The sequence below is a fragment of the Anguilla rostrata genome, chromosome 13 (genome assembly GCF_018555375.3).
Source record: "Anguilla rostrata isolate EN2019 chromosome 13, ASM1855537v3, whole genome shotgun sequence".
NCBI classification, from domain to species: Eukaryota; Metazoa; Chordata; class Actinopteri; order Anguilliformes; family Anguillidae; genus Anguilla; species Anguilla rostrata.
In genome coordinates, this window is record NC_057945.1 from 14,512,879 (window position 1) to 14,625,843 (window position 112,965).

The window sequence follows — 112,965 nt, forward strand, 5'->3', positions numbered from 1 at the left end:
TGACATTTTGTGGGCCATTCGTGATCATAGCTGAATTAATATTTTATGTAAAATACTAAGCTCTGTTTGTCTAGGTTTGATTGTGTCTCACGCAAAAAGGAAAAATTCAAGCAGTGCATTTCCGCTCGAGGAGGGCTTTCCTCTGAAAAGGGGATGTGTGTTCATGCTGTTCTGCACAACATTTACCACGCTGCTGTGTTAGCTGATAAATGTGGCAACAGTCAAAATGTTAGAGAGCCAAATGCCACTATTGTATTTGAAATACCTAATTAACCATGGGAGATCTACAGGAGGAAAAATATTTAGAAATCAGCGCATATGCTAAGTTTGGTTACCAAGGATACATGAATGCATTTCATTTCGAAATGCCACCTATGTTTACAGCTGCATAGCCAACCTGTAAATGAAAAAAGGAAAAGCTTTTCAGTAATTCTATATGTTGAATCTAAAAGGATGACATGCATTTTTAAGGCTGCAATATGTCTGTAATTAAGTGGTACTGCAGGAAAGCTCATCTTTACAGTGCTGACAGAACAGCAGTCTTGGCGTGTTTCACAGGCATTATGTGAGCAGTAAGGAACAAGAACCCATATTTTATCATAAATATTGGCATGGCTAGAAAAATTTGTGAGAAACAACGCGATTAGGCCTGGCAATAATCACAGTATGACACAATATCTCACTACAGATATCCCTGTAATTTCTGAGCTTATCAGTGCTCTCTTCTTAATAATGTTCCAAACAGTTGATTTTTGTTAGCCTAAAGGTTTGGCCTATGTCTAAGCCTCATAAAGGTAATCAAAAGGCTATAATCAAACTATGGACTGAAAGCTCTCTTATACCTGCACTGAGAAAGTAATTGAACACACCTAACTAATCAGAAACCTGTGACGCCATTTGTTCCCAATTATTATGACACCCTGAATTGAGGGGCTATGTATACAAAGTGCTGTAATTTCTACAAATAAAAACATGGAAACATGGACACGATGTGTCCTTGTTCACCTGAAGGTGGTTTTGTTGATCGGAAATAAATGTGTCTTTTGTACAGTTTCAGCTGCCCTTAAAGTTTGGATAGCGTCAGTGATGGCAACAGATTTGATCATGGGTGGATTTTAATATCAGGTGTAAATGGGGCCAAGGACTTACATATCCACTTCTTGGTGCCGAACCTGATTTTAACTAGCCATGTAAGCCGTTTGTGTGAATGAGTCAGTGATTTTGGCCTTGGTTAAGGTGCAGAATGTAAAGAGATGAGAAGCATTATCAGTCTTGTTATCGATCATTGAAGTTGAAATAATTAGTCATGTAGTAGAAGTAGATACATTTTCAGTGGTGGGCAATCAGCAGAATTCATATTAAGAAACAACAATTTAAAGCCCTATGTTTGGAGGAACAAATTGCAATTCCCCATCTTACCCAACAATACTCAAACAAAGTTGCAATGCAGAAATGACGTAGTTTTGTGGTCTCATCACAACTATTGTTTTTCCTCCAGCCCAACATGTATGCAGCGTTATGCATACGGGACAGCGAAATTCTCATAATGAAAGTACGGGTGAAAATATTGTTAGTACCAAATAAAGCAGTCGAGTTTTGTTTTTGCTTCTTCAGGCCACATGGGTAGTTTTTGTTATAGTGTTTCTTCCATGTAAACACACACTAAAAATAGTTTTCATTATTTCTAGTTTCTTATTCAATTCAGGGGCCCTCCTTGCACCTTGTTCCCAAATCCCAAAGATGCCATTTCGCAACATACTGTGTGTCTCCTTCTGGAAACAGAATCAAATTTCTCAATCAGCACAAACACGCTTTTGTATATTTAACATTCCTTTAACGTAGCACGCGCAAGGTTCGCGAGTAATCAAAGAAAATCAGCGGGAGGTACGGGAGGTCAGTTCTGGCCGTCGAAGTCGCCAGGGCGACGGCAAAACGAATCAAATACGGCTTCGGGGAGGGGGGGGGATTCGGAAAGGGCCGGGCCTCGCTAAAAGGAGCGCGAAGCAGAGCCGCCGTCAATACCTGGCGCCCGATGAGTGATGAGCCCTCCGTTTCTCATCAGCGCCGCCGAGGATTATCGGCTCCGCTTTATCAGATCCCAGAATCCTCCGAGGCGCCGCGGCACCTTAATTTGAAATGACAGCGCTGCCGTGTAACACGCAGTAACAAGAATCGCTACAAGCGCAGACTATAAAACACCCCGGTTCTCTGGCGGAGGATCGAACTGAAGCGCCCGCTCTCTCAGCGCCGTGATTCACCGTCCGGACCGCCAGGCGAAGAAGAACCGTCGGCAGGGAGCGCGCTTCAGAGGGAGCGCTCACTAGCCCCCTCCTGAACCGCAGCCGTGGAGCAGGCCTACGACTGGCTATCCCAAAAATGGGTGTGAAAAGAATAAAATGTAGGTCATACATTTTTTTTTTACTGCTTACTGAATACTGAAATAGCAACTTCCCCACAGCTAAATTTCATTAGAAGAGAGCATGTTTTTTGTTGTTGTTTTTTTTTAACATTAAATAAAGTTTTGCAAGTAAGGTAAAGAAATGTCAGGTGACAGCTGCCTTACATAAGGGAGGCAGGCTACACACACAAGCCACTTTCAATACTGCCTTTGGCTCTTTCTACAAAACCACCCTTTGCAGTCAATGGGTAAAAATAATCATGCCAGAGAGATTTAAAGACCTCCCCACCTCCCCTCCCGTAATCTATGGCAACTCCAGTCCCTGCAGCAGCTTGAGTCAGCTCCGTGAGATGTTGGGTTTAATCATGGTGAGAAAGATTGGCTCTGATCCAGAGCCAGATACGGAGGCAGGACCTGACACAACGTGTACCTTACACATGGTGACCTGCAGCTTTCCCTCCTAATAAGAAATTAAATGATGGGATTTAAACCGGGTCACATGATGTTATGTCCCAGGGTTGCGCTGAGATCTGATAAGGCTGCAGATGAGGGTGCAGAAAATCCAGGCGCCGCACTCAGGAGGAGAGAGATCCACACAGATAAGTCATGGTGTCTGCATTTGAACTCATCTTCCACTTCCAATTCTGAGAAGGACACCAGACCCTGGGAATTGAAACAGACCCAAAAAAACAAAACTGATCCAGCAACTTATTTCTCAGCGGGGGTGATACGCCCCACATTTTGAATTTAATTTTCTGTGGCCAAACAACCAGCTGATTACGACACCTGTGCATCCCAACGTGATGATGGCCTGAAGCCAAACTAATTACAGCGTGAAAACACTCGTCAGGGACTAAACGGAACTTCCTTTTTTGTCAAGTGCACTTGTTTCTTCTATATCCGCCATAGCAACCTAACACATTTTATATATTTTTTTTTCCTTTAGAGCAGACGTGTCAATACTTAGCAACTCGTTTCCTTCTCCGGTTCTTTTCATGTCATCCGGTTTGTGCGCTTAAATGTATTAGTTCAAATACATTCTGATAACAGAATCGTCATTGGCAATGATTTCCCGTTCGATCCAAAATGTACTTGTGTTTTATTGAATTTAAAAGCTAAACGTGTTGTTGTTGTTGTACTAGATAGTACAGAAGCAGAATCGAAAATGGCTGAACGCACTGCATCGCCAGGGAGCCATGGAGCTGTTCTGCATGGGGGCGCGCCCGCTGGTGCACGTTCTGTAAGATGCCCATAGTTGTGCCTGGGGTGAAGTCGTGTCCACGCTTGACTTATAATTTTGTTTCTTGGACCCATGTTGCCTACCCTAATATTGTAAATGTTGCCATTGCAGCAATGTGTCTTGGGGGGTGAGATTACTACCATTTGCACTGAGGGTTGGTACATTATGTGCTGAGCTGTTTCACTGTGTGAGGTTAGATGTTGAGTGTGATGGATGTTGTGAACTAAAACAGCATTGTTGTGTAAGACAACTGAGCTAATGCGCTTCCATTTAGTGCCAAATGTTTTGTTCATGAACAATATCTAAGAATATATTTTTTCCACTTATTTTTCACTCTGTAAATATCTAAACACCTTCCTTCACTTCAGGTTGACATTCTGTGTCATTTGTGTGTCCTGTTCAATTGGATCACACACAGGTTTAGTTCCGTCAGTCCACAAAACATGTAAAATGGGCTGCTACTATTCATGTTACAATTCACCCCTGCCACCACCGCTAGCACAAAAAACACATGCTGATAATTAAACAACAGAGACGATGAACAACTGGTGTGAAGTGCTAATTAAAGCTGCTCTTTTAGAGAGAACCTGTTCTAAGATCACCTTGGGACTGATGACCCAAATACTGCCCACAGCTTTTCTGCTGGACAGGTGGAGGGAGCAGAGCCAGGCTGAATGGGAATGCTGCACCACACATGCGACACTTAGGAGCTATATTTATTTAAAAGAGGTCACTTCCACCAACTCCTCATACCAGCTGATCAGAAGAAGGCCAGAGGAATCTCCAAGGAACCATGAATTAAACTGTGTCATTAACCTCTTTTTAGCCAAAGAAGTTTCACTGCTTCCTTTTATAAAGTGAACCACAAGCTGTGAATGCAAATCAGGCATTTTAGTCTTGCATCCGCACAAAACGGGTAAAGCAAATCACAAAGGACAGGCATTGCACTTATACAATGGCATCAAAGCAAATGCACCTGTCTAAAACAAACCCCATATCGCCCCCTAATGAAGATACTGGAGAACTTCTGCAAAGGAAGATTAAAATTGCTTGTAGGAACTTGCTCCTAAAAATCGACTGACACAATTGTTTTACATTTCAGACCTATTGCATGTAGGAAATTAACCTTTTTGTGGGAGGCTTATCCAAAGATAATACAAACTGACAGCATGTGCCTAAATTAATTAATCATTTAATTACCTTTCATTTTTAAGCTGTGTTACTTGAACCACGTCAATTTTCATAAGCATTATGGTCAATTACTGTAGGTCAATCCCCAATTTGCTGAATTAATCATTGTTCTCCCAAATCAGATGAAACAACTGTTTACAAAAGAGGTACTAATTAATCCTCTTCAGATACAGATGGGCTTCAAAATCCATTATCAATTATCAAAAGCATTATACAAATAGCTAAAAATGGAGTAAATTGGTAATGAAAATGAAAAGACCTCACATTAAGTGTTTTGAAAAAAATGAAACCAGGAAATCTGTAGCAGTCATTATTTAATTTGCCTGATAATCCATTCATTGTCTCTCTCAGTACAGAATAAATGTTAATTTTGAGCTTGATTATGATTATGGCTCTAGATTCATAATAATACTAGTCCATTAGTCAGCATTCCCATAACGAAGATAAAGGTATAGGAAGGATATTGGACGCACTTGTCAAGTGGTAAATACCAAATTGTGTGCAGAAACATCGTATGACAACCACTTTTATTCATAAAGCTCAACTGCAGGTGACATTCACCGCCATGACACCATAGCGGATCCCTGTCCTTGCTGCTATGTCACCTGAATTTCAGGTGATAGAATCGCAAAGCCACATGATTCTTCTCTCCTGTCAGTCACTTCTTCAGGAATTTTATATGTACCTGCATTTATCTGTTTATATTGTATTGTAGGTGTCCTTATGTATTCATATTTGTAAAATTATCTATGAAAGCCAATATCTAAATGATAAGCATAGTTAAAGGACTCATTCCCCTGTGGACTTTTAGTAAAAAGATGCGATTTATGTGTTACAATAGCACAAAAGTTTCAGCATCAGGAAAAGTTCAATAAAACCAGAGTGTTTTAATTTTGTGCAGTTGTTTCCATTGCTTGTGTTAAATTAATCTGTATATACATAAGGCACACATCGCTTGCAAATGTAATCAATGGAAATCCACAAATATTGTGCACTCCTAATACATAGAGACTTAAAAAAAAAACACTGGCATAAACCTCCAACATTCAGAAAATAAAGGCTGAAACAGGATTCTTTAAGACACAGATGTGGCTGTAACATGTTGTGTCAAGGGAAAATTTACCCTTCAAAGATGATCTCATGGGGACACGCATACATGCATTGTGCATTAACTTTGTTTCCACACACATTCAGCAAAGGTTACAGAAAAGGTGAAAGGTATGAAACTATAAAGTTATCCATCAGAACTATATGAAGTTTAGTGGCTTCACTGAGTGAAACCATGTTAAGACTACCATGAATTTGAACTTGTTCGCTCATATTACAATCACGCGATTTTCAATATTAATTATGATTAATACAAGGAATGCTAGGAAACTGTTTTCTTAAACGATCGGGTCTTAACTGTGTATCTGCTTATGGTATCGGTTGTTTAGCGCGAGTATGACCCTTTCATAAATGTAGTGCGCACCATTAATGTTGGCCAGTTTGTCAACTCAAACACTACTACGCTACTGTATCTGTTCACCACAATAATGTACCGCAAATAACTTCAACATAGGCATCTGGTTTCAAACATTAAATAGATTCATTTTAGTGTACGGCGTTCAATAAACGCAATGTTAGGAGTTGCTACTAACCGTTGACTGCTCCGTTTGTTCCATGTTCAATGTTCAAACTGGAATGACGTAACCTGAATGTCACGATTCTGTGCAATTTTATTGGAAGCGCTGGACAAGAAGAATGGGCTATTTCACATATCTCTTACTCAATTAGATATGTGATTATTGGATATAAAGTAGCAACTGATAATTTATGTGTAATGATTTATATGTGTAAAAATATATTGTCATTTCTTCTGAGAGATATTTGAATATTGTATGAAAATGGTGTAGTCTGGATAATGTAGAGTATATAAGCAGGTCATAAATCATGTGACTGCCACAACTTTAAACGTGAGGAAAGCAAGTTAGAATTAACTAATGCATTTTTCCCTACCCTTCCATTCCCTCAGAACTAAATAAATAAATAAATCCTTCCCCTACCCCCAACCTTCTCAACACAAACCAAATTTTTTATCTGTCCAATGACACTGCAAGTCAAGCCTGGATTATTACAATTAACTGTTTAAAGAAGATGTGGACACATTTGAGTTACCTTGATAACACAGATTTAAAATACAAAATACTTTAAAATAAAATACAATGCTGTTTGTGATATAAATGGGGCCTGCATCTTCAGGAAGTCAGTATTTTTCCAACTACATTCCACATTAAAATCCAAAATCCCGACCCCCTGCATCTCTTGGCTCCTATCCTGACTCTATAGTCACAGTATATGACGAAAATGGTAGACCTGGAGAGCCGCAGTGTACATTGGTTTTTTATTTCACCTTGTAATTAGCAACCAATTTACTCAAGAAATTAGGTTATGTGAGATAACTGTGCACTTTGGTATTTGATCAATTAAGTACCGAATGACAATAAACAGTGGCATATTGCCTCTCAGCAGGACCAAAAATGGCCACCCATGTGCTACTAGGTTGGATGTACATTGAATCTGCAGATCCACTGACCCCTGGTGTTAATGCTTACTGATCTATGCCTCGAGATACAGAGGACCTGCAGAATGTAGTTTTTTCCCCTTCAATCAGCAGCCAATTAAGGCCTTAGGAACAATGTTTATGGATTATTTAAGTAATCAACAACTTAAATGCATCAGAAATACACTGAAAACCAGCAGACAGCATGCCTTTCAGAACTGGATTCTGACACCTGTGGCATAGGCCCACATCAAGTAGCTAAGTCACATGATTGGGCCACAAAATCCCAAAATGGATGTTTAGCTGGGATTGTATTATAGAATTATGAACAAACCATGTATGTATTTGATCATATTTTGTGGGTTTTGGGAATGTGGCATATTTGGTGAATATTTGAATAATTATATTGAGCAATCTTATACTGGATTATGCCTATAATGTTGTACAAAAGGTTCTGGTGATGTCACCCATCACACTGATGATCCCTCCATTAAGAACGGCTCGCAAATGTTTGTAAACTTTATGTGGCTGTCAGAATAGTACTTATACATAGCCTAGGCTACTTCACTGTAATTAGAGAAGTAGCCTATATGTGGCGCCACAGCCAGCCTCTGTTTATAATTAAACAATTAAAGTAAGGGCCTCTGTTTATAATTAGTACAAATAATTTACAATTTCACATCCGAAATTGCAAACAAACAATTTTTAAAAAAATCAGACCAAACTTGAAAAAAATTATAACGAGTAGCCTATGGAATGTGATTATGTGAATATATACTAGAATGTAACCTAAAATGGGTTGCATAAAGTTAATTAAATGTAGTTCACAGCTTAAACAATACGTGCGTGAGGCAATAGATACGATGTAGTCTATTGTTATAGCCCTAGGCTACCTCCTTGTGAAAATTTCGTCAGTGTTCAGTGCATTTAAAAAAATATATATGTATAATTAAGTCGCGTTGTAGCTGTGGTTCAGAACCGAAGAAGATGCGTGTAGTATACTCAGAAACAGGCTACACCGTGGTAATTGTTGTGTCAATCTGAATTTACTTGGACTAAACCGCTTATTTTACAACTGGGAAGCCCTGGAAGGACACCGACAAATTCGAGACGCGATGGCACCAGGACGACTTCCTCAACTTGACCTGACGACCGGTCTTGTCATTCAAGCGCAATTCTTTTGAAACACAATCTGGAAGCGTTACGTCGTAGACAGCTCTCTGCTGATAAAGGGAATAGTTGAGCAAGGCAACCACCTGTTCGTCGAATCAGTATCCTTCAGTCCGTGTCGGAGTTCCGTCCTGTTCGTAACGCGGACGAAGAAATTGACAGTTAGAGTGGTTTGACGACTGGCTCACTGTCCTTGACGGATACTATTGGACAAATACGATATTTGAAAGAAGACACTGTTCAAAAGGTACGTTTAATGTAAAGTGTATGTTAAAAATAATTTCAAAATGTTATCTTAGTACATGCCACATTGTAAACTGCAACTGAAATAGGCAACAAGCTAAGCTTGATCTTGAACTGATTTGGATTTTCAATATACTGTAGTCTATTAACAAAGCACATTTATTGAGTTCTCTGTGTTTTCATAGGATATAGGGTAGGCAGTTTTGTTGTCTGATTTATAATCTACATTTAAGTGCACAGGCCACTTTATAAACACAACCAGTCTGCTGTCTTACGTTTATATAGCCTATAGACACCAGATTAGAGGAATAGAAATAAATCTCCTAAAATATATTTGTATTAATATGGTGATCCTGCTTGAGGACAAGTCAGACTGTGACTGTAAAGCAGCCTAAAACTGAAAGCAAAAGCTACAGTACTTCAACTGATGATCTTGAGGGATTTTAATTCTTACGAAATAACCACTGAACTACCCACCTGAACCTAAACCTTGCTTGGATGGTGATAATTGTTTAGGGTAGTCTCCGGGTAATTTAACAGTGTGAAGTATGGGGCTAATGGATTTCAAAGAATCTAGAAATTCACTGTAAAAAGCTGTTTGGACGACGACCTTTAAACTCACACCTTTCTGCAGTCATGCCGTCTCACGGTCAGACAGTGCTCACTTTGCGTAAATCTAAACGGACAATCTGGAGGTTCTGCGATACCTTCCAGCGAAGCGAGTCTTAAATTAACCACAGGGTATGTATGGTTAAGTATCCAACCAGTTTCTGTCAGCAAAGGGAATTTAGTTCGCAGCGCTTTGAAGACATGAGACAGGAAATCTTAGCGTGCTGCCAATAAGTGCCATGCCAAATCACTGTTCAGGGGATGCTTTAAGTAGCCTACAAAGCGAATGGATGTTGGCGGTTGGTTTTTCAGACAGGTGATTTGTGCTGTGTTACTCGTTTTCTGGGTTTGAACAGCCACCAGGTGCTGGTAAACGAATGCGCTGAAAGATGTACTCGTGCTTACACCCTTCTTTACTTCTGATGGGTAAGCACACAGGGAAGCTATATATATATATATATATATATATATATATATTACAATCCAGAAGCTACTGGCAATATTTGACAGCGCGGGTGTCGTTCTGTGTTGTGTTGCAATTTTCTCCACTTATATGGAACGCTTAAAGCTTCAGAACTAGACACCATAACGAAGCTGTGAAATTGCTCCTGCAAGCCTTGTGGAGTATACAGGAGTTTAGTCATGAAACCTCAACCGCTTATCTAAAAACATTTTTCCAGACAGAATGTGGTTATGAGCTAACTGCACTGTAATTGTATTGTGTGGTATTTTGTGGTTCACCAGTCTGTCTCAGTCGGTTTGACCAGTAAGTATTATTCAGGCACTACCTCATGGATTATTTTGTTGTTGCAAATGTCTTGATGCCTCAGATTTTCCTGAGTTTGCACAAAGAAACTGAATGATATTTGATGCATTTTTGAGATTTGGGTCACAAATACTTTTTAAGAAACTTGCAATTAAAGTGCACATTTTAACTTGTATGCACTTACTTTAAGACCCTGTAATTTTTCTAACTGTACATTGTACCAACAGCAACTTGGTATTGTTATAATCAATATAGGATGTTCTAAATTATAATGCAGTTATTGAAATCTGAAATGTATAGATGTGAATGTCTTAAAGGTACAATTTCTTATTGTGCTCATATTTTGAAATGTTGTCCTATAAACCATATTGTATAAACACACAATTTACTTTGGTACAGCAGAATGTTTTTCCTTAGGGATATCATTCAAATGGGCAACTGGGAATCACTTTTTAAGTTTTTCATTTGAGCAAGGCAGCTGATGCCATGAGTAAGTTTCTTTGTGAGAAATTTCAGGAAACAGACACCAAGGGGATTGTTCCAAGATTCACAAGGAATTTCTCATTATGATAAATAACTCCCTGAACAAATAACCAGGGGAAGAACAAACATCAGGACAGACTGGGCTGTAAGACAGCAGACATTTACTTTATAGTTTATCAGACTCAGCCACTACACATGTGGATGAAATGAAATTGCAAATACTTGACCCCACATCAGGTGCATGATGGTAATTGGTAGTACCAGTAAAAACGTAGTATTTTATAGTGTGAATACCATGAATATTATAATTACTTCAATAAAAACTAATAATATGCATGATGAAATTTAAACTTTGTGTATATATTTTAATATAATTAAACAAGAGTCAGGAGGTGCACTATTTATACAATACATAATTAAAACGGACTTTCACTAGAGGTTTTGTAACCTAAAACCTTGTAAATCAGACTTGTACCCTTTGACATGAGATGTAATATTATGGACTGAGAAACTAAAAGTTTTGGTCTCAGAAATTTGATAAACAAGTGGTACTCCAGCATTCTACAGCACAGCTCCTCAACATGACCAGGAATGTCACTCAGAGTTGATTAGTTCCTCTGATTAGTTGCTAATTCATTGAGACAGGGGGCCGTGTGTTAGTACTTACGTCACATTCTATAATGTAATTTATTGAATTATATTACTTTTGTTTAGTCATTATGCCTCGAATCCTTAGCGTTTACATGGACTAGATTGCATTAAGAAATAGAAAAAAGGCACTGATAAAAAAACTAATTAAAAGTGTGTGCTTTTTCTCCCAAAACATCACACAAGGTGGTCATTATTATTACAGTACATTATTCATATATTCATTTGCGTTCAGCAACCTTTCAAAATGAGGTAGGGAGGGATGTAACATGCCATGCAAATTTGGAACATAAAACACATTTGAAGTGATTTTTCTTACCTTAAAATCTATCACGGGCAAAATGAATGAGGACAAAAGGAAGGAAGCTTCATCTCAGTGACAGTGATAATAGCAGGGAAGCTTTGTGATGTCCCTCCGCTCTCTGCAGTCTCAGCTGCTGTAAGGCTGCCAGGTCAGATTCAGCTTGCAGCAAAATAAAGGCACACATATTTCAGGGCCATTTTTGTTGCTATTTTACAGCAATGGGAAAACTGTCTATTTATTTAATGTAAAAATTATACGTGTTAACGATCATGTAATACCTTACAGTAATGTGAAAGGAGAGGTTGGAGCACGAAATGCACAATCATAAAAGACATTTTTTTTCCAACATTATTTGCATCTTTTAACCAAAAAAAGCAAGGTGTTAGAAGGCTCAGCTGTTCATTTGATGACTCGACCTGAATCCTGTTTTGAGTCGGCAGCACCGTTTCGCAATGTGAAAGGATGCATGATGAGGCACTCCTGGCATTCGCCCACGGTTGCCACACCTCCTCCCGGGCATTGGCAATGCCGCGGTGTGGCTTTTCGTCTGAATCCCGGCGCGTGACCTCTGCACCGTGAATCACAGGCAGCGAGGACGCCGAACGGTGGCTCGGCTGGAAAGGAAGTGAGTCAGTGTTACCCAGACATAATTACTATCATTCAGAAAGGAGATAAGAGCCCCGGTTACGCCACTGGGTGCATTTTGAATGCCGTATGAGGCGTACGCTGCTGCTTGCTTGCAGAGCTGGGCAAAACCGAACCCAGGAGATCCTTGTCATTTGTGGGTTCTAGCAATTTTAAGTACGCGTGTTAGACAGCACTCCCCTGTTCCTCACATGTGATTACGTACATATACGTATCACTCCCCTAAACACTACTTTGCAGCAAAGCCGTTAGCATTATCAGCACATTACTTTATTCACAGATTGACATGCTTTTGAGGAAGCACTACAATATCCTGTGTCAATTGTGTGTGAAGTTCTCCGTAGGGGATACAAGAGGAAATGACAGATTGCACCATAACCGTGTGGTGATTTGGTATAAAGGCTGTCTGTGAACAGATCTGAGTCACACATCACCCAGGGTGAATTATATCATTCGATTAGAAATAGGTTATCAGAATTATTAGAATTAAGCAAATATCATCCTTTAGTCTTTCAAAACAGTTTCCTCTTTTGACAATGGCAACATTGGCCGATACAAACTTGGGTGTGACACAGAGTCCACAGTATCGTGTGCGTACTGCAGTACGGTAGAGTATAATAGAATATGACGCAGGCTCCTGACCGTAATCCTTCTTTACTGAGAGTGGATGGGTCCATACCTGCCTCTCCTTCATTATTCTGTTACAGTGCACTCCTCACCTCATTTTGCTGAGTATATCACATGACAGCATGTAAGCGTGCGGATCAACGGTGAGCACTCATTAGACAGTGAAGAACCAGTTAATTCGATGTGATTTGATGAAAGGACCCCTTGACAAATGACTTTACTGGATATTAAACTGCTTATGATAACCTGCTTTAGTATTGTTCCTGTTGGTGGTTTGCTTGGTGGTGAAGTGAGTAATGCTGTCGCATTCGAATCCAGCTGAGGGCCTACTGTGTGGAGTTCTCTCTGTGCCTGTGCGGGTTTCCTCTGGGTACTCTGGGTTAACTGCAGAGTCTAAATTGTTCTTGGTGTATGAATGCGTGAGTAAATCGTGTGTGGGCCCTGAAAAAAACCAGTGACTGCTGGGATAGACTCTACCCCGCCTGCAACCCTAACTAAGAGTGGGCAGTTTAGAAAATGGCTTGCACGCTATGCTGTTTTGTCAATGAAATTGAGTGCTGCAGGTTTTTCCTAACATCTGTTGGCAGTGTTTCTAATGCGATCTGTGGGGCTATGCACCTTGTTCCTGTCTGTGGAGCCTGTAATGTTCTGGACAATGAGGGGTCGCGACCTCTGAGATGCACCTGCTGGGGCCATGCCATACTCTCTGGCCTGGATACTATTCACCCTTAGTTTTGACCTACCAAAGACAATAAATATTGGATTTCTTCACAAACAGGATTTGGCAGATTCAGACATCTCCAAATGTAGTCACCATTTATTTGTGTGAAGAAAAAAACCCACTAACAGTCGCATTTATTTGTAAGTAAAAACCAAGGACAATATCTGTTTGATTTGGAAGACAAAAGAAAAAAAGGGAACGCGCTGTTACTCTAATACTTTACGAAGAATGCATCAGGTCAAAGAGCTTCCTCAATCAAAATGGGGTGTGTTAAACAAACCGCCTTGTTTCACGGCCAATTTCAACTGCGATAAATACAGAAAGGAGGAAATAAACCGTTTATTGCTATATGGCCTTAAGAATGAAAGAACAGCGCTGTAAGAATGGACAATGAATAAACAACCAGTGGCTATAGCTACTTGTACTAAAGTTGCTAGCTACTTGAGCGTCCTCCTGAGTTCCGACAGAAACACAGTTTGAATATTTACATTTTTGACATAATTCAAGTGTTTTGGATAACAAAAACATATTCTAATGAAAATGTTTTTTTTTAATATTCTTTATTTTATTTTTATTGAATGTTCCTTGTAGTGCAGGTTTCACCATAGTAGAATGTTAGAAAATGCTAGAATAGTAGAATATTAATAGAAAATGAATTGCCAGACCTCATGAGGTTACATTTCTACCATTCTGATTGCTACTAAAATAGATTCATATGTTTTGAGATAAAATTCTGCGCAGCAGCCAGTAAATCTGAAGTGATTTAATGAATAATTCAGTTGATCCCGGCTAAGGATGCTAAGTCAAATGTAGCATAGCAGCAGTAAGCCAGAAATACACAGGCATATGTAGGCATATTCAGTATTTTTTTTATCCTAAATGCAACTGCAGAATAACTTCTCTTGGAATAACTTCAGTTAGGTGTTTATCTGTGCTGTCACTATCTCTCAGAATTACATTTTCTCTGTAAATAAAACATATTCTCAGTAAAATGCTCAGTGTTAAATCAACTCTTATAGAGTACACATGAGCCCAATTGGACTCATCTGTGCTCTATTAGAGTTGAATTAACGCTCGACATTTTATTGTGTAGAGCTGGTCTCTAAGCTCTGATTTAGGCTTCCTGTGACTTCCCATAAGCAGGTATTGATAAGGAATTAATTAATATATGTAGTCATTGCATATCAAGTCTGGCCAGGGATCCCCTAGTACTTTTTAAGGGTCTCCAGGGGTCCACAAACCCCCTGTTGAAAACCCAAGGTATAATGTGTTCATGGGTGCACAGTTTGACTTGGAATATGCATCAAAGCAAGGCAAGAGTAATGAGCCCGTTTGTGGTTTCTTCCACGCGGTTGGTAGCATGCTTTTTATGGAGCGTGCAAAAATTCTGCCAAAACTCATGTTGTTTGCTTGCTATTTGCTTTCTCGTGTTGTGAATGTGATCGCATCAAATCAAAACTGGAACTTCCACCAGGGCCGGCCCTGACTTCCACGGCAGCAGTTTGGCTTCAAACGAATTCTAGGTGCTCAAAAAGAAATTCCTTATCGTAAGAACTTACATAATATGAGCCCAGACAGCTGGAATAATTAGCTGCCGCATACTTTGGCGATTTCTGGATAGTGCGTTGCTCCATTTAGCGAATTCCTTAAAGGTGGCTGGATTCTGCTGAAGTTCACAGTCATTCTAGAGGCTAAGCGATGAGTCGGAAGTTTTCAAGTTTTAAAGTGACGGGACGTACATGTGGCTGGGCATTGTTTCTAAAGCTAAATATCGGGTGAATTCATTTTGCTAATCGCCATGGGGAAAAATTCGGCCTGCAATCTGTCGTAAATAAATTAATTTTGCTGAAACATTTTAAAAATTAAATGACCTTATTAATTAGAAAAACTTTTGTGTCTTGAAGCTATCGGCTGAGATGAGAAATATGAAGAACTGCAGTAGAGCGGAATGAACAGATCGAGGCTTTGGGTACCCAGTATGGAGCGGCGTAGCATACTGTAAGGCTCGCAGCTAGCTAAGAGGAAGAAGAAAGCGAGCTGGAGCTGAGCCAGATTTCATTTAAATTACATAAGAAAACTAACCCAGCACCTCCCTTCTCTTAGTACCTCCAGTGCACTGCTGTCAGAATCATTAACTGGCTCCTTGTTCAATTCCTCACTCACCCTTAGGAAAGAGGGGAAGCTGTAATCTGCAGTAATGTCAAAGCACACTCTTGGGCTGATGTGTAGTCATGGGAGATCTTCAGCTGTTTCAGGTACCAGGAGTGATTTGTACAACTCTACTCACTGGTTTATTTGCATTATTGCTTTTAAGAAACAGCATAACTGTAATATTTACATTTCAAAAGGTCTAATGATCAGTTAGTATGTATATAGAATTGTCTGATATATACCTTTTGTTCAAGCTCAGAAAAATTCTCAAAAGATTTCTTTTTGGAAGAATACTGTCAGACATGTTTGCTCACGTTAAACACAAGTGTGAATTCTTTGAGAAGCTCACACTCCAAAATCTTTTGTCTTTTGCCTTCCAGTACCTTTTTGTCTGTGTCAGAACCACAGCCAAGGTCATTTAATATGCCTAACTTTTAGAAGGATTATGAAGTGCATGTTTCAACATGCCTCAGCCTGAATCACCAAAAGGTTTTCTTTAATGAAACCGCAAACTCTGCCTTTTACAGTACACTTTACAAAGCACACTGCGGAACAGTAACACGCTTGTTGTTTACTACGTGGCCAGCAGATGGTGCTAAATGTTACCATGCTGGCCTCCAGAGAACCCAATTAGACCGTAACCACGATCAATTTCACCTCCATGCAGTCACTCATTTCGCGAATCGTGAACTCGTGTATCGGAGCCGACGCTCTGATTGCGATCAGGTGGCTCGGATTCCGAGGCATAAGCGGATCCACGCGGACGCGAAATGAGGAGCACGTGATGCGCACTTCAAGGAAGAGCGCTCGGGAATTAATGCATCCACCGCTTCGCCATGTAGGGACCGCTCTGCCTCTGGCAGGCTATTAATACTGAGCTAGGCAGCACCAGCGAGCAGGGCATGGCCCCTCTGTTGTTTCAGCAGCCGGGGGTCATCGGCTGGGTCGGGGGCCACGCCCCACGCTGCTCGAAGCCTCGAAGCCGCCCTCTCCACAGGCCTCTCAGCGGGGTGTCTGCGGACCTCCTCACACCCGTCGCCCTTCTAGAGCCCACCCGCAGACAAATCCAAACAGGGCCCGGCTCTTTTGACCGACGGGAGTCTCCCTGTTGTGTCGTGTCCCACAGGCCACAAGTCTGGGCGGGCTCTCACCTCGTCTCCACGGCAGGGGGGGTGGGGGATGCCAGCGGCCAGAGGATGGCTCTGACTTGGCTTCCGTGTCCCCTCGTTCACCGGACGCGCCAGAAACGGAGAACGGCTGGAAACGAAGCCCCCGTCGGAACTAAAGACGGGGACGCCGGCGCACTCCGCCCCTCGAAGCTAAAAACGGCCAATGGGGTTGCTGATTTACGATAGCCCGCCCCCAATGACTGCCCTCTGGAAGTCTGGGTCAGGGGACTGGCTTCAGGAAGTAGATGACCAAAACAGGACTTTCAGAATAGGTCTGCTGCAACAATTACAGGCAACTTGAACCACTGTGTCAAGGAACGTGATACTCACATCCAACAGACAGCAGTGATCTTGAGCGTATGAGCTGAAACGTATGAGCATAAATAATAATAATAATAATAATAATAATAATAATAATAATAACTTTATTTGTCAATAACTTTTTATACAATGGTTTGTTGCCCAAAGTGCTTTCAGAAAAGCATTTGCAATTACAAAATGGAAAAAATAATAACATAAACAACACAATGATCAGAAGCAATGTACATAAAATAGGAGAATGGTAAGATAAAAAATATCTTGCACAAACTTGGGCGGTTAAAGCAGTGCATCTGATCTGAGGGTTGGCTCTATGCCTTGTGCTGTTCGATCATTCCCGTACTGATTTCTATCAGTGCCAGCTGTCTCACACCCATGCATTTAACTACACCTTCTTTTGTTACCCCAATGCATTAAATCACAAGGAGTACCCTGTCTCTCTTAGCTTACAGAGAGGCAGTGATTTGCTACAGTGATGAATGCCACCTCCAACTACCATGTACCATATGGATAAAATTTAATGCTTCAGCTGTCGGCTCATTGAGGAACTGTGGAAAAAAATCACTTCCACCTGTATTTGGAATTTCACAGATAGTGAATCACTAGTTTTTGCTATTGTCATCTGTTTGACTGCACTTTATCAGAAACCTGAAGTGGATGGCCAAGAGAATATAGAGAAGAAAAAAGATAAGCGATAGCTTGGCACAAATCACAGTCACGTGTTAGTGAAAGGAACAGCAAGTGCGATGTAGAAATTGTAGTTCACAAAAGTTCTTTGCTGAAAATGGAAGAAAATTGTTGAATCTGAGTCTGGAGAGCTGGGTGCCTGAGAAATAGTGCTGCAGACCGAACTCTATACCAGCTATTCTCAGATGGGCATGCCATGATCACACATCAACGGGGTCAGAGCTTCCCTGAGGACGTTGTGCCTGGATTTCAGAGCCAGTTTCTTCTGGGGGATGGGGGCGGGGGGCAGGGGGCAGGACTGGTGCAGTAGGGCTGAAGGCTTTAAGGGCCAAATTCCAGTCCTTTTAGCGTGTTCCACCGTCATACTCTTCTGCCGCTTCTTCCCTTAGTAGCCTGTACTGGTGACGGGAGTTCTACCGCAGATAAAGCTCACACTCATAATTATGTAGGTGTACACAGCTTTCATTGACATATGAAATATAAATATTATGAATACACATTTGAGATTACACAGACACACGTTAAACACACATACACACACACACATGCACACACACATAGGGATTTTGAACTGTGTGTGAGAGATAACTGCTGTACTGTGATTAGTACGACAACGGACAAATGACTTTTCCAAGGACGCCTTCCACTGTCTAGACATGATAAACAAACAACAAGGAAAGATGAGGACAACAGTGTAATGGTTTTTCAGTGAGGACCACGCAATCCCTGATCATTACAACCAAAAAGATAACAATAAACAGTAAAACAGTCCAATTTTTTCTAATCAACGTAACCTTAAACCTCTCACACACTTCCAGACATCTCACACACTTGTGCTGTTCCTATCAGTGGACAGTCTGTTGTGTTATACTGTACTGTTGGTTTGCAGGATAGGCCCAGTTTCTTAACTGCGGATCATGTTTTCATATTGCCAGAATAGACAAGAGGGTCAACAGGAAATGAAATATGTGGAGGTCCTAAGGCTCCACATATTACCACTTGCATTTCTCTTTGTGGTGATTTGTGGTCGCTTTGTGGTTAAGAGCCTGGAACGGTGAACGAGCTCATGTAAGGTTCAAGTTCAATTTTTATATTAACCACACAAAATGAAGTGACTAGACATAAAAGTAGAAACACTAGCCTCGGGCGGACAAGCAGAGCAGGGAAATCATAAAAGGGAATGAAACTGAAAGGCTTGTGAGTTTCAGATCTGCCATCATGGCTAGCTAAGACAAACTCTCATTATGGAAGATCAACTGCCAATCAAATGTGCTCATGCCTTGACAGAAACACTGAACCTCAGCACAGCTATTAAAGGTCAAGAGTGTTCATTTTCGATAATTCTGCAAATGCATTTTTCATGCGCTCATGCACTTTACTTTACGCAGTAAATCAGATTTTATCAGTCTGGATTTTATAAGTATGGATAAGAGGGTCTGTTAAACGGATGTTATATAATGTAGTGAATATAGAAGAGTGCTCACACAGGCAGTTTCAAAGGGTTGAACCAGAGAGCGCCTGAACAGTGTAACACTATACATGTACGTAACAAAGGATAATACCTCAGTGGTATATTACGCCCCCTTGTGGCTAGACCTTCAATTACTTTTCTTCTCAAGCAATGGCAAAAATTAAAGGGCCTACCAGTGACATAATAAATCACAGCCTGAGGCAGAAGTGTGGAGGAACACGTATAGATCTGAACTTGTAACCAAGTGGTGGTAGGTTTAAATCCTAGATGGGACACTGCCGTTGAACACTTGGACTGTAATGTTTACCCGTGAACATAAATGTAAATATTGAGCGTATAATCAAAGCAAAATCATTTTCTTAATTGTGACAAATAATATGAAAGTAAGAGCTGATTCAATCATAAGGTATGGCATTTAAGAGCAGCATTCTTTGTTAGCCGTGCCTAATCTTTCATGTGAACGCATTATGGAAAATTGTTTGCATAAAAAGCCTTGGGCGTGCCTCTCAGCTGTGTAAATTGAATAGAAAATTTCAAATTCTCTTCATAGAGTGGCTGTGGGTAGAAGGTCACTTTTTTCAGCATCCCCATGCGATCAAAATGGCCTGCACGCATACCACAGTATTACAGAGCAGCATGTTTATTTATTTACTTGATTTATCTGACAGGGACCATGTATAATCTGAACATAAATTTCTGTAGGCTGAATCTAATGCATTATACAGAGATGCAGCTAATCAGTAGTAGACAGTGGTAAAGTACATGCAATTTACAGGTATCAAAGGTAATTTTGCCAGTTAAAAAATCAGCTCAGGTATGTCACAAGATGTAAATTTAAATTAGTGAGCATGAATTTGATTGTCCTCGACCCGATTCTTAATCTCTGAGGAAAAGGGTAGGACATTCTTGCATGAATACATGTGTGTGTGTCTGTGTATATCTGTGTGCATGTGTGTGTTTGTGTGTGCGTATTTGAGGAAGAGAGAGAGAAATTGTGTGTGGATCCATTGTGTGCTCGGTAGTCTAGTGTTACCCACTACCTGTTTTGTTTGGGTTTGTTCCTGTGTTAGATTTTATCCCTCTTGAAATAAACAACAGTCTTTGTTTTGGCTGTCGCATGACCACCCTCGAGTGTTCTTTTCTTCGCCCTCCGACAGCGGACGGACCGCGGTGTCTCTGGCACCTCGACCAGCCGGGGTGTCTGTTTACCCCGAACCACGCACGGCGCTGCCTATCGGCCTTCACACCCCCGCGTCGCTTCTCCGCTGAGGATTAGCACCTCCGCGTGCCAGCCAAGGGCGATAAATCTGGCAGGGATTAGCCCCTTACCCGCCGAGCCCCGCGCCAACTGTCCTCTGGATCCCCCCGCTTTGCACAGCTGACCGCGCTTTCACCGGGGCTTTGCCAAAGAGACGCGGAGAGAGAGAGGATGACGGGTTGAATGGAGAAGGAAAGAAGGAAACGTGACAGGAAGGAAAAGGAGCGAGAGGGAAGGAGGGACCGAGAGAGAGGGAGGGAGGGAGGGACAGAGAGAGAGAGGGAGGGAAGGACAGATAGAGAGAGGGAGGGAAGGACAGAGAGAGAGACCCATTTCCATTGGGTTTGTCACAGTATAACAATCATTGGACATATGCACTAAAAAAACTGACAAAGACAGAGACAAGGAGAAAATGAAAATCATAGAGGCCTTAGTGTTTTTGTGGAACTAAACCTCAGCCTGTCAGCTATGGAAACGCGATTTCAGTTTGCTGGTAGTCGTTCATAGCGGTGGAATTCAGCAGAGGACACTGTGATAAAATCCATGGTGTGAATGAGCTGCGGAAGCTCTCTCCAGCGGCCATTTCAGCTGCTGAGATGAAGGGCCACTTGCATCCCTGCCAAACAGCTAGCGCGCCGCGTATCGCGGGGACTTCAAAAGGGCAGCCATCAAACGAAACAAAAAGAGCGCCGGCGGGGCCCGGGCCTCCCGCACCTGCTGCGGAGCCCAAGCAGCAGGGCCGCCGCGCGCAGCTTGCGTCGGGACCTGCTCTCCCGGGGCAGCGGAATTCCCCCCTCGCCCTGTTTTCACAAACGCCCGTCGTCTCCGGCTTTGCTTTTTCAGCCCCGCGAAACGAGGAGGGGGCTCTTTCAACCGCCTGGGTGTCTTATTCTCGGCCGCGAACGAGGTCGCGGCCCCCTGGACCCGCAGGTGCGAGCAGCCGCGGGCTTCGGGGCTCCGCCCCCCGACCGCCGTGCGGAAGAAAGGCCGTTTGGTAGCTTCTCACGGTGGCTCCTTTGGGAGCTTCCCCGGTCTGAAAGTGGGCAGCCGCGATTGTGGGGTGGGAGGCTGTCGGATCCGCGGCCAGTGGGAACGGCCCCTTCTGGTGTGGGCTCTGACACTCCGGAGTCTGTGGACTGTCAGTTCCACACCGTGGGGGGGAGAAAGATCCGTGGGGGAGGAAGGGCTTCCCACCAAGCTCCCTGGAGAAAACTCGCTGCCTCAAACTCAGCGAGGAGCGCGCCGTAAACCTAATTTGACGTAATTGGCACAATTTCGCGGAGTAATTGGCGGGAAGCCGCGTGAACGATATATGCGTGACTCGCATTCCCCGGATTTCTGTGCCAGTCCCATGAATAATGAGTCACACTTGACCGAGGCGTGGGGATGGATTGTGCAGATAAGTGTCGCGGTTCGGGTTTCACGGCTTTGCCCCCGGGGGAAAATTGGGATGTTTTCCTTGGGATTCCTCTGGCACATTCACCAGCTGTAAAAAGTGCAAATTTAACAAAACTGAACAGGGTGAATTAAAAATGGGAAGAGAGCCGGGTGTCCGTCAGACACCATTAAAGACACTGGCAATCTGGACTAAACCTTAATAGGTCATGTTATGCGATGTAGTGCTTAGAGATCTTGACTTTCTTAAACGCTTTAAATTATTAAAAGATTTAGTACATATTTGAATCCCTTTAAAAGCAAATCTGCTGTAAGTCACACATGTATTCCATCAGATACATAATATCCAGTGAATACAGATAATGAATAAAATGCACACTTACTTTGGTCCTTATTAGGTTTGTCTTCGGTAACGAAATCTGCTAAGCAAAATTGACCGTGTTTCTACATTTATATTGATATGATAGTCCATAGCTTTGTTTCTCATTTTACTGTTTTCTTCTAACAGTCTGAAACTAGTTAAGGAATACCATAGCACTACAGAGCTTTGGATATTTCTATAAACATTCATTTTACCAAGCTGCAGTCAGCACAAAGCCCCTGTTTCATATAGTATGCGAGGACCTGATATTCGAGGAGCTGGCCTAGTTTGCCACGGTGGCATAGACTCCAAGGTATTCTTGACTAATGTCAGTATGGAGGGAACAAAAAAAAAAACAGCCCAGTTATAGGTCACATAGAGGAAAGCCATTGCTGTGAGACTGAACTCGTATGAGCTGCATTAGGGCAACCCACCACCTGGTCAGATACGCACCCCCCCCAATCCCACCACCCAAATCCCAGAAATCCTTTGAGAATGAATGGGACGCATGTGGTCCCTCCTGAAATACCAGGCCTGTCTCTCGTAATTTACCATCACTGAGCCCATTGGAGGCAGAGTCCTCCGGAGAGACTGGATTTATGAGGCCGGCCACAAACCCACCGACGTATCTCTTCCACAGCCCCATTAAAGCATCTTTCAGGCAATTAGGCAAATTTTCACGCAGGCTTCAGAAGATCACTTCCACATGGGTGGGCCAGTAATGCATTAGTTTCAACAGGACGTCTATTGTACTGTAGTGTATTAACGTTTTGTCAGATCAAAGAGGCTTTTATATATTTGATATTAATGCTAAGATTTCAACCTGGCACTGAGCTTTATTTTTTTATTGACATTTTTTACTGCAGTACGCTGTCTTTGAAATCTCCTCCATAAATTTCACAACTTCCATGGTTGATCATTAAATGAATGACTTACTTTACATGGCTTCTGCTTGGGAGCACCTTCTTCATGCTGTTTCGAAGCTAGTAGTGATGGTTGAAGTTTAGCTTTGTAAGGTATCGCTGATTCAGAAAGCTTTGCATGGTGAGAAAAACACATCAACTGGCATCAAAGTCACAGACATTTCTTTTTTTTGCAAGAGCCAACAGGATGTATGGTATGTATAGTTCAGTTAAAAGCATACTATGCAGGAGTTCTTAGCCTGTGTTTTCAATAAAAGAAGTCTCCTCCCCTGTCTTCTACTCCACCCACTTTCGTAGAGTAGGTTACCCCACTTAACATAGCTAGCTGGATAGCTAGAGGTACATTAGTAACATTAGTACCATGAAATGAGCGACAGTAAGAAGGCTGATTCGATTCTAGCTTAATTAATTATGTGGAATATAATAGTTGTTTTATTGTTTGAACTTTAAATTAGAAATTTTAAGACCCTTGCAAAAGTCTTTATTGTCACCAGCTGCACACTATCGTAAATGTTACTTACAGGTCCAACAGAAAATGAGCCAACTCCACATCCATTTAATCCCTTTGGGTAACTTCCACTGATGCCACCGAGGAAAAGCAATTCTAAGGTTAACTCTAGTTCTTGAAGAAGCCCTGTTGGCTTGTCTTTTTGTCTTTGCTGTATCTGGACTTTGCTTGCTACTGTAACTCTGCAGCCACAGATTGCCAGTGGATGATAGATATGCCTTGGTTATAGCATGGTTATTTTATAATATTTTTATGGTACAAATCCTGGATAGTATGCCTTTAAGCTGAACTATCAAATGTCAGTGTGGAGTCTTCCTAGTGCATGATAAAAATGGTTTGGGTTACTTATTTTTTCACTCACCCATCAACTGTGATCAGCATAGCCACTTGGAGGGAGAGGGTGGTGGGTGGAGAAGAGGAAGGGTACTTCAGTCAAAACAGTGTCTGAGACTAGAGATGAGTCGTAAGTCAAAACTCCCCCCGGTTTTAAAAACATGTTCATGAAGTCAACCGCAATGGAACGCATGTGAAGGAAATGCATAGCTTGCTATGGCCTGTGACCAGGTTGCATGTTGCAGGTTGTATGTTACGTGTTGTGTGCTGTGGAGCAGAGCAGATGGAGGCAGTTGGAAACACACAGCCCTCCAGAGGATCCTTAGATAATGCGTTACATTATAGGCATTTAGCCGACGCTCTTATCCAGAACTATCCAGAACTTATTTACATAGCATTTTACATTTTCCTCTATTTATACAGCTGGATATATGCTGAAGCAATGCAGGCTAAGTACTGAGCTCAAGTGTCCTACCTGGGAATTGAACCTGTGACCTTTAGGTTACAAGGCCAGCTCCTCCCCACCCATTATACTATACTGCCGCCTTTGATGCTAGTGCATTGCTGGGAGCAATATACGAGGAATTCATTTTAGTTGTGGTGGGTGTCAAAGAGTGCTGAACTTTCAGTCAACACTATTCAATATTTGAGTAAAACTTTTTCTTCAGTTTTATACCAGAAAATCATTTCATGGTGACTGTTGGGAGAGTAGAAATGTATTTGCATTTCATCATTTGTATGAAAAATGTATAATTAATCATCCATTAAATTTATTTTTATTGCTGTATACTGTTTGTCTGGTTACTAATCTGAGTTTCAGAAGTTTGGATTGAGACACTCTATTTTTGGCTATGCCTAGTCAGACACAACGATACAAGAGAGCTCATTACTCCAGTCATTCTCTCCACTCCCCCACTCCACAGGGAGGGCTGTCGAGGGTGACTTCCTGTCTACTCACCGATTGCACATATGCCCAGAATTTATGGTCCAGATAAAACAAATAGAAGTCTAAACAATCCAATCAGTCCAATCCAATCAATTGTAAATATCATCCATGTAGGACAAGTACACTATAAAGACAGAGAAGTCACAGCCTGTTTTTTTTTTTTGTCAAGGAATTTTAAGTATGGAAACTGCACTTCATTGATTATTACCAATAAAAAGAATCCTGGCGAGCTTATTTGCTGTTCTTGCCCTGGTCATGCACAGCCAATATTAAAACCTCACAGAACCAAATTGGACAAAACTGACCTTTAGCCCTTTGGGCGAATGAGACTTATCTTCCATTCTCTTCTGATTGAAAAGGTGGAAAAGGTTCCAGCGCACTTAACCCTGCTCTGATAGCATATCTTTTTTTTTAGGCCTCAGCTTTGTTCTCTCGTCCAGAATGTGTTTGCCTCCATATCGGCAGGCTGGCCTCAGCTGTGATCTATGGGCCTTCTGCATACAGAGCGACTTGTTTGTTCAGTCCCTGCTGCCACGGCAAGTGGCTCCTGTTGGTTTTAGCCCAGCGGAACATGCAGAGGTCCTCATTGTTTATCCTCGTTTAAAAGAGAATCCTGCTGAACCATGGGTCAAGCTTTGTAAAAGGGTTTTTTTTTTCCTGGTCTTTCACCATTGCCTTGCTTCAACATACAAATATATTGTACTTAGATTGCTGGCTGTCCTTTAATGGAGTCTGTGCTAACCTGTTCTTCAACAGTCACGCCTGAGTCACGGCCGTTTGGGTTTATGAGTAGCTGTTTATTGGGTTATTATGTGTGGGTTGTGGTTATCACAGAATGATGCAACCGCACTTGCTCTTTTGCAAATTATCCAGGCAACTAGGGGGAAAAAAAAATCTATTCATTGAGACTTACCAGTCAGAGATATTTTATACAGCCACAGCAGCCCACACTACTTTATTACAAAAACTCTCTGGCTTATCTAAGTGTTCTGTTGCGTACTTCAGATCTTGGCTTTGTGATGAGATTGCAGGGAAGGTTTTCTTTTGACAGCTCTTCCTTGTAGATCATTTTCGTGTAAGACCAGTGCACCACTGCGCCCGTGTCACAAAACCTTTCTGCAGGGCCTTCGCAGCGATGTGTGGGGTATGCTTTGCGTACTTAACCAGCCTACAAGCAGAACTTATCATGATCTTAATGGTGTTTCTGACAGTGCAAATTCCAAGCTGGAAGTATTTCGATATGTTCTTAAAATCCTCCCCTGATTTTACAGTCAATTATTTTTTATTTTCATGACCTCAGCTGCACAGAGGAGGTTGTTGAAAGTAAGCACAGCACCCTGAGAGGTTAGAAGAGCCAGCATATTTATTAAGCCCTGACATTGTCCTAATCTGAATTAATAATTTGTTGCCTAACCAGTCAATCAAGTTTTAAATATGAAGTATTAATGGGTCAACTGGAACGGTGCCAACACTTTTGCACATGCCAAAAAATTATTGTTTTATTTTTTTTCATTAAACTTTTAAATTCAGCAATTAAATAGCAACTGTGCATGACAATTTGCATGACTATGTCATATTTAAGCCTGTACCTTGCTTCTGTGTCATTTAGAGAATCAATAAAACATGCAATTTGACCAGAGGTGCCCAAACATTTACATACCAATGTGTACTTTTATACTTTTATACGTTTATCGATAACAAAGGACCATTGATGTTGCTGTGCGTCAGTGTTTACTGTGAAATGTTTTCTACCAAAACCAGCAGAAAAAAAAAAACAGGAAATAAATCATGGCAGTGTACAGTTACATCACTTTTCTAGGTCATGTGCTCACAGAAAGTTGAAACTGAGTAAGGGCACATGGTGGCTGGGCCCAGAAGCATTGCAGACACAGATACATGGCGTCACTGTAGGGTTGTTTATTTGCCTGTCAAAGAGGCTAGCCGCCACTGTTTTCATCCAAACACGGCGTGGGATTCTGGGTGGGATGCTGTGTGGGCCAGGTGGGGGTGGAGCTTAACAGATGGGGGGTTGTCTGTTTAAACATAGTAGGGGGGTAAAGTTGAAGAATGCCAGATATCTACACTCGAGTCACACAGCAAATCCCCCCCACCCTATGGGGGCCCGCCACTCGCTAGAAAGGATATTACCCAGGAGGAATAGGGTTTCGTCCCCTCTCTGTAATGACAGTCTTAGACAGAATGAGGACCAGGGTGAAGTCAGGGAATGGGGGGGAATAAGGTGGTTGACTGAGGGTTTGCTTGACTGAAAAGGAAAATCAAATGCTCTGTGTCATCAAAGGTATAACTCCCTCCCATGTGAGTCTTTTGATAGTGTTTCTCAAAAATAAAATTGCTTGCTATCTACTGTATGTATTACTTCTTGAGGCACAAGAAAGTTTTATATTCTGGAACCCTGACGGGTTTGACAAGAGGTTTCAGTGAACTAGTGAGTCCGTCTAACTTCATGCTTGGCTGACCTTTCAGCTTCGATGGCACTTGATCCTGAAGAGGCTGTTCAAACTGCTTTGAACTTCATCTTTTCCACTAATACACCTGTCTGCTCTTTTACTCCCTCTGAAACATTTACTCCCCCTGAAAACCTTTATGTGAATTTGCAAAGGTAAATAAAGGCTGCGCTTCAATTCTGTCCAGAAAGTTACTGCAAAGACTCGACAAAACATCGCACTAAGGAAATATTTTGTTTAGTGCAAACAGTTTGTGTTTTGCAGGGGGTCAGTTTTTGCCTGATTTATTTTCTGGGAATGATACAGTAGAAAGGACATGTAGGTTCAGCTTCCCAGTGTTATGTGTGGCAGTCTTTCGAAATGGCTGCTAATTTGTCACTCCCATTTTTTTAACATTGGGGGCAGCAGGAGGACAGTGGTAATGGGGAGTGAGTTTGTACTGAGTTTGGGGGTGGGGGGTGTGGGTTCTAGTTTGGAAATAAGAGGAAGGGTACTGTTGTACTTGCTCTCACAGGAAAGGAGCATGTAAATGAACAGATGGGAGTGGCAATAGGGGGGAGGGTCTGGGTGTATTCTTTCACCGCACTGACACTCACACAGAGGAGTGAGAGTGAGGGTTCGTATGAATGTGAGCGTGTGTGTGTGTGTGTGTGTGTGTGCACGAGAGAATGGTCTCAAGCTACTGCTGAGAGAATTCTGAAAAGCCTTGAGGGAGATTTCCTCTGAAAGAAAAGGCTTTCCTCTCCCGCTCCCCCCCCGTCTCTCTCCCTCCCTCTCTCTCCCTCTGTGTGTCACACTCACTCACTCGCTGGCATGCTCTGCCCCCTCGCTAACTCCGGTCAAATAACACAGAGCTGAGAGCGCAGAGCTGACGGGAGCCACAGCCGGCTCTTCTCTCGGTGCCTCTGAGTCCTGCGCGCTTCCTTTGGGACTTTTTTTCCGGAGAACGGGGGAGAATGGGAACTGTCCTGCTTTGCCTCCCCTGTTTACGGGCTAACAAGCGTCCGGAGACCCCTTCGTCCCAGAGAGCCTCTTCAGTTTTAACCGGCACGAACGGAGGAGGGAAGCAGCGCTAGTGTGGCTAACTAAGGGGACTTTACTAGACGGGAATACCGAGGGAAACATGACAACTCTTAATGGGAATACCAAGATACTTTAGGAAAGATGGTAACTAAACGCCTTTACATTGCTTTTTTTTTACTTCTCTTTTCACTGCTTGTCTGTGTAAATATGACCTAGTTACCTCATTACTTCACTGCATGTCTGTGCCCTGTCAACTTTTCATAGTGCCACATGAGTATGGTTTGATTTGTGTCTCTGTTCTTGTCAGTGTTGTTGCTCTTCGGCGAGTACCTCATAAAGCTAGATATGCATTTGAATAAGTGTATGTGTCTTACTGAGAGAAAATGGTCATATACATAAACTATTGTTTATTGTCAATCCAGTCCTCTCTGTGTCTGCATGGTACCTTGTACTCCCCCAGAGAATGCTGCTTAAACAAAAGATGATGGCATAATTAGTGATTGAGGTTTTATCATTGTACGAATTTTAGATTTGCTGTGAGTATTTCTGCAATTTTTCTGTGTATTACATTTAAGCAAAGCAAATTAACTTTGATCAGTGCTGCTTGGGAACTTTTAATATTATGACATTTACTGGACGCCTGTGTCTCTCTAGCAAACATGAAACCATACTGCTGTTTTCTTCAGCATATTTCCATTAGGACTTAATTGATTTTGATTCTGAAGTGTGCATGATGATGAGTTTTAAATACAATACACTTTAAATACAAAAGGAGTGACCCTTCCATTGTCTAAATAGTCAGAGAACATCTCTGCACACTTTTGCATGAAATAATATTGAACTGCTCAGCTTTAAAAAAAAACAAAAACTTAATATTTCCCCCAAATCACTTCTTCTCATTTGTGTCTTGTGTGCAAGTGGCATTTCTTATCTTAAACTGCTTATCTTAAACTGTAAACTGCTCCAGGGGAAAATGCGTGGGCCCTGGTCTTGTGGAGATTTTCCTGAAAAACTACCACTGTCTGAGCATCATTATCTTATCAACTGGATTTATTAGCTCACGAGAGTTGCTGAGGGTTGTTTTTTTGAACGAACCCAGAAACCACTGCAGGCCATTTATTGGCTGCATATTGTACATACTGCTTAATTATGGTAGAAGCATGAGCATGCGTACACTGTACTTGCATTCAGTCAATTGTTATATGTTCAGCTTTGTGATGAAAAAAAGAAAACCTCTTCATGGGAAAAATTGGACCATTTAAAGTTTATGTAAACTAGTGCCTGTAATTACAGGTACACTTGTAAAACTGGTTTGTGCTGTGCAGCTGTGACAAATCAAGCCCAGCTAAATTGGCTCCCATTTGACTGAGCTGGTGAGAGGCATTTTGCATCAATGCAGTCGAGAGACGTTGCAGGTTTGAGCCAGGGCACTGCCGTTGGCCGACCGTGACCTTGAAACTTCGATTGACTTTGTCCCTGTCGGTTCTCCGTAGTTTTTCGCAGCATTCGACCGCCCTTTAAATCCACACAGGCGGAAAGGACAAGACAAAATGTGTCATAATTACATATTCCATTGAAACATGGGCGAGACAGATATTTTGCTGTTTCAGCCATTTTCAGTCCTACTGCGTCATGCATTTCAGACGCTGGACTGCTTGAACGTCAAAACGCTCGTCTCGCTCCTGTGGAAGTGTATACGTTTAACACACAGTGACGGAATGGTTTCTCTTTGAAGTGCAAAAGCAGCAACAGAGTCTTAGTTCAGCATCTCTGCTTTGAGTGCAGCCGTGTAGTTTGCGCAGTAACGGCGAGCGCGTAGCTTGAGTGAATGAGGAGAGAAACAGACTTTGTGTCAGCGCTGGCTGGTTTTCGTTTTACACCAGAGATCCTCGCGAGCTCAGGTCTCACAACATGCCCGCCCCAGCTGGGCCGCATGCAGGAGCACCTTTCAGAGCGCTGGGGCTTCAGAGATGCTGGAGATAACGAGCGTGGAAAGAAGTAAACAGTAGCTGCTCGCACCACTCACACGCACAGACCCACACACATGCGTGCACATTTGGACGCACAAATGCATGTATAAGCCAAGCCATGTGCATAGTCACCTAAAGCCTGGATTCACTTTTTTCTCAGGGCTGTCTATGATTTGCTTTCAGTCAGTAGTATTTAATAATAGTAACCCCCCCCCCCCCCAAAATAAATAAATAAATGCACGAAAAATAAATTTAAAAATGTAATGAATTAATTAAAATTCAAATACTGTAACACCAGTGAAGCAATATTACCAGAAAAACACTAAACAAAAAGCCTCTTTTGAAAGCTGCGAGGGAATTAAAATGGACATAAATGGTTTTGTCATGCTAATTGGTTAGCAACAATACAGCATTTGGAAGTCTGCCTGCCAATATGCATTTCAATTGTGGGTACCCCAGTGGAGCGGAAATTAACCCGCATAATATTTGAAAAAGTTACGATGAAGTTTTTAAACGGATGTGCACATGAATGGAACCTCTATCCACTAGGGAGTTCAAAGATGGCTACGTGAGAAAAAGCAGCAAATTTGACCAGGACAGCTGTCAAAAAGTGTTGAAAAAAAGAGCGAAGCTGCACCACACAGCAAAGATGTTGTCAGACAGGCCGAAACTTCTCTGGCTGTGCTGCTGCAGTGCATGTGGCATGACGCTACATATCCGCCTTGATCCTGTGGACAGAAGTTAACTCGCAAGAAAACAATGGTGCTTTTTTCAGTAACAGTTTACTTCAGCAGTTCAGTTCAACCCTAGTTCAGCTGGCGCGAAGCGACACAGCGCAGGACGATGATGAAAGGAGCCGTCTTTTCAAAGGCCTGAACAGACAAACCAGTCCTGCGCCATGCGGGCTCTTTTCACCCAGACGGCTGACAGATTGAAGGTCGAGTTTTTGCATGTCAAAGCGGGCGGGTAGTTTGCCGCAAATCCCATCCTCCCTCCGGCGCTGAGTGTCTCCCGCGGCGCCCGAGACTGCCGGAGGTAACCGCGGGCGTGGCCCACCTGGGCGTCCAGTCACGTCGCGCTCCGCTGACTCACTGCGCCCCGGTGCGCTAAGCTAATCTCTGTAATTCCGCTAAAGTGCGGGTGACGCAGCCGTGTTTTCGACTTGCCTTCGACCGCTTCTGTCATCGTTCAGCTCACTGTTCAGCGTTAGTGGAGCAGGGAACTGGTGTTTTCTGAAGTCATGCATAGTGCGGTAAAAATGGATTTAGCACTGATATTACAGGTAGTTTTGCTCTCCTATGGTTTACAATCAACAGTCACTGACGGGGAGTCATTCAGGCTATATATATTATCACTGAAAAGGTGTCATGAGACTGTATGATTGCTCCCAAGGTTCATTTGGAGCATGTATATATTTGCTGCAATTGAAAATATAGAAAAATCAAGGGAATAGATTTCTTTTTAGGTAAAGGACACAAAACTGGATTTGATGCTCCTTGCAAAAAAGGACATATTCAAGTGTTGAATCTATCGCAAGATACTTAAGGCTTGATGCTTCAATATTTTGTATGCAGTCCTCTTTGAGAGAGCTCTTAATAATGAGTATGGTTCTTTTGAGCTCAAACTCAGTTATTGGTATGAACAGATCTTACAGCTTCCCCACTTGCTCAAAGGGAACACCTTTGAATACCTTTCTGATACCCTGTCTCCTGTCACTTTCAATGTCCCTTTGTCATATATATTGCCCAGAACACTGCCAAACATTTGATTCTGTCTAATAGCATCTCAGGCTTTTCCCAAACATAATTTGCTCATAATATGAGAATTCATTTCTGCTATTTGTGTTGTGCTGCAACCTTAGCCCTGTGACGATGTAAAATGCCCTGTGATTTACTTTAAGGCCAAATGCAGGAAAGTATGTTTACACAAAGCTGAAAGCCAAGAAAGTGTCCCATAGTAGCTCGTAGAAAGTGAAAACTGTAGCAAAGCCATTCCAAATGGCCTATGGCTTTGTGTGTAATGCTGTACCTTACCCCTGCAATCACTACATAAAAATAAGTATCCATCTTGTGGAGGAAAAAGTCCCTTATTTGATTTTACTTCAAGGCACACAACCATTTGTTTTTGAAGGCTGTAAAATGCCAGAAACATGATGCGCTGCTGAGTGTCCTTTTGAGCTCAGATAACAGTGGCAGATTTGGCCCGTTTGAGCGAAAGCGTTTGCGGGCTTGTGTGTACATGCGTGGAAACGACGGAGCGGTAGGGATAAAAGGGTTAAAAGGAAGGAACTGATGCAGCGCTCTCGCTTTCAAGAGCCCCTTTTTATTGAGCGACAGTGAAAAAGGGGATTTGGAATGGCCCGCTTGAATTGTGTGCATTTCGCCAAACCCCTAAGCTGAGCTTATTAGAGCTGAGGAGACAAAGGCGGTACTGTCCCAGTGACAAGAGAGCACCCCCCCCCCCCCCTCAAAGACAGAGGGGCAAAAGGACAGGAAGAAAGGTGAAGAAATGCATGATGGGAAGTGAGGGGGGAGCAAAGTTTTTTACTGCTGAACACAGACGTTTTACACATTTTCAACAGTTTGTTATCTTTTCCTTGGCAAGTGCATAGGGGGATATTGCCTGCAAGTAGACCTTGTGGAAGAAACAATCTGCTCTGCTTGCATATCTTGAAGGGTTGTGCGATTTGCTCAGGAAATTTGGTTTGCATCTTCATATTAGCCAAGAAAAACCAATATCACTCAAAACAATTTGAAAAGGGAAGGTTCCTCTTGCGTTATTGGTGTTAATACAGGGGTCCCTGAACACTGATCCTGGACATCTACAGGATCTTCTGATTTTTGTTATTACTCAGCACTTCCTTGATCAATTAAAGCAGCTGGTAACACATTCAACTCAACCTCAGTTCTGAACCAGTTTCTGATTTCAAAGTGAAAACAAACCTGTGGCTGTCCAGGACCCGGGTTGGGGACCCCCAAAATTAAATGTTCAGTCTTTGTTTTCCCCCTGGCGCTGTCTAGATCCAGCCACAGCCAGTCTAGGTCCTCGTTTAAATGGCAGACACTCCGTACGTGCCCCCAGGACGATGAAAATGAATGGAAGGAACCGCGGCGGTGCCGATTCATCCGTGCCACACACCCCCAACCCCCCCACCCCCCTGCCAAATGTGGAGAAAAGGCAGCTCAATCTCCAGTTTGTTTTGCATGCGGGCCTAGGGTCCTACCTGCTCCCAGACTCATCTGGGGACACTGGTGTCTGAGTCGCTGGTGTGTTGCTGGCAGACGTTTGTGAGCCGCTGTCACTTTTAGTTTCTGAGCCCAGTCCTCAGACATTCATTTTAACGAAGGTGAGCTTGGGCTCCCCGCTTAGCGCCCGAGGGCTTCTAACTGACCGCCTCAGCCTGGGGAAGGGGGGGGAGAGGTAAAAAGGGAGCTTTGTAGGATCTAAAGTCCTGATAGAAGTGTCATGATGACATGACACTATGAGAAGTGGGTGGGAACAGGGTCATGGGTCGCTATGGGAACGGTCGTCTCTCAGGATCTCTAGAAAAGCAAACTTTTTTCCCGGCAGTTTGTCCCTTCCATTGAAGCATCTCCAAATATCTCTGTCAGTAAGTTCTCCCAGTCAGAAATTAGGCCACTTTAGTCAATAATGTTTTACTTACTTGTTACCTGTAATTCATTTTGGCAGAAGGTCTATGTACAGCCCCTATGTGACAGTATATCCTCATTAGTATTGGCAACTAAAGAAAGACTCGCATGCGGACATACACACACACACACACACACAAAAGCAGACACATCATTAGGTTATGATGTAATTTCGAACAAAAATAGTCATCAGGTTTCTTAAGCCTGCGGCCTTTGACCTTTTTGGTAATTGCTTGTTTGACAGGCCAGAAAATGCATACATAAACAAGTCCTGTCCATCAGCGTGCTTGTACTGGTATGTGAAATAAAGGAGTGGGTGGGGTGATGGGGTGAGCTGGGGGGTGGGGGGGGGGGGGGGGTTCATTCAGTCTCCCCTAAGGCAACAGAAAGCCACATTAATTACAACCGACACATGCACCCCAACATGATTTTAGGCCTCAGTATGTTTTGACAGAAAAAAAGTCTGATCTCACCAACCGATGCCACTTTCTACTGAAAAACTAAACTGTTTAATCAACATGTTCCAGCAGTTGTGCAGCCACAAGCCCATTTATGTAAAAGTGTGGAATACATGCATCTCATAGTTTGGATTGAGACAAAGCCCTGGGTTCAGTCGTCCTTGTCTTTGACAGTGTTGGTTTTTATAGATCATTCTTCACAAAAACAGTTTGCTATGTTAATTTTGGTGATATTAGAAAGTGAACTGGGGGGAAAAAAACTTGATTTAATCCAGACCAAATTCTCACGGGAGGCTCCTAAGTATAAAACCTCAAAGCCTACAGTGGAATTTGGCTGGAAGAGCTTTATAAACACACTGCACGATGCACACTGTAAAGATAACTGACTCTGTTCCTTGGGGCCAGCAAATGATAAATCAGTTCTCTCTTTCCAACAAAGAGTGACAGAAATGTGCGTGAACATAAACACGCCTCTGGATGTTGGAGGATAACCACAATTTTCATCTTCAGATTTAAATGAAAGAACATTTCCTTTGATTTCATCTCCATATTTAGGTATATTTGAATCATCTTCTTTTTGTTGCATATACTGTATGCCTGTCAAAATAAGTCAGTATAATTATTATGCACAATACATGTGCAACCCAAAAATGTAGTCAATGCCTTATTAAGCGCATTCATTTTCAAAAAGAAAACCATTGACTTTTTTTCACTGAAAATGTTTGTGTAAATTGCATTAAACTGTTAATTACTTTTTCGTTACATTTATGTGGCAGACGCTTTTATCCAAAGTGATGTACAATAAGTGCATTCGTGTTAATGAAGGGTGATTTCTGGAATGTGACTGTGACGGCTTGTCAATGCTAATTCATGCTGTCGTACTAAGCACACATACAGTTTCTGTGACTATTGTCGATACCATTCATCATCGACCTGGACTAGTCATGCTATTTGTCAAATTTTAGCCTGGAGGGGCTTCTTGGTGGCTCATCCTGTTAAGCTACTGTTCTTGCATGGTTGGGTTGGCCACAATTTGAGACTGAATCCTGACTTATCCAATGCCAACTGTAACTCCTGAGGGCAGAAGCACAATGTGTTATGATGTGCAGTAAAATCAAAAGGGTTAAGTAGGGATTAGCTAGGGTTCAGTCGGAAGAGATCCACACCTTGTTGTTCTCTAATGTCTCCTGCTGGTTGACCAGGCATCCACAATCTGCTCGCTAAAGCCGTAAATGAGGTACCTTCCTCCCACTTGCGTCTGTGCAAGCTTGACTTGAGGGCTGCAGCGGGAAAAGATGCAACCCCTAGCATCATGTGCCTCAGAGGAGAGTGTGTCCTTGTGTATGCTGTCTTGCATCGGCCATTAATGATTAGGCAATTTTAATTGCGGAGGAAATGGTGGGGAAAAGCATTAAAAAAGTTTAGCCTGGATTTTATTTTAGGAAGAAAATTCATGGTGCTGGGCAATCAACTGCTCATCACCACATGCAGCTGTGAGAATTTCAATGGGTCTTTGTGAATATTTTTAAATATGCAAGCCCTCACATGTTCTAATTCAGGGTAAGGAGGGACATTTATAAATGTTCTTCAGATTATTCACATTCCGTCACATCTGCCATCAAAAGAAATCTTTTATTGTCGTCTGTGCAGAACCTACTCTTCAATTCTCTCCTTGGACTGTGAAGAAGTCGCTGGCAGGGCATCAAGTGTAATCAAATACTAAAAGCCTGGCACAAGGTTTCGCTCCTTTTTATGCAGTAGGTAATCAGAGCTGGACTGGGAACAGTTCCCTGGTGGCGGTTCAAGGTTCCCCGAAGGCTCCCGCCGTGTTGGACGGTACCTGCCATGGGTCTACGCATTTATTATCTATGCACATCCAAGATCCCATGATCCGCTGTGAGAACAGGCTTTTAACCTGTCATTTCTTCGTAATCGACAAGAAGCAGACTGGCCTCTCATCTGAAGGCGGCGAGTCAGTGAAAATGGGAAGAGATTCACCAGATCTCCTCTCTCCCTCCCTTCCACATCTGCAGCTGCGAGGCATTAAAATCCAAACGAGCGATCATGGTGGTCACATTTCTGCACTTCAAATAAACTCATTATGCGCTCGAGCAGACTCGCGCTGTTAGTTGTGAGAAGCATAGCTTTCTCCTGAGAACATTCAGCTAATAGATGCTGTAGTATGGAGCTGTATTTTAGCAGACTGCAGCTTTGTTTTGGTGTGACGACTCATTAATTGGCTTTTCTCAAGGTTGTAACTTTTGTGAAACAACTGTATAACACTTTTGTAATGGTTTCCTATTAAAAGAGAAAAGGTCCCAAAACTGGGTGGCTCATTCCAAGTGCACCCAAGAGTCTGGTATGTATTTGCCACCATGGAAGCCAGCCACATAGTTGGCTTCAATGTCACCCAGGGAGGGAGGATTTCAGTTAGCAGGGTTGCCCCGGAATCAACAGAGGAGTACAACTCTTCTGGCTGGTTGAGCGCCTGCAGTCCATCCATTCTAGCTGCCCACTGATGCACTCCTCCAGTGCAGATACTGCGCAGCTCAGCTGGCTTACTGCAGAGGATAAAAGCAGAGGCTGGCTGCACACGGCTCAAAGGACACTCACGCTGATCTACGCTTTCCCAGATTTACGGGGGACGTTGCAGCAGTGAGATGGGCCTCCAGTTAAAATTTGGCATTCCAGATAGAAAATAGAAAACTGGGTTGATGGTGAAATAAAAAAGTTGTTTATGATTGGACACCTAAATATTCCCAACTCATAGCTGGCACGATGGATTTGTGTCAGAGCGGAAAAGTGGGCCGACCTCTCCCAGCGTGTTTCTGTAGATCTCCTGAATCGCAGACACAGGAGCCGGTGAGCCCCAGATCCACTGTTGGCCTTTGCACGGAGGCCAGGCTAATTCAGGAAGGGTCTAAAACTGGAGTCATCCACAGGGTCAGAGAGCAAAAGTAAAGTGGGACAATGCTGCATCACAGGATGTCCCATGGACAGCTGCGCCAACAATCGCAGAGTATTGATATGCTCTCACTTCCTGTGCAAAACACAGTCTAATACGCATCAAAACTATGCAGTAGGTTAAAAATACACTCGTGAAGAAAAGAAGCAAATAAAATGCAGGCGCTCCTTTTATGATCCTGTGATACATTATTTCATTTGCATGCACATTTCGCTGCCAAAACGTTAATTTGCATACACAGACTGGATTGGACATTTGCATAGTGTGCAGCCTTTATTTTCTTTTGAAACACACCTATCTCCCAGTGACAGAGTGAATCCCTGATATATCTGAGTCTTTACACACAAAGGACAGAATCATTACATCTGGACTCCAAGCCTGTATATCTGCTGGTGGAAGAAAAAAAATTATAATAAAACAAGCCACATTAAATAGATTATTCCATTTATTTCCTTGCAAAATGAGGTGAAAGCTCCATTAAAAAAAAACTCAATTGCTTCCATGTGTGATTTTTAAAAAAGATTTTGGCCTCAGCTGGTCTAAAGCGAGGAGAAGGACTCTGAGTATCTTGACCCGTGAGTGTCTCTCTTATTAGCCTGACTATCTGAAGCAGACATGTACGGTAAATATTCCTGTCATGCTTCATTCCTGCTTACATCAGTGTCATTTAACACAGCTTCCTTACCAGATGCCAGTGTGCTACAGGGCATACATGTCTTTATCCTGTCTGTCATTCCCTTCTTTCTCAGTCCGATTACAGTCTGCTTTTCTCCTACCCGCAGTGGCACATGCTAAATGGCATGCGTCCTGACAGGAAGAATTCGCGAAAAACGTAGTGACCTGTAGGAGATGGGCCTGAGCATGTGAGAATGTGCATTCTTATAAGAAAAATGTTTTAAAAAAACTCCCCAAAAAACATTGATTTAAAAAAAAGTGGATGTCTTAAAAATCCATTAGTCATGGGTTATCAAGTTTCGCTGAGAAATCCCTGATAACAACCCAGATGGTAATTTTCTGTGAAAGCATTTGCTGTTGCCGTGGTATGCTGTAGGCCTGTTACAGTTGTTCACATTCCTTATGAGTTCTTGCTTCATTGCTGAAGGTGTAATTAAGCACATTGTAACAACTGAAAAACAGCACAACGTTATCCCTGTTGTTAAATTAACTATTCTGTTACTTACAGCCAGAGAAGGCAAGAGTACTTGTTCTATTGTGGAAGCCAAGATGTGAAATATCTGTTTAACGACCTTTAAAAATAAATGTATGTGCAAATGTATTGCTTTGCATGAATTAGCCTGTTTGGATGTGAAAGTCCGATGGTGTCTTTGGGCGAACGTGTCAGCTGAAGATTCTCTGTCAATCCACATACTGAAAATCCATGGCGAGAAGCTGAATAATGAAGGGTTAGAGCCTTGTCAGAAAGCCAGTACATCTGTACTGATGCCACACCCTGTTAGAGGCCTTTTGGCACGAAGAGAGACACGGAAACAGGGAATGGAGGAAACCAAAACAAAACACTCTGACTCTAAATGAGTGTATCACTAATAAACAACCGATCCATCATTTTTATCTGCTATTGTATTACACATCGACAGGAACAGGAAATGAAAAAAATGAAACCAAGCCTGCAATATTAGTTTCTGTGCAATATGCAGCTACCGTCAAACCACATATTTCAGAAGCTTTGATGGCAGGCTGGAAAGCACTTTCGACCTTGCAGCCAAGATGTGATAAGAGCCCCTGGAAGAGGACCAGCCAGCGTTTTGACCATATATATTTCACAGTGACTTATTACTCACTTTCTAGTTTTCGGCTTTTTTTCATATAGAATATAAAATGCTTTCAAAAGAAAACAGCTCATAATTTGTTTCTAAAAGAAGAATGATTAGAATGATTGGCATTTTGGCATGTGCCTTCCCCAGCAATTCACAGGACATGCAACTATTTAAGTTATTAAACATCGGGAGCTCAATTCTGGCATCGAAACACAAATTGCACTGAAATGGCATTGCACTGGGTGGAAGTGTAGTTATATTGGATAGGGAACTGGGGTTGTGGCTCTAAGGTTGCTGGTTTGATTCCTAGTTGGGGTGCTACTGTGGAACATACAGCTGCATACAAGAATTGTGTAAAAAGAATGTAAGCTGCGTCAATTTCTCTGGATCATAGAATCTGCTAAATGTCAAAATTCACAATTCAACATTCACTTTTTAATAATGTACAGGAAAAAGACTACTGGTTAATTTTACAATGGCTAAATGTAAAATTAAAAAGAATATGAGAAAAGGGAAACTTTTAGATGTTGTCATCACAGATGTCTTTTGGAAGGGAAAATCTCACATTGTTGCCAAATACTGCCCTGAGATTAAGATTTAGCCATTTTACAGAAAATAAACCTCCAACTTCCTCCATCTGGGCACAGGCCAGATGGAGCTAACAAATGTCCAGTGTTGACTTGCAAACGTAAGAAAACACTTTTTTTGAGTCAGAATATTTTTTAAAATTAATTAAGCAAATATTTGTTGTTGAATGGTTGTGGTAGCTGCTGTCATCCCACATGCTTCTTGGAAGATAAAATAGTTCATTGTCAGTTCCTTGAAGTAATGTTTTGGCCTGGATTCAATTCAACCTATGACCTTTACTTGAAATGTAACAGGTTTTTTCTTCGTAGTTTGAGGAGTCAACAATTTCCAAAATTAACTCACCAGCCATATTTGCAAAGAAAAAAATGTCTTGCTAGCATGTATTTGTTAGTCAATGTTAACAACTGTTGATTGAATCCAGGTCTGATAACTAGCCTTCTCCACCTGGTTCTGCGACATGTTCTCATGCTGCGGTTCTTCTTGCCCTTTACAGAACCCAGAGTCGCTGGACTCGTCCATCCAGAGTGCCCTGTCCGCTCTATACCCTCCCTTCGATGCCACTGCCCCTACTGTTCTCAGCCAGCTCTTCCGGGTCATAGAGGAGCGTTACCAGGGCGACGCACTCCAGTGCCTGCTGGACTTCCTCATCCCCGCCAAGCGCATCCTCGAGAGCGTGCAGCAAGCAGCATGCGTGAGTTTCCTCTCATGCTCTGCACGAAAAGAGCACTAAAACAGAACCCTGGGCTTCACAGAGCACGGAAATGTCCCATAGCTTTAACTGGCTTGCCAATCAATTAGACCAAGTTACTTCATAGCCAAAGTGAATTCTCCTGTCTACGCATTTGCTTTATTCGATTTTAACCATAATCATATTCTAAAGTACTTTGATATCGTGCAATGCAATAAATCCCGCTTGTGTTTTTAACAAGCAGTCACAACTGTTCAAAAAAACAGTTTTTAGCTCTATATTTTTGTTCTTTTAAAACATTTCTAACTATAGGGCTTAACAAAAAATGCTGAAATCACTTTCCAGATTCAGTGCAGATTCTGACAATGTTGTAAAAACAACTGGGAGATTTAAATACACACGAGAAGTACGTCTCCTGAAAGCTGACAGCACAGAGTATCTCAGAATAGATTTTTTGCGCTTGGAGGAAAATAAGCAGGGTTTTGTTCATGAGGTACTAAACCCAGACAGTGAAGATGTGTCCAGAGCCAGTCATGAAACCATGCTGATGGGCCGGAGGTGCGAGGGGATTCTTCTGTTTCATCTCTGAACAGACCGGTGAAAAAAAAAAAAGACTACAGCATTCCAGGCATTTTCCTCATTTGGGAGGTTGGGGAAATGTCTTGTCCTTGCCTGTATCTGAGGCTCTTTCATGAGCTTGCTCAGGCACGGAATGGTAATGTTTCCTTCAATGACCACCTCAGGAAATACCTTTGAAAGACCGTGAAGCCTCTCAGGGCATCTCATAGTATTGCGATTGGATGTCTTCATTGCCTACGTTTTTTGTTTCATCAAATCATGAAATACAAAGGTGCTGATGGTTTGGTTTCTCTTTCCGTTTTTTTTTTCCACAAGCATTAAACGGTCAGTTACTCTCCGGTCTCAACGGGGTTCTTCATATTTGAGCCAGCTGTGAAAACCATGGCCATTTCCCAAACAATGACTGTGAATGGGTAGAATAAGCAAAGTGATTGTTTCAGCTTGTGAACTTGTGAAGAGCGTGTTTCATCACATTCAAAACTGAGCAACAGTCTATTTGTATAATGGAAAACGCCAGCATTGCCCTAGAGCAGTCAATGCTTTTTAAATGTCTGAATTACATTGGATTGCCTTACATTCTGGACCATATGGATATATTTCCTGATTAGGCTTCCTTTTAATGTTCCCTAAGTACTTGGTATATGCGGTAAGAATAGCACATAATCAGGGTACATAAAATGGGTGAATGCTAAAAAATTAATACTGAAATACTTAGAAACAACTCCTCTATTACCTATCAATTTAAGGGACTTGTAGTCTTGTAGTTATAAAAGGTTTAGCTTGGTTATAGCCTGAGTGTAATTGTGTACTTCCTAGGAAATATATATACATATAATATATATAGTGATGTGATGCAGTGTGGTACATAGTGATGTGATGGTACACAGTGAGGAAAGCAATAGTGTAATAGCTTGTTTCCTCCTTATTCCTGGCAGGCAGCGTACTCTGATGTGCTGTTTAGGTGTGAGGGCTGGCCCCTCTGCCTACGTGAGCGGGTGGTGATCCAGCTGGCCTCCCTCAACCCCCTGCTCCTGCGTCCGGGTGACTTCTACCTGCAGGTGGCGCCCTTCGCCGACCAGGCCGCCCGCATCGTCCTCAAGAGCCTGCTGGAAGAGCACCAGGTGGAGGTGGAGGAAACGCCCGTCTCCGAGACCTCCTACCCCTGCATCTTCACCGAGGACTGGCTGAGTGACGTCAACCGCGATCGCCATGGTACCCCGCTACGCCGCTGCCTGCTCTCCACGGACCAGGGCGTGGTGAAGGTACCCTGGGCTCAGGTAGCCAACCCGGAGTTTGTGAACAAACCCAAAGCCATGGCAACTGCCTCCCCCTCCTCAGTCATCCCAGATACTCCCCCCAATCCTCCGCTGCCACTACCAGTTGGCCCCTCCCCTTTCTCCCTGGAGACCAGGATCCAGCCGGCCAAAGACGGGATCGCCGTGTCGCTGTGCCTCGTCGAGGGCGTCCGCTCCGGGTCGGTCAAGGTGGGCGGGGCCATTCCGGCCGGGAAGCCCGTGGGCTGGGTGTCGCCCAGCACCTGGGACGGTCGCCACGTTCGAGACCTGGAGGGCGACTACGTGGACCTGGTGGAGTTCACCAAGGAGAAAGAAGCCAGGACTGAGGCTCCACTACCCAAACTCCAGAGCGTAATACCCGTCCGGCCGGCTCCCCCCGCCCCACCTGCCCCCCGTGGGGACCAGTCACCCTGCGGTCGGACACTCGGGTTTTCGGAGGAGCCCTGTACCCCGTGCCTGAGGAGGAAACTGGGCGAGGATGTGGACCCGGAGGAGCTGAGGTGCCGGTATCGGGACTCCTACATGGCAGCGCTGCAGAACCCGGTCAGTTTTGAGGCCAGGAGCATGCTGGCTATCCCGGAGGAGCCCCCCCCTGTGAGCGGTGGCGGTGGGCTGGGCTCTGAGATTGACAGCAAGGCTCCGGGCCAGGTCCTTGGTGGATACTGCTGTCACTCTGGGCACCCCTGCCAGACGTCCCCTGCCAGGGAAGGGAACATTAATCCTTCGGGACGCTCGGACGTACAAAATTTTAAGAAGGCCCATAAAAACGTGGGAAAGCCCCTCTCTCCTTCCCCTTCCACTGTATCGGAAACTTCCCGAAAATGTCCCATGACGCAAAGACAGAGCAAAAGGAGCAACAGTGACATCTGCCCTGAAATGATTCCCAGGATACAAGTTGTGCAGTGCGTAAAGACCACGGCATTCGGACTAGTTTCTCCAAAATTGGAGAGACGAAAATCCTCTAAAAAAGGTAAGGGAAGTTGCCTGTCATATTCCTGTCATCTGTTACATACGCACTTTCAGGTTTCGACATATCGACCTTGATTTAGTTCATTCTTGGGTCATATGAGAAGTGTTAGAAGTGTTCAAAAATGTTTGTGCAGCGCTCTTATTCTGCTCCACATCTTCAGACAGCTGATAGTCTAACGAAAACTGTAGAGACCCCAAAACCACTTCTCCACACACGGAGTCAGCAGGCAGACCCGTCTGAACGCAGCTCCGAGGGCTGAAGTTAATAAGAACCCCACTGTGGCGCGGACCAAAGTTAGACCAAAGACGACCTCTGACATTCCCGAGGGATCCCCCCTCGACGCGTGACCTCCTTCTAGAATGACGGCATTCAAGGGGACCCGAATCCTCAGACAACACGCACTGAGAGCCCTCTGTTCTCCGCGCTCATTGGCCGGGTTGAAACGCCGCATTCCTTTAGCGGAGAGAGGCATCGGCCGCGGAGGAAGGAAAGTTCAGCCCTCGGAGGCGCATCCCGAATTCCTCAGACGCGCGCGGGCCGTATTAGATTAGGGGGGAGCTGCGTGTGAAAGTTCCCGTTGGACCAGGGTGCTTCATTTCGGATGTTAGAGATCAAAGCAAAGCCAAAGAGTTTGAGGCAGCGTGTATCTCGTAGAAAGTGTGAAAGAGAGCTGGCAGGGTCGGTACTGCTGTGGTGGTGCGCGAATACCCCTTAAGGAGAAAGCCCAAATGCCTTCACAGGGCTGGAGCCTTTCCAACACTCCCCCTTGAGGTCGAGGCCATTTAACAGGAAGGAGAAATCCCCTCAGACAGGGCCCAGGAGACAAAACAGTGTGGGAAAGCTGAGATGAGCGTCAAGTCAAACAGTGTCATGCTACACTGTGAATAGAGTGTAGGCTTATACCGTATCACCTCAGGGGAGCCTAATTCTACAGCTGAAATCAGTGCCCTAAGGCTCTGATCTTGAGTTGTCAACATTGTTCAAGGCATCTTTGTAATTCCTTTTTTATCTTTGATGTTTCATATTTTTTGTCTTTTGGTGGAAATATATCCATAATTTCTAAAGTTATTTGAAACGTGTTTTAGGAGTTTAATATCTCGCACATGGACAGTATACAATAAGATGCCAATGGTGGATCAACTTTATTGATTGGCTTGTAGTCAATAAATGCCAAAATTAACCCAGTAACTGAACAAATGACCTTCTCGTGTTGTTTTAGTGGCTCAGTAATTTTAATTTAGGAATTTAATCACCACAAGCTATGGTGATTCTACAGTGATCTTTACTGAGGAGAGCAGGGGGGGCCAAAATGGGGCCCAGAAGTACCCCAGGGGTGCTCAGCAAAATAAAAATATATATTTATCTCATAAATTAAATTTTTGTTCATTGTTATTAAAATTGTGTTGTATGGACTTTATATATTTTTTATTTTACTGTATAGGTTATAGCTCGTAAGTTGTTTATCTTAGTCTTTCATATAAATATAAATATTGGCTTATACGTGAAAATAAAAATATTTACTTATTAACTTATATATGGATCCACGCTTTAATGGCATCAGACTTTAGACCTGCTTCCATGTACAGGTGCTACTGCATTGCAGTCTGTAGATACTGTTGGATGAAGCGGTTCCATGTGAACAGGGTGCAAATTGTGGGGGGAGTTTGGGGGTATAACGGCCCTATTTGAGACTTGAACTCCACTGAAGGATGTTAAATAAACTGTTAGGGCTTTCTAAAATCTTTGCATAATTCTAATAGCCTAGTTATGAATAGTGTTTCCCCAGCCCTGTCTGATGTAAACAGCCCTACAATGGGTCATACCATTTTTTAACCATTGAGCTTGACTCAGTCATTGCATTAGCACATTAATTGTGCTAATGTGCTAATAAGAGAGAATGTACCACAGGGTTTGAATTAGGGGGGAGCCGGAGGGGGCTCAGACCATTGAAAGAGACCTGAGCTCCCCCGAAATAGACCTGAACCCCCCCAGTCTGCATTCGCAAATACCTCCGACCCCTATCCCCCCAGTCGCAGTCTCACAGATCCCCCCTCCTGAAAGCCCGAGCATAATTTGAACCCTGTTTGTGAACCATTTTATTGTTTGGGGGGGAGGGGGGGCGGTAGGGGGTTACTTTAGGAGGACGAGTGATGGAATAGTTGTAATTTGTATTGCTGCTAAACTTTCTCACAGTACAAGATCACAACTCCTCTGAGCCCCCCTCGCCCCTGCCCCCCTTGAATCAGTGTCATTCAGGCACCCCCAGAGATCCTGAGCACTGGCAATTCTCTGATGGGGCAGGGTTATATTTAGGCAAGGGCTCAGCTGGAGTGAATAGGCCCAGCAATCATCAAGCTGCCAGCTGTCATCATAAAAGTAGGGCATCTCTGGGGGGTCCAAGATCAAAGAGTGAAACTATTTGTATGAAAAAAAACCCAGAAGCTCCAACTGACAAAACTACTGTCTCTGATTCTTTAAACCCAACATCAAAATCTATTTTATAATTTTGTATTTTCAATTTTTCAGGTTTTAAATAACAAAATTTAAACTTATGACTTGCATAAAATGTTATGTAAATATGGCTGTGGTTCCTTAATTACCAATTACTGCTGCTGCATCTGGCTTACAAAGATATACAGTACACATGCATGGTTACGGCTTGTAAACAGTATTTTCTGTGTCCTCTGTCAATGTCCCTTTTTAAGGTGCGCTATTTTTTTCCTTGTTTGTCTCTCCATGTAATTCCTTAATTTTTGTTAGATATCGGAGGAAGTGGAACATCTGAGGCTACTTTCACAGAGCTCTGTGAACAACATAAATCATTAATAAGACGTTTGCTTTTTTTCCTCTGTCTCGCCAGATGTCACCCTGCCTTCTAAAGCTGAAGTGCTGTCCCCTCTGCCTCCTGTAAACGGACAGGAGAGAGAGCTCCAGCCCCCCCCAGCAGAGAAGCAGTCGGGCCCCCAAATCCACCCCCCTTCCCCCCGGACTTCCGGCCCACTGCCCATACCTTCTCCGGAATCCGGCAGCTGTCTCCTCCACCTGGGAGTTGTGTGCCTGCCAGGTGTAGTACTTACATGGTTAATATGAGCGGAAAGATACAACAGCAGTTACAGTTACGGAACATTTAGGAGTCACTCACCGTGCCGGCTAGCGATTTCCATAGCATGCCCGTTATCTGTGCAGGAAAAGGGCACTTATTAGTACGTTCTGTCATCATACCTTTTGATCTTATGCGAACAATCAGCCTCTGAAGGCACTCCATGAGCACATCAAAGGACAGGCAATGTTTTGGTAGAAACCTTTTCAATGGGGGTAGCGATGTGGCACAGTACATATTCTCTAATTTCACTCTCTCTGTGCTTGGCTCCATGTTCTGATGAAGATTGATGTTGTCAAAACGTTAACCATTCTAATGGCTACATACAGTTTTTTGTTTTTTGGAGCATCAAGCGAGTATAATCTTTTCCTATTTTATATGTTCCTGTGACCCAGCACCTTGCAGTAGTTTTTTGGTCTGTGTTTGTTTTTTTTTCTAACTGCAACTGCCTCTATGCCAAGACTACACTTACCATAAACCTGGCTACTCTATTCAAAAACTACCAGTGTATTTTTTTGGTGTGCTTTGCTTTTTCTGACTGCAATTGCCCCCATGCTAAGACTACATTTCTCATCATGCCCCCTCTCCCAGGAAGCAGAGACAGGACAGGCAGAGCCGTGATGGAGGTCTACGGTGACCACCGTGGCTGGAGGTCACCTCTGGTGTCCAAGCAGGAGCTATGCAATCTGCTGCTTTACTTGCACTCAATTCCCAGGTAACATGCTGCCCCTGTGGTGTAGCGATAACTTTAACAACCATATTAATTTCTCTACTGTTCTAATGATGTGCTTCCTTCTGTCAGATAGATAAAGGAGAGAGAACCTTTTCATTCTCTCACCAGGGTTAATAAATTCTGAGAATGACGTGCGAAAAGGTTTAAAGTCCCTCCAGCCAGCCGTGAAGATGTTTGTTTTTTTTTATCTCCCCAGACAGAAATCAATACGTCAACAGCAGAGTGTGAACATGAGAACATGAAATTTTATAGCAAATGACTTCTAGAAAATGTCAACGCCAACCGTTATGCATAATGTTGTGATGACTAATTATGACTGGGGTCAAGAGCTGTTCTCTGAAAAATAATTAGGAGAGAGTGTACCTTCAAAATGTGTGCGAGCATAATAGAAACAAAACATTTGAACATTTCCCAAATAAATATTTAAAAATGAAAAAGGGATTATTAATGTTCCTATTCCATCTAGATTCAAATTGCTGATTTATGAATGATTGGCTCTTCCACCAAAACTAAACTACCATTACTGCAGCCTTGTTTTCCCAATAGGCATAACTGTCATTGTGTACTTCTGCATCTGAGGTTAAGCTAATAGCCAGTTATAGAATCAATGGAAATCTGAATCTCTGTATTCATTGATTTTACTCAATGACACACCCTGCTATATTTGGTCTCTTTTGCAAACTGTTTCATTTTTGATTTTCCCACACTGTATTCATTTGCAATAGTGCTAAGACATGCCTTTTTTATCATTTACATTTCTATTAATTCTGTCAATCATCTCTTTCAAGTATTCTACTGATGGAAAGTGTGACTAATTTCCTCTATATGATTGCCGTTTTTGAATCAGTGATCATAAAGACCTTGATAAGGAATAATTATGTGTGGTATTACAAGTCTCATGCCAGGCCTGTCCAAAATTGTGATGTTTACGTATCTGAGGTGTTACCGTCAATCATGTTTTATAGTTTAGTATATATATTTTTTTTTTACCACAAGAGGGCAGCAAGTCATTGTGTTAAACTAATCCACTACTGTTGCGGCAACACGAGGAAATGATTCAGTAAAACAGAACCCTAATGCTGCTTAAACATGGTGTTTTGCGTTAATCCACCTTGGGAGGAAGCCTCTAGACTTTACGCTCGCCTCACATTTGCAATGCATCCCGTAGCCTTGAGGCTTACACTGCTTTGAATGCTTTTATGCGTCTTCAACAGATGATTTTGAGGTTAAAGTTGTTGGCAGGCTTGTTAAACAAATCGCTCTGTTTCCGTATTTCAGAGTAGCGCACGTTTCAAAACACCCGTTTTGGGAGCCGCCCCCTGTCTGGTATGCACGCTCGTAAAAAACCAGGCCAGTGTGTTTTGTTTGGTCTCACAATTGGGGCTTTCACAGACGCTCTGTTAAGTTTGAGGGGGGATTTTATGTAGGGAGAGGTCAACTGCTATAAGGGGAAAGAAGAGACGGAGAAGTGTGAATGGGATGTTTTGCTGTGCAAAACGAGTATTCGGATGCATTCTCACGCTCTTGTGCTTGAACCTTTAGGAAGGAGGTTCGAAAGCTAGGAATGACAGTGGTGATAGATGCAAGGAAGATATCACCCCCAGAAACTCTATTCAAAGCTCTGCTAATGGTTCAGGTCAGTTTTCTTTCGTTTATGATTGTACCTACAGGTACTACTACATATATCCACCAGGGTGCAGTATAGTATCAGAGAAGTTTTACACAACTCCTCAATCAAAATACAGCTAAGCCAGTTGAGCATTTTCCATATTTTTTTTCCAGTATGTGATTTAATTTATAAAAGAGAGAAAATCAAATTTAGCATTCCCCATATTAGTCCGTTTTCCCTTCCATAGGCTACAGGATCAGGGTAACTTGTAATTAATGTAGTTTTTTTGTTGCTATTAATATTTCCCTTACAGGGAATTTTTTATTTCCCTGAATGAATGAATGAACAAACAAACAAACAAATAAATAAATAAATGAATGGAAGTATTAAAACATGAAAGGAACTATAACATAGATGTATCCAACAGATTTTATATTACTTCCCGTAAGGAAGGGACGTTTTCTAAGCCCTGCACATCAGAAATCCAAAATGACGCATGAACTTATTTTTGAAAACTCTGAAAATGGCCGATGATATTCCGTGTGCTGAAACGGTGGCTTGTGCCCCTGGGCCCAGGTGCAGACCCCACACGTTGTCAACTGCGTCCTGACGCTGGTGGACAAAGAGACCAGCCCTCGTCCAGAACGCCACCCGGGACTACAGGTTAGTGCACGGGAGCCGGGTCTACGGTCTTTGATGCCTGCATCATCAAATAAAGGCTTTTATATGTATGTGCTGGAAAGGACTGCAAAGAGAGTTGTAGTTGTCTGAACAAAGGTGTTTGACATTGTGGAAGTGTGTAATATGGTTAGGGAACTGGGCTTATGAACAACATAACGCAGAGACTGCGGGTAAGATTCAAAGGTGGGGTAATGCTTTTGTACACTTGAGGCAGCTAACCTTCCTTCAGAAAATACCAGCCATATAAATCAGTTGTATGCAAAATATATAATATGTAGAGAAAAATGAATCAAATTCATTGGTGGTTGGGCGGAGGGGCGGGGGGGCTGTGGGTGTTATGGAACATAAAATATGCATTCAGAAAAGATTTGGGTTTGCCATGTCAGTGTTACATTTACATTTACATTACATTCATTTGGCAGACGCTTTTATCCAAAGCGACGTACAAGAAGTGCATTTTCATGATCGTAGACAACTGCTGAACACGGGTTCAGTAAGGTACAATTACTTATTTTGTACAGTTATTTCTAGCTGAGAACAATGAACACTATCCTGGTCTAACATATGCAAAGCCAAACTAGGCAGAAGATTAAGCTAGAGTATTAGGACAAATACAATTTACCAAGAAGTGCAGGGATGGGGCAACATGTAACAAGTGACAAGGAAAAAGGGTGTTTTTTTTTTTTTTTTAATATATATATATATACACAGCATGGTGGTGGTTATTCTAGGTATAGTCTGAAGAGATGAGTCTTCAGGCCACGGCGGAAGATGGATAGTGAGGGGGAGGTTCGGAGAGGGACGGGGAGTTCGTTCCACCACTGGGGAGCTAGGGTGGAGCTCTGTGATCCCTTTGGGCGGGTGGGAGGGGTCACAAGACGCCCTGCTGCTGCAGAGCGGAGTGGTCGAGCAGGCACATAGAATCGAGATTAGCTTGTTATGTTATCATGCCCTGTGCTCCTTGCTCAGATGGACATTGTGACGTCGATGAAGGCACTCCATAAGTCAGTGGAAGGACAGCAGCTGACATCGCGGCTGGATGGCACCTTCCCGTACAACCACAGCGACTGGCTGAAGCTCTATCAGGTGGGACATACACACTTGTGCAGCAGACTGTATGGTATATATGCCTTAACCTAGGGGAGTCAGGGCCTTTTAGGGGCTCAGTATTCTCCAAATATTTGAGCTGTATTGAAAAAGTGTATTTAAATGGCATGTAGACATCCAAAAGTAGCATTCATTTTAATAAATTATAATTTTGATAATTCAAATCCCTGCTTTGGCAGCTGGTATATAAAAATTAAAGTTGGGTATTACACATGACGGTAATCTAAATTAAGCATTCCAGGGATGGCATTGAAGAACAAAAGACTGAAGCAATTAATTATTGGCTGTCAGCATTCCAAGTGCTTGACGAGCTTCCAGTTCAGAGTTTGGCTTTGGCTCCAGCTTAGACTCACAGTCCTATTGTAGAACGCGCATGGAGGGAAATCACCTTTGTCAGACAACTGGAACCTCTCTTTCTTCCAGAAACTGGATCCTTTCCTGTCAGATTTGAGAGAGGCATCCAGCTTGCTTCAGAAGGCCATCGAGAGGCTCGCAGACATCGGAGGAGCGGACACAGTGCAGGTACGCAGTTCATTTAGGGAAGAAAAAAAAAAAACCTTGGGCGCACTCTTGTTACCTCAAACGCCCTACAGCTTCTGGCAGCTCTGATCCCCTAGCATCTGTTTTGCCCTTGGCAGGAAGTCCAGCAGTGCATCAGGGAGCAGAAGGCTTTGATGAAGAAGGTGCTGGAAGACACGAGATTGGTGGCCCTGCAGAGGGAGGGCGGGGCCACCCTGGCTAGGCTGAGGAAGGAGGAGACCAGATTCCCGCATTCTGAGGACTATCGGTAAATAACGCCAGATGGCTTTTACTATGGTGTAGAGAGAGAGGGCGGACATTCGTTTACAAAGCCAGCGGCTGTTCATTGGACCGGTTTCAGAGAACTAAGCCTGATGTAATGCGTGTGGAAATAGTTGTAGACATATGTTATATGGCTGAAGGCCATTTTGAGCACCACCACCTATTTATAATCTACAGTGTAGACAATCCAGGCAAAGTATTCCCGCTCATGATAGAAAACATGACATCTCATAATCTGGGGATGTAACATCCAGTGCTCTCACCACTCTTATCATTTGCTTGGCCTACTCAAACGTGCTTCTCAAAATGTAGCATTAAGTCGCATTTAATCAGTAACAATTCATCAAAAGAGTTTTCCATCCTACTGAGGAGACATTAATCCAAGTACTTAACTCCTCACTGTTTTTATTAAAGATCCCATGACACCTTTCTAAAGAGGAGGGGGTGACCTACATCGATCTACATACCTACAAACATCTAACCATCTAATCGTCTGACTGACTCCCCAATCACTTGCATTCCTCATCATCTTATTCTCCAGGTTATCACTGTAGATGATAATTCTCAGTTGATCTCTGGGAAATGAAGTTAAGATAAAAATGTGAGGAGGAGGCTCTGACAGTTATTGACTCTCAATACAGGGATGCCATGGACTCAGTGACCACACTGTATAATCATGTGGAGGAGCAGGTTCACACCCTGGTCATGAAGTCCAATGAGAGTCTACAGCATCTGGAGTTCCTGCTTCATCTCAGGGATCTGGAGGACAGATTCAAGAGGGTAAAGCACTCGAGGACACAAGGAGAAACTTTCGGAAGGAGAGGCTCAGGCTACCTGAAAGAGGGAAACTAATCTTTTGTTTTATAAATGCACAACTTTGTCCATATTTATAAGAGGATACAGTCATCTTGAGTGCCATGACACTCCTGAATAAGAATTCCCTCTAAACGTGAAGGTGTAAGATGAAGGTTGTGCATTCATAAACACAAGTGATTGATTGCCCTTGTTCTTTTGGGTCATACATGTATCGGTTGACAGCCATACGTTTTTTAAATCCCTTTTTGGTTATTGCATAACTAGGCAGGTGAGATGCATATTTTATATCAAATTTTAGCTGACAGTGTAAATAATTTTGCACTGTTTCTTCAAAGAAACGCTAAAGAATTTTAGGTGGACTACAGAAGACGTTAGACATCTGGAATCCACCCTTTACATGTGTGCAGTCAGTCAAATCTGTGGGACAATAGGACAGGACAGAAAAGCAAGTAGCATAGCTAACTGCAGAAATTGCTAGCTACCTTATTAGAAATGGTTGTAACACAGTGCAATAAAGTATGCATTTCCTGTTCAATCAGATTTATCCTGCATTATCCCTGGCTCAATAGCATGCTCTACAATTAATCCATTGAAAACTACACACATTAAAAATCACTCTTGTACAGAAATAATTTTACATTTGTTGACCAAAAATGGTCATTGTCTCCAATAAGAATAGCCTTTTTTTCTGTGGTGATATGTTCCTTGAAATTTTTTTTCACTCAGAAAAGTATGCTTGTGTATTCCAAAGGTGGATTATTAATACATAATTCACCATTGGAACCCACAACCAGCTCTCAAAAGTTCTGCCTAGCCAACAGTAAATTAAATGGTTGGACATGGATTTTGGTGCTAAAGGACATCAAGCACAAGAGAACTTGAAAAATCAATTCCCAAAAAAAAAAAAAATTTGACCAGTAACCAATATATTGTCGCAAAATATAAGCTCTCCTTTTGATATTTGGAAGACTTCTTCTACCTGCATTCTGTCCAAGTTGCAGCTGTTCTGTATTATTTTTTTAGAAGACACAGGGATAAAGCTTACCCTAGAGTGATATCACTTTTTCTTGCATCAGCCTGTGTCAGAGATGGTCTAAGTGGATAAATATCCAAAGATGGGAAAAAGGCCAGATCGGTGCATCTTATCTGCCAGGATAAAGGTAAAGCGTTTTCCAGCTGTTTCTGACTGGGCGGTCTCGTTGTGTAGGTGATGGGCTGGTTCGCTGAGGAAGGAGAATGGCAGCTTGTGGAGGCGAATGCAGCTCTGGACACGCTGGAGAGGGTGGAGCAGTCCCGTCAACGTTTCAGCGCCTTCCTCGCGCGGACCAGCGTGAGTTCCTGTCTTTTATTTAACCTGTGTTTTCCCTAAGTAATCTCAGCAAGACAAAATCTAACCCTCAAAAGAGACGCGATCCAAGATGGCAGCATCAGAAGGGGAAATTACAATACAAATACACAGACACAAATTCCCATTTTGCATCTTAGGTTGTGAAAAGTCAATGGTCAGCACAGTATCATTGTGTCAATAATCAGAGGAAATGGTATGGGTGGTTGGTGGTGGGGTGGGTGTGGAAACTTGTAGCCAAGGGCTCTGTGGCTCACCAGCATTTAACATTTGGCCAGAATTAGTTATAATGTGAAAAAAATGAGAGATTAGGAGCAATGCCCACATGCTGGTCGATGCGTTCCAATACACGTGCAAAAAATGGGAAACTTTTTCTTAAATGAAAAAAAAGTAAGAATCCTGCACAATTATTCAATGACTTGAATTCAACTCCAAATCCAACTGCTGGCGGACAGCAGACAGATTGAGGACGAGCAACTCAAAAACAACAGATTCTGCATTTTTGTGTCTTTCCGGTTTCGGCGTTCATTTCAGGAGCAAAACCAGCAGGCTGTGGCTTTGATGTCTGAAGCAGGGAAGATGGAGGGGGCGTCCTATCCTGAGACGGAGGCGTTCCGGTCAATGGTGCGCACGTTCAAGGCCAGCCTCGCGGCCTTCTCTCAGAGAGCAGAGCGGTGTCGCGCGGAACTGGAGAACATGGCTGGCCTGTACCGCTTCTGCGAAAAGGTGGGTCTGGAATGCAGACGTCTACAGGGGTGGAAATCTAGGTTGACAGACATTTTGACATAAACGGGCTAGTTTAACCCCAATATAGGTCATGTTTTACTCGGCTATAGCTTGTCAATGTTCTAGTCGGCTAGAAAACTTTAACCTATCAACCAAATATAGCCAGGTTTTCACCAGAATGTTTAGACTTTTCATCAGAAAAATGTTCACTGGGATTGGCCTTGATTCAACCAACAAAAATAGCAACCGGAAAAGAATTTAATTGAGTAAAAGGCAAGAACAAATGCTCATTGAATTCAGACATTAGTTAGTTAACAGTCTGTAGTTTCAATTGTTAAATCACTTAAAAATCTCTCCCTTAAGGACTCCTTGAAAGATCGTAATGTTCTTTGTCTCTCCTTTCAGGCTACTCAGCTTGCCAACGAGTGCAGACAATATATGGACCACGCGCAGCCAGGATGCTATTCAACAAAGACTGAACTATGTGCGCTGAAGCGATTCCAGGAACGATTCGGTGAATTTTCTGCAGAGCGTTTCAAGGACGCTAAGGCTCGGGCTAGCGCTTGCTCCAGGGGACTGAGGGTATGGAATGTGGCTTGGCTCAAGTGCCAGGAAGCCAGGCAGCAGCTGGAGGAGAGACTGCAGGAGCTCGACAGAACCCAGAAGCCCGCGGTCGGGGTAGCGGAGCCGAGGTGTCAGGTGAAGGAGGATGAAAGCCTTTCACCGCCCTCCCCTCGAGCGGCTCCCTCCCGCCCCGCGGACGCGCGACGGGAGGCGGAGAGCGCCAGCGAGGACGACGGCGCCAGGGTGACGTGCTTCAACATCAGTATCAGACCCGAAGGCAACGGAACCAAAACAGCGGCGGACTCCGGGTCGGGGATCCCAAAACTGGGCCCCAAAGAAGAGGAGGAGGCGGGCCGAACTAGCGAGGAGCGCGACAGCGACGCAGGCTTTGGCGAAGGCGACCCCGCCGACGGGCAGGAGCGGTCGCCGTGCCACCAGGCCCTGGGCAGGTCGCTGAGCGAGGGTTTCGGCGCGAGCCCCTCCCAAGCCGGGCCTCAGGAGTCGTCCGGCCCCCTCGCCGCCGGCCTCGCCCGCCCTCACGGCCTGCCCTCCTGCCGAATACTGAAGGCCGCGCAGCACTACCAGATCTCCCGCCACGGCAGCTTCTGCGCCGACGACCCCTGCCACCTCTGCGACCCGGGGGCCGGCGCCCTTCAGACCGCCGCGTCCGCCACCACGGCCGCGCTCGGGCACGAGGGCGTGACCCCGGTGGGCGTGGCCAACACAGAGCAGAACGGCACCAACGTTTTGTAAGTTAGTGCGACTTCTCAATTTTCAGCCTGCTGCATCACTTAATAAGATTCTTAACCAAGATTTGGTGCTGAGAATATCCACTTTGTTCATGCCTTCTCTTCCTCTCCTTTACAAAGCTGGCTATGATGTCAAACAGGTACAGTTATGCACTGTTATGCTGATTAATGAACATGCTGTATGGTATGGTATTGCCCCTTCTTTTCGGTTTTTGCCTATTTTGTGAACATACGAACTTTAAATTTATTTTATGGGTCAGATGATTCAACAATTTAGATCAATGAACTTTTCCTCAAACATTTGGGAATCATTCTGGTTATGTAATACAGGGGTGTAATTGCAGGAAAAACAACAAGAATAATTATAGGAAATCTTAAAATCCAGGACCAGGGTGGCCAAGCCCGGTTATGCACATGTATTTGGTTAAGTTCAGTTGAAACACGTCTGACACATTATGTGTGTAAATTATGCGAAACGTAGCGCGCGCGTTTGAGGCACGGTGCGCTCGCTCCTCATTATCCGCGTGGCGTTCGCGCGAGGACCCGAATCGCCGCGGTGACGCGGGGCGCCGTGTGTGTGTCGTGCAGGAAGCTGCGGCGGATCGCGGAGGAGCTGACGGCGACGGAGCGGGAGTACGTGCGCTCGCTGGGCTACGTGGCGGCGCACTACATCCCCGAGCTGGAGCGGCCCGACGTGCCGCAGGGCCTCCGGGGCCAGCGCGGCTGCATCTTCGGCAACCTGGAGAAGCTCCACAGCTTCCACCGCCACGCCTTCCTGCCCGAGCTGGAGGCCTGCGCCCAGGAGCCGCGCCGGGTCGGCCGCTGCTTCCTCAGACACGTGAGTCCCGCCGCCCCCTCCCGCTCGCGTTCCCGCGACCACCGGCGGAGACGTGTTCCCTGCGACCCGCCCATTCAGTATCGTCCCCCCCGTCGGAGTCACCGGTCTTTATCTCAACAACTATATGCTCTACAGTGCTGAAACCTACAGTACCAGCGGCGTTCAATAAAAAATAAAATAAATAACATTATTGAAAATATATTCACTGCAACATCAAAAAGTTTTTAATGCACTTTCTGCTGGGGCTCAGATGGCTATGGGCTATGTTTTCCAGAATCAATGACTCACGGCGCTTGGGCGCAGTCAACACAGTCAGTGCACTGGGCGTGGCTAGTGAATGTTGGCATTTTTGTGACCAGAGGCAAGGAGCGTACAGCTCAAAGTGTGCAGTGCAGGTGGAAAATGGGCTGGACTATGCTAAATAAATTATCAGTGGGTGTGTTGCAACTAGATTCATGTGGTAGCTGGAAAATAGAGCCCATATTCAAACATTTTCTTTTTCCTTGAATGTGTTTCTTGGGTGATTGTAGATCCCTGTATTCTGTTACTATTTCAACTTTGGATCTGTTTTTTTATTTCACAAATCATTAAATGCCAAAGTACCAGGTGCGCTGACCTGTCAAAACGGTCACTTAATTGAAGCAACTGAGATCTGAGATAGGAATGGACTGTTAACCCCCAGGCCATTCGCCTTCCACTCCTTTCATATGTTAATAACCAGGAATTGTGCAAGAATGATAATATACCTTCTGTCCTCAGGCGCAAAATCAGTGTGTCACACACATACATGATGTTGTGCTTCATTTAATTGGTCCAATTCTTGATTACATCACAAACTGTCATGACTGACTAAAGAGAATGACACAATTTGATGTTTCTCCTGGAGGGTTACATTGGAGTTGTTTTGGTTTCCCTATCCAGAAGGAAGGCTTTGCTCTTTACGCACTCTACAGCAAGAACAAACCACAATCAGACATCCTGCTGAGTCAGCATGGACACGCCTTCTTCAAGGTGAGACGCCAACACATCACTTCATTTCATGTTTACGTTATTAGATTGGATTAGAATTTCCCCAAAGGGATTTCCAGCAGAGCGGCATGAGTACAGATTTATGTTCTGTATGCAAATAGAAAACAGAAAAGGACAACACTGTTGTTTATCCTGTGAAGTGTCTCCGTGACTGCTTCTCTGTGTATACAGCAATAAAACCGAATAAGATAAAATTGAATTTAATTGTGTTTGTTCCACAATACACAACGCAGGTGATTAAAATTGCAGACAGTTATGGTTCATTCTGATATTCTATGACAGTGTGCGCCAGTGTGTTTTAACTTGGTGACTCAAAAACCTTGGAGCATTTTGACTATTTAAAAGGTTTCCTTAGAGAATGGGATGATCCTCCCTCACCTTTTCACAAAACAGTTTTAACATCACAGGGTGCAGGAAAGCTTGAGGCTATTGCAATGCACCGCTGTGAATCTGATAACCCACAATTGTCAAACTATGTGCTGTAGTTTCCAAAACTTTCCAGAAGTCACACCCTATTTTCAGGTGAATTGTGACAGGCGCTGTCACAATTCACCTGACTTTAAAATATTTGTTTTCCTTAAGAAACAGTTTGCAAAGTTTGTGTGTGCGCTGAACTCAAAAACCGAAACATTTATTTTCCGGTCAAAATGTCAAATAACAAATGGTTGGTAGGATCAGGACCACAGACTAATTCAGAATTACTCAAAAATCATTGATGATTAATTACATAAGAACATAAAGTATGTTTCATGATGATGATAGCAGGCTATTCAGTTCATCTAGGCTTGTCATGGCTGTATAAAATTTCCAGCACTGTGTCGGACCTACAGTAGTTTGGTACACTCTCATACGTAACCAGTCTCTAATACGTAACCAGGCAAGCTACAGTTCTCCATGCATTTACAACTCGCTCTTTCCACTTTTTCCATTTCAGCAGGCAGAACTCATCTTCAAATGTCTTTTGAAATCTGTCTGTTGATAGAGGCTCTCTTATTTTTGTCCGAGGGCAGCAGAAACAGGCCGAGCTGGGGGATAAGATGGACCTGTGGTCTTACCTGCTGAAGCCGGTCCAGAGGATCAGCAAGTACAGCCTGCTACTGCAGGACATGGCGAGGGAGTGCGGGCCCGAGCGAGCTCGCGAGAGAGCCGAGCTCCTGGCCGCCCTGCAGGTCATCCGCTTCCAGCTGCGTCACGGCAACGACCTCTTGGCCATGGACGACATTCAAGACTGCGACGTAAGTGATGAGGGCTGGCACGAAGCACAAAAACCCAAATGCATTTACTGTGATGCATTTCCAAAATGCCTTTACTCTAATACATATGCCAAATGCATTTACTGTTGTACATTTCCCAAATGCATTTACTGTGATGCATTTCCAGAATGCATTTACTGTAATACATGTCCCAAAAACATTTACTGTGATACATTTCCCACAAAAACGCTGATACATTTTATATGCACACTGTAATTTATCCAGGACATGTAATTAGTTTATTTTACAGTAACTGTGAATGCCAATGGAATGTGTACACAGGTTAATATTTGGTTTAACTCTGTTGATAATATTGAAATTTACATCTCTGTACTGTCAAATGGGAAACATTCCAATTTCCTGCATCTTCTGGATATTCATGAAGGGCTTTGGCCAAGGACAATACCTGGCAATGGATGTGTTTTCCTTGCACATATCTCTTCAGGAATATACATGAGCTTTAATACAACACCAGTAACTACTGTAATGATAGCACCTGCACTGTCCTAGAGAATGAAAGTAGAGAGAATAGAAAAGGAAATTGAGGAGTTGGCTAGTCTCCTGAGGAGTGAGGATGGAGCTGGGACTATGGTGTCTGTCAGGGCACCTCCACTCACTGTCTGCACCCTCTCCAGGTGAACCTGAAAGAGCAGGGTCAGCTGATCCGTCAGGACGAATTTCTGGTGTCCTTCAGGAAGAAGAAATGCTTCCGTCATGTCTTCCTCTTCCAAGACCTCATCCTCTTCAGCAAAACCAAGAAGACTGAAGTAGGAAATGATGTGTACATCTACAAGCAGTCTTTCAAGGTAGCTGTCAATATGGGTTGAGCTATTATACTCAATATAATATTGTATGCCAAACTCTGTGCTTTCATCCCAAAATTATCTTTATTATATAAAGATTAAAATGTTGCCTGTCACAATAATTCTATTAAAACCCTATTTGAAAAGAAGGACGTCTGCAAATCTCCAGTGAAAATTTCAAGTTAGCTATTTTTATCCATTAAAACTCTATTTTAAAATAAACCTTGGTTGAAGGTCCTGGCTATAATCACCTTTACACTTTATGTGTAGTCCAAAATGGCCGCCATAGTCCACGTTTGCTTGTTTGGTCCAAAATGGCCACCATAGTCTGACTTTTCTGAGTCTGTTTCTTGTTTCTGGGTAGACCTCTGACATCGGTATGACACATAATTCTGGGAGCAGTGGGCTGTGCTTTGAGATCTGGTTTCGGCGGAGAAAGTCCCAGGACACCTACATTCTCCAGGCTGAGAATGAGGAGCTGAAGAAGGCCTGGACCAACGACCTGGAGCGGATTCTATGGGAGCAGGCCGCACACAACAGAGGTCAGTGAGTCGACACCCAACCATAGCTACATCAGTACTTGACCTCTTGACTGACCACATAATGGCAATACCCAACCACCAGGAACATTGCACCTGAACATTTCACCATACCTTCCACTGACACTCACCTGTAAGCCAGTCCCTGTTTCACTCCCTACAGTGCACACTTGACTACAGGAGGGAGCTACCGCTGAACAGAGGAATGATGTATCTGTCCCTAATATAAACTGCTAGCCTGCATGCTCCTGCTAGCCGAAGTGAAAAAAAAAAAAGTATGCTGAAGCATACTATTTTATACTCAAGCATACTTGAAGTATAATTAAAGTTTATATCAAGTATGCTTATTATAATATTTTTTCCCATGGGATGTTGTGGGGGGGAACTAATGTAGAATGAACCCTCCCCACCTCTAGTAGGGCAAGGCAGGTCAGTTGCAGTCTGCCAGTTTACCATAGGCCATAGAGCCCAGCATGCACTCAAAGTGAGTGCCTGTGCCAGCAGAGCCAGTCAGGGCTAATGCAAAGTTACTGAGAATTAGTACGACTTCTCAGTTGCCTCATTTCCCTCATGGTCAGTGTTAGTAACCTTCATTTGTCATCTGTGTGTATTGTAGAGATCCGGATGCAGGAACGGGTGTTCATGGGAATTGGCAACAAACCCTTCATAGACATAAAGCCGAGTGACGCGGCGATCAGTGACCGAGCAGTCAACTGCGTACTGACCGGAGGAGGTACTATCAGACAGGGCGGACTGTTTATTTCTGAACATTTTGCTCAAGTTAAAATCCTACACTGCAACCAAATATCAGTCAGTCTGGGTGGCTGTTAACGCTAAGATGCTGGAAAAAAAAAATGTGAATGCGCCTCACAGTTTGTATCGAATTCTGACCGTGCCAACGGCAATCTGCAGTGTGAAACAAAGTAACAGCTGGCAGTACAAGCATCAGAGGGGTGTGTGAGCTTGTCTTGCTTGTGTGCTGTGATGTGGTGTGATAAGGACAGACTTGGGAATAGATTTTTTTCAGGGTGTTGTTCATCATAATGGCTTCACAAGTCAGGGAGGGAAAAACATTAGCCCAGATAATCTAAAAGTGGGGGGGCCGGGGGGTGCTGCTCAAACCAGCCAAGACTGACAGTGTGTTTGAATGCTGATACTAGCTAAGTAAAAACTGGAAGTTGCACAACGTAGTTGCATAATGTATACAACTCAATTTATTCGAACCAAATAGGGACTAATGAGCCAGTTTCTGAATCACTGAGTCACTTGTTGAGTCAAACATATCAGTCTGGCTTATTTGACACTGTTCAATTCTATGATATTAAGTTATACACATGCAACTACATTTGTCAGCTAGTCTCAATTTTCAAAAAAGTTGCCTGGGTAAGGAAATTATGACTTTATAATTCACTTTGGACAAAGGCACCTGTTAAAAATTGTAAATGAAAGTAAATATGTCTCACTAGCTTTCTGATTCTTTTTTTACCTCCCAGAATCCAAGGTGTCAACCTCCTCTGGGGTTTCAGGAACTCAGGGAGCTCTCATTTTGCCACGGCCTAATTCGATTGGATCAGGCAGCAGTGCATCATCTTCTGAAAGTCGCTCCTCTTTCTCCTCTGGGCGAGGGTCCCTGTCTGCCATTGGCTATTTATGCGACCAATCCCAGACAGGCAACGGCCATGGTGTCTATTCAGCCACAACAGCTTTGGAGGATGATGACCTGGACAATGAGAATGAGAGCTTTCATCTACTTTGTGAGTGACTGTGAACAGTATACACAAGAAATTCAACAATGGCACAAATTTTGCAATATGGCAGCACAGCACATGTAATCATTCCATGTCATTTATATTTTTCCAGTGGACAGCTCAGAATCTTCAGGGGAGAGTGTGAGTGGATTCAGCAGCTCTGATCAAATTTGTCTGTCTGCGATTGGCGGAGATGCAGAAGACACATCCTCTGTGTCTTCCTCTCGTTCCTCCGGGAAACACTACGACCACCAAATTCCACCAAATTTCCGTATACATGCTTCTCCAGCTCCATCCAGACTGTGGTCTTTTGCTCTACCCACACAGAGGGCTCAAATGAACCGCAAGCGTTCTGGAAAGGTGGGTTAGCAGAACACCCATACTGAATTTAAAGGACTGTTTGACCCGATGGCCTTTTTGTTTAAAACGAAGTGTAAAATTGAAATAGCTTTATTTCTGCTGTCGCTGTAAGTGTTACCTCTCTGGAAAGACGTTTACATGAATAATCTCCCCGAGTTCACAAGATGTGTGAACCATGGCTCTTTTCTTCTGCAGGCTAAAGAAACTGGCCCCGCTGGAAAATCCACCGAGGTTTAACATGGTAAGTTGTGAACAATAATTAAAGCTCAAATGATAAAAGCTGGAGTGAACCTCACTTGGATAGCAAATATCATGTTGGACACACCCCGAAAACCTGTGCTGAGGTGATAAAGCCTTCCTCTTTCAGCTTAACACACATCTCAGTGTTTGTACTTACGGGAAGAGGCAGACCCCCCAGTGCGGGAGAAGGGTGACTAAGGCAGTTCCTGTTTCAGTGGAAGTGGGCTGCCTGCATGCGAGCGTGGCATGTCAAATTAAGCCTTCAGCTGACCTAAGAATTAGGTTTTAATGCATTCCTACCTCTCCTGGTCTCACCATCTACCATTAGCCTTTCCTTAGAAAAGAAAGTGGTGCAATAGTTCTTTGGTACTTTTCACTCACAGTAAAAATTGCATGGCAGTTAGGTTTTTTTTTTCAATTTTGTAATTTTAAGCATACCACATGGATACAACAAAAATTGAGATGAGGCTGGAATCTTAGGTGGGAGACTGCAACAGTCCACTGAAAAGCAAACATCCAATCACTACATTGTTCTGAATATTAGACGGATTTATCAGTGTCTTTCTGCCATCTGCCACAGGTGAATGCCACTTCCTTCCTTCGCGCTCACCCAGTGGAGAAGGATCAGTGACGCACACTGGAGCTGTAGACGGCTTGCGCAAATGGGGTTGTCTAAAAAGGGAAGGACAATCGCTTGATCGCCCAGTCATTTTTATCGCCGTAAACCAACCGCCTCCTCAGTATTCTTCACATTGAAAGCTTACGGCAACTGGCTTAATGTAAATTTGGGTTTCCACTTGCAGTACATGGCATCCGGTAGTCTATCCGGGAAATTTGTTTTCTTTCCAGAAAAATGAAGAAAAAAAAGTGATTTTTCATGTACTGTACAAGTTTTGTTTTGTATGTATGCAACGAATATCATTTTCTCAGTTGTCTTGGAAATGGAATAATGTTACCACCATGGTCCTGTAGTCTGTATCCTTTATCATACGTCCTAATATGAGGTTGTTCACTCTGAACATTTTGAACATTATAATTGTCCTAAATTATACCAGGTACCAGGGAACAAGTTTTTGTTTTGTTTTTTTGCAGTTTCTGAACTTTTGTAACCACAGAATGTGTTATCTCATTGTCATTTAAACTGTGTTTAGTTAAACTCGGACAAACAAGGATTCTGATGCCAAAAAAGTAATTTATAGACATGCATGAAACAAGATTGTGAGCAAAATGAAATATCATTATTTGACACTTATCATCACTCTTGCATCTCTGTTATTTAGGGGGGGAAATGTGCCACGTGTGCTATGAAAGCACAGTGGAAATCAAAGGGAGCAGGGGTGTTCTCAAAGAAAAATGAAAAAATAAATCACAAATTCATTAAAATGTGATGAATCTACTTTTTTTGGCTATGCAAGTATAAAGGCAGCTGCACACCTGCAGATCATTCATTATTTGAAAATATCTCACCTCTGTTGAAACACCACTTCCATTTCTGGTAACATGAAAAGGCGCTAGTGATTTCAAGACCATTTCCTTTTATTTTCTCTGCCTGGTACAATGAGTGTATCGGGGGTTCTTTAAACATTGTGGAATATTCTTTATATAAGAAAACAACAATAGAGTGATTTATGTAATGCAATGACTATTGACTATAATGACATGCATACATGCTGTCACACTTAAGTCTTGAGTTGTTGGCAGTTGGGTTCCCATCAGACCACACACTTATCTAGCTTGGTATATGGCAGACTATTAATCATGTGCCTGTGAAGATAATAGGAAACACTGTGGAAATATTTGCACTCTGGTTTTGACCCATTTTTTTATTTTCATCAGAAGGTGCAATGTACATTGACTACTTATAAATATGACATGCACCTATGGAACATGAATCCCTGATGAGAAATGTGTTGCATGAAAATGGGAACATGCAATACACTAATTTGACAGCCAGTTCTATAATGGACCAGAGCCACCCTCAAACCATGTCTCTAAATCAGGAAAGTACCATCACATAAGCCTTGTCTTAGTGGTGATTTGCTGGTTAAAAATATAGTACAAAAATAAGTACAAAACTGGACATTGAGCTCCATTGAGGGCGGCTTACCAATAAATATCAGTGATTTGAAAGAATAGTCCAACATCCACTAACAAATCATAAAATACTATCAGTGTGTCAGATAATTGCTCTGTATGAGATGGCTTCTTTCATGGAAACTATTTCTTTGGTCTTGCCTTGCCTTTCAAAATTGGAAGCGTTATCATTTTGATTTTACTTTTGTTTGTGGGTTATTTCCCTGGCTTGTTTTTCCCATTACATTATATTTATTAAATCTGATTTATTTGTGTTTGGTTCGATGTTGTAATGCGATAAATGCGGTGATTGAAAAAACCTTTGTTGTTTGGCGTGTGTTTCTTGTAGACAGAAAAACCTAAATCCAAACAGAGGTTAACTTACTTGTTTTCTTGATTTGACTTTCTTGATTATGAGTATGCTTTATATTAAAAATTTTGGAGCAATTACTCCAAAAACTTTGGAGTAATCTGGACCAGTTAGAGGACTGAGCAAATAAAAGCATGTTTGAGTTCTTAACAGATTGGAAAAAAAGCACAGATTGAAAACAGGTGGGATGTGTTGCAGCATAAATACTAAAGGGGTAAAGTAGCAGATGACATATTTTGGTCCCCTGAACATCCTTTTAATCTGGAACGTGTATGTTGAATCCACATTCAGCTCATATCTGTTGCTGGCTTGTATGTTAAGTTAATTCAGCCCAAGGAACTGAAGCAACAGTGAGATTATGAATAAGTCACTGCGGCTTGCGCTCATCACCTTTCAAGCATCCATGGCCCGTGCTTCGAGGGGGACCAAGTGCATTCCTCCCCCCTGCAGTCACATGCCTTTCAAGAGGAGATGTTTTACACACTAGTTAACCAGGCCCATTATCAACAATGGAAAAAGTGTTTTTTTTTCTCTCTTGTGTGTACTGTGGGATAACAGTAGATTATACCATAATCAAACCAAGCGTCCACTTTTTTTGGCACACCAGCACACTTTTTTTCAATGTAAGTTATCAACCCAGTTGAAGAGTAATCTTTACAGATGCTGAATCTCTCTCAGTACTGGCTCTTCCAAGTTCTGAAGCTTTATATGTGGGGATCTGGGTCCCATTAAGTGCTTGTGAAACACGATGTCATGATGTAATGCCGCCACTGCCCATGCTTGTTTTCGTGTATTCTAACACAACAATGCTTGCTGAAAAGCAAAAGGGGATTCCACTGACAACATTGATTTATGAATAACAAGAATAATATCTGGAGCAGACTTCAACAAACTGAACTTAAATAATTGTTTAATTGCATTTTCTCTTCTCTTTTTGAACTGATAATGCAGATATCCCCATTGCTTAAACAAAGATACATTGTGGGTTACTTTTTATTCAGTTGCAGCAAGTTATATTCTAACTGTACTGGCAATTGCCTGAAATGAGCAGTGGTGTTTAAACAATAATGAGACACAGATGGATCCAGAAGTACACACGCACGCACATACATACACAGCCCACCGCTGGGGGGCCCTGGGACCCCCTATGCGGGGGAAAGCTTTCCCTGTTACATCCCCTTAGCTCCAGCCCTGAGAGACAGCCTGGCTTTAATGATTTAGTTAATGTTTTAAAGATTTGAGGTTTTATTAATTGAACAGGGGAGTTTTTGCATGTGGAAAACAGGATATACGGTTCTTCAACAGTTTTAATTATGATTATTTAAAATTAGGGCAGATTATAGCTGGGCTGGAAAATTCCACAATGGTTGATACATCGTGTGACAGATTGCAATATCATTAATCAAAGGCTGAAGCAGCATGACTCCACGGGGACAGAGACGTCAGGCAGGGAGAGAAAAGTGTTTGGCAAAAGACCAATCACCTTACCTCTAGGTGCACTCAAAACACATCTTTTCACCGACGAATTTTCAGCCCACACAGAGTCTACTAGGCAGGATTAATAAAAAAAAATTCTACTTTCATGAGAACAAGAGTCATCAAAACTAGTCAGATAAAAAGAAAAAACAACCTCTCATGGCCTCTTAATTGTCATTTATTATAATTAGAATTTTTTAATATACAATTTGAATTGTTAGTTTGGATATGGTCCATGTATTGCAGCAAACTGTATGATAATATTCATAAAGCCACACATAATTAGAATATATGGATATAATATTCACACGAACGCGCGCATGAACACACGCACATGCACACACACGCACACACACGTATTTAATCAACTTTATAGCATAGTTGCCGTTATTCTGTATTAAACATTCTGTTGATATGGTGTCATCTAAATATAAGTGTCTGCAAAGAAGTAGTGACGCCATCACATATGGTTTAGCCAAATATTGTCGAATTATTTTTGTTTCCTATTTAAATTATGCTGTGCTGCAGGTATGCTCTTTGCGTGAAAGGATGCTATTCAACAATTTCCTTACAAATTTAGATATCGTCGGTTTAAGAAATTATATATATATATAATTGTTTGATTGTTTTATTAAATTAGAATTAATTTTTGTAAAGTCGTTACTGTTTTTTCACAGAAAGGTTTTCGCAATAGTGGTGCTTACGCTCGTAGAATTTCCATATTTCTGAAGAAATGACTCTCACTTATTACGAAAAATAAACACCCAGTTATTAATAGTAGGGTTGCACACTCGCCACCCAAAAAGCCAGAATTCCGGTGACGCCTTATTGCCCACTCTGGTATAAGAGCCGCACTTCAGCTCATCCCCATCCACAGCAAAGAGGCTGAAAGCAAGTGAAGACGAAGCGTACGTTGCACAGAAGGCTGGCATCAACATCTCATCCTAAATGGCTCAAGGTAAGATATAAAGAATTTCGATGTCATAAATAGGACGGCAGAATAACTGTATTATTTATACCGCCCCAGAAAATACACGATGCGCTAAAAACATATTATAAAATATTTTGCTGAACAGCGTAATCCTCTCAATCGTTATGGTTGTGAAACTAAAAAAAAAAAATTCTCAAACATAATTCGAATCTGCGAAATGTAAATACTCTGGAAGTTAACGACTCTTGTGCCGAAGAAGTTCGTCAACAAAGTGCTGGAAGCTACAGTGACTTTGTCTCAGATGACCTGGCATAAGGTTTTTTTTTTTGGAGCTTAATGTGATTATCCAGTTGGAGAGTAGCCTGCACTTTTAAATTATTTTGACGCTGCTTTTTTGGAAGTTAAATAGCAGTGTAGCATTATCAACACAGATGTTAAAATTAGATATTTATGTGGAAGTTTATTGCAGAATTTTATCACCATGTTTATTAACATGTAAAATAAATGCATGCACTTTTAAAGAACACTTGAAAGTAATTTCATAGCGATTTAGATTTTTGTATTTGCCTTACTTAAAATTCTTAATAGTCTATAATGTAGAAAATACAAATGAACATGCGTCATACAAATTAACTTGGTTGCAGTATAGCTCGTGCAGGAGCCCATATTATGTCAGTGTAATATTGATTACTGAGTTTAATATTTTTTTAAAAAGCATTAAAATATAAAAATAAAAAATAAAAACAAATGAATGAATTAATAAATAATAAAACTGCATGAAAATGGTTTTACTGACTCAGCTCCTAATTGGTTGTAATTAGGGTACAACAGCTCAGATGCATTTGTTTGTCTTGCAGAGGGCACAGTGGGTTTCAGTTGGTCAGGGTTCCTGGGTTTGCCATTACCTTACTGCCCCCTGCAATGCTTCAGACCAGCAGCTTTCATAAGTGTGTGATAAGCCCATCCTGCAATCTGAGACACCCATTCATGGTACAACATTCCTGTAGCACTGTGTAGTCTGTAGTGTTGAAAATAGCATCTGGCCCCAGGCCTGATTAAGGGTAAACACAGTGGTAACTCTAGTAATGTTCAGTGATTCCAAATAGGGAATAAAAGATGGAGGGAGGTGGGGAACAAAGTTATTTGGGAAAGAATTGTGTGACTTTGTGTCCAGCCAATCAAAACAGCAGAACTGTCGATCTGCATTGCTCCAAGTAAAACACAGACACAAGGTTTGTATGCCCTGTTTGCATGAGGAGAGCAATTTGATGTCTATCTTTATTATCTCTCCAATTTAGCAGCCTAGCCTAACCAAGATTAAGTTTAATAAAAAATAAATATATTTGCGCCATTATAAATTAATTGGAGGCTTATACAAAAAGGCAGGGCATTCTGTCCATGCTTTGAAACAGTGTTGCCCTTGAGTGTATGCCTACAGAAAGTTCTTTTAGGAGGGGAGACAGGGCTAGGCTTTTAATAGCCGCAAAAAACCACCAGCTGTAACTACAATCAGTCAGTGACAATGTCTGCGAGCGGAATGCCGTGGGAAAAATTTGTGCGCGAATGTCGGAATGTCACAGCAGAAAAATCTTAACTTTTCTTAAATAAGGCAAAGACCATCCTAATTCCGAAAAGAAATGTTGCTGTAACTCGTTTCTGTGTGATGAACACTGTTGAAAGCTGCCTGTGCAGTGAGCGACCGCGACCGCAGGACACAGATCAACAGCTGTTGTGCATCTTAATTGGAAAAGCGGTTTGCCTTTGCAGTGATTTGAGACCTTCAGCTCCATCACATCTCCCGATCTGGCTATGGCCAAAGGAAATAATATGGCTTTTGAGTGTGACGTCTCCATTACAAGCTTTTGTACAGGAACTGTAATCCATGTTACAATACATCCACAAACATCTGTAATACTTGCATGCCACTAAATACATAACCACTAGATAATTTAGGGAAGATCAATGTAAACATCAATAAAACAGATATTGCTTGCCACTTTCACTGGTTTCTATAAAAAATTTGTTTATGTCTGCCTTTAAGAATGTTGAGTAATTCTGCATTCAGTTTCAAACAGCAAGTATCTGATATCAAACAGCTGTTTGGTTTAAATTGCCACCATACAACGTTATAGTAATGTGCGAAAGGTTCTTTATTAATTCACTGGCATATATGAACTGAGACCTAACAACTTGCTTGGCTCTGTAGAACTAACATTGAGCAGTACCAGTCTTTGCAGTGGTATACTGACTGTGTCTTATATTGCATATTTCGACATAAAGGGCCTCTTAAGAGTTCTAATGGCAATCAGTAAGAGTCAGTTAGCTAGTGAGAAGTCCTGTGGCCTTCACTGAGTCTTCTGGGAAACTTGTGGAGACTTGTGTGTTATTTTGTGCAATATAACGTCAGTTTAAGGTGTGGTAGAGACATATGTACACATTACCAACAGAAAAGGGAGTATTCATGGACAGTGAATTCACAGTGGATGTCGTAAGTACGTGAACCACATGCCCTCAATACAAAGTTAATGTACAGCATTGCATATTTGTAGCGTTTAAGAAAACAAAATGAAAGGAAGGAAGGAGGACAATTGCCTGACATTTTTTTAGCCTTTCTTATCTGTTTAAGCACAGGCAGCAGCAACTGAGCATGTCCTGGTGGTTTGGCAGCGTGCCCGTGTAAATGGTAACATGGGTAGGCCTTCCTTAGTAAAACACACTGTGTAAACTAAGCAGAATTTTAAAGAGAGACTGACGGTCGTGTGTCTGCTTTGGGCTGACTGCGGGCACCGCAGCCTCCGAGCCACACCAAGGACAGGCCGGCTCGGTTGGCACGGCGAGGGCGTGGCCCGCAAGGTGGGCGCACACCGGGGCAGTTGTGTAGCGCTGCCACGGTAAACATAAACCACAGTAGGGAGAAGACCGGAGGCCGTGACATAGAGGCAGGAGAACAGGAGTCACGTCCCACCCATTTTGTAGTAACAGTGATTTGAATGTTCACTCCAATGTGTGGACCACATATTACAGTGAGACTGACTGAAGCTTATTTATTATTTTACATAATATCAACATTATATTTATTGTTTATTTGCTTAGCAAAGGCCCTTACTCGGGACAGCATCTACCATTTACATTTTTACATATCGTGTGTTTACACTGCTGAATACTAAAGCTGTTCAAGTGAAGCACCTATTTCAGGAATACAACGGCAGCTCCTCACCTGAGATTTTAACTGTCAATGTCAGAGTTACAAGCCCGGTTGCCTGACCTTTATTAAACTACACGTCTTATTTTCTCCAAATGGATTTTTATTTTTACTAGTGGGCAGCTAGGCAGACGGAGAGACAGATGTATTATTCTTTGGCATGGGCTAAGAGAATGCTTCAAGCAACAGCCTTCTTTGTGAGAGAATTTGGATTTATGCCAATCGTTTTCTGTCTGAACTTTTTACTTGTCATTAACTTTTTATGGTTTCAGAAGAATATCCCTGCAGCACACTAACAACTGTTTGTGCAGATTGACAGGCTCAAAATAACTGCCAACATGCTACATTCCCCTGACCAGAGGTCAAGCTCCATCAGGCTTGCCATTACTCTGAACTCCATAAACATTTCAGAACTTTCAGCATAATGCTTTGTACTGTTAATGACCCTCATATATGTGCGTTTACCAGCAAGGGTTACGCACTTTAGGAAGCCACCATGTTTCTGTAAAGACATATGGTGTGAACTGATTTCAAGATGCTTAATGATGAAAAAGCTTTGGAAAAGCTCCATTTCTGTCAGGAAGGGAGTGTTTTCCCTTTTTGAAATCCCATGGAGCAACCCAACCTGTCGTGAGGAAATTGAAAGTTCTCCTTCCAAAATAAGAAACAAAAACATAGAACCAGAGGGTGGGATGTTGTGACTCAAGCCAGGTCATGGGGAGGAGATGTATTTTCGCCCCTCACAAGGGAGTGACAGAATGCAGCCAATTCAACCCTGTCCTGCTAATGGAAGGAAATCTGTGGGTTCAAATGGCACCTTGGGTGGCTCTCTGCAGAAACTAACCCAGGCAAGGTGTTTGGCTGTATTCTCAGTATTAAAGCATTATTTCATAAATCATTGTTGTGAGGGTCACTGCATATTACATTGTATCTACATATTCATCGTCACTCCTTTTGCATGCGCTTCCATTTTATCATCAAATGACCACAAGAAGTTATTTTGTCAATGGCTTTTGCAAGTCATACATGCATATATACCTTATTGCTTAATGCTAAATAAAGGGTTCCTATTTTATTGTCATATAATTGAATAATTAATACTGTTTATTAAATATCGCAGAAGTACCAAGAATGTGCCAGCATCACTGCTCAGAAGGAATTAACACAAACCCAATGTGAAACTGGCCTCAGTGTTATAGCAAACTGTAAAATGAAACCCAGTTAAAGCCACTGTTCCTATAATAATCGCTGTGACCATATACCAGAAATGCTACTATCCTGATCCCCACTATCCTGATAATCCCCAACTTGTTGCCGGTTCTCTTCTTGGGGTTTGGGATGACCTGTTCTCCAGTGGTCAGCATTTCCTTCATGTGTGCTGAGCCATATCTTGCATCATTCTTCATGTCAAATAAGGTTTGGCAAGATGTTTTCAGCAGTAGTGATTTTATGATAAGCTAAGGTTTTGGTATGTCTACTGCTCACCCTGCAAAACGAGGCACGGTTCCCTTGTGTGTTCAAACTGTTGTAAATGTTCTGCACTTTTAAAATCTCAATCTGTACACATGCAGGGTTTCTACATGCAATTCTGGAAAAACTCAAGCTTTGTTTGACAGTAGATGTGTTAAAATCATTTGTATTCCATTTCAGCCTACATTCCACTTTTCAGTGGGTTGACAGATTGCCACGGTGGCTATACTGGTTGTGCTGATATTAAGATAAAGTTGGATACATCAAAACTGGGTTGAATATACAAACAAGTCCATGCTTTACACAAGTTTGTGGAATTTAGTTAAGTTTGCAAGCATTTGCAGAGATTAAGTTTTATGTTTAAAGAAAATAAAAAAATAAATAAAAAATAAGGCCAGAGAACCAGAGAAAATTGGTTACATGTTGTGTCTCGTACTGAAACAAATGGTTTAGGGTCCAGGAGTGTGATCTTTAAGAGAAAAACGCGTTGAAAAGTTTTATGGAGAAAGGGGGTAGATTTGAACCACAAAAAACTACGTTTCATAAGAGGTGTGGACGGGTGCCTGTTTGAATGCTGCAGTGAATATAAGGGAGAAAATTCTGTGAAAAGGGGGGGGAGAAGAAGATAAGGAAAGAAGTGATTTAAGAGAAGGAAGCATGGTTTTGTCCATTTGTGAGATAGCATAATGTGTAAAACATTAATGTCTAAAGGGTGAAGAGGGGGAGGGAATCTATGGGTAGGTGGTGTTCAAACAAATTGCAACCCCACCCAGAAGTAAATGAATTTAAAAAAATAAAATTAGAAAAAAGTCCTGGCTTTGTCACTAGTGTATATGAAGCTTCTGTATCGGTCAACTTAAATACTGAAACACCAACTAAATACCTTTGCTTTGTTCTACACTCTGAGTTGGCAAGACTTTGGCCTGGGCTCACCTGCCATTTGCCCTGAGCTTTGACTCATGATTAAATGCAAATTAATTCATTATTAATTAATTAATGTGATTTGAATCATGAATAATGCAAGTTCTGTTTTATTTGTTTATACAGTTTGGCAAGTAAACTTTAGTCATGGCCAAACTCAATAAATGTGAAAGAAAAAACATTCACACTTCATTGCAAGTCGAGATAAGTTATTGGCACATGTTGACTGAATGTCGTAGTCATAAAAATCTGATTATCAGATATCCTTCAAAAACTGGTTGGCTACCCCTAACAAAACAAACCAGAAATAAACTGAATCTTGCAGTGATGCAAACTACAGCCTGTCTCGAACCATGACTAAAATCCAGACCAGGGCCCTGTTTCACAAAGCAGGATTAGGATTTAGCTGGATTTAGTAAAACCCGGAACCCTCCCAAATTTGGAACATGGACTGAAGAAAAATGAGCTGTTCCGGGTTTTAATAAGTGCAGTTATTCCGCTAACTCATTAATCCTGCTTTGTGAAATACACCCCCAGGGCAGATCCATCTGTGTAAGATTTCAAAATATTCTGAGTAAAAACGTCAGTTTAACGCATATAGTTTTTGTTCCGTGTTTGGAAGCTTAAAATTCATAATCAAGCAATGAAACAGTCATTGTTACGTCATACATTCATTCCACCCTTTCGTCAGCTTTGGACATTGGCAGATGGGATCTGGAGTGTGAGTTTAACAACACAGACCACCGCACTGAACTAAACGGGGTGGACCGCCTGATCGTCCGCAGAGGGCAGCCGTTCACCATCAGCCTACACCTCCGCTCTGGCACCTTTGAGCCACGAGCCAACGCTTTCACTCTCATCGCTGAGACAGGTATCCTTCCTGCGAGTTTCACTGTGACCGCTCAAGCCTTAAATCAGATTTTTAAATAACCAAATACTACATTTTTTATGAAATGATGGGCACAGCATTATGCTGTATTTACAATAACATAATTTGATTGCATGACTAGATTTTTTAGTAGTTTTTGCATAAGATTTGGAGACTAATTACTGATTACTAAATTGTTATCAAAGGATTAGTGCTACAAAGCCATTACCATTTACAATCTTATAGATTATTTTCCATGGAGAAAGAAAATAATGACTTCAGGCATGTCGAATTTCTTAAGATGCCCGGCTTTAGTCTTAAATCTGATATGGAAGATTAATGAATTAAATGGAGGCCATACACTGCAAAAAGAAAATGAGTACCATACACTACTGTGTATATACTACTGAAGGCATTTAAAAATATTTATATCATCATTTGCCTTTCCTTTTTTAAACACTCAGTTATCTTTTAGCAGTGTTTAAAAATAACAGTTCATTTGGGTAGATACTGTGGGAATGTTTAGTTTTAAAGTGCATTTCCATGAAAATGTCAAGAAACACACTTTCAAGAAATGCTAAAGGGGATCCATTAGGAAAATGCTAAAAACGTTAACACATGACAACCATCTTTCTGAACAGGAAAACATGTTCTTGACATCATGACATTACATTATATTAAAGGCATTCAGCAGACACTATTATCCAGAGCGACTTACAAAACATTCTACATAGCATTTACATTGCATCCATTTATACAGCTGGACATACATTGAAACAATGCAAGTTAAGTACCTTGCACAATGGTACAATGGCAGTGTCGCACCCGGGAATTGACCTTGTAACCTTCAGGTTACAAGACCAGTTCCTTACAGATTATACTACACTGCCGCCCCCAGAACAGAAATATGTGAAGTCGTCATGCAGAACAAAAAGGTTAAAGTTTTGGGTTTTGAGCAGTTAGACACACACCCCCTCAAAGGCTTAAGAAAATATTCCTCTTGCCTCATCCATACCACAGAATGTCAAGTTCAAAGGGGCAGATCCATTGGGAATGCACCAGAGCAAATGTAACGGCATCCCAGTCTGTGAATCCTCACAGTGATCTACATCTGCAGCCATACTTCACCAGACCATAAATTCCATGAAGAGCAAGACAAAGACATTAGGGTGTGGATGTGTCAGCTTAGGGCTGGTTTGATAAAGCTTGTTTGATAAAGTTATTGAACTGTAGGGAAACTGAGATTTTGCAGATTTGTAACTTGCGAAACAGTTCTCATTTAAAGAAAAAGATGCAACCACTTAAATTACGGAAAAACGTGCTAAACAACAAGACTACTTGCATGTGCTGTTTGTGCTTAAGTTCCACATTAAATTTAAAGCAAGACAAGTGGATTGATTGTTGACCTAAATACAGCATGTATTAGTGCTGGTCACCACTCATAAAGCCACACTGGAGCCTTTCTACAAAAATACTATTCACTTTAAATAAAATAAAAGAACAGCCCTCATAATGACCAAAAACCCAGCAACAAACTCAATGCGTTGGGGGGGAAAACACTTGTACAGCCTCCCTTTTCAAGACACACACACACCTGGACTTAATTTTTATATTGCCTCAGGTGTACTCATTATGCAATTAGTGATTGAATTGGCACTCACTCACATGCAATCAATCACATCAATTACAAATGAAATGGCTGGCTGCATTGACACTTTTGGGTGGAGAATTATTTTTAAGGCAGGTCATTACATGGTTTTGCTCTCCTGTTGTGCACACATGTGCACACACACACACACACACACATACACACAAAACAAACAAAAAAACAAAAAAAAATACAACAAAACAAAAATAAATGTAAATCTATGTATTCTGAATGAGTTTAGAGTGTTTTTTTGCAGTGCTTTTTATCCACCAGTGGAAGGTAACCTTGTTCTCACGTGTTCCTCTCTCTTAAAGGGCCATGCTCCTCTGAGGGAACGGGCACCAGAGCGGCGTTCGGTCTGAGCGGTTCCGTAGATGAGACGCGCTGGAGCGCGGCCGCGTCCTGTCCCGACGGACGCACCGTCTCCCTGTCCGTCTGCTCCCCCCCGGACGCCCCCATTGGCCGCTACTCTCTCACCCTGGACCAGGGCCACGCGGTCAGCCTGGGAGAATTTGTGCTCCTCTTCAACCCCTGGTGTCCAAGTGAGTAAATCCACCTCTTTTTTCAACAGAGGTTTAGTTTAATGCGAGCTACAGTAGAAGATAATATTGCTGAGGTCCTGACCTCATTAATCACTTGTCAAAATAATTTGTTTCTTGGCAACAGGAGATGTGGTGTACATGGACAGCGAGGAGAAGCTGAGGGAGTATGTGCTATCTCAAGATGGGATTATCTTCAGAGGGAGTTATAAATACCCTATAGGCACACCATGGAACTTTGGACAGGTGCCAGTAGCAACAGAAATACTATTTGTTCAATTTCCCCCGCCCTCAGAGAATCACAGTTGCTCTCCTGGAAAAGTTGACACAATATTAACATTGCCTTTGTTGTATTTTTTATGCGTGACCCGATATAAACACGTTTTGTGTTAGATGCATGGTGGTATGAATAACCTAGTTACAGGCTGTGATTAATTAGATTCATGTTACAAAACTGCAGTATGCTGCAAAAAATACTGTATATTTTTTGGTCTCTTTGGGGACTTTATTTAAAGGTCACTGAATAATTAAGCATTGATATACTATGTGGTGTCTGTGGAACATACTTTTTCAAGCACTTTAGACCGATAACTGCAAATAATTCATACAAATTGATTTGACAGTGTCATGTTTATTGTGATATGGCGTTTATAAAAGTGAAACAGTGGATGCAATAAGATTGAACTCCAGTGTAGATACAAAAATAGACTGTAAAGCAGTCAACACATTCCTACAGTACATCATTCCTTAAACTCTGAGAGTTGTATGATGTGTCAACGTTCTTCGTGTGAATCCCATGCGTTCACTTCCTGCAGTTTGAATACGGGATCCTGGACGCGTGTCTGCGGATTCTGGACGTGAACCCCAAGTACATGCGGAGCCCTGATGAGGACTGCTCGGGGAGGCGGAACCCCATATACGTGTCCCGGGTGCTGAGCGCGATGGTGAGAGCCGCGAAACAGTGGTGTGACGTCCACACGCTGAGCACCGTTCATCCGCGACGCCGGTCGAAGCGGGTGGCAGGCGTGAACTTGTGTGGACACGCTACGGCAGCAAACTGCTCTCAGCGAAATCTCAGTCTTCAGTGATGCATTACCTGGCCTCAAAAAGCCCTGTGCCAGACTGGAACCCGCAGCTGGGAGTCGGTTTTGGCGGGATACAATTGACGTTGTCCTGGAAGGGGTGGATTTAAATCTGCCAGAGTTCCACGGGGTGCTGCTCTATTGGTTTCCCTTGACAAGCCAGGTACCCGCAGACTACCTGTAGTCCTCATTGAGAGATTCACCAATCCTCTGATTGACATTACCATGGCTTGAAGAGTAGGTTTTTTGGAATATTTTTATCAGAATTTTAGGTCAGTGTTCTAGAACTCCATTTGCTTTCAATTACCATTAGCGATTGGGACATTCTCGCTGGAATGTTCAGTTAAAAACATTATAATTACGTATTTGTGATCTTACACCTTAAATGGTTAAGGGTGCGGACTGTAAAATGGTCCCCTGTCCGCAGGTCAAGGCACTGGAGGAGTGGGCACACTTTGCTCGCAGCGCTTCCGGGGTGTGGGCGTTGTGGCGTGTGGTTGAGCGGCGCAGCCGGGGACGGAGGCAAACGAAAGGGGATGAAAAGCCACCGGCTCGCTTGCACGGCGACGTGCCGCCACCCTGCCGCCACCCTGCCGCCACCCTGCCGTGCGCCTGCTGTGTTTCAGAACCTGAGTGGCTTTTTCCCCCGCCTCCCTCAGGTGAACTGCAACGACGACAGAGGGGTCCTGTTCGGGAGGTGGACGGAGGATTACGAGGACGGGGTCAGCCCCCTGTCCTGGAGAGGCAGCGTGGAGATCTTGCGGAGGTGGGACAGCACTTCCTGTCAACCCGTTCGCTACGGCCAGTGCTGGGTCTTTGCCGCTGTGGCCTGCACCGGTGAGAAAATAATTATGAACCAATAAAAACTTTCTAATCGTTATCATAACATTTTATTTATATCAGCAACTGAAACGTGCCTTACAGGCAAGTGCATAGACATGGTAAAATAGCAAAACAAGAGACCAATCTCTTTCCAAAGTGCTTCCCAAGCAAACAGTGAATAACATGGGACCACCCAAGATACTAAAAGCATGTTGTAAGAGAAATGAATTAAATGCATTTGATTGAATAGTGCATCCCTCTCACTGTCATTGGATGTTCAGCTCGAAGAGCCATCAGTGTTTTTCGCCCAACATTTTCTTCTTAGCAACCTCCGGGATAGTTTAACGTCTTTCTCTGTGTTTACCAGTTTCCAGAGCTCTGGGGATCCCCTGTCGAGTGATAACCAACTACAACTCCGCTCACGACACCAACAGCAACCTGGTGATCGAGCGCTACGTTGATGACAAGGGGCAGCCAGTGCAGAAGTCCAGGGACATGATATGGTGAGGGCGTGGCATGAGCTATGGAAGATATAGCTCATTTCATTTGGTGGCAAGGGGAAGTAGGGCTATAGGCGAAGAGACATGACACTGCACTTCCTGCTTGGCTGATCTGTTTCAGGAACTATCACTGCTGGGTGGAGAGCTGGATGACTCGTCCGGACCTGCAGCCTGGCTACGATGGCTGGCAGGCAAGTGACCCAACACCACAAGAGAAGAGTGAAGGTGAGTGTGTGTGTGTGTGTGTGTGCGTGAGAGAGAGAGCATGTGTCCCTGTATACTTATGCCAGCCTTTAGATTACAAGCCTGTTTACTGACTACTGGATGACACATAACTGTCATATACATGAATTATTCATATATAGCAAGTTGTTATATAGCACTGTTCATGAGAAGAATTTCACAAGAAGATAAAAATCTAGATAAGGAATCAGATTCAGTTAAAGGAACAGGCAGACGAGAATCAGGGTGGCAATGAATTCGGTCTCCTCTGCGCGTCTTACGTTTTGTCCAGCGTTCCCCTTTAAAGCGAGGAAGGCGTTTCAGTGACACGTCCTCGCTCACCCTCGTCTGTCTCCCGCCCCCAGGCGTTTACTGCTGCGGTCCCATCCCCCTGAAAGCCATCAAGGAGGGCGAGCTCACCTTCAAGTACGACGCCCCGTTCGTCTTCGCCGAGGTCAACGCCGACGTGCTCACCTACATGAGGCACAAGGACGGCAGGGTGGAGAAGATCATTGGCTCCACTTACGTGGGCCAGCAAATCAGCACCAAGAGCGTGGGGAGTGACAGGAGAGAGGACATCACGCACCTCTATAAGTACCCCGAAGGTGGGCAACACCCAAAGAATGCCATATATACTGCACATATTTCCTTTAACAGTTATGTTATAACGGTTTTGTAACCGCTATGCAAACATCTCCATCCAGGAAGAATTACACAGATAGCATTTATTGTACATTGCTTGTATTTATCGTACTGTGTTTTTACTGAAACTATTTCAGCAAAGCATTTCAGGTTATGTAATTCCCCCCAAGAGTACAATGACACTGCAGCACCCGGCATTCAAATATTTGATTTATCATTGTTTTTAGGTACTGTGCACCAATGCAGTTATAATCCCAGATCCCTTGCCGAATAAATGAATCCTCAAATACTGTCAAATCTCATGTGCCCATATTACCGTGAGGATCAAAAGCAAGTGAGTGGGTAAATAAGCGAGTCGATTCTTATTAAATCTATGAAGCCCTGCATTCGCAGGTTCCAGTGAGGAAAGGGAAACCTTCAAGAAAGCCAACCATCAAAACAAGCTCCTGCAGCAGGGCCCCGGCCCCACCCCCGGCTCCGGCCTGCGCGTCAAGATCACCGTCCCCGCGGAGATGAGGAAAGGCTGCGACTTCGACGTGTTCGTCGTGGTCGCCAACAACACGCCCGCCACCAAGCTGTGCCGGCTCATGTTCTGCTCGAGGGCCGCCTCTTACAGCGGCATCCTGGGAAAAGACTGCGGCTACAAGGACCTGCTCAACCTGCAGGTGGCGTCCGGCGAAGGTCCGTGACCCTCCGTGAGGAGGCGCTATGTGTCGTTTGTCGTAAAGATTTCAGGCAGCGGATACGGATGACCAGCCACACCATATGTTTCATAAACCGCCGTGCTAGTTAATCGGCTGCTTTTTATAAATCAAATTAGGGGCTTGCATGTGCATCTGTTGGAAACTATGTGGATCAGTGTATCTGTAAATCTCACAATTGCAAGAGTACCTAACAAAGGAGGCTAGTGCTGTGCGGTACCTTCTTTTATGTTGAGGTTTTCTTCCTGCATGCTGCTTGAACACTACAATAATTCATGTATAGTCCTTGTTTACTTCATTCGTGTATATTTATTTAATTACGTAAATATGAATGTATTTATTTATGAAAATACGAATGTCACACTATGTTGGCTCTCTGTGGTATATGGTGCATGACGTACGGTCTGGACCTGATCTGTGGTTTTCAGAAAAACAAGTTCCTCTCAGACTGAACTATTGCAAGTACGGAGGGAACGTCATGGATGATAACCTGATCCGGGTGACCGCTCTTCTCACTGATTACAGCAGCAAGGATATGTACCTCGCAGTGAGGAACATTGTATTGGATGACCCAGAAATCAAAATAAGGGTACGCTGCCATGGTCGTTTACAGGGTGCATTAATAGCTTGTGTCATTGGCTAGGCTGAGGGAAATATGCTCAAAATGAATGCAGAAAGAGTATAAATTTCCTTTATACCCTTTTCCCATTGCGAACTAGTTCTTTAACTTTCTTTTTTCCTTTCTATTTTAATAGGGTATAATGTCAGTTCTGGGGTATAATGTTTGGAATGATTGTACAGGAAGTGGGATTTACGATTTTAGTTAAGCTGTAACCATAGAACCACCGTTACCATGGAAACATTTCCTCCTACAGATCCTGGGCGAACCCAAAGTGAACCGCAAGCTGGCTGCGGAGATCACACTGCAGAACCCTCTCCCAGACCCTCTGGACAACTGCTGCTTCAGTGTGGAGGGAGCCAACCTCACAGACGGGAAAACCATCACTGAAATGTACGTCCGCTAAGAAAAGTTGTTCACAGTTGTTTTTATTACTCAGAAACAGGTGTTGACGTGTCTCAAATAAAGCAAGAGGCTGGTCTTGCTCACACCTGTTTTTTAAGTGGAGCAACCAATTTGGTAACATTCTTCGGAAACTTGATGGCCATTTACAATGAATTACTTTTAATTTTGCAGAGAAATAATGGTTCAAAATAATAATGACAAAAAGGATCCACTGAGCCAGTTGAGATGGGTTGAATGATTAGTAAATGTTCTTTTTCTATATTTCCTGGAACAATTTGCTTTCATTGCAAATGATTTATAGAAGTAATACAGTAACTGGACTACTGAAATATCTGTCTCCGTACAATGAAATAAGCTATATCAATTCCGGTAGAGAACAAATCACAGGGGCAGGTTCAACATCATCATTGTCGTCAAAGCAGTCCTGCTGAGTGTGGAACTCAAGTAGTTGTCGCTCTGTTTTACTTGCTTTTGTCTTTGTTATTATAGTTTGTTTTAGTTTAGTCCTAGCACCATGTTAATATGCACTGTTTATATTTCTGAATGACAAGCCATCTACAGATGAAATATGCTTATAGAATCTGTCATATGTTCTTAAGCAGAGCATAACCTCAGGCCAAAAGGGTGCCAGTGTTTCTGATATAAACCAAAGGATTGAAAACATGACAGTAGCATTATAGCACTTAAACATGATAGAATGTGAGTGTGCACTGTGGGCTGCTTCTCTGTGTGGTGTACTACCGTTTTGATTCTTGTCTCACAGAACAAAAATACATAAAATTCACTCAGTTTTACCACTGTTTTCATTTTCCCCTGAACAGATGTTTTTAGTTTTTTAAATTCCAAAGCATATGTCATGTATTACACAAGAGCTCACTCAAACCTTTGAACCGCATAAAGACATCTGATTATGATTGGGAGATTTACAGAACGCTGAATGGTTCGACATATAAGATTAGTTCTTTCTTTGTTAACGTTTTAATTCTGTGGTTATTCTATATGTGTACTGTATATGTGCTGACTGTGCAATTTACTACATCCTCAGGTTGGGCTCTCCTGTGGGGCCAGGACAGGAAGCCAAAGTGAAAGTGTACTTCACCCCCAGCCGCTTTGGGCTCAGGAAGCTGGTGGTGGGCTTCAACAGCAGCAAGCTCGGTCACGTCAAGGGCTACCGAAATGTTATCATCGGAAAGTAGAGAGCAACCTGCTAGGGCTACATCCTCTTCAGCCTCTGAATGTATAATAACCGCAATATATACAGTATATGCCATGTCTCTGATTGATTTATGATGGATTTATTCTGATTTTCCAGGCTCGTGATGACCTGATTTACTGACTTACTGACACTTATTTGGTCCTCATGTTGAGACACAACAGCAAAATACTCCAAAAGCAAATGCCACACCTAGAATAAACTCTAGACCTTTTTTTTTGCTTTCTTGTGAAAAGAACTGATGACACAAAGACACAACTAGCCAAAAAACAGCTGAACAGCCAATTGTCCACACTGTCCTAAAATGGGGGTGCTGTATATATGGATGTAAATACCCTCAAATTAAAGCTGACAGTCCTCACATTATCCTCATATTCACCGTTTTATTTCAAATCCAATGTACTGGAGTATTGAGCCAAAAGAACATAAAATTGTATTACTATCCAAATACTTACAGACTGCACTGTATATGAGGCTACCATTCATTCAGAGGCCAAAGAACACTATCAAGATACACGATACTTCTCAAACTTTCTGAACTCGCAAAACGCAATACTTATACATTGTATGTTGGAATGAATCCAATAAAAGGCTTGAGTATGTATGCTTTTTGGTTTTGATATAACAAATCAATATTGATATTGACTTATTATTGACTTGCAGAAGACACCCTTTAACAGTAATAGGGCAGGTATTCAGTCATGTTCATTAATTACTCGCCTTTACAATATGCATTTTACTGCCAGACATGTTTCTTCATGTGAAGGGGCAGTTTTTGTCCTTGTGTACTTTTTTATTTTTTATATTTCAAATATAGATGAAAACCCCAATGCAAACTACACCACAGAAAAAAAAAATGCAAAATTGAATGTTTTTAGGTACTGTGTACTATTGAATTAATATAGTGACAATTACACTCGATTAAAGTGCCTTTGAATATTAAACCTATTCTGCTATTGGTTTTTCTTTAGACTGTTGTCAAGAACATTTTCTCACAGGTGTCGCATTCATACAAGAATACCAACAAATGGATAAATTGGAGTTACCTTATCTTGCATTCTGCTCCTACCAAATATTATTATAGTTATGTGATCTCAAAAACATTTTCAACGTACAAAAGTTCTAAGTTACTCATGCATACAGTACAAAGTCATCTATTAAAATTGGCAAATTCTAGGTATGCCATTAAAAGTATTGATATCAAAATGAAACACTGGGTAACATTGCTTTGGAACAGAGCTTATTTAATTTTTGTGAGCTAAGATAGCCAATATGTTTTGTTGTCATGTAACCTCATTTTGATATCAACGTTAAAAATGACAGCGAACAATATTGCCTATCTTAGCTCACACAAATGAAACAAGCTCAATTCCAAAGCAATGTTATCCAATGTTTCATTTTGATATCAGTACTCTTAACTAAGCCGTAACTTAGCAGGATGGCATACCGATGTTATATAATGACCTCACAGATATATTTATCTCAGTATATTTGAATGGAGATGTACTTCTTTCTGTCATCACAGCAATTGTGTACAGCCTCTTAATCAGCCCTTATTGGATAACAGTTGAAGCATTGCACCTGATAACATGCACAGACATCATCATATCTTAAAATATGCTATTAATAATTAGTGAGCCAGCACACATTTTTCAGTCCTTAAATTAAACATGTAGCCATGGTCCAATCATGTTAGGATGTGTGGTGCATTCAAAAAGATTCCAAAAGTGGTTTTTATTATTAACAATGTAGTTGGAACTTGATTTGTTAATCACACATGTCCAAGATTAGGAGATATTTCCAAGAAATGTATCCACGTCTTTTCACATACATTTCATATGACAGTTTCACTGCAGAGGAATTTGCATGGATATAAGATCTGTTAATTCTATTCTGTTTCATCTTTTAAAATGCTATTATTTCATGGCCTGGTGTTATGATAGCTCACTGTCTTCAGTAAACAGACCAGACAATGGATTTATAGGGTCATAAAGGCCTGAAAGAGCCTAGCAAAAAAAAATATCATGATGTAATTTTGTTCAATAAAAATGCTCCTTTTATCATAATTGTTTTTGTTATAGAACGGATATCGGCAGCCCTGTAGAAAATTCACATTCTGTCAAGTTAATTTTGGTAGTTTCTGAGTGTGTGTGTGTGTGTGTGTGTGTGTGTGTATGTGTGTGTAAAAGAGAAAGAAAGAGAGAGCTAAACAATGCCATAAGCCTTTTCTCGCTATAGTTCAGAACTATAAAAGGTTTAACTTATAGCTAATAAAATGTAAAGGCTATACTTTACAAGTGCAAGACACACGTAGGCTAAGAGTGTACACCGGTTGCTACTGCTGTTATTCACAATGCAGTCAACACAATCCATCATGAAATAATATAGACCAGCCCGTACCAAAAGTTTTAATGTTCTTGGGATAGGTTCCTGTGTCTAAAAATCCATTTGACCTTCACTGTTCCACAAATCTTTTAGCACTTCCAGGCTTATTTTTTGGGTGTTTCTTTGAAATGTGGCAGATAGGCATTGGAATGAAATTCTGAGAAAAACAATTCAGTCTAGTTGAACCACACACATCAATATACCTTTGTAAATACTAAGCAGATCTATATTGTCTCAGTTATTACATGGGAAGAATCTTTTGTAGTAGCTTCTTTCTTACTTCAGACTCATGTACATCATTTCGGCACCTTTTTGTTTTAGGAGCTAATTTGAACAATGTTTCGCTTCCAAACTATTGCCAGAAATCAAAGCATTTTTATCATTTGCTGATACGGATGATGAAAAAGAAACAAAGCTGCACATGCCTTATCTTTCTGACATGATTACATTTTGACATTTAGCAGGAATTCTTATTCAGAGCAGCATACACAGATCACAGTTTTTTAAACATGCTTTCTATTCACACAGCTGCATAGTTTACTGCAGATATTCAGGTTCAACGTCTTGCTCAGACATAGAACAACAGTGACCCGGCTGGGAATCAAACACACAACCTTAGAGCTGAAAGAGCAGTTCCCTTTATACTAAACCATTATACTACACAATAAATGTCCAGTATTAATTCAGCTCTAACAAAGTACATATGAATCCAATAGGGACCATTTAACACTGAAGTTTTACAGTGTATATTATATTATATTATATTATATAATTCACTCCTAGGCTACTGCAATGCCTTCCTACCTGGTCTGCATGCCAAACCATTCACCTGACTCTTCATTTCATCTGTGTCAATCAATGTCATAACCCCCATCCTTCATCACCTGCGCTTTCTCCCTTTAAAACATTGAGTGGACTTTACACTTAGCATGTACAGTGCCCCCTCCCCTCCCCCACACACACACACAATGGAGCAGTTCTGGAGCACGTACATTTTGAGGAAGCTAGTTGGAAAGTGACTTGTGGCCAGCAATTGTGAAGGGAAGTTTGAGAAACAAGTTTGAGAAAACTAGCACTCTCACTGCTGCAAAGTGACAAGTTGGCATTGACAAGTCAGGGTTTTATTTACACAAAGTGCATTTTATATCGACTTACTCCTGGGAATGAATGATAAGGAACAAGAGGGCCAGGCCAAAACGGCAGATAAACTAGCCTGTATCCTGGAGGCAACTGCAGAAATAAAACTCAGGGTCAAGTCAGGTCGACCCCACAATGCCCAGGCACAGAAAAATCTGATCCACGTTTGTTTCCTAACGGCTAAAGTGATAATTTATGCCACTGTGATGGTTCTGCGTCACCCAGAAATAAATGTAAACAGGAAATGGCTGAAATTAAAGCTTTCAAAAACAAGCAGAAAACCGCATCACCCCAAACAATCCAACCCTGCCCCTTAACCAGCAGTTGAGCGTTTGCCAGCAATGTCTGGAAGCTTCAACAAGCAAATTCCTAGATCTGATTGAGCTGACTACCATGCTAGAGACATCGCACTATCTCCAGCATGGAGTTACCAGTGTGTTGCACTGGAATCATGTAGGTGGAGACAAACTCCATTGTCATGACAGTGGAAGGAGATTATGAGTATGAGTATGAATATGTGCACCAAGACACAGATGTTCTGGGTGAAGACTCGGTTATCTCATCCTCCTTCACTGGTGTCCAGTTCACAGACCAGCTTTTCAGACTGTACTACAGAGCACCCAGATGAAAAAGCTTCATGGAGCACTATTCCCAGAATAGCAGAACCGCAACACTGATGAATCTAAATTTATTTAAATATATCATTGGACGTTACCTTTTTCAGACAGTGGTTCATTCCAGAACCAGTGTTAAATCCTAATGTAGTTACAGTAACAGCAACACATCAGCAAACGTATACAACTTGTCAAGACCAAACCAAACATACAGCATAAAAGGTTTGGGATGTGGTGTAGAGGAGCGCACTGCAGTTTAATGTCATTCCCTCCTACGTTCACTTTCACAAGATTTCCTCAGGGCATTTACCAGCACTGAGCCATATTTCACTCAGCATCCACAAAAAAAACCAAACAAACAAAAAAAAAAAAAAACATCGAGAGCTGAAATCCGAGTCTGTGAAAGTGATAAACAAAAACTCAGGGGCGTTACCGTTTGTGTCGGGTAGCAGTGAAGTTAGGAATTGCCGCTTTCTGAGAAAGAGTATTTGCGGCAGAGCCCTTCGTATAAAAGGTGATGAAATCCACAAACATAACCACTTTACAGGAGAAAAAGTCTCTTCCTCCGTTTGTGATTGATCCAGAAATGACTTCTTGGACACTTTGAAACCTGCCTCTGCTTGTTGAATGTTGAATGAACAGAACAACACTGTGTTATCATCCAAAAACAATTTCCACTGGATGCTTTGCAAATAGAACATTGTGTTGTTTCTGTTGCAAACAGATTAGCCCGTAGGCTCATTTTAATCCGCTGAGATAACACTTACGGCTCGACAGAACCTTGCATGACATGCTGCATTTCCCTTGACTGGCTTTGTTGTTTTTCTACAACTTGTTTATGAATTACATTTTCCATAGCCAGTAGTGTAAATAAACATATGAAGCAAGTTAATTTTACTTTTCTGTCTGTTTTTTACAGTGTGACAGTACACCGATACTGCCATGACATAGTGTCATACAGTCATCTGAACCTTGATTGGGTGCTATGGTCAGATGCTTTATGACCAGGCACATCAGTGGTGGGTTTGAGCTCAGAAGAAGGACATCCTACCTTTGGTGTAATATGGTGGTGGACCTTTAATGTGTTTTTTTTGCATATACAACGTCCTGGGGCTTTTGCTAAAGTCAATGGAATCACGAGATCCAGCACAAAGATATTTTGGCCAAAAAAAGGCAAATTCTCAAAAAGGGGAAGCTGTGGGTGTAAGGTATACAAACATAAGACTTAACAGATACTACTTGAATCAGTAGTGATGCAATGTTAATGTGCTCAATATCCCATTGTAATCCATTTGTAATGTTCCTTGTATAAAACCATATGTTTGCACCATAAATCTCTCTTTGTCTAAGCAAAACCCTAAGCTCATTTCCAAATATTTAAAACAACGAATAATTTAGATTATGTATGTTGACCCTTGACAATTATTTTAGCAGAAAAAAACATTGGAATGAAATGAGATGGAGTTGAATTCTGAGCTTATAAATTGTCCAGCCCTTGAGAATTAATTTAGCAAAACTTGTTTTGTCTTTCAACCTACAAAGACCAGCTAAAGAAAGATAAAAATACTCAAAATATGTTTATAGAGAATACTGTCAGCCAATCATATACTCAACTCCATTTTAAGGAGGGCTGAGAATTATCTAAATCCATTGTACAAGCATGATGACAATGAGAAGCAGTGTTTGCTTCATAGATGAATAATGTTCCGGACTCCATTGCTTATTTAAACAGTTGTAAAATAGACTTGTGTTGTAAAGTAAATTTAAATGTCTAATTAAACTAAAAACACAAACATGGTTTTCAAGGCGACCGACTGGAGCAGTACTAGGATGTCAAATGTCATGGAGCTCCTAACAAGTACAAAATATAACACCCATAAATAACCATCATTATCTCATACTTCTCGGAAATCTTGGTCTTGTACTCCGTGGTTGATTGAAATCAGCCAATAGGAAAAAAATGGTCTCTAGAAGACTGTACAGTATATTGTTTAAAACATTGAATGGATTGATGTTTCCATGGGCAATAATTACCCCTGAGACTATTTACCCTAAAGAGGCAGAGCAGTCAAGTGTTGATTATGGGATGCTATAAATAAGTGAATTAAATAAAATAATTTAAGTTCACAACACTTTGGCACTGCAACTTTTCTAAGTTGTTATATATATTGTCGACAAAATGAACTTACAGAAACAATAAACATGTTTCCAGTGATGATAGAGCTAAATGCACTTAAGTAAGAGTGGTTGTGGCAACACGTGTCACTCAGTCATGCCTTGCCAAGGACTCAAAGTGGTAATGGACATTTTGTTATTTAATTTGCCATTATTGAGCCATAAAAGTTAATGAGGAAGCAGAAAGGACATTGCATTATTTAATCTGCCTTCAATTAACCACAGAAGTTAACTGAGAACTGAACCCTCATTTTCAGCGATGAACTCGGCAACCAAACTGGGTATGGTAGTGTAGTGCAAGGTATAATTAGACAGCCAGTTATAGAGAAAATGTTATAGGACTTGGACCAGGACACTGGTGTTAAAATGTTATATTGTTCAATACAGCCACAATAATTATTACAATATTATGAAATATGTATAAATATTTAATTTATAAAATATGGAAACACAAACAAAAGCTAACATAAAGATCTTCAGAGCAGTGATTTGTGCAGCTGCGTGAGGAATTATGTCCAGCTCGTGAGATACACCTGTAAAAATTCTGCTGTTCTTCACTGTATTAATTGCTGATTGATTGAGTCACTACAGCACAATTTCTGATAGTGTTTTGTCATTTTCTTTTTCGAAGAGAAGTTGTACTAGATATGAGCCCCCAGTGAAAACAGTTTTACTGATGAGGCTGGGTTCGATTTGACAAGGCAGAGGAGACTGGATGGATCATTAGCCATTGTGCCGTTGTTGAAGTCCCTGGCCAGCATGGGGAAATATCACTCTCTCTGCAGCCATCAGCACACAGTGGGTCCTCCAACACCAAGTCCAAGGAGCTGTGCTGTGCTTTTACAGTTTAGGTGAATTTTAAATTCATTGCATTTTGGTATAATGAATGAATGAAGTAAAATATCCCTACTGCAAAATCAACACAACTTCTCATAATGCTTTGCCTATGCTGTGTGGACTGTTGGGTAGTATATCGTCTCACAGGTGACTTTAAGTGCTAAAATTACAGCATCAGATGCTACAAGTTTGGAGACAAATGGCATTGCAGTGATGTGCAATGGGGGGAAACATTGTGTGTGTGTGTTGGTGCGGGGGCAGCGGGGGGGGTGTATGGATAAGAGTTCGCTAATATAAGGATAAGAGTTTTCTAATATAACTCACTTAATTTTTCCTTAGTATTTGTTTTTAATGATTTATGTTTTTCCATGAGTCAGTTTTCTCAGAAGTAATCCCTTTTTTTTTTTTTTTAATGGAGGAATGTTTGAAGATCATCAGATTTTGACTGATGATCTTCAGATGGTCCTGCATATTTCTTTTAAAGGAATAATTCTGAGAGAACTGACTCATGAAAAAACATAAATCATTAAAGACAAATACGAAGTAAAAAAAATGAAATGAGTCTTACATTAGAAACTCCTGCTATACTCATGTGTTTGATCAAAATGTGTGTCGCCTCTTCATTGATGGCAGCAAGGCATTTACAACAAAGTTCAAATGCTCAGGTCGATCTTTAAATATTGTTTTATTCAAACCGCAAAAGCATAGGAAATTCAGAGGGGAGAAGGTTTTTCCATACACAAAATTCCTGATGCTCCCAAGACAGTATATTTGGCCGTATTCAGTCTTTTCTTTCCTTGTTCCCCCAAACCAGCAGACATTCCAAAGCATTAACTCAGTTGATTCTCAAGGAAAGGGTCAATTTGGGCACATATTAAAATGTCTGCCATTTCTCTAAAATGTCTTCCCAGTCGTTCAACTGTGGCCAAATCCGAGGTGGGAAAAGAACGCAAGGACATTTTTGTTCCCATAAAAGGGACACCGTGTCCACACATCTGCTCCGTCGCTTTCCTTCCGTTTTCTGTTTTCAAAGCCCAGCCGACACGTTTTTGGTACATGGGAGAAGGAAAAGAAAAAAAAAAAAATCTAGAATAACATGTTTGTGCCGCAGTGGAGATTCTGGAAACTCATTATCATTTTAGAACTCAAAGCGCTCCCAAAAGAAATATTATTCACACAGACCCATTAGCCCGGAGGTTTCGATCCGGCATCAGGTCCAGACGTGTCTGTGCCCCCAACCCATCCACCCGTGGATGCTGCCTCACCAGCAGGGTTCTCTCATCAAGCACTATTCAAAGGCTGCAGTAACTGCTCACCCAGTGGTCTTCTCATTGTTTTTAAGCCAAAAGGGTTATTTTATATGAACATAATGTACAGTGGGCCAATAGTGTACATATGACAACAGCGTAGTAACACTAACATTTGAAACTACTGTGAAAGCTGGCACAATCAATTACATCTTTTGAGAATGAATTTATTACTAGCACCAGGTTCAAAAGTTGTCAGGCAAAATGTACACAATTACAGGATAGAATGAAAACACAAACGGGGAATTTGAGGTTCTGTATATACCTGAAGGTTATCAGATTCCTTAAGTAAATAAAAAAAAACTTTTTTTTTATTAAAAAAAAAACAAAAGCCATTAACCAGACTAATTAAACTCAGCATAATTATATTCCCCACAATACAAACTTGGAGGAAAGAATAGGTCATGTTTGAAATTTATTTACTTCAGATATTCAAAAGGAGCATTAAAATTCAGTGAGAAACGATCAGTGAGTGTGATTACCCCTCTCCAGTGTGACTGTGGCCCCCTTTCAGGTTAGGTCAGGCCCTTTGCATTTAATCCACCGAGAATTCAATAGCGATGGACGAATAGCATCGGTAAAATAAGGCTCTAAACAAGAGAAACGCTGCGAATCAGGTAAGTACCCTTGATACTTACTCATCAAATTTAGTATGTCTCAGGTCTGGGGAAAAAAGAAGTGTACCATTGCAGTGTTTTTAAAGTACTTCCTCAAATTCAGGCTGGTCAAACCCAAAGCAATCAAGCGAGAAATCGCCCAAACAAGTCTGTCACGTAGCGGGAAAAAAAATACGGTGCTAAAAGAAGCAAGAGTCAAAGGCCTTGTGCTCGTCTCTTCAAAACCTAAATGGTGAATCTAAAATCCAGGCTACCAGAACATCTAACCCACAAAAAATAACTCAAAAAAAAATTAAGAAAGAAAAACTTACAAAATTTTTGTAAACTGAAGTCTAACTTAACAAACCGCTTCCCTTTTTAGCTGGAGGCAGAAATGTACCAGTCTTTTAGTGTGTGTGTGTGTGTGTGTGTGTGTGTGTGTGTAAAACATATTTTTTTAATTTTTTTTTTTTTTAAAAAGCTCATTCCCCAGCTGCTGAAGGTAGTCAGGCTCTGGGGCAGCGGCAGCCGGGGTCGTTTCTCGTCCCGGATCCGCCTCGGTAGTCTAGCGGGAAGCGAAAGCGGTCGCTGGTGGGGAAGGGGCCTCGCTTTTGGCGGGGCGGGGGGAGGTGTGGCCTCGTTTTGGCGGGGCGGGGGGAGGTGTGGCCTCGCTTTTGTGGGGCGGGGGGAGGTGTGGCCTCGCTTGGGGGGCGGGGCTCAGTCCGTGGAGAAGAGGTCCCCGGCCGAGGGCAGCGGGGCCAGGCCCCCCGTCACGCTGGGCAGGAGCGACAGGTCCGGCAGGCTCTGGATGTGCGACTTGAGCTCCCTGCGCACCTGCGTCACCCGGGCCAGCTTCTGCTTGAACTCCTGGAACGCAACGGAGTGCGGCTGACTTTCACCGCCTGACCTGACCTTGACCCATGACCCATGACCCGTGACCCCCCCACCCTGACCCTAACCCCACAGACCGATGGCTCGGCTACAAAGAGAATACAGCTCCTATCCCCAGCAGACTGAAGTCCGTACACAGCTTCAGCCAGTGGTTCTCAAACTTAGAACTGAACTTAGTCCTGGAGACCCTGTTTAAGCTGGTTTTCATTCCAACCACAATTGCAATCCCAGAATTTTAACAAACTGTTAAATCTTATTATTATTTGTTTTTTTTATTAGAAGCTTTTCAATGTCAGGGACTATTTACCCTCTTACGCCACATGCTATGCATGCCAAAAAGCGTACAAGTCCCATATTCACATTGAGCTATATTGCACGCAATTACATAAAGAGATAAAAACAAATTACTGATCAAATTAAAGACAGGTGAAACAATAGGCTCCTGACTGGAGAAAGAGTAGACACGTGGCCATTAAAACTAACCATTTAGCAGATAACCATGAATTGAAAGACAGAGCAAAATGATATTGAGCCAAACCTGCATTGTGTTAACAGGTTTAAGGAAAAAATAATGAATGAAATTAAACGTGTGTTCAAGAACCTTAACTGAGCAAGGGATTGGCTGTAACAAAATAACAAAAGCCAGCATATATAGGAGTGCCCAGTACAGGGTCTGAGAACCACTGACATCAGGGATGTGCCCCGCCTAGATCCCAAGGGCACTGCCTTCCAGCAAAATAAATAACTAAATTTATATACACACACACACACATTTATATATAAAAAGGTTTTCTAATGGGAAAAATGAACAAATACAACAGCTATCATAGAGAATAAATGCTTAACATGATGCACTAGTCACTATTAGAAGCAACCCTTGCCTCCAGCTTCTTCTCTCTGTGAGACAGCGCCTCCTTCTGGCTGTGGATGTACTCGGTCAGCATGCGGGCCAGCTGCCGGCGGTCCTCCAGCTCGGCGGCCAGGCGCCCGTTGTACTCGGCCAGCAGGAGGCAGGCTTCGTCCACCGTCTTGGACAGCTTGTCCGCGGCCTCCTTATCTGTGCGCAGACACACGCTCACCGCGTAAGCAACGGGCATCGCGCAGGCAAGACGCGCTCGGGGCAGAGACCGCGGGTCGCCATGCCGACGCAACAACAGGACGTGCCGTCATTCGTCCTCGACGCAAACACCTACGCTACGTTAAAATCTGCCGTGTCAATAAAAAGCCGTTTTTACAGCCGGCTCAAAAAAAAAAAAAATTGATAACGGAGGACGAATTTCGCTGCTAAAGTGGGTAAAACCATTTTCAGAATACAAAATATTTACAATGTAATTTTTCACTGCGTGCAGCAAGGGTTATGTCTCCCAATTTAAAAAAAAAAAAAAAAACAACTAACAAAAAACGTGAAAATTGAAAGTCTGCAGCAGGGGGAAATGACTTCAGGACGGAACCTCTGCGGGCACGCAGCCCCCCTTCGCCTCTCACCCGTGATCTTCTCCAGCAGGGACACGTCCTGCACCTCCTGCGGCAGGGAGGCGATCTTCTGGCGGACGGAGGCGTCCCCCGAGGCAGCGCTCTCCAGGTCCTGCAGGGCTTTCACCAGCTCCTCCGTCTGGGGGGGGCACACAAGAAAAGGGGGTTCAGGAGTCCTGCCAGGAGGAGCCTGGGGCCCCCCACTGATGCACTCGGTGGTCTGGTATCCAGCCCCATAACTGTGCCAGCGTCCCCTTTGTTGGCTTATTGGGGCTGAAACCTAGCTGGGCTGGGGCCACTTCAAGCTGAGCCTATCCATATTAAGCTGAGCCTATCCACTTTAAGCTGAGTCTATCCATATTAAGCTGAGCCTGTCCGCGTTCAGTCGAGTCTATCCATGCAAAGTCAAGCCTACGTTCCTACACAAAAAATTAACAAGGAGCAACTTTCGCTGACAATGCATCAGAATCAAGTGCAGATCCATGCAAATTAGGCAGTGCACAAAATAGATTCCCCTTAGCTGGCTCAATGTCGGATTTCGGAGCAATATCACATTGTTTTATTTTGCAGTCAAGAGGGAAAAAAACTATGGATCACATGGTTTGCATTTTATGCTAGGCTGTAAAACGAAACATAAAGAGTCACTGCTTGGGGTCTTTAGAGGTAATGCGACGGCCTTTTTTCAAGATATATTAGTCCGGGCAGCATGTTTAACTACCAGCTTCGGGGCCCCGTGTCTGTGAAAGGTTTGGCACACTGAGGAAGGAGAAAATACTGCCCCAAATGGACCGTGCGCTTGTGATTTTTCTACATGATTACCGTTCAGCGATATAACGAGGAGAAAATAAGACCGCTCTGACATCTACTGGCGAGAGGGTGGAAGTGCAGCCTGCTCCCGGCAGCCGTAGGGGGAAAGGAGGGCAGAATGAGAGCTCACCAACAGCGGGACCGTTGTGTCGGTGTCCGTTGGAGAGTAGTGCCCCCTGTAGTCGTCATCGTCCTCTTCCTCCTCTTCCTCCTGCACCTTTTGGTGGGCGCGCTTGGTGGCTTTTTTCTCTTCTGCAAGTCATACAAGATTTGGGTGAATTCTGACAAGGTCAATTTAACCCTTTTCTTTCCAATAAAGGAGTGCAGTATCAGCATCCGTTCGGTAAACTAAACTATCTACACTACTACAAAGCGACGTACCGGTGAGCAGGGCAGAGCAGGCAGACTGTGAGGGCTCGACTGACCAGGAGGGTGGGGGGTGGGGGGGTTGGGGGTGTTGCCCGTGGCCGGTGGTGGCACAGGCTGGATTCCATACCAGGCTTCCTGTCATGCGCCAAGCCGACCAAGCTAAATACTCCGAGGCAGGGCTCTACAGCGCTCCCATTTCAGGAGCATTTGCTCCTGAAACTGAGGTGTGCCAACTGGAAAAATTATTTAGGAGCACAAATTGGGAGGTGCTAGTCTGCTCCTTAGTGCCCATGTGCTCCTCGGATTAAAAAAAAAAATTTTTTTGCATATAGCCCTGTGAGGGGGTTTTTTATACAAATCGTTCACATGCATTAAACAGGTTTGTGACATGGCTGCAATTCACAGCTAAAAAAGAGACTCAAGTAAAGCAATGAAATGTTTGCCTTGCAGTTTTAAACCAATAAGGAAACAAGGCAAGGAATCAGGAAAAAAAAAAGCCTTGCCATTGCTGTAAGATACTGGAACTTACACAATAAATTTCCCATAAAGGTTTTAGCTGACACAGCAAGCTAAACAAAGACTTTAATTCTTGTGATGTGAACCAGATAATACAGGGATATAATGAAACATATTCAAATATCTTATAGCTTGTCTCCGTTTATTGTCATGCAATTTTACAAGTTTTATTGATTTTTTTCAGATTTAAAGCAAACGTCCACCACTGAAAAGAAAAAAAAAGCCTATCCTATAGGCTAACTGCAAGTTTTTCTCTGGATTTCTTTCACATAATGAAGCCCCCAATTTGACGGGTGGTTTTCCTTGCGGCGTCCCCATAATGCATTGTGCTCGCACTTCCAGGGAGGACTGAACACCACACACCATCATGGGAACAGTCAACTGCTTTGGTTGCCCAGGCGACAAATAACCAATGGCAACAGTTGTACTTAAACACAGCCTGTAAAAACACTCCTTCATATTACCCATATGCCTACAGGGCAACAGTATGGTATGCTGGTATGAGAAGAGTAAAGCAACTGTGCAGAAATAACCAAAATGGTGCCGAAAATACAGTACACTGCACATTTAAACAGAAGGTTCTGTCTTATTCTGTCACAAAAACCATGCTGAACTCATCAGCTGGGTTGGTTTAGTTTTTCCACATGAAATGCAGGATGCACTAGTAAAACATTCAAATAGGCCTAAATAAAACATGATAATGGTTTAGGAGGATCGGCTGAGCCAAAAATGGACTGTTAAAATAATTTACAGTGGTGAGTACAGAACAGAAAGCAAACTGCAAGCCAAGCACTTACAAGCTGAGCTTATAAGTACTGGCAAGTAAACTCTAAATAATAGGGTTGTGCTGGTTAAGATTTTTTTTTTTTTTTTAAGAACAGAGGCCCAAAACACCTTACAGTTTTCACTGTAAAAAGAATGGAATGGATGCCAATAAACCCACTCCGGGCCGAGTATGGGCAGGTGCAAATTAAGGGGTTAATCACAAAAAAATGTTTTGGAGAACTTGTAAACAGCTTCTAAAAAAACTCCACAAAAAATATTCCCACTCCCAAATTCTTGAAAATTGTGCTGAAATTGGAGGATGTTTAATCTTGTACTACTGTCTTTGTTGATACTAATAACCTTCACAAAGGAGAAAAAAAACCATACTTCCTACTTTGGCAATATCAAAGGGGGAAAAGGCCTAAAAGAAAATCAAATCTGATAGATTACAGCATCACAAAACTGGCAACATATAAATTCCTGCACTGACATTACATAAATTGTGCAGTTCATATTGATTTTACCCCGCAGTTGTGAAATGACACAACCCACTGAAAATACAGTGCCAGTTACACTGGAAACATGTTGCCAGCAGCCTCGGTAGACACAACGTTACAGGGGCTCTACTGACCAGGGGCAGGCTTGCGCTTGGGGCTGTTTGAGTCCTCGATGGCCAGCTTCAGCGCATGGATGAAGTCCGGCCGGTACACCGCACGCTCCTTCCAGATATGCAGCAGCCTCTCGATGTGCTTTCTGCTGCCCTCGTCCCCTTCTCTGTGGGACAAAACAAATCGGTCTGGCGGCAGAGTCAGAATCTAGGGTCCAGCCCTTCTTACAGTTACAGTTCAAAAAGCGAGAGATCTTACCCTCGGTACACCAAGCCGGCGAGTTTCAGTTCACAATGACTAAAGGAAAAATTCCCCTCTCAATCTGTGTGTTGATATCATGCGTTGTATTTTGCGGTAGCAATCTATGCCAAATACGGTGGGATTCATTTTGTAAGTTATAAATAGAAGCATTTTTTAAAATGTGTGCCTTGACAAAAAAGTCCTCCGGTTTTGCACTGTAACGATTCCCATCGTGTATTTAATAAACATCTCATATGCATCGCTTTGCAATGCGCTATGGGAAACACGGAAATGCCTACCTCCCAGGGGCCCAGGGATTGACATAAAAAGTCTGAGATACGAACATCTTATTGTCGCGCTCAAATGACACAAAGGACACAAATCTGCACATGCATACACTGAAACTGTAAAAATGTCCTGTTGCCCAAAGAGAAAGTTACACTAACTCGCCTATGCATGGTTATTTACGGTTATTTAGGCAAGTAGTGTAGAAAACAACAATGCAACTTCTCTTATTTGCCTATCTGACACCAATGTTGTTGCTGTCTTACTGTTTCATATCTTATTGGAATGCAGGAAGCCATGCCACGTTTAACTGAGCTGAGAAATGTTAATGCAAGAGGAAAACATCAACATCTTGCGGCACAGCACAAACGCCTACCTACCTTGCGACATGAGAACATGCATCAAGGAGGACAGACTCAAAATCCCGAGTGAACTCTGGCCCTTTTCTCTTGCTGTTCTGGATCACGTCGTTAGCAAGGTGCAGGAAAGTCAGCTTCCTGCTAGTTTTGGCTGAAACACAGTGAATGCATCAACTTGACACAAAACGAATTATAACTGCCAATAACAACTAACGTAAAGTAAACAGACTAAACCCACGTCAGACATCCCAACCTTGATGTACTAAAGCCGCGTTTAACCGTGTTATCGATTATGCACAGGGGAGCTAAAAGTCGTGTTATGTCGACGTTTCACAACTAGACTTAAACAGCAGTCGCAGAGGGGATTCGTGACCCACCGTGTATACAAATACTTAGCTACCTAGCTAGCTACCATTAACTAGCACACAGGATAAGTTACTTTCTTGGTTCAGGTCACATACCTTTTCTCAGTTCTCGGTGCCATACATGCACAATAGGCGAAGAATGTTTTCGATGATGAATAATCCACAGCGACAGCGTCTGGACGCTTTGCTGAGAGTTGCTAAGTTCAGACAACTTTTTCTCCAGAGCAGATTCAGAAAAAGACGACATTCTGTCTGCTACCTTTCTAACTCAGTTTACGCAACCTCGGCTGACGTTAACTTGGCTCTCTGTAACTGACTCCGCATGAATAAAGTGGTCTACGGATAAATAAGTCAGAGGACGTTCCAGTTCAACAAGCCGACCACATACATGCTTAACTTGACAAACAGATCGCTATCACTCACTTACATAGTTTTAGCACCGTCAACCTAGCTGCCTTGTTGTTATCGTTAACAAGATTGCCAATGACTAGTTACCCCACACACTTAATTTACAAACTTGCAGATTTAAAATAAATATTAGCTAGCGCTAGCTACCTTACCTAGCTAGCTAGCAAACAAACAAATCCAAGGATCGCCACTCACTGGCCAGTGCCAACGACCATTTCGCTTTGCTAATGCTAACTTGCTTTGGTTTAGGTGGTTAACAAATTGCTGAATGTGGCAGATAACCGTGTGAAAGTTGGCTAGCTAATGCTAGCTAGCTGGTTACTAAGGCAGCAACAGAAAGCGAGCTTATTAAAATAAACCAAAATTGACAACGTTAGTTAGCTCCCGTTAACAAGATCGTATTAACTAGATAGCATTAACAAACTAATCACTAGTCACAACAGAGCAATAGTGTACGAATCTACCGAACAAGATCACGAACTAGTTTAGACTAACTATGCAATGCAGGTAACTTGGCTAGCTAGCTAGCTAACGTGACACTACTATGGACCCCACTAATCCAAGTTAGCTAGCTAGCTATATGAGTTCGCTTACCAACTTGATTAATGTTAGCTAACGTTAATACATACAAAGTCGTCATAAGAAAAATTAAGGAAATAATAATTAATAAATTCCTCCCATTCGTTAGCAGGTTGTTGATGCCTAAAACTTAAATTAAAGCTGGCTACAACTTCATGGTACTTTCGTGCTGCAGTTAGCAGCTTTTGCTAGCTGGCTAGTGACGAGTACCACCTGAAAAACGTCACGATGTGGTCGTGTGACCTTTTACCCGGAGTTCAACACGAATCAGATGAGAGAACGTTGAATACGCTCAGAGACGACCCAGCAACCGGAGTCGACGTCTGTATCCTCTAGAGTTAGACAACTAGATATGGTTTTCTCCCCATCCATTTCATTAAAAAAATTTAACTACAAGTATGTATATTTATGGTCACATTTGGGCTCCGTTTTGCAATCAAAACATCTTTCTAATTTTAAGAAGCAATGACGTTTTTGAATTTTTAAAATTTTATTTTATTTTACGGATTCTTTGAAATCAAGGGCATTCATTTTTAATGTTGATTCGTGATCGTCATTTTTTTTTTCTGGAAAGTCACATGCTGCAAATAATTATGTGCAATTCTGTTCACCAAAGTGTCCGAAAATGCAGACTTAAGGGAAGGGTGCACTGGGCGCATCAAGGTGGGTGTCAAGATCACAAACGACGGAAAATTACATATGGGGGACAACACCAAACCCTCCCTCATTCAAGTGAGAATGTGCATTGGCATGTGCGAGGGCTCAAGGGTAGACTTGGGGACAGGGGGCTCTATATTTGGACAGGCTATTACATCATTACCCACACATCACACCGTCTCTACACTGGTATCATCTGAACTGAATGGTTTGCTCCTCAGTCCCTACCAAGTGCTAAATGACAAGAGTTAACTTGCGATTCATAAATGTTATAGAATTACATGACCTAGGGCAGCTGGATGGCGCATTCGGTTAAAGGCACCATGGATGGATGAGTCTCACGGCCTGGGATCAAATCCGGACAGTGTCAATGCTGGCTGTGGACATGCATCTAGCGATTGCATCAGGGTATGGGAGGGTTCAGTTGGTCTGCGTTCATTTCTATCGAGCAACCCCTGCTGGTCCATCGGGTGCTTGTGGACTGAGTGCTAAAGCCTCACATGAAAGGTCTTTCTCCGACTCCGCTCTGTGCAAGCTTAGCTGTACTCTGCGGTGTGAAAATGAGCAGCTGGTGATACCACCTCTTTCAGGGGAGAACCATGGGTGTTTATATTCTCCAAAACCTAAGGTTGCAGATGTCTTGGCCATTCCAAATTGGGGTAGGAATTGGACATGCTCAGTCCCACGTTGGGTACGAAGTCTCTATATAAAAAAGATGACCTGATAGCTAGCCTGTTTTACCAACATAAAATCAAGAGAAATCATAAGGATACACAATTTCAAGCGAAGTGCTATGCATTAAGGGAAGCATTTCCTGCTTTTTGACTACTGACAGCTTAAAAGGTATAACAACGGGAGTGCACTGCAGAAAGTGTGTTCTCTCTTCACTGATCTGTGTTCTTAAGACCCCTGCCTATTGCCTGGTTGAATGGGAGAATGGAAAACAAGTGACTCTGGTTAGGCTACAACATAAAAAAATAAATCCTTCATTTGAGTTAAAAAAAAAAATACTTCCAGATATTTTCCCCACAGGACTAAATTAATATCAAGCAGCAGTTAAAATGTCTACAGCGAGGTAAATATTGATTGAGAAACCCATCCTTATCGCCCCCCGAGAGCAGTGGTTGTTATTTAGCTCTATCGATCGCTGTTTGTGTCAGCAAGAAGCCATGAGCAATCAGCCGCTGATTAGAAACCTGTAGTAGTCAAGGTTTTTGTTCTTCCAGCCAGCCAGTTCATTGCGAGATGCTGGAGGGTGCTCACAATGGGGGCGTGGGATAGGACCTCCTGGAGGATTCAGGGGAGACTGGGACATTGTGTCATTGTCACTCTCCACTTGGGCCACTCTCGCAGTCCAGTCTTTGAGTATAAAGGCATACTAAGACATATCAAGGTGCAGAATTTCTTACACTTACCTTCATGTCATTTCAGGCACATTTTATTTTATTTACCGTTACTTACTGTAACCAGGAGTGTCAACCAATTTGACACAGTGACATTTGTGGTGACAACCCAGGGACGTTTGTTGAGAATACGAGGAGTCATGTCTCCGATCAGATGCAGAGGGGTGGTTGGGTAACCAGATGTTGACAGTAGTGCAAAATTCCCATAAAGCAGTCTGGGAAGTTCAAGGGGAATCTTAACAATCACACTGAGCCAGGACCTCAGTTTATTATCTCATCTGAACAATGGTAGCTTCTACACCAAAGTGCTCCATCAGCGGACTGGTGCAGTCGAGTTTTTAATTTGTCCCAGAGAGAGGAGTTTTCCCAGGAGGTCTTCCATCCAAATACTAACAAAGCCCAGCCTTGCTTATCTTAGGCAGTTTGATATAAGAAGGCTACGAGGTGGTTTGGTAGCTGGCAAATGAAAAACGTAAGTTTTTAGAAAGAGGCCAAGGGGGATTTGGGGGTAACTAAGATTCTGCCCAAGTAACTGCTGCTCTGCATGTCGAAGGGACTGAGGGCTCTTTTTAAGCATTTTCTCTGTGAGGTTAGTTGCTGGCACAAAGTGAGTATAGAGCCTTCTGGGACCTGTAGTTCTGTGCTTTGCTTCTTTGCTATCTTTTCTTTCCCATTTTCACACCATGAGGTGGAATTCAGCAAAGATAAAAGCCAAGCAATAAGGGCTATTATCTGTATATGTGCAGACATGCCTTACACTGCAGCACACTAGTGCTTTTTTCTATTTTCAGTTTTAGATCGTCAGCATGGGTGGTTTTGCAAACATGAATGGCCAGCATAAGATTTAATATACATTAGCTGTTTCCATTAATTTGCTGTATTTCTTTAGGCAAAGCGTAGTGAATTGACTTTTTGAGCTGCATTTTTCCTGTAGAGCCATTTTCTTCAGTGAGGAGAACTACAAGGTATGTATCACGGTATAAATGCAATGGCTCCCCAAAGGAGGACACTTGAAACTGTGGAATTGCTGGTAGTTGGTCTGGGTGGTTATAAAATGGAGGAGAATGGGAATGTATAATATGTGAGTGAAAATGTAATTAGTTTCAGTTTACTGCTGGCATTTTTGCACCAAGTATTTATATTGATAAGGCATAATTTCTTATGCTGCTTCAGTTGCATACCTTGTTCAAGTGACTGGTCCATCCCTAACTGAAGTATTTTGAAAATGCTAAGCTAGCACAGTACTAATGCCGAAATGAACCAGAGATGCCAATGCATTGCAGAAATGTATGATGTCTGGATTTGATAGTTACTGTGAGCTAGTATAATGGACTCACCAGATTCCATCCTGAAATATCAAAAAGAATTTAAGTATTTGGGACTTAACGTTACTGGAAAATATGGACATTGGCATGAAAGAGATCATATTTCATTAGTGGTGATAATGATCTTGTTTCCAATCAAAGTTCCAATGCTTAATGATTGCAAACAGGGAAGACGGTCGGATTAGACCAAAATTTAACTTTTTGACCACTCACACCACCAGTAGGTTTGCCAGAAGAAGGGCACTTATGTTGAATAGTACGTCAAACCCAGGGTGAAATATGGTAGTGGATATTAAATTAGTTATTTATGGTTGAAGGTTAGGTTTATACACAGAAAGGTATTTGCCATGTTCCCATTTGGAGAGTGAGATTACATTATATTATAATCATTTAGCAGACGCTCTTATCCAGAGTGATTTACACAACTTTTACAAAGCATTTACACTGCATCCATTTATAGAGCTGGATATATACTGAAGAAATACTTATGCCAGGATGTTGTTCTCAAGCAGGATGTACCATTATTTTATTCCCACAGAGGATATGTACCATGATCTATCTATCTTTATAAATCATTGTTGGTGTTGTTGTTGTTGTTGTTTATAAACCTGATTTAACATGATTATGTTACCACAAAATGTGTTATGTTACCTACAAAAATGGCATGTTTGTAATACTGTCACTGACAGCATTATCCATTGCAATTTTTCACAAACTGGATATTTCCCATGATCCTTTTAAGACACAGAATATTTACCACGATTAACCATGATTCTATTTCCAGGAAGGTAATTTTCCCACATTAGCATCCCATATTGTATCCCAACGGATATGTAAGATAATGCTACTCTCAGAGAAGACATTTACCATGGTCATCATGATTTACTATGATTCCGTTTTCTGGATGGATCTTAATTAGGATATTTACGAGTCTCATTTCCAAACAATATATTTATCACGTTTCTATTCCTGAGCAGCAATGCAGGCTGGAAGGACAGGGGTTGGGGGCTGGATTAGGATTAGGATGGGAGAAATGGGGTTTGGGTTAGGATTAGCATTGAGGCAGCATAGTCTAGGGATTGAGGGCTGGATCAGAATGTACAAACATAATATGCACAACCAGAATAGCAGGGAAATAGAGCTTTTCAATTCATTCACAAACCACCTCTCAAATGATATCACACACATACAATATTCAAAGTAATGCGCAGTGAATTCACCTCCTGAGTAGTTACTATGTACTGGGGAAAGAAGTGTGATGGTTGCTTCTCTGTCGTGTATTAAAGGGAATATACAGTGTTCAGTTAGTCAGCAGAAGCATGATCATTAATGATCATTTTTGTTCAGTGCTTGTATTTATTAGAGCCACAGTTTGACTTCATAACTTGAAAAAGGGATGAAATCAGATCTGTTGGCACCTTCCAGTTTGGGTTGTTGGATTACAATAGTTCAGAGAAGCAAGGAAGTGGGTGGTGCCAGCAGAACATCTTGATCACTCCCTGATTGCCTTTATATCTTAATAGATGTAGATGTATTAGACCTCAAGGATCTTCATCATGATAGGTGGGAAAATCCACCAATCCAGTGTAAACACTCTGCAGATAGTTTAGAATAGGTGAACTGGCAGGTGCATAGATCTTTCTGTTCTGTAAAATACCAAACAAAGTCAGAAGTGTACAACATCACCGAAGAAGCATTTGGACAAAAGAAGAAAAGAAAAGAAGCTATTTCACAAATTCAATTAATTGTTGTCACAAAACTTAATTTAATATTAACAAAACATACCTATACATACCTATGTACAGCAGTAGTTCATAGCCATGGTATTGTTTCTCTACATTTTCCCTAAGCAGCCAGCAACTTCTCCAAAAACCTTTTGGACTTTCTTTCTTTTCTTGTCATATTTTAAATATCCTACACCTATTGAATGCTTTGAACGTGCACAAAATATGTTTCTGTATAGATGTGTATTGCCTCGCTATTCCACAGGGGCATAATAGCAAAAGATATAAATGATAATCACAGTCACTAATGGACATCTCTGGCCAGCTCACTCTTTTAACAGTGCAGAGGTCTGGGTGTTTCCCGCTTAGTTAGAGTGGGGTCTGAGGTTATCACAGGTAGTGTGATGTTTATGGGGTTTTAAACTCCTCTCACAAGGGCACACACTTTTGTTATTTTGTGCGAGTGTTTGGAACCCTATGACATAACACACAGGTACTTTTCTTCCTTAACTACAGGATCATAAAGGTGTCTCTATAGAATAAGATTTGTGGAGAGTGGGAATTGGAAAGAGAAAGAGGATATTTAGTGACAAGCATACAGGGAACAAACGGTGAATTCAATTGGATAAACGTCTTGGGGAGGGTTGATTTTTTTAGTTTGCATGGTACCTTGTTTTTGGTGAAATCTGCCTCACGGGTATTAATGTGATGACAAAGGAGAGATACTTTGCTATCCACTCGGCAGACATCGTTTCAATAAATCCCTTTTTGTTGCAGTAGGAGTTTCAAAGACATCAAACTTCACTTAACCTTCTGTTTTGTTAGAAAGATCGTTCACAGTGCCTACAATTGCCCATATCTTTTGTGTGTATACTTTTGTTATATTAAATAAAGAAACAATTAAAAAATTTTAAAATCTATTTTTATATCAAAAGAGGGAAATGCTAGGACCTGAGTCATAGGGCAGCCTCCAACAACTAGTGTGAGTCTGCCTGTTTCCCTGTTTTGACTATTAAAGTTATTTAACTCTAATTTTCATTTTTATTATGTTACATACTTGCATACCTGATGATGCTTATAATACACCTGACTTCATGACCTTACCGTCGCATGTCTGTGATGAGAAAAGCTCTGTTCGTATAAACATAATTGAGAAGCCTTGCGCCTTTCACTCACTCAAAGAGAAAATGGTGAAGCTCAGAAAAAATGTAAAAGGTACATTATATAGCCAAAACCCAGACCAAACTGACTTTAATCTGAATGTGCTCAGTTCCAAAAAAAATGAGCATGTGGGAAGTCAGAGCTACAGTTGACACACACACACACACCACACACACTGGCTGTTGTACATTAAAATACTTTACAGAAAACACCATCCAGTTCCTAAAAATTTAATTAACATCAACGTTTTGACAATAAATACCTCATTCAGTCAAATGATGCCTTCGGGTAGTACAATATTTACAAATTGCTTAATAAAGATATTGACCTGATTTTCCCCAAAATAAACATGCTTCTTTAATATGTAAATTCTTTACTCACTAATCCACAATTAGTTATGGATGATTCAATAAGCAGCAAAGCTCCTCTGAATATTTATAAGCGAATGCTGTAACTGCCTTCATTTGCTATATGCTATACTAAGAATAGCCACTAGGTGGCAAAAAAGGATCCTTCTAAAAAAATTCCCTGTCTGCATCGGGCAGTGTTTGCGCATTTAAATCTTCTTGCCTTCCCCCGAATAGACACATCACTGCTGTGTTTGTCAGGGGTGATCAAGTTGCCAGGCAGAAGCTATTATTAAAGCCATTTTTCACATGTAGATGCCTTGCGGGACCTCTAGTGTATTTGGCTGTTTTTAGCACCAGACAGAGAAATGAGCAGCTTCTGCAGTGGAAGAGACACCAATATATTGTAATTGAATTGGCTGATATTATACAAAAAAAAGTCTAATGCAATGGGCGATAACTACTGGATCTAGCATTGGAATGCAATTACTGTACCATCAACACCGCAAACCTCAGAACGCAATAAGTACTTGATAGTCTTTAGTCACAGAGCTACAGAGAATTTCTCCCTTGATGTTTTCCTGGGCTCGAATTAAGAAGCAGTCTCGGGACAGTTTTTTTTTTTGTTTTGTTTTGTTGTTGTTGCTATTGTTTTTTGTCATTATTTTTTCCACCACCCACAAAAGTCTCCCAAAGGATGTTGCAGCGAGAACATGTGCGGCGGCTAGATTATGAGTTTTGAAAAAACGCAAGAGGGAAATGCACATGGTCATTTTGCCACAAGCAAATTTAAAATTGAATTCAGCTGTGGTGTTAGTCGGCACGGCATTAGTCTGTTGCTTGCTTAGCCAATATCAAAGCTGCTTCAGAGTCTGTTGTAATGTTTCCTGGGTATTACATTACTTTACATTCATTTAGCATATGTTCCTATGCGGAACAACTTACAATGCTGGAGGACATACATGCATTCGGATGTATATGAACAGTAGTGCCAGAGTACAGCAAGTATAGATGCAACATCACTAAAGCAATAATGAGAGTTAACTATGCTTAAACAAGAATCTAAAATACGCATTATAAATATTTTAAATTATTTTACATCCAAGGCAAGCCCTGAGAAGAAAATCATCCATTCATCCATCCATCCATTATCTATACCTGCTTATCTCGGGCAGGGTCGTGGGGGGGTGCTGAAGCCTATCCCAGCGTGCATTGGGTGAGAGACAGAAATACACCCTGGAGAAGCCGCCAATCTACCGCAGGGCACACACACCATTCACTCACACACTCATACCCATGGGCAATTTAGTCTCCAATTAGCCTACCTGCATGTCTTTGGACTGTGCGAGGAAGTCCACAGGGACACAGCGAGACCATGCAAACTCCACACAGAAAGGCCCAGGCCGGGATTCAAACCCGAGTCTGTCTGTGAGGCGACAGTGCTACCCACTGCACCACCGTGCCACCCCGAAGAAAATCATAAAACCAAACTAAATAAATAACTTACAACCAGTTTGACTCCGAATATGGCCAATGATTCTGCTGTCCTGATCATACTGGGAAGTTTTTTCCACCACTGGGGGGCCAGCACAGTCAGGAATCATGACTGGGAGAAGCGTTTCGCCGGAAAGGTTTAGCCAGCCACCTTGAGTTTGCGGAAGGGATTTGATTGACTGGAGGTACGGTGGAGCTGTGCCATGCCCTTTAGGCTAGCGCTAAGGTTTTACACTCTGCGCGAGCTGTAACGAGTAACCAGCGAGGAGTGATGAGGAAGGCTACGGCATGGGCACGCTCGTGTTCCGTACTAGCCGCAGGGGTGTGGGGGTGAAGGCAGGGGGACCGGCGATAAGGGAATTGAAATAGCCCAGGCGTGAGAATACCCGGGCCTGGACTGGGGGCTGTGCAGAGAAGGTTGTGAGGAACTGTGTATGATTTACACTGCTAATTTATCTTGAGGATTTACTGGTTGAATCGTGTTCCTTGGTTTTCACTATTATCTATCGCTCTTCAAACATTCTCAGTCCTGCACTTGGAAAAAGCACCCTGCTGTGGACATGTAATGGATAAAGTAGACCAGTCTGAATGAGAAATTGGCTTTCCCCCTTTACTTCTTTTTTTGGAGCCATTTCAAATGGGAATCAAATATCATTTAGAGCATATTTCAATTGAGCTCTCATGGGATGGGCCGCTCAGTTATATAGATTGCTGGTTAACAACCCAATATATTTGTCTTCGAGAGAAAAAACACCTCATTAGCTAGGTGGAAAGCTCGATTTCTTTTGGTGTTTATATTCAGTACACAGAACAGTATTACCCAAGCAGCATCCCCTAATAGTGCCCTTTTGATATAATGAATGTCTTAAAGTTTCAAAACTTTAAGTTATACAGTAACAAGTATCACTGCATTTATCAGATACCTGAGAAAACAGATGAGGCATTGAAATAAACTGACAAAATGATGCCATTACACTGAAAATGGACTCCTAGCCCAGGGCTAGGATAAGAAAATTCAGAATACATCTGTGAGAACAGAGCTAACATTTCTGCTTATTCATTCATTGTTTAAAAATTGTTTTGCCACACATTCTTATTTTAAAAAGCATACAATACAATGATGTATGTATTGATAGATTTGGTATATATATTGTGCCAAACAATAGCATGGTTAACACAAGTCCACATACACTTGTCCAGAATTACTACAGACACAAAGCACAGATTATTCTCATAGAGAATTCTCACCAGGCAGCCTATGTTTCTCTATGATTTTCTGTTACTTGGCAGGTATCAAATGTTTACACTAAAAGTGAACATTTTAGTGGCCAGAACGTTTAATGTTGAACTCTGAATGTGAACTCATATGACTTTTTGGATGTTTCCAAAAAAATACAAATAAAAAATAACAAATGATAAGAGTAAGAAATTGCGATGCTGTGCCCCGGGGGGTTACTGAGAGCTGTGCTTAAGATCAAAGATGAGGCACAGTGTAGATGGGTTGCAGATGCATGCATACATATGAGCCCCTATGTGTGTGCGTATGAAGGTGAACTGAATATTTCACATCAGGTGGAACAGCAATGGCCAGCAGCACCAATATCCCTCCATGTATATACCATATCCCATTAAACCATCACCTCTTTCTGGTCATACTCTTATGTAATTATGTCCTCATAACCTTTTCTGCAGTGCTGTTGTCTTCAGACTCCTGGAACAGAATGGCTGTTTGAAGAGAAACCAGGAACAAGGTAGGTTCAAACAGGCCCGTTATGCTGCCCGCTTAGAAGAGCGACAGCGTACATTTACCGCTGAGGAAAACAAGTTGCAGGTTCCAATCCCAGTTTGGGTATAGCTTCTGGACCATTCTGCCCTAGATATGGTTAGCTATTCAAATAAAAAATATTAATGTATTTACTACCTGTAATGTATCAAGAGCATTTTAAGTGCACCCGTGTCAGAACTGATGTCAGTGGCACTGTTACAGGGATTCAGCTGTTGAGCTGGATGCATACCTGTTAGGGAACTGGTCTTTCATCTGAAAAGGTCTTGCGTTTAAATTAAGTGGGTTCTTGCCATTGCCCCCTGGAGCAAACTGTACTTAACAATGATTGCTTGGATAGCTGAATACCTGGGTCATGCTTTATACATAAATGGATAGTGTATAAAGAGTAAACCCTGAAGGTTGATCTGCCCTGTAAGCACATAAGTAATGTAATGTGGTAGGAGAAGTGAACTGGACAGGCACTGCTGCTCATAAAGGACATGATGTCGCAGCTGCCTGCCAGGGTGAAGGGGATGATGGACAAAGCGTACTGAAGTAAAACAGCCCTCATTTTCTAAAGCCGAGTCCAGAACTGGAGACGTGTCTCAATTAGGAATTCTGAGGTAGCCAGAGCCGCATGAAACAACAATTTTTTTTTTGTTGGAATATGTAAAATAATTATCTCGTTGACCGGCGCTGCAGTGTTTGAAGATAATGCTCCAGGAGAGCGGCTATGCGCCGCGCTGCAATTAAAAGCGTTTCACTTGAAGTCCTCACCTGGAGGCGAAACAGAAACGATGTGAAGTGACGGTCCCCACTGGGTGGTGAAGACACATTTTGTCCCTCTCCACTCCATTGTCTGTCGGCCATTTTGACTTATAAGTACTCTACAGATTGATATGAAAACAATGTGATCGCAACAACAACGGACAAAATGGCTCCATATCTCATTGGGTCCCGAAACGTTTTTTAAATGGAAATGGGTGTCGGTCATACGCAAATACTGTGAAACCTGCCTTGGTGGTTACCTGCACATGACAGTCATTTTTATTCCTCCCATAAGCGACTGCCTTCACTGTAATTCTTCACAGATGGGTTTGACTGAAATGCAGTCCAGCATGCACCACAGCATTTCCTCCTATGACTTAAGATCGACCTTGGTTCATACTGTGATATAATTTGCAATACACTGAATGCCTGATTCAGTCTTGCATCCAGTTCAACTTGAATAGTTGAGTTCATTCTCTGTAATCAGGGGTGAGTGCTTTCTAAAGAAACAGGTAATCACAGGAAAGATTTGTTGTCTATTTTTTGCTCAAATTGTACATAGAGTATTAATCTCATGGGGGGAAATGGATGTGTGTGTGTGTGTGTGTGTGTGTGAGTGTGAGGGAGTGAGTGTCATTGTGCTTTCAGGAGAGTTGCATAATTTCAGTCATGGTCACCCTACTCACCTCTAATTTCACTTTTTAGATTGGGGATGTGAAACCTGTTCCGAGCTGCCTCAATGTCCAGGTCCTCGGGCCCATTGAATTGAAATGGCAAAGCCAATTTCAAAACCTTATTTCTGTCTTTCAAGCTATATTCAGTACTTTCTTACAGTATTTCTCTGTGGATCACATTGTGACAGGCTATTTGAAGCCATCCGCATATCAACCTTGTGTCCTCTGGGATAGCCAGGGCAGGTGGATCTTGGGGACTAATTATAGTAGCGCTCAAACTTGGCCTACAGTCTGTTCCTGAATCTGCTTCATCTTTGGGAAAGGAACTACAATAAGATAAACCCCTTAAATGGGAGCTTTGTTCTGTCATCTTCCCCATCCAGGGTATAAAAAGAAAAACTATATACAGTATGTACACGCACACACACACACACACCGATTTTGGAGGGGTTCACATTTGCCTCCTTTCATGATTGTACAGTGAATGCTGCAAGGCTTTTGACTTGACACAGAAGCACAGATGAGTTGCATCACCCTGCTCTCTGACTGACTGCATGACTCTCTCGCGATCATGGCCACCTGGCGTCGTACACCGAGCAGATTTTCCGAAGCAACTTTCTGATCCCTTGTCGTCTGCTCAATCTGTGGCGGCTTTTAATTCAGATAAATAAAGCAACCTGAAATTCATTAATAAACATACACTCAGTGCACTGATGTTATCAGCCGTTTTTAAATCAAACTAGTTAAAAGCAAGACATATGTATGTGACAAAAAGTATCTGTTTGCCCTTGGTCAGGGGCTGTTTTTTATGGTTTGGGCTAGGCCCCTTAGTTCCATTGAAGGCAAATCATAATGCTACAGCATACAATCACATAGATGATTCAGAATCTAGATGATTCTGTGCTTTCCCAATAGTTTGGGGAAGCCCCTTTACTTTCAGCATGACAATGCCCCTGGGCACACAGTGAGGTCCATACATAAATGGTTTTGTCAAGAACGGTATGTTAGAACTTGACTAGCCAGAACAGAGCCCTCACCTCTACCCTATCCAGCACCTTTGGGATCAATTGAAAAGCCAACTGCGAGCCAGGCCTAATCGCCCAATCAGGGCCCAACCTCAGTACTGCTCTGGCTGAATGGAAGCAAATCCCAGCAACAATGTACCAACATATGGTGTTGAGTTTCAAGAGTGTTTGTTCTTGTAGTCACACCCCTTTCCTTTTGCACATCAGTTTTCAGCAATCTTACATGAGCTGAACTGCATTAGACACAGATACTGTAAACCTCACCCCCGGTCTTAGAGAGCCATACTGTCAGTTGCTTTTTGTTTTCACTTTTAAACCAGCAACCAATCCAGACCCAATGAATTAGGTAAGGCTAGTTAACTCAACAAATAACTGCCTGACTGATTAAGAGTTGAGCAACTGTAAAATGAAACGTATCATAACTAGGGATAGAAACCCCCTTGACAGGGGTTCCTATCCCAATGTTACTGTGCATGTACTAGCATGTTGTCAGCCATCTTGTCAACCATACTTTTTACTGGGGTGGCTTGCCACTGTTTGTCATCAATTCTCAGATGGAAGTACCTTTTTGCTATTATTTATATGTAATGCCACAAACAGCATCACGTGCCACTTGGTAGGCAAGAGATCAACAAACATGTTCAAACTTGGAATGACAATGAACATTTATTAATCTGTCCATATGTATAGTATATGTTGTAGAGACCTCCTCTGAATATATGTGTGTGAGTGTGTGAGTGTGTGCGTTCATATTCATATTCACAACTCTTATGTTGCAATTGATATTTACTCCCTCATGTCATAATTCTAAACCTTTGTTAAATAAATATGTTTATTCTCTTTTTTTGTGATAGCTCTGAGTATGCTGCTAGACCATTGCTTGATCGCAACAGATAGGTAACCATTCATAAACAGCGTTTACTGAGGGCAGCTAGCCCCAAAACAGAGCTATAAGCCTTATAGTTACCTAACAAATTGTATTACTAGCCAGCTAGTTAGCTAATAAATTAATAATATATGGAGCTGCACTAACAGTAAAAAAAAAAAAACTGGCTAGCTTTATATGTCAGTACATGAACTAATTTGCAAAAAACATTTAAGTTCATGTTAGCTGTCATAGTTTGCTGACTTTAGTTAGACAATTTAGGGAATGGATGAGAGAATCACTAATCTCTTTACCTGAGCACTAATAATGAGGCAACAGTGCAAGAATAACATGATGGCAGCAATGTGGAATTTTATTTACATTTGGGATAGTCAGTAATTGATTAACTTGTCAAGCACTCTGTATTGAAGTAGCACGTTAGCCAAGTTGTACAGGTGTTGCCTGCATCAGAAAACACAATTGTACTCCCCTGCCACTCCAGCTTACAAATGATTTGTGCATATGTTCTGATTACATGATCACAGTCAACACCAGAAAGCACGGTTAGAGACAAGAGGGCCTATTTGGTGCGTTTCACATTTACGGTAATTTATTCAAGCCACATCAAGCTATCGGTTTAGCAGCTGCATATTACAATGATGCACATAGTCACTGCCGTTGATGTAAATGTGCTTTCCATCAACAGCTTAGTGCACTGCCATAAAAATCTATTTTGCATACCTTTTAGCGGCTAGATTTTATG

General features: G+C 42.2%; 3 protein-coding genes and 1 long non-coding RNA gene across 5 annotated transcripts; 2 read left to right on the forward strand and 2 right to left on the reverse strand.

Moving 5' to 3' along the window:
- Positions 1–2,740: 2,740 nt before the first annotated feature.
- Positions 2,741–6,536, reverse strand: LOC135238478 (uncharacterized). Its single transcript, XR_010325126.1, has 2 exons — positions 6,470–6,536; positions 2,741–3,061 (listed from the first exon to the last, which is right to left on the reverse strand). It is a non-coding gene; the product is annotated as an uncharacterized LOC135238478 (long non-coding RNA).
- A 21,658-nt stretch (positions 6,537–28,194) lies between these two features.
- LOC135237821 (pleckstrin homology domain-containing family G member 4B-like) lies at positions 28,195–63,957 on the forward strand. Of its 2 annotated transcripts, XM_064305311.1 has the most exons (24): positions 28,195–28,739; positions 40,495–40,692; positions 42,204–43,533; positions 46,394–46,597; positions 47,225–47,348; positions 48,909–49,002; positions 49,552–49,638; positions 50,626–50,742; positions 51,187–51,285; positions 51,402–51,550; positions 52,206–52,344; positions 53,588–53,710; positions 54,260–54,451; positions 54,857–55,764; positions 56,353–56,602; positions 57,524–57,613; positions 58,642–58,866; positions 59,520–59,690; positions 60,052–60,229; positions 60,843–60,959; positions 61,720–61,980; positions 62,087–62,334; positions 62,530–62,575; positions 63,155–63,957. In XM_064305311.1, exons 1-23 carry the CDS (start codon positions 28,737–28,739, stop codon positions 62,569–62,571), a joined length of 5,349 nt encoding a protein of 1,782 aa, XP_064161381.1. In that variant the 5' UTR covers positions 28,195–28,736; the 3' UTR covers positions 62,572–62,575; positions 63,155–63,957. The 2 variants fall into 2 exon arrangements, with proteins under 2 accessions (XP_064161381.1, XP_064161382.1); XM_064305312.1 differs by lacking the exon at positions 60,843–60,959.
- A 3,341-nt stretch (positions 63,958–67,298) lies between these two features.
- On the forward strand, positions 67,299–83,222 carry tgm2b (transglutaminase 2b). Its single transcript, XM_064305097.1, has 13 exons — positions 67,299–67,451; positions 73,709–73,888; positions 75,848–76,075; positions 76,200–76,318; positions 76,888–77,016; positions 77,814–77,991; positions 78,344–78,479; positions 78,598–78,701; positions 79,064–79,303; positions 79,734–80,021; positions 80,470–80,630; positions 80,917–81,053; positions 82,111–83,222. Exons 1-13 carry the CDS (start codon positions 67,442–67,444, stop codon positions 82,259–82,261), a joined length of 2,061 nt encoding a protein of 686 aa, XP_064161167.1. The 5' UTR covers positions 67,299–67,441; the 3' UTR covers positions 82,262–83,222.
- Positions 83,223–90,094: 6,872 nt separating this feature from the next.
- On the reverse strand, positions 90,095–99,224 carry LOC135237526 (regulation of nuclear pre-mRNA domain-containing protein 1B-like). Its single transcript, XM_064304713.1, has 7 exons — positions 98,104–99,224; positions 97,664–97,793; positions 96,782–96,924; positions 94,631–94,752; positions 93,706–93,832; positions 93,102–93,277; positions 90,095–92,196 (listed from the first exon to the last, which is right to left on the reverse strand). The coding sequence occupies exons 1-7, from the start codon at positions 98,252–98,254 to the stop codon at positions 92,047–92,049; spliced, it is 999 nt and encodes a 332-aa protein (XP_064160783.1). The 5' UTR covers positions 98,255–99,224; the 3' UTR covers positions 90,095–92,046.
- Positions 99,225–112,965: the final 13,741 nt, after the last annotated feature.

What these genes read in the sequence shown, in the direction of transcription:
- LOC135237821 (XM_064305311.1), top strand. An exon ending in ACTGGCTGAAGCTCTATCAG is followed by an intron (nt 50,743 to 51,186) that starts GTGGGACATACA and finishes TCTTTCTTCCAG; the next exon opens with AAACTGGATCCTTTCCTGTC. An exon ending in TGTACCGCTTCTGCGAAAAG is followed by an intron (nt 54,452 to 54,856) that starts GTGGGTCTGGAA and finishes CTCTCCTTTCAG; the next exon opens with GCTACTCAGCTTGCCAACGA.
- tgm2b (XM_064305097.1), top strand. An exon ending in CCCGGGTGCTGAGCGCGATG is followed by an intron (nt 77,017 to 77,813) that starts GTGAGAGCCGCG and finishes CGCCTCCCTCAG; the next exon opens with GTGAACTGCAACGACGACAG. An exon ending in TGCCGCTGTGGCCTGCACCG is followed by an intron (nt 77,992 to 78,343) that starts GTGAGAAAATAA and finishes TGTGTTTACCAG; the next exon opens with TTTCCAGAGCTCTGGGGATC.
- LOC135237526 (XM_064304713.1), bottom strand. Translation starts at nt 98,254, where the DNA reads ATGTCGTCTTTTTCTGAATCTGCTCTGGAGAAAAAGTTGTCTGAACTT. An exon ending in GCATGTTCTCATGTCGCAAG is followed by an intron (nt 96,925 to 97,663) that starts GTAGGTAGGCGT and finishes TTTGTCCCACAG; the next exon opens with AGAAGGGGACGAGGGCAGCA. An exon ending in ACACAACGGTCCCGCTGTTG is followed by an intron (nt 93,833 to 94,630) that starts GTGAGCTCTCAT and finishes TGCCCCCCCCAG; the next exon opens with ACGGAGGAGCTGGTGAAAGC.